The 144,179-nt window shown below is 39.5% G+C and overlaps 1 protein-coding gene, 3 long non-coding RNA genes and 4 gene segments (V, D, J or C); 5 read left to right on the top strand and 3 right to left on the bottom strand.

Moving 5' to 3' along the window:
• Window positions 1–28,884: 28,884 nt before the first annotated feature.
• On the bottom strand, window positions 28,885–34,304 carry LOC140521655 (immunoglobulin kappa constant-like; the record flags this gene model as incomplete). The annotated part of the segment is given in 2 exon segments: window positions 28,885–29,444; window positions 34,214–34,304. Coding segments are annotated over 2 exon segments (414 nt in total), but the record flags the coding sequence as incomplete, so codon positions are not given.
• A 3,333-nt stretch (window positions 34,305–37,637) lies between these two features.
• Window positions 37,638–48,282, top strand: LOC140521656 (uncharacterized). The gene is made up of 4 exons (XR_011973017.1): window positions 37,638–37,810; window positions 39,576–39,636; window positions 41,418–41,556; window positions 47,931–48,282. It is a non-coding gene; the product is annotated as an uncharacterized lncRNA (long non-coding RNA).
• Window positions 48,283–64,189: 15,907 nt separating this feature from the next.
• LOC140521654 (uncharacterized) lies at window positions 64,190–65,618 on the bottom strand. The gene is made up of 2 exons (XR_011973016.1): window positions 64,927–65,618; window positions 64,190–64,600 (listed from the first exon to the last, which is right to left on the bottom strand). It is a non-coding gene; the product is annotated as an uncharacterized lncRNA (long non-coding RNA).
• Window positions 64,594–86,254, top strand: LOC140521642 (KRAB domain-containing protein 4-like). 6 transcript variants are annotated; one of them, XM_072636890.1, is made up of 6 exons: window positions 64,594–64,711; window positions 67,830–68,017; window positions 68,372–68,462; window positions 74,054–74,180; window positions 79,300–79,395; window positions 84,317–86,254. In XM_072636890.1, exons 3-6 carry the CDS (start codon window positions 68,427–68,429, stop codon window positions 84,334–84,336), a joined length of 279 nt encoding a protein of 92 aa, XP_072492991.1. In that variant the 5' UTR covers window positions 64,594–64,711; window positions 67,830–68,017; window positions 68,372–68,426; the 3' UTR covers window positions 84,337–86,254. The 6 variants fall into 4 exon arrangements, with proteins under 6 accessions (XP_072492991.1, XP_072492986.1, XP_072492989.1 ...); XM_072636885.1 differs by having other exon boundaries at window positions 67,834–68,017; window positions 79,300–86,254; XM_072636884.1 differs by having other exon boundaries at window positions 79,300–86,254.
• LOC140521653 (uncharacterized) lies at window positions 74,364–138,664 on the bottom strand. The gene is made up of 3 exons (XR_011973015.1): window positions 137,032–138,664; window positions 105,443–110,341; window positions 74,364–74,887 (listed from the first exon to the last, which is right to left on the bottom strand). It is a non-coding gene; the product is annotated as an uncharacterized lncRNA (long non-coding RNA).
• On the top strand, window positions 103,953–107,119 carry LOC140521649 (immunoglobulin kappa variable 3-11-like). The segment is given in 2 exon segments: window positions 103,953–104,041; window positions 104,272–107,119. Coding segments are annotated over 2 exon segments (438 nt in total).
• Window positions 119,186–136,698, top strand: LOC140521644 (immunoglobulin kappa variable 3-11-like). The segment is given in 2 exon segments: window positions 119,186–119,259; window positions 135,870–136,698. Coding segments are annotated over 2 exon segments (438 nt in total).
• A 3,761-nt stretch (window positions 138,665–142,425) lies between the features above and the next one.
• On the top strand, window positions 142,426–143,117 carry LOC140520360 (immunoglobulin kappa variable 3-11-like). The segment is given in 2 exon segments: window positions 142,426–142,502; window positions 142,735–143,117. Coding segments are annotated over 2 exon segments (438 nt in total).
• Window positions 143,118–144,179: the final 1,062 nt, after the last annotated feature.

Here is a 144,179-nt window from a genome sequence, read left to right as displayed (position 1 = left end):
CAGAATACTCATAAGCTCCAAGCAACATAAGACAAAAAGTTTTCAAAATCCAGAGACCTAGAAAAGGAGATCAAAAACATGTGAATAGGGTAAGATGTTTCATCCCTATTGTCCTTTCATCTCCTAGAATTGTGCTGAGTATGTTTTTGGTGAGCCTAGGGAGGATGAGCTTACATTGAACTACAAAAATGGCTTTATTTTGTCCACCTGTCCTTTTAGTTTGCAGAACATCAAATATAAAAGAATAACAGCTGAATAGAGAATTGTCCCAGGACTGTTTGTATATGAACCTCATTGGAAAAAAAAATGAGAATGAAATCATGATTGTTTTCTTTGATTACAGTGCTCTGGCCAGGTCCCATCTAGCACTGTGGGCAGTTCTGGGGGCCACGTTTTAGAAAGGGCATAGATAAGCTCATCCAGAGGAAAATCCTGAGGGATGAAGAATTGCTTAGAACCCATGTCAGACAAGGGTCTGTCTGCAGAAGGAAATTGGGACCTTTAAACTGGAGAAGAGGAAGATGTAGGGAGATGGGTTAGTTCTCTGAAGGTATTTAAGGGTATTCATATGGAAGAGGAATTAGGTGTGTTCTTTCTGGCCCTAGAAGACAGACATAGGAGAAATGTTCTCAGGAAGAACTTGAAAACAGCTCTACAGAAGGGCAACAGGCTGCCCTGGGAACGGAGTGTGATTCCCCCTTTTGGGAGGTACTCAAGCAAAGAGTGCATGATCATTTGTTGGAGATAATCGCTAACATTTATAGAGCATATTGAAATTTTCAAAGTGTTTTACAATTATAATTTCCTTTGATTCTTATAATAACCCTGGGAGGTAAGTGCTATTATTACATCCATTTTACAGATGAGGACCTGAGGCAAATAGAGGTTGAGTGACTTGCCCAAGGTCACATAGAGTCTATCCACTGGGCCACTCACTGTGTTACTTAGCTGCCCCAGGACTGATTCCTACCATGGATCTTCAAGTGCCCAGGGTGCTTCCTTTCTGTACTGAGGCAGAGCAGAACCATTCTCAAATTTTCATCTTACTCTGCTTTCCCTGATGCCCTCAGAGCATTGGTTTGGTTTGTCCCTCCTCAAGCTTCCTGGGGTACTTATTTTTGTAGCTCTTTTATCTCTCCCCCCTAGAATGGAAGCCTCTTCAAGGTAGGGATGGATTTATGGCTAGCACACTGCCTTTTCACGTTAAGCCCTCAATAAGTTGCCTTGAGTCCTGTTTAATGTCTACCTACATCTTTCAGCAGATCTTTCAAGGGAAGTCTTTTTTTGGTCTCCCCCATCCTTGAGCCTCTCAGGGGGTCTGTCTGTTTCCTCTCTCCTTAAGATTTACAATGAAGCACTTTCTATATCCATCATGTCATTTAATCTTCAGGATAACCATGAAGGGAATGTAGTGTAAGAGATTGTAAAGTTTAGAAGGCTTTAAGGTTTTCATTACAGGTCCATTAATATAATTACTCAGCAAGCATTTATTAAGGTCTCACTGGGTGCTAGGGGTTGCAGCTTGACATTAGGATTATAAAAATAACTCAGTTCATGGGATAGGGCTGTCTCTAAACTTGAGGGGGTGTCTTACTGAGGTTCAAAGTGTTTAAGTGATTTCCTCAGACCCCTGGTTGATACTAACCTGGGTCTAAAGCTGGCTTCCATAGAGGGAAGAGGAGGAGGGTTGCTCATTTTTATTTTCTTTCATTGTCAGTCTCTCCTCACCTGTCACCAGGGAAGGAAGTAGCTACCTCCAGTGGGGGGTGGGATGGTGCTAGAGGCTGCTCTGTGCTAGCTGTGGACATTAGGCCTCTTGTTCCCAGGTCCAATCCTTCTGTTTTCTCCTTAACTGGCTTTGGACTTGACTGTGGTCTCAAGTTAGCACCTAAGGGAAGACGTTTCCAGGATTACAGTACGATCCTAGAAATTCTTTTGATTTTTGATTTATTCTGAGTTTAAACACTACCACCAATACTACTACTCTGAGGGTGTGGGGGAAGAGTATTTTCATACAAAAGAACACAAAAAGATTATACATGAAGCCATGAACCTCCATTTCATATTATGTCACTTTTATAAGCAGAAGTATAACTAGGAATTTTTGTGACTGGGGTAAGCACCATGAGACATACCGAGGAGAAAGACCAGAGGTAGGAGGCCATTGCTGCTGGGAAGGAGAGAGGGAAGGCAGAGTAGAGAAGAAGCCTCATTTTGGTTACCAGGCACCTTGTAAACTCCATTGATTCTATGCTGTGAAGCCTCTTTAAATTTGGTGCCCTGAGATACAGCTCCAGTTGTCTTACTCTAGTTACATGTGTGGCTGTAAGTCCACCGACTCATGTAGAGGAGGAAGTCCACCATCCCTATGTTAATGAGTCCTTCCTAGCCCCTTTTACCTTTTTCCCAGTGGACAGACTATTTCATCTTCTTGACTTCAGGGAGAAAAGTACCTATGGAGAGAGTAAAGCATTTCTGCTCTCTGGGATGGGTCTTTCTTATATAACTATTGTTATATAGCTATTTTACTCCAGTCAAGATGGCTTCATGGAGGAGGACCAGGATGGGAACTGGAAGCAGATGACCTGAGGACAAATCTTGGTTCTCTTACCATCTGCCTGGGAGACCCTGGCTAAGTCACTCCTCCAAGCATTCCGAGCCATACCTTTCCTCTCTGTAAAAGGAGGCAGCTGAATTAGATTAGGGGTGGGGAACCTGAATCCATTTTGGATTCAGTCAAAGGGCTGCACTTGAGGACCTAGAGGGACACATGTGGCCTTGAGGTCATCCCCGGACTAAATGATCATTAAGATCTCTTCTATCACTAAAACCTAAAACTGCAGAGCTTCACATGTTTTCATCTAGACATTCTCATAGGACAAAGGCATAGGCAGTATCCATATAGAGTAAATCAGGTAAAGATGCTCCCATTTTACACAATAGAAAACTGAGCTCCAGAGAGAAGAGGGTCGTCAGGGGTTATACGTCTTGGGAAATGTCAGATGTAGGATGTGAATTCGATTCTTTCAGTCTCCTAGTCCAACTCTCTACTCTACCATGCTTTCTCTTGTGAGAGCCCAGAAAACCTGCCAGTCACCATTGGGGTGACCTTAGACAAGTTGGGGACTCAATTTCCTGATTTGAAAAAGAAGAATGGTAATACTCTGCCTGGTTGTTTTGAAAATCAGTTGAGATCATGACAGAGTAAGGTGGGGAAGTACTTTATAAAATGATATTTGAATGTAAGAGAATGTTATTCAGACCAATTTAATGTGAACACACTTTAGTTAGAGAGGATGTTTCCAAGGACCATAGATTGAGAACTGAAAGGGAGTTTAGAGATTATTAAATCATTTTACAGATTAGATAGTTGGGGCCCAAAGAGGTTGTGATTTTTGCCGGAGGTCACACAGCTCATAAGTGTCTGAGATAGTATTCAAACCCAGACTCGAGGTCCAGCAACTTTACCTCTACAACCTTGCCTAGGTGTAAGGCAGATCCATTGTTTGTGAATGTGTGTGTGTTGGCAGAGGTATGAAATAATCAAAAAGTACAGTTTAGAAAACTAGCCCCAGGCTTACGTCAAAGGCTGCCAAGTCAGCATAGCCCGAGGCCCCATCAAAGGGCCATGAGCCCCCTGCCCCCTCCCCAAGGTCAGTAGAGGGAGCTCCAAACGAATAGAACTGGAGTCCCCTCTGCTGGGGGTTTCTGCCTGGCTGACCTCCCCTGCAGCTTGGATTTCTAGCATGTAACCACTGAGCTTGGGACCCTCAGGGACACACCACCCCATCATCTGGTTTGGCCGACATCCTCCAGTGGGCCTCTTCTCCTCAGCTGTCTCCCCAGCCCCCTCATCTTTTGGACATCATAGAAAATTAACTGTTTTGGAGTGGGAAAACCCGAGCCTGAATCCCAGCTCTGTAACCTGTATGATCCAGGACCAGTCACTTTGTTCTGTCAGTGGAAGGGCTTGGACTAAAGGCTGGAAGCCCCTTCTAGTTCTCAGTCTCGGGTCTCATGATCCCTTTGGCTTAGGACCCAAGAGCCAGCAGCTCCTCACTTCAGCCACATGCCCAGGGGAAGCAGCATTTCCAGCAGAATATAGTTTAACCTCAAGGGATCTTTCCCCAGAACCTTTTGAATGCTGGAAGAATTTAAACAACCCACCCAAATCACACACCTTGTAATCAGCAGAACCAGAATCAGAACAAACGTGCTTTGACTCTCAACCCCACTGAGACTCCCCTATGTCCAGGTTGGATAGCAATAGGCTAGGATGGGGACAGAGCGATGTAGTGTGGGGAGGATGTATGGATTTGGTGTAGGATATAGGATGGTGTAGGTGGAGGATGATGGATTTGGATTTAGTGGAGCTGAGTTCCTATACTGGCTCCACCATTCCCGTGTGATGGTGAGTCTCCTGACCTCTTTGGGCCTGTTTCTTTATCCACAAAATGATGGGGTTTGATTAGATGAGCTAAGGCCTCTTCCAGCTGTTTGTGACCCTATTATATTATGGGTGATCAACTGCCCTTGGGAACAGATCTTTTACAGAACTGAAGCTGAAATTCTTTATCCTACATCTCTGTAGCAAAGAGATCTCTGGGATCCCTTCCAGGTGGAATTTTCCATCTCTACCTGCATCGGCCCTTTGTGGTGGACAGAAATCATCCCAGGGATAAGGGAGGAGATGGGTCACTCAACACACAGTCTACTAAGTCCTGGAGTGAGAGGGTCTCTCAGAGACCTGTGGCTCCATCAAGGTGCTGCTTGCTGGGCTTATGTTTCTTCCCCACTGTGGTTGATGTCAGTCTGGTGCCTGGGCAGAAACCTTGGGGGTAAGAGTGGCTTCTGCAGCTGGGCTGCATCCTCAATGGCTGATTAGGGGGTGGCCTTTGTGGAACATGGGAGGAGGGAGGATGACGGCAGAGGAGTTGGGAAGAAGGGTTTCATAAGAGACTTTGGTTTCCTTAGTCCTTGAAAAACTGGAGTGAGAACCGCAGGACAGCAGAGGCTACAGTGATAAGATGTACAAGCTCTTGTAGAAGTTAACATCTGTGATTGGGGCGAAGGGGAGGGGGGCAGTTCCAGCAATGAATTCCCAGCTCTTTGTGTGGAGGGGGTGCTGGGTGGGATGGGGGGAGGACAGCAATTGGCTACAATAGGGATAATTTCATAAAAATAAGTGATACTTAGTTTATTTACTATTATTTTAAAATCAACAGTCTGTGCAGTACTTTGACTTCAGAGTATCATAGGTTCTGATATTCGAAAGCATTGGTTAAAGCAATTTTATGGAGTTTAAGAAGAATGACTTAGGGTGGGCTCTGCGTAGCTCCTTTCTCCTGAGGGTGAAATTCTTGGGCTTTGTTCTCTGGCTTTTAGGGTACACAAAATAGATTCTGTATCACATTGCAAGTAGATCCCTTTGGCCATCTAGTGATACACACACACACACACACACGCACACGCACACACACATATATATGAACTCCTCAGGACAATGAATTTAATATTAACAATATTAAATCAATAATAATATTAATAATAAACAGTAATTTAAACAATTAAAGGAAATACTAAATTCCAGTTAGTGGTTAGTGAAAATAGAGATCATTTTTTTTCCCCTAACCAGCTTCTCAATTTCTGAAATCCATCCACAGATCTCTTGGGGGTTTGTGGACCCCAGGTTAAGAACCCCTGACCGAATAGCTATATATGTGTGCTCATTTGAGCATTTTAAACTTATCCACCTCTTTTTTAAAAAAGGATTTGAACAGAAAATTGTAATCTTTTTTCAATGTGATCCTTTCCTAAGAAAAGTATTTTTAAAAAATCATTTAGTTGTTAACCAAAAACAATATCACAAGTTAATGAGACATTGCATCACAATTAGAAAATAAATACATGATTTGTTCAACTCTGTGTGTTTTTCTGGTTACCAAGCTAACAATGCTTGCTGACTTTGATGGAATATCGTCCTTGTGGAGAATGAATCAGTTTATTTGTCCAGATTCATGGAGGAAGGGAAGGTTTTTGTTGTTTTTTGAGTTACCTTTTTCTGAGAAGTTCCTCTTATCCTGGGTTAAAGGAAACATCTGTCCACTAAGATGTGGAAGGATCAGCGTTGCCTTTACTGCAGGAGAGATGAAGTGCAAGGGGATTCTGAAGTATTAAAGAAGCCAGGGAAACCTATGCTAATTTTCTGAATGAGCCAATTACATATAGGAATACTTTCTCTTCGACTCCTGGATGGCCCCAAATCCTTTAAGGGTATGGGGAGTACACTCCCCGAGTACACTCATGTTCTGGCTCAGCCAAGGTCCTAGATGTTTTCTTAGGATCTTTTGAAATGAGGACCTTTGAGTGAATTATTTCAGTGGGACATTTTCATTAAGACAATGGATTTGAAATAAACTTTTCTAGCAACATTGGGCTGTTTGGTGACATTATTAATATGAAAGGGGTTATTACCACCAATTAAGGGGAATCCATTCTCTAGGTAAAAGAATAGGATTAAAAATTGGGAGGACTATGTTTTAAGTCTGGCCTTGATTGCTTGCTGGGTGTGTGGTTTTGAGTAAATTATTTAACTTCTCTGAATTTCAGTTTTTCTCATTTGAAAAGGGAGGAAATAATATTTGTTCCATGTATTTCACTGGGTGGTGATGAGGATCAAAGGGGTAGGCAGGATATGCTAAATTTGTGTTAAATAAAAGGGATATGTGTGGGTAAAGTAGTTCTGAAGTGTTAGATAAATGGGAGTGCTTGGTATTTAGTAAGTCAGCCCCTGAAGTCTGGTACAGTTACATTCCCTAGGACCTTAGACTGCCTCTGACTCACAGTATAAATGAAAGCTGAATAATACATGTGCGTGTGTGTGTGTGTGTGTGTGTTTTATATATGCCAGTACCTTTTTAGGATCATAGGTTTAGAGTTTGGGAAGGACATCTGAGAGCATTTAGTGTAGCCTTTTCATTTTATAGTTGAAGAAACTGAAGCCTGGAGAGGGAAAAGGACTTACCTAACCTCATGTATAAATCTGATTTTGAACCTCGGACGTCTGAGTTCAAATTCAGCCCCTGAATTTGCTAGCTGTGTGATCCTAGTCAGATCTCTTAACCACCATCTGCCTCAGTTTCCTCATCTGTGAAATGGGGATAATAATTGCACCTACCTTCTGGGGTTGTTGAGGATTAAGTGAGATAATATTTGTAAAGCATTTTGCCAACCTTAAAGGGCTATCTCTTGCTAGGGATTATTCCAAATTCAGTTGTTTTTTCATTTTACCATATTGCCTTCCTAAGGTTCCTTTAAAACCCAGTTAATTTCTTATCTCACATTTGCTACCCAATGAACCAAATTACTTATGTAAATAAAAGTTGGGCTGATTTTTGCTCTAACAAAAAAAAAATCTAACTTTTCTACAATCTTAGATTTTATTTTTAATATTCATTTTATTTTGATTTCCCCAACAAGTACACGTATTCGAATATAGAAACGAGAGCATGTGAAAAACAAGGGACCAACATGAAACAAACAAGGAGAGAATGTAAATGATTTGTACACGTGTCTGTAACTTCTGTTATTGACTTGTCATTAGCCCCACCCCAAAAGATGTATGTAGTGGTTTTTCACTGAATACACACGTCATCCTTGTTTTCCGGATCTTTTGTGACCTTTGCTCCGATGTACAACAAGAATTTGCTACCATCTTTAACACATGGCCCTCACCCCCATGAACAGAATTTTCTTTGGTTCTGCCCTTTCTACTCTTAACTTAATCTTTTGAAAATCAAACATGGTTAAAGTGTGACTAATTCTTAAATATCTTCATCTTTGGCCAGATAGATACAGTTTGAGACTTGGCTCAAGAAATCTCATTCTCTAAGGGGATCTTTTATAACTCCTCATTTTTCCAAACTCAACAGCACTCACTGACTGTGAGTAGACTCTTAACCTTCTCCCAGGCTGGAAAGGAATTTTCAGATCATCTCATTCAAACCTCTCATTTTGCAGATGAGAAAACTCAGGCCCAGAAAGGTGTGGTCATTTGCCCAGAGTCAAATAGATTATAAGCAACAGAGCTGGAATTCCCATCCAGAGCTCATAGGAATCATAAGAAACCTTAGAGAGATTTTAATTCAGCCCCATTGTTTTAGGAAAAAAGAAACCAAGACTATGAGAGGCTAGTTCTTTGAGCTCTTGCAGCTTCTTCCTGGCAGAACAGGGATTCTCACTCCTAGGCCGGGGTTCATTGAATGGAAGGAGATTGACAGGCCTCTGCCTTTCTAATAGACACACCACAATATCCACCTCTTTCAATATTCTAATGTACAACGCAGTATAACCATAGTTATTGACAATACCATCAACTTTTTGGTTTTAGTCCATATTTAAAGTCGTGCTTTCATGAAGAAAAGATTTTCTGATCAATGCACTAAGGAAATTTGCTAAATTCTTAAATTTTTACTTAAAATCTTGAACTATTTTTAATTACCTTAAAAATGGAACCAGCCAAATACAATGTAAGATGACAGAGTAGAGTGTTTTAATTGAGTTCTAAGAGATCAGGAGATCTGAGTCAGGAAGACTCAGGTTTGAATCTTGCCTCTAACATATTCTGACTGTGTGACCTTGAAAAAAGAAATCTCTTCACTTCTCAGTCCTCTAGGCCAGGTCTCTATAACTATGAGTTGCAGAGGAGGTGGTGACCTGCACTGGCAAAAGCAGTTTCCTCACCTGGGAATTCCTTATACTAGTGAAATCAGAGATACAGTCCCTATCCCAAACTGGTAATTTTTCTAAAATCTATAATATTTGTACTACTCAACCCAGAGCAGCCATCACACTTCTTGCTAAACTTGGTCCTTTTTGGCTAGGATTGATTGATTATTGATTGATTCAGAAGGCTTCATGGTGGAGGTGACAATGAACTAAAGACGAACAGGCTTAAATCTTGGGTCTCCTAGGTCCTGCCTCAGGACTAGAATTCCAACTTAGAACTAAATTCATTAGTAAGATTTCCAGCTCTTTATAATTGTCTGTTGACATTCACATTTCATGGCCACAGTTACAAGTCTTATTTCTTGTTTGGTTCTTGCCCTGTGGTTCTATCAGTGTAGGGAAATCCCAGTAGGGAAACTTCCCTAATCAATCCAGATTAGCAGCTTATCTGGAATTTATAGCCTAGATCACTGGCTCATGGATTTCAGATAAAAAGCATCTTGGGGCCATCTCATAGAATATCCTCATTTTCAGTGGAAAAATCAATGGATTTGGAACTCAGAGGACCTACTTTCCAGTTGTTGCTCGACTGCTTACCATCTGCATGACCTTGAACCAACACATCATGTCCTCATCTGTAAAATTAGGAGGATGGATAATCTCTAGAGTCCCTTCCAGCTCAAAATGTATAATAGTCCTACGAAACTCAACTTGTGCTTGGCCACTCAGCTAGAATCCTTCAAACGCTAGACTTGAACCCACATTTTCCTGAACCTGAGGCTAGCTCTCTGTCCTCTGCCCAGTCCTGTTCTTCATGCTTATTTCTCATCTTGGGTCAAAGTTTATAGACTCTCAGGATTACAGATGATGAGCTGGAAGATATCTCCAAGACTGCCTATGAAGGGTCTTGTTTTAAAAAATATTTGAGCAACTGTATTTCCAACTAACTTCTTTTGTAATGTTATGCATTCAAATCATTATTATGAGAAGAAGTACTTAGACTTCACCAGACTGCCAAGGGATCTAGGACATAAAAATGGTTCCAAACCCCTGGTCTGGTCCAACCTTTTCAATTTCTAAATGAAACCAAGAAATAGGGAAATCAAATGACTTCTTCAAGATCGGGAAGGAAATATCTCTGAACCTGAAACCATGATATAACATGTCCATGTTCAATATTAACAATTTATGTTGTTAAATATTAAATGGTAGCCAAGGTAAAATGTTTTTGCAGCTTCTAATTCTTCAGATCAATGACCTCCTCCACTGGTCCAGAAAAGAATGAAAGTTTGAAGTTCTAGACAACATGGCTTACAGCCCAGAGACTGCTGCTAACTTCCTGTGTGTTCTTAAGCATGTAGTAATCCCTCTCTGGACTTCAATTTTGTCCATTTTCACTTCTGTAAAATGATGGATGAAATGACCTCTAAAGTTTTTTTCCATCTCTAAAATTCTACAGGTCTTGAAATATGTTTGATGTGTGTTACATACTTTCTATAAATGTATGTTTTAATTAAGTTGAAACTATTTTTCATTGAGAAAAACCCATAACAATTCATTAAGCGCCATTTTCAAAATCTGTTTTGCTTTGAGTTCACATTTTAGTAGTTAATTTGGTAACATCACTTCTGAAGCGTTAAGTGGAAAATTTTACTTTCTTTTTGTGAATGTACCGTGGCCAGTGTTTACGACCTAGGAAGAAGGATTTCAGGGGACTTGTTGATGGTAAATCTCATTTCTAGATTCAGAAACAAGCCATCCTTCCTGCCATGAGTCAGTCTCAAAAGTAGCATTGTGAGCAGCACCAATGAATTAAGAAAGCATCTTTATTTCTTACTCCATGGCCCCTGAAACAGACTGCTTTTCTTTAAGTTAGTGCTGCCATATTTGGTTATTCAGTTAATAATTATTTATTAAGTATCTACTGTGTGCCAAGAGCTATGCTTAGAGCTGAGGGTACAAAAAATTTTGAGTATGGACTTATAGATAGTCTGAGCTGGAAAAGAGTGTGTGTTCATCCTTCATTGCAGAAGAAGACCAAGCCATCAGAGAAATGATGACATGACTTGCACTTGACTTTGTTTTGAGTGAGGAACGGCTGTGCAGGTCACCAGCCTCACTTCTCCTCCAGAGCCATCTGAATCCAGTGACCAGATATTTATCAGGGTGACTAGAGATGACTCAGGATGAGGCAACTGGGATTAGGTCACACAGCTAGTGAGTGTCAAGTGTCTGAAGTGAGATTTGAGCTCAGGTCCTCCTGACTCCTGCCCTGGTGCTCTATCCACTGCACCACCCAGCTGCCCAGTTGGAAAAGAAAAGGAAGGCAGAAAGCTTTGGAGTCAGAGGACCTGTGTTCAAATTCTGACTGTTATTTACTAATTGACCTTGGGCAAGTCACTTATGACTTTGGGTAAGTCATTCCCATAAACCCCCCATGGAACTTTCCTCTTCTGTAAAATGGCAGAAGTGTTTTAAATATCCCATGAGGCCCCATCCAGCTTGAAATCTGTGATCCTTTGATTCTCTAGAATTTTCCTGGAGATTACCTAGCTTAACACTAATATAACCTCCAGATGAGGGAATTGAGATCCAGAGGCATGGAGTGACTTTTGAGCCCAGGCACACCCTTGTATCCCAAAACTCAGGCAGCGTATTGGAGCTAGAATTTTATCCTCTTTCTAAGGTTACTCAAACAAAAAAACTTGCCACATCACATTAGAGTTTGCTGTCAGTTTCCATATGGGCACAAAATAGAGATTTGCCAACCTGGATAATTTGATCAATGTGGTTTGCCAAAGCAGGTAACTCAGGCTACTTCATGCCCTTTGTTTGTTTATATTAAATAAATGATCTCAATGCTCCCTCCCCCCTCTTCTCTAGGCGCTATTCATACGTGTCCACTCTCTATACATGTGTCCTAGTCGATAAGGCAGAAACCAGCTGAGGCTGGCGTGCCTAATTAGGTACTTAATAAAGGGTGCTTAATGACAGTAATGATAGGGCAATCCACCTTTCTCAGGGATGACATTTTGTTTTGCCTTTGGCTCATCCATCTTTTGAGGTTCCCATCTTAGGGGACCTCAGGAACATTTGGTCTAAGGCTCCCTCATTTTCAAATTGGGGCAAGTGAGGCATGAAGAGAAGTAATTTGCTCATTAGCAGCAGAGCTGGGACTCAAGCCCAAGGTTCTAGTCTTGAGGGCTCTTTCCTGTGCAGCTGAACCATCACACACCTCCATATTCCTACATCACACACAGCCATATTTGATATCACACACCACCATACTCCTATGTCACACATTGTCTCTGTTGACTTGGATTAAAATGGTGCCTGCCTCTCTGTGTGCTTTCTCACTGGTGAGGCTTTTAAAAAGTCTCTTTAAGCGTGATTTGACATATTTAGAGTTCTATTTGTCATGAGAGAGTAGAGCTAGGATTTATTTACACATGTAGGAGAGTAATCAGAAAAAATAGTTCCTTCAGCTGAACTATAGTCTAACCTCTTACCCTCTTACCAGGAAGATATTTGCTTTTCTTCTGGAAGAAAGAATTTGTAGGAAGAGGTTTCTAAGATCCTAGGAACAAGGGCAAAATTCAGAGTGCAGTCTTATTAATCTGGCCTTTTGTCAACCAGATAACCTTCTCTCAGCGTGTGAAATGTATATTTATGATTTATATTCATCCTTCAAGGCTTCACTCAAGTACTGCCACCTTCATGAAACCTCCCCTAACCCTCACTGGAATGAACTGTCCCATTTCAAATCTCTTACACCTTTTTGTTCAGAGTAGAACAAGCATTGGCTCTGAATTCAGAGGTCCTGGGTTCGAATATCACCTTTGAGGCTCTGTTGGTGACTGGCAAAGTCACCTCATCTCCTTATCTATAAAATGAGAGAGCTGGACTTTGAAGTCTCTTCTAGCTCTGGATGATCACCTCTGCTACACTGACTAGATGCTAATTTGTTACTTAGGGAAGGGTAGGGATTGTGTGGTTTTTTCATTTTGGTATCTCCAGTATCTGCTACAATGCTCCTGTTTTTTTTTTGAACCTGCTACAGTAATGAAGCTTCCAAGGAGCTAGGCTAGCCATATGAGCTTTAGTTCCTGTTTCTACCCAGATGGCAAAGCCAGGCCATTACTGCCTTTCTCTGTTGGGCTCAGAAGTCATTTGGTATAATTGGCATGTGAATAAGAGTGCACATACTCAAGTAATCAACCCACCTTTGGGTAGTAGTCTACATTTTCACTACAGTAATAATACCCCAGAGCTGAGAAAGATCTGAGAGGCCCTCTGGTTCAACCTACTTCCCAGTGAAGGAGAACGGACTAGACCAGTGGTACCAAACATGAATAGAGGCCACTAAACTGTACACAAAAGATCCCAGCAGGCCCCATATTGACTTGGTAAACCACAAATTAACTTTATCTATGTTATCAATCTATGTATCAATTGGTATGTTATCAATATCAATTCCATTTTAATTTGACTCAGGCAGCACTGGGGAGTGTTGTGGGCCCCATGTTTGACATGTCTGGAGTAGACAACCTCTGAAGGTCCTCCTAACTCCAGATGGATGATCCCATTTGGTATAACAAAGCTAAAAGATAAGAGGTCTCAAGAAGAGATCCAGATAATGCTCAAGGAGAACTGAGGGAGTGAGGGAGATCATTCTCAATTGTGGAAATTAGAATGCTGATTCTTTCATATAGTCCTATAACAAGCTCCCCATTTTGCAGATGGGAAAACTGAGCAAAAGGTAGCACAAGAAGGACTTATCAAAGGTCCAAGCCTGAATAAGAAACTGAGGTACAAGTAAACTTTCAATGGATGCCCTCTGGTCTTTTGGATCAATCAGTCAACCAACAAGCATTTATTAATTGCCTCTCTGTTTCAGGCATTGTGTTAGGTGTTGGGGATACAAAGGCAAAGGTAAAACTATCCTGCCCTCAAGGAGTTTATGCTCTATCAGAGAAATGCTGAGCTGTGTGACATTTCATTTCAAAGGGCCATTCAGGCTAGCCCCCTGTTTCCAGACAGGGTGGTATACAAGTGAGTTTGGACAGCTGGGAAATATCTGAATTTTATTCAGTTCTGCTGTGCTCTCTGGCAGGAAACATGTTCCAAAAGTTCTTTCTAAGGAATGAGATTCCATTAGTTTCTTTAGCCATTTCTTCCAGGAGAATAGTCTTCTAACAGTTCTCATTTTCAAGATATTCTGAAAAAGGACCTTGTGTATCATTTCTCTACCTTTAAGACACAGGATTCCTATTCCTTATCCTTACTCCCATCCAAAAAAACTGATCAGAGCCTAGTGGGAGGGAAGGACTACCAACTCCAGTGACATGGGGACTAAACTACAATCCATGGGAAGCTTCTTTAGGGTGGAAAAGGTTCTAGTAATGAAATAATTGAACTAATAAGTCTTTGAATTTGTCCTCTATTCTTAAAAAAAGAGATCTCCCCCTTTTTTTCCAATAGAGCAATTTATGAGCAGGCCCCTTGTTCCAACTCTTAGCAAGAAAATGCTTTCTCATTTCTCTTTTCCACAGGCCCATCTGGAACAGGTGGCAGGGCCTGGTTCTTAAAATAGAAAACTTTGTTCCATCAGATGTTGCACTGTGGAAATCCCCTACATCACGATTCAGGTTTGATGCAAAGATGAAATCAGTCCTTCATGATGGCATGTCCATATTCAAGGACTTGCCATCTTTTGGTCAGTTCAACTGTCCTCATCAATCCTACACGGACAGATCCTGGAGTAAAAATTTACTTTGGCTTTCAAAGCAGAATCATAGGGTCCTCTGAATTGGAAGGGACTTCAGGGCCCATGTGGTATAACCAGTATCTGAACAAGAATCCACATATCCAATAAGTGATCAACCATCCTTTGGGTGGTAATCTACACTTCCACTGCAGTAATAGAACCCTAGCATTGGGAAGGACCTGAGAGATCTTCTGATCTGACTTGCTGCTCAATGAATCAATGGACCTCTCAGGCACCTAGTCCTCTACCAGGCTGGTGAACCCCTCTGGATATCCAACCCCTGAAAGTGAAAATTCCACTTTTTCATGAAGCCTTTCCCATTCTCCCCAGACCAAGTCTTTTGTGGATAGGATGAGGATGAGTTGACTTTGCTGATCAGTGGCATTCACCTGGTGGCCAGACCAGACCTGAGCACAAAGCTGGACAATTATATTCACTACTTACTTATCTAGCACCTGATACGTGCCCAACAGCCTTAGACCTGTGGGAGATAGAAAATAAGCATAAGACATGATCCTTGCTCTCAGGGAACTTCCAGTCTTTGAAGAAAGACAACACTTAGACATGAAATAGAGAAACATTAGGCAGTGCAACAATGAGATAGGCAAGTTCCAAAGAATAATCATTGTAAGTAAAACTCATCCATATAGAGCAGAAGAGACAAATCCAATAATCCCTCTGCCTTGTTCTGTATATTCAACCTGTTACCGAATCTTGCCATTTCTGACTTCATATATATCACGTACATCTCTCATATGTATTCCCTTTTCCCCTCTCACAGAGGCATCACTGGCCCGCATCACCTAGACTCCAATGGAGGTGCACCAGATGATCTCTGAGGCTTCCTTCTGGCTCTAAATTTGTGACCCTGTGAAATCAGAGGACCTGGGTTCAAATCCCAATTTTGCCTTTTGTTACCTGTTTCAAGTCATTTCCCTTTTCTGTGCCTCAGTTTCTTCCTCTGTAGAATGAAACCATTGCACTGGATAGCACTGAGGTCCCTTCTGGTGCCAAGGTGATTTCCCAGGAGTCTTTTAATTCCTCCTTGCTTTGGGACCTTGTTTCCTCATCAGTCAGGTGTGCCTGCCTATGGAATAGTGAGTCATCAGTGAGCAAGTGAACACCAGGAAGGTGTGTCTCAGGTTTGAGAAAACCTGGTATAAAGACATTTGGCTGACCCTGATGACACTGGGGAGGAGGATAGTCCAATTTATGAAATGTTTCAGCTCAATACAAGGAAAATTTCCTGATTGGTGTTAACCAAGAATGGAATGAGTTTTCTAAGAGAACAGTGAGTTTCTCATCATTAGAGGTCTTCTAGTGGAAGTGGGTTAACCCCTTATAGAAAGGACTCTTTTTCAGACATGGATCACCTGGATGACTGCTAATGTCCCTTCCCACTCTGAAATGCCATGATTCTGTGACCCTTCACTTAACCTAAGATTACACCTTAGTATCTGCTTAAACAGAAGGTGCCCTTCAGATGGACAAAGATTTAATTTGTACTCAACTTTCCAGGTTCAAGTTTATTGTGTAAAGTGAAATGCCTCATATAGAACAAGTTCTGGCCCTTCCCAGAACAGTTAGTTTAGCCCAGGACCCTCATTCACCCTCATCCCTACACTCTGAAGTTTGCCCATTAGAATGTAAACTCCTTGAAGTCAAGGACTGTCTTTGCTTTTGTATTTATATCCTCAGAGGTTAGCACAGAGATTGGCACAGTGTTTAATAAATGCTTTTTCATTCATTCATCTGTCTATCTGTCCTTCTATCCATCCATCTATCTGTCTGTCCGTCTGTCCATCTGTCCATCCACCCATCCATCCATCTATCCATCCATTCATTCAATTCTAAAATTCTAAGGTAATCTGAGAACATTTTGTTTGAGGATTTGTGATAATTCTTGGTCATAATCATACAATGTTGACTCAGTGACAGTCAACATCAGTTAGAGATTGTGTAATCCAACCACTGCATTTCACAGACTAGAAAACTAAGTCCCAGGCAGGTGTAATACCTTTTCCAGGGTTACCTGGCAAATAAAAGTTAGAAACAAGTGGCATAAATGAGGACTTGTGTCCTTTTGACATATCACCTGAATATACATAATGTAGACCTATTGTGCATTGTATTTTTGCAAATGAAATTGTGTAATTTTATGTACTAATATTATGTACAATGTTTTGTATATGTCATTCAGAATATGCCTAGTGCTGAGAATGACATCTTAAAATATATTAGGCTTTTCTCTACTTCAGGTATCATTTTCACTCTTTTTTTCCCCAAAAATGAATAAAGTTTAATTATATTGTTTTTTGAATGGTTAAGCTGAGAAGTAGACAAGACTAGTGGAATTTCCTGGGCTGACGTCACCATACACATAGTGACAGCATCATGCTGAGGACTTTGGGCATTGGCGGAGGGCAGAAGAGGTTCTTTCTTTGCCCTATAGGAATTTACCTTGAGAAGGGGAATATTGTTTGGGAAGAGTTCTGAGCACCACATTTTAGCAAGGATGTTGACAAGCTGGAGATTGTCTAGAGAAGGGCAGAGCCAGGATAGGAAAGGGCCTCAAGATCTTTTCATATAAGGATCACTTGAAGGGACTGGGGATGTTTAGTCTAGAGAAAGGACATAGGTGGGACATGATGCTGCCTTCAAGTATTTGGAAGGATCAGATTTGTTCTGTTTGGCCCTGGAGGGCAGAACCAGGAGCAGTGGGGGAAAGCGGCCAAGAGATCAACTGAGGACTGATATCAGAAAAAGCATCTGGATAATTAGAGTTAACTAAAGATAGGGTGGGGAGTTCTCCCTCTCCTGAGGTCTTCCAGCACAGTATATCATAGAGGGAAGGGTTGGACCAGTCAGCTCCTGAGATTCCAGGAAGGCAAACTAGCCTCAATTCCCATTTTGAAACCTTTCTCTTTTGCTTTTCTCTTTGGTGTCTTTCTCTTCCTTCTTCATCCTCCTCTCTTCCTGTGTGTGGTGTGTAAACACTTCTCTCTTTTCTGCATTTCTTCCTTCCTCCTCTCTTCCATGCTTTCCCCCCATTCTCCTTCCCCAGCCCTTTTCTATTTCTCCTTATCCCCCTACCTTCATGGGTCACACCACAGAACCGAAGAGGATTTTTAAAATCACTGAACCCAGTTTTACAATCCCTGTTCTTAATTTAAAGTCAAGTCAACTGAATGTTTTCCATTTTCCTGCCTGAGAAAAAAAGAAAATGCCCCCAGTGAAGCTGCTTTTTGTAGAGGGGTGAGTGGACTTTATTAAGAAGAAGGGATCCCTCCCAAAGTACTCAAGCAGATGGTGCTCACCAGAAGAAAACATGCAATGTTTATATACTGACAGCGAATTTCAGGAGGCATAGGTAGAATTTCCTAAACTGATGCCTTCTTGTAATTTGTGGATTGACTGACTGTCAGAAGTCACTGAAGAATCTTGAAAGAGTATTTGTTGCATGATGCAGTAAACTCTATCAGAGATTCGCACAGTCACAAACTTTAGTCAGATAGGATCCACGTAGCTATCTAGCCCAAGTCACAGGATCCAGGACTCTGATGAATGCTAATCCTAACCCTTCCTATCAATGCTCACACAATCCGAGGCTGAGAGGTGATTTGATGGACCCCTTTGGTGCCTCCTAGAGAAGGTCCTTGTTTTCTCAGCCTGGGTTGGCCCATTCTGCTCAGGAAAGCACAGTGAGGAGTGGGAGGTCAATAGACATGGTTGGTGAAGAGAGTATACATATACTCATGTCATTATCCAGTGCCAAGCTTAGCTCCTGGCATCCATTAGAGGCTTTATAAAGACTGGGTTGAATTGAATTAAATGGTGGAGAGATTGAACCAGTGTGGGCACACAGATGGCTGACTTCACCTCCCCCCACCTGGGTAGCTAAAAGGAGCCAGCATAGTCTTGTGGACTATGGAGTTGGTGCTAGATAGCCTAAGCTCAAATCTCAGCTCTGACTTTGGTCAGTGAACTTCATCTCTAAGTCTTAGTTTCCTCATCTGTAAAATGGGGGCACTAGTGTTTGTACTCTTTACCTCATTAGAGGTCTCACAAGGGTCAAATTCAGGTGATATTTATGAGGCTTAAAGTGTTATAGATATGTTAGTTATCATTACTATCATTATGGATCGGGTGGGCAGGGAATGGCTCCATGGGCAGTGTCCTCCAAGTGCCTGTTGTCTTCTCTGTAAGCTCTTGGAGGGAAGGAACATCCCAGGAGCATAGAACCAGATCATAGACTAAAGCTTGGGAGACACTGACTGAGTCTGTCACCCTGTCTCCAAGAAAGATCCTCAAGCCAGCCCCAAATGAATATATGAGCCCGAGGAGGCTCTTTGGATTTTCTTTTCCTGCTCTGCCCAGACCAGTTGGTTTTCCTTTATGTTTAACCTACATGGTTCTTGTTACAGCTAAAAATGGCCTGGGCCTGAGCTTGTAGGATCATAGGGTCTTGGACCCTAAAAGAATCTTAGAGGCCATCTCCCTCACCCCCCTGATTTCACACACGACAAAGCCATGACCCAGAGCAGTTCCATGAATTGTCCCAGGTCACCCAGGTAGTAGGTAGAAGAGCTGTGATCTGAATCCAGGTTTTCTTACTACAATTCCCCTGCTCTTTCCATTCTATCACATGAAATGACACAAGGCTGAATTAGTTCTTATTAATTCAGAGAGGAAAAAGTGTCAAAGAATATTAACAGTATTGATGCTGCCACAGGAAGCCTGCAGGCTGGGGTCCAGGTGCTGGGAGTACTCCCAGGTGCAAGGACCAAGCCCAGTCCCAGATCTCTGGTCAGAAACAGGAGCTTCCAAGAGGCTGTAGAGGTTGCAACGTGGCCTCCAGGAGCTGCGTGGCAGAGAAACCTGCAGGTGGGCGGCATTTTCAGTTCCTCAAAGTGTGGTCTCATTGACCGAAACAGTGTGACCGTTACTGTGGAAACCTCTATCTTAGTCCTGGGGTTCTCCCTCACGAGGTGGAGTTGCTTTTTTTAATCCCTTTGGGCCAGGCACCATGAAACTTGACAACAGCTGGCTTAACAGAGTTAGAAACATGGAGCTAAGAGACACTGAAGCCAGGGCTAGGTCAGTGAGTTCTTTTTCTATACCAAGTAGACCCTTCTCACATAGGCTTGGCTAGCCCCTACGTAATTAGACCCTCCATTTCTGCAATGGCTCTTGAATTTCTTTTTCAGGATACTTTATATTAATTAATATAAGCCCATTATAATATAATTCATTATTACCTACATTCAAGGGTATTATGAGCAACAAGGTCACAGATCAGATCTGAGCTAGTACTGACTCTATTGGTACGCCACTGTGTGAATTTAGACTTGACAATTTACCTCTTCTGGTCTACAGTTTCCCCATCTGTAAAATGAAAGGGTTAGATTAGTTGATCTTAAAAGACCCTTCTAGTTCTAATAGCCCATGATTATAGTCATCTACAAAGGTTCCCAACTTTTTTTGGTTCTTGTACTTTTATCTTTCAGGAAAGCTGTACTTTATCAAATATATTTTATTCAATATGAAAATATGTAAGTTCTAGCACTTACCATGCATATGCACATAAGAAATGAAATAAGGAGATTAATTCATTGATTCCCATCCCCCTTTGACAAGCTTCGCACACACTGTTGGGATGCACACTTCTCTGGTTGTAAATAACTTATTGGGAACCATATGAAATAGGTCAAGGGCCATTTTCTTTTTGTTCTTTGGGTATATGGAGAAGTGGAGGCATCTATTCTGTTGCATTCAAATGGCATTTATCAATGACCTACCCTATACAGAGTGCTGAGGGAGATACAAAGTTCAGATAAGACAGTTTTCCTGTCCTCATTCTACCAAGGGGATAAGGCCCAAACACAAACAAAAGTGATATATTCTATTACCTGCTAAGTGCATTAGAGGGATACAGAACCAAGTGTTATGGGAAGTCCAAGGGGAAAAGCTGTTACAGTTTAAGGGGCTCAGGGAAGGCTTTAAGGACTTTGAAAGATAGACAGGAATCCAACAAGTTAAGAGAGAAAGAGAGGACATTCCAAAAACTGGAAGAGTAAGAGAAAAGGTATATGTGGGAATGAGAATAGGGTATGTGGGAGACAGAAACATGAGCTGAAGACTTTCTAATCTAACACCCTCATTTTCAGATATGGATACTGAGGATCAGAGAGATCTAGTCCTTTGCTCAAGGACAAAGGGATAGTAGCAAGAGCTGGAATTTACCTCCAGCTTCTCTGTCTCCAAATTCAGTGCACTTTCTCTAACATGGAGTGGACACATATGGCAACGTAGCTCCCCCCACACAGCAGGACATGGAAGGCTTGGCAATTACAGATCATGCCTAGCAATGGAATCTGAACTTTAGTCAAGGGTCAATAAAGAACAAGGGAAGATTTTTGAATGGAGGAATAATCTGTTGTGGTGGTGGTGGTGGTGGTGGTTTTCCTTCATTTTTGAAGAGGACAATGACATTACCCTGTGTGACTTGGATTGAAGTGAGGCAGAGTGGCACAAAGTCATTAGTGTCACTCTCTTTTCAAGACTCATCAAAGTCCAGTGGCAGTACAAAAGTCAGGACCAACTAATGCCGGACACCGTACACAAGAATAAAGTCCAAATGGATACATGATCTAGGTATAAAGATTGATACTATAAACAAATTAGGGGAGCAAGGAATAGTGTATTTGTCAGATTTATGAAGAGTGGAGAAATTTTCGACCAAATGAGACAGAGAACATTATGAAATGTAAAATGGATAATTTTGATTACATTAAATTGAAAAGTTTTTGCACAAACAAACCCAATGCAACCAAGATTAGGAGGGAAGCAGAAAATTGGGAAAGAATTTTTGCAACTAGTGTCTGTGATGAAGTCCTCATTTCTAAAATATATAGAGAACTGAGACAAATGTACAAGAATACAAGTCATTCCCCAATTGATAAATGATTAAAGTCTATGAACAGGCCATTTTCAGAGGAAGAAATTAAAGCTATCTATAGTCATATGAAAAACTGCTCTAAATCACTATTAATTAGAGAGATGCAAATCAAAACAACTCTGAGGTACCACATCACACCTATCACATTGGCTAACATGACAAAATAGGAAAATGATAAATGTTGGAGAAGATGTGGGAGAGTTGGAACACTAATTCATTGTTAGTGGAGCTGTGAGTTGATCCAACCATTCTGCAGAGCAATTTGGAACTATGCCCAAAGGGCTACAAAAATGTGCATACCCTTTATCCAGCAATATAGCTTCTGGGACTATCCCAAAGAGATCATAGAAATGGGAAAGGGTCTCATATGTACAAAAATATTTATAGCAGCTCTCTTTGTGGTGGTCAAAAACTGGAAATCAAGAGGATGCCCATCAATTGGGGAATGACTAAGTTGTAGTACATGAATGTAATGGAATACGATTGTACTATAAGAAATGATGAACAGGAAGACTTCAGAGAAGCCTGGAAAGACTTATATGAACTGATGCTGAAAGGAGCAGAATCAAGAGAACTTTGTACACAGAAACAACCACAGTGTGTGAGGAATTTTTCTAGTAGACTTGGTCCTTCATAGCAAAGCAAGGACCTAAAAAATTCCTAATGGACTTTTGATATTAAAACACCTTCCACATCCAGAGAAAGAACTATGGAAATGGATTCAGAATGAAGCAGACTATTTACTTTTGTATTATATTTTGTTTTGTTTTATGGTTTCTCCCATTCATTTTAATTCTTCTATTCAACATGACTAAGGTGAAAATGTATTTAATAGGAACATATGTGTGGAACCTATATAAGATGGCATACCATCTCGGGGAGGGAGCGGGGAGGAAGGGGGATGGAGGGAGAGGGAGAGGAAAAAATCTAAGATATATGGAAGTGATTGTAGAACACTGAAAACAAATGAAATAATTTTTTAAAAAGTCAGGACTGCTGGTGATGGCCTCGGATGCAGTGGGTGCCCTTGGTGTCTTCAATGTCTGACAAAACTCTAAAAGCTCTATATAGAATCTGATTCCACCACTTTCATGACCATTGGAACAAATTATTCCCATCCCACCCATTGCACCAGGGGAAGTTTTTACATGCTTAGGGTAGACACCCTACTAACTTATTGACAGTTTTGAGACTTGCTGGTTACCATCAACTGAGATGGTTTTATCGAGGCATGGCCACTGAGCATGCTACAACTATAGCTTCTTGGAGACATAGGTAAGAGCTGAGTGCTAGGTAGACACCAAAGTTGGATGAGGAGACCTAAAAAGGGCTTGGCAAGCCCTCAAACAAGAGGTACCAGTCCTTCATGAACATCCCATTGGGACAGCTAGATGGTGTAGGAGTTGGAGCACCAGCCCTAGATTCAGGAAGACTCATCTTCTTGAGTTCAAATCTGACCTCATACACTTACTAGCTGTGTGATCCTGGGCAAGTCATTTAACCTTGTTTGCCTCAGTTTCCTCATCTGTAAAATGAGCTGGAGACGGAAATGGCAAACCACTCCAGTATCTTTTCCAAGAAAACCTCAAACAGGGTCACAAAGAGTTGGACATGACTGAATACCAACAAAGTCAGGAAATACCCTGACAAGTTGTGTGAATGTAGAAAATTATTCTGGCATTGGTAAGTACTGGGGGCTGCAGGCAGAGGAGAGTAGGAAGAAGACCAGTTGGGAAGCTGCTGAAAAAGTCTAGACAAGTGTCGATGAAGACTTGTATTAGGGTGCTGGTGGTAGTGGGAATGGGGGTAGAGAGCAAATATGACTTCACAGACAAAGTCTATGAACACATCCGTGAAGTACACTTTTAATTTTGGGGGAATAGGAGTGGATGGCAGTAGATAAGTGATCAAAGGATAGAAAATTTTTTTTCTCAAAAGACACCAGCAACCATTAGAAAGAATGTTCCAAATCACTAATAAAAAGAAAAATACAAATCAAAACAACTCCTGAGGAGTCCTCTCACACCTTACATATTGGCAAAAATGACAAGAGATGGGAATGGTCAATGTCAGGGGGTTTGGGGAAGACACTCACACTAGTGCATTGTTGGTGGAGCTATGAATTGGTCCAGCTGTTCTTAAAAACAAAATCAAAACCAGAAATTAGGGTAAGAGTGAAGAAAATAAATTCTAGGGTTTGCCACATATATAGACATAAGAAATGAAAAAAATATTAACCAATTAATTTTCATATACTCTTGATAAATTTCTCATACCCCCTAATATCCCAGGATACATCCCCTTTGACTCAGAGATTTCATTGCTAGGCATATACCCCAAAAGAGTTAATGACCAAAAGAAGAGGTCCATGTTCCTCAACATTCTTATCGCAGCACATTTTGTGGTAGCAAAGAATTGGAAACAAAATAAAATATTAAAGACTAGACGATCTCAAAGATCCCTTTCATCTTTGGCCCCATGATCCCACCCGTGTATGACTAGTATTGCCATCTAGATGGAAGACGCTTTTGGTCAGGTAGAAGGGAAAGATGATTGGACCTGGAATCAGGAGAGGCATAGTTCCAAATCCTGGCTTTGATCCCCATATGACTTTGTGACTATGTGACTTTGACCAAGACACTTAACCTCTAAACCTCAGTCTCCTCATCTATTAAATGGGGATAATAATGGCACATATCACCTATCTCAAGACATTGCTGTGAAGAAAGTGATTTTTAAAACTTATCAAAACATTAGCTATCCTCGGAATGTATGCTATTTATTGGCAGTGGCTTTCTCTTAAGATTCTCTGGATTGTCTATGTCTAAGCCTGGTGCATAGTAGATACACAAATTTCAATACTGATGAATATTTAATCATTCTTCTCCCCCATTTATATAGGATCCTAGACTTCAATCTAAAAGGGACCTGTACTACTCTGCTGAGGGAGGGAAATTACATCTTTTTCCCCCCACTGATCTTTAGTTTTCTTTGTAATCTCATGTATTTTACTTCATGCATTTAAAAACATAATTCTGAGAAGGGGTCCCTAGGTTTCACCAGACGACTAAAGGGTCCCAGGACACAAAAAAGGTTAAGAGTCCCTGGTCTGTTCCAACCCTCTCATTGTAGAGGTGAGAAAAATGGGACCCAGAATGTGAAGTGAATTGCCCATGGTCACCTGGGTAGTTAGTGGCAGTACCAAGATTTGAACCCATGTCTTTGGATTCTAGATTCAGAGCTCTTTCCATGGCATTACACTTCCAAGCACATATTGTATATTGACTCATGTAAAGGTAGGTGTTTGTATATGGAAAGGTATTGTATCCCCAGTCATTCAGGAATACCAAGCACATAGTAGGTGTTTAAAAAAGGTAGTTAGGTGGTAAAGTGGACAGAGTCAGGAAAATATGAGTTCACATCTATCTGAGACTCCCACTAACTCAGTGAACCTTTGTTTGCCTCAGTTTCCTCAACTGTAAAATAGAGATAATAACAGAACCTGTCTCCCAGGATTGTTATGAGGATCAAAGGAGATAGTAATTGTAAAATGCTTAGCACAGTACCTGGCACATAGTAGGTGTTATATAAATGTTTATTTTCTTTCCTTCCTTCCTCCTAATGAATGTTTATTGAATGATTGTGTAGACATAATGAAATGAGACAGTGTATGTAAAGCCCACTGCAGACCTTGAGGTGCTAGAGAAGTGCTGCCTATCATTAATATTATTATACTATCAATATTTTCTATTATCATCACATTATAAATACCTAGATACAAACACATACCATATGCTCGTATATGCAAACATATTTTATATATGTGCATCTTCAGGAAATTGCAAAGAGCTCACGCTGCTAGTGCATTCATGCATACACGTGCGCTCACTTACATTTTAAAAGGTACTGAAAACATTTATTCATCTACAGTTAAAGTTGTTGTTTGTTCAGTTGTTTTCAGTCATGTCTGTCTCTTTGTGACCTCGTTTGGAGTTTTCTTGGCAATGATACTAGAGTGGCTTGTCATTTCCTTCTCCAGCTCATTTTACAAATGAGGAAATTGAGGCAAATAAGGTTAAAAGACTTGCTCAGGGTCATACAGCTAGTAAGTGTCTGAAACTGGATTTGAACTCAGAAAGAGTCTGATTCCAAGCCCAGGGCTCTGTCCATTCACCATGTGGTAGACTCTGGACAGGCAAGCACAAAGAATGACCATCTATATCATTCTCCTCATTTAATCTCTATGTGAGCAAGGATTGCTTCATTCTTTGTACTTGTCTATCCAGAAATTAAGTGGCTTAGGGCCACACAGTCAGGATTTCTCAGAGGCAGGACCCAACCTTAGGTCTTTCTCAGTCTCTCTGCAACTGGCTCTCTCTCCATTATATCACATAGCCTCTTCTGGGATACAGCCTTCATTGGGTCGAGCAGAGTATTTGGTTCTAGCTGTATGAACTTGTTAACAGTGTACAGAAGCTTTGGGTTCTGCCCCATTCTCTTCCATGTCCTTCACAATGATGCCAGTAGTGGTATGCCAAAGGCAGACAAAAACCACTGAGTAATTCCACAAAGTAGAGAGTAAAGAAGGGAGGGAGGTAGAGTAGGTATCCCAGAAAGGAATATGAAAAAAGAATTTACTTTGGAGTCAGGAATCTGGGTTCAAATCCTGCTCCTGAAGTACCTGTGTGACTTTGGGCAAGTCCGTTTCTTCATCTGTAAAATGAAGGGGCTAGACTAGACCATGTCTAGGGTCCCTTTCAGTTCTAATGTTATGATCCTATGATGGAAATCACAATTAACTTGATGTAACTTGAGCTTTGTATCCCTAAACTCACATTAAGTAGTTTTGTTAGTGTGACCAAAAACTTTCATTAAAACAATGAACTCTGGGAAATTGCCTCTTGGTGGAAAAGAAGTTGAAAAGTGAACACTCTCTCTGACCTGCTTCTCCCTCTGGGATAATTGTTTCTGAACATCTCAAAAGTCTTTACATCTGGCACTTCATGGGACCTGCTCCTTAATGATGTGAAGAACATGATCCTTATCCCATCATGGGAGCTCGCCCAGTCATGGAACTACAGGTTTAGCATTTCACACTGAGCCTGGAATTCTTGAGTCCAGGCATTTCCTTTTGTCTGCCATCTTTAGAAATATTTCGTCCCTTAGCATCCCTTAACCCAGTAACATACCCCATCCAAGTGGACCTGATCTGTGGGAGAGAAAGAGCACTGAATTTACAGTCAAAGGAAAAAAAGATTTTTCCCTTCCTGAAAGAGAGGGGATGGCCAAGATGAAGCATACAAGTTGTCAGACAAGGCCAGTGTGGTAATTGACTTTGCTTGATTAGGCATATTGTTACAAGGGTTCTTCCCCCCCACCTCCCTCTCCCTCCCCCCCTTTCTCTCTCCCTCTCTCCCTCTCCCTCCCTCCCTTCCTCCCTTCCTTCCTCTCTCTCTCTCTCTCTCTCTCTCTCTCTCTCTCCATGTGGCCTTCAAGGTCCTCGGCTGAAGCCTTTTGACTGAGTCCAAGTTTTACAGAACAAATTCTTTGATTAAAGGGATTTATACTGTGAAGTGTGGATTCAAAGGGTCAGACTTGAGGACCTAGGGGAACCTCAAGGCCACAGGTTCCCCACTCCTGTGCTAAACCTAGGTATCATCCTTGACTCCCCACTCTGTTATCCCCCATAACCAATCTGTTGTCAAATCCTGTCCATTTTACTTTTGTAGCCTCTCTTGTATTTGCCTTGTTCCCTCATTGGACAGTGCCATCACTATGGTACCCATCCTCACCACCTCACTTTGAACTATGGCAATAACTTGCTGATTGGTCTCCCTGCCTCAAGTCTCTGCCCACCCCAGTCCATCTTCCACTCGAGTATCAAATTAATCTTCCTAACGAACATGATCACAGATCTCTTACTATTCAATTAACTCCAGCAGTTCCCTCTCACCTCCCGGATCAAATCCAGAATCCTCTGTTTGTCATTGAAAGCCCTTTGCAACTGAGACCCCCTCTTACTTTTCCTTTCTTCTTATCCCTTACCCTGAGTACTCTTTGTTGGCTTTGGTGACGCCAATCTCTTGGCTGGTCCTTAAAGAAGACCCTCTATCACCAGATTCTAGATGTTCTTCCTGGTTGTCCCCTATACCTGGAATACTCTCCCTCCTCATCTCTGCCTCCTGGCTTCCTGACCTTCCTTCAGATTACAACTACAATGGCATCTTCTGTGAGAAGTCTTTTCTGGTCCCCCTTAATTCTGGCACCTTCCTTCGCTTGATTCTTTCCTATTTATACCATACATAACTTGTTTGTACATGGCTGTTTTCATGTTGTCTCCCCCGCCTTGGACTGTAAGCTCCTAGGGGGCAGGGATCGTTTTTGACCCTTCTTTGTAACCCCAATGATATAGTGCTTGGCATATAGTGCTTAATTAATGCTTATTGACTGACTGAAACTAAAAGTGGTTGGAAAAACAAACATGAGGAATTTACAAAATTAGGTTTCAAAAGCATTTCCCTAATAGCTCTCTTTATTCTTCATTACAACTTAAGGAGTTTAATAACATTTTCCTTAGCTCTTCACTTGTGCTAACCTGGGTCAGACCCCCAGTTTTCTTTTTGTTTCTGGTGGAGGAGTTGCTAAAACTCTCCTTCCCTCCAGTCAGGGAGCCCTGTCAACATCTCTATTAGATACAGGCACTTTTGGAGTTGGACAATGGGTGCCATTGTTAGAGCTTCAAGTGAAATTATATCTCTAGGCTGCACACAACAATCTCATGGCTCTAGAGCTGAAGGGACCTTAGAGATCACCTGGTCCAACACCCTCATTTTACAGATATGGAAACTGAGGATCAGAGAGTTTAAGTGACTTGCCTCAGATCATGCATCTTATGTTGGACCTGAACCCAGGTCTTGTGGGCTCCAAGTCAAAGTCCTATCCATTATACTATACTACCTCTAAGTATGGCTCTGGTTTCCATTGGAAGGCCCTTCCCTTACATTTGATTCTTTAGAACTGAGGTTTCAGGAATTCCCTTTGAACATGTATAGTATCCCCAGATCCTCCCACACCCTTGCTACTCTTATGACTGGAAGGCTCATCGTCTCTACGGAGAGCTTTTGACCAGCTCCTGGAAAAATTATTGCCTGGACAATTAGACAAAGGAAAAGGCAGTGATGGCTAAGGGCAGCTAATTTCTTCTGAAACCATCCAGGCCACAATGGCCACTCATGAGGTTCATGGAGGTTAGAGCCCACTCTAAACTACAACCAAGTGTCTGGTAGTATATTTTAATAAGTGCTGGTGGGTTCTAGTGTGTGTGTGTGTTGGGTAAGGTGGGGGGAGGTCTTTATGTTGTAAGGGAAATGAAGAAACCTGAAAAAAATATTTAAAATCTAAACTGAGGGGAGAAAGAAGTAGAATACCCAGGGACCATTTCATTGACTTTATTTTTTTTTTTCCTTTCAAATATAGACACAATTAAAGCAGGCAAAGATGAAGACAAAGAATGGATAAGGCCATGGGTGGGTGGATCTCTGAACAGGAGAATGACCTTTTATCACTTGGCTGAGAAAGGGACATTGAAACATGAGAGCAAGAAGAGAGGCTGGGGAGTGGGGATGGGAGGGTAGGGGAGGTTCCCTTCTGGGGGCTTCTGCTGCCCCCCTCAACACTGACCCCTCTGGAAGGACGTCACTAGGGCAGAGGACAGGCTTTCATGAGTGACCTCACAGCTGTACTTGTCATGAGCTTGATAGTCACTTGCGGTGAGAACCAGGGTGCTACTCAGGCTGTATGTATTATCCTTGCTGCTCTGATCTGTCAAGCTGTTGAGGACCCCTGAGCTTTTGACCACATCATCGACCTTCCACCGGACTGTGGCTGTTTTGGGGTAGAAGTCGTTGACGAGACATACCACTGAGGCTGAGCCTGTTTTTAATTGTTCCTCAGATGGTTTGAAGATGAAGGCAGATGGTTTAGCCACACTCCCTGCAGAGGAGAAAGAAAAAAAACACCAAAAGATTAGGTTTAATAATAGGAAAATGGACTTGCCTGTTATAAATAACATAAGAGTTACTTAAAGGACATCAGACTACATTTAAAAGAAGTTATCAAGTTATTCCATAAAGCTGTCAGGACTTGGCCAGCTAATTATGGCCATGATGCTGACGTCACTGAGGTTTCTCATGATGCATATGTTTCTGATGGCTAGAGCATGCTCACTCTAAGCTCCTCTGCCCCTACACACACACACACACACACACACACACACACACACACACACACACACACTTTTTGTTATTCTAGACTACTTTGGATCTGTTTAGCAAAGACATCTTCACACATGCTAATACACGTTCTCCCAGTGATATCTTCTCTCCCTTCTTTTCCTTTCTTGCAGCAGCAAACCCTGGTTTCCTGTGAAACAAGCAGAGACAGCTGCTCTTCAGGCACTCAGCAGGCAAGACAGGAAGGATGGCTAGTGGCTCCTTCAAGGGAATATGGCCCAGGGGTATCGGACTCAAAGTCCTTGTTCCTCGCCATTCTTTGTTTTCTTCCAAGACTGAATCAGAGACCATAGATTTAGAGTGGAAAGGTACCTCAAAGATCACTTAGCTCCTCCATGCTCTCATTTTACAGATGGGGAAACTAAGGAGAAACATACTTGCCTAAGGTCAGAAGTAGTAAGTGGCAGAGACAGGATTTGAACCCAGATCCCCTGACATCAGACACCCTACTTCCTTAATGTGACATTTGGATGGACTCCAATTCTTGAGCCAAGGTGTCACATTCCCTCCTCCTCCCCATCATGTCCTTAGTTGGGGATGATCAGTACCACCTGTATAGACCTTTTTGAAGTCTCTTTTCTAAACTCAGAAACCCATCTTCTGTCTTGGACCCCACCATAAGAGTTTCATGAAGTGAAGTCTTGAATTTGCTGCCCCACAATCAGGAGGGAATTTTCAGCCATACTCCCCACAAGGCTGTGACTTGGTACCAACGGTTATCAGGCCACCTGTCCTAATAGAAACTAGCCCAAGCAGGTCTGACTCTCAGCAGCTGTCAGATGGTGGCATGGAACTCCCCTCCCCTGCCCAGGTTAATTCAAGCTGCTGACTGAGAAGCCCACAGGCCAACAGGCAGCTTCTCCTATGCCAAGTCCCTCAGGCCTTAGATTTGGGGTTTTTTTCTTATTAAAAATGATTCATAAAGAAGCAATCAGGAGAAGGTCAGAAAACAAACACCAACTGTCTGTTTCTGGGAAAGTCCAAGACAGAAGTTTTCAGGGTTTCACAAGCTTGAGCAACCTGTGTTCAGACTAAGAAACAGTTTGAATTATTTTTTTCTCTATACACTTTTCAATGTGTTGACTGTTCAATATTATTGTCCTTTTCAGCCTTTGGTACTCAGATAGTTAGAGAATCATCAATCTAGACATAAGCCATTGCAATAGCCAGAAATCAGTAAGACAATTCTACTCGACTTGAAACTATAGGATGTGGGACTGAAAGGGACCTCAGGGACTGGAATCCATCCCCATGGGGAAACTGAGGCACAAGGCAGTTGCCCAAGACACACAGAGTCACAGTTTGAATACAATTTGACTTCAGTCTTTCCACCATCAGTATTTTCCCCACTACCTTGTGGATTTTCAGCTACAAGTAAAGCTAAATTCACAGAGAAGAAAATAACTTATGTTTAAAGTAACCTCAAACTGCTTTTCATTAAAAAAAATTATATATGGTTGTTTTCTACTTTATCAAATAGAGTTTGAAGCAGTATGTCCTTGATCAGACTCAGAAACAAGAGAGAATAGTGGAGAAGAATGGAAGTCTGTAGGTCAGAGTTTTAGACCTGACTGTGTCACTGTGTAGCCTCAAGCAAACCACTGGACCCCTGTAAAATGAGGACGAATGTGGGTTTGTACTAGCTGATCTAAGTTCTTTTCCAGTTCTAATCCTGTATAATCTTTTAATGATCCTCTAGATTTCATACTTTTTTAAGATCAAATTCCTGAAATGATTTGGAGGCATAAATTTCTTATTTGTTATCAAACAGGTTAGATACATTTGATATGGGGTAAACATCCTCAAAACATTTTCTCAGCTTTTAAATGAATTTTTAAAAAGATGTTTAAAAACCCAAGATTTCTGGGAGAAATAAAAAAGACTAGCACTCATTATAAGCTAGAACAATGAAACGCTTCTAGAAAATCATCTTTTTAAATTTGTCAGTGAAAAATCATCAATATATTCTAGACACTCCAGAGAAATATGTAGAGATCTCTCCAGATGAAAAACTATACATTATATTTCCTGATATTAGAATTAGAAATATTTGAATTTAACTATCATATTTTTTATTTTTTATGTATAGAAGGTTTCTATAACTGAAAACTCATTAGTGCTATTTCACTAAACTTGATTCCACTTTTCTAAATTCTATCACATTCACGAATTTTTTTAGTGGAGGAAGAACTATGAAATGCAAAATTATTTATTTTCATGATCAAAAGAAAAAAATAATTTTGTGGAAGTTATATGAATTTAGTAAAAATTAGTCAAACAGCCAAATTTCATGAGTTCTTATATGGATGTCACTCAAAGAGTGTGGCACCTTATTTCACCAGCTCTTTTACTAAATTTTATAATTTTTTGATTATTTCTATTAAGAGAGAAGATATCTTTGAACTATTCTATCTCCTTCATTTCATTTATTTTTGCAGTTTCCAGGAAGAGAAGATTTAATATTGAACAAGGTTATCCATAAATTTTAAAATAATTCCCTTTTCTGCAAATTTTATAAAACTTTATAAAAATTTTCCATTTTTCCTCTCTAAGTAGCACATATCAGAAACAGATTGTTCTGCGGTTCTTATTAGCGAGCACCAGTCACTATGTGAAGGCAATACAGCTGCACCATATCGGCGGTGCAGATCGGCCAACTCAGACCGCTTAGACTCTCAATTGTGACGCAGTTAAGTGCTTATATTTCTGACTACGAACTACCAGGTTAAAAAATTGAGATCATAATATTTTTAAAAACTTCTCCTTTTATAAAAGTCTATACATATTTTAAAACAAATCTTAATAATTTCTCTTTCCTTCTTTTAAAAATTTCTTAAATATTAGCTTTCTCTGGGGCAAATCTTCCCAACCTGGGAATTTTTCAAGTTTAGTCTAAAGTTTAGTCTAATAGTCTAATTAAAAGGAAAAAAAAATACCAGTTGATCTCCCAATATCTATTTTTAAAATAAATTTCTTACTTTATGATAACCCAACTCTGATATTATCTAACAGTTTATTAGTAATAATTTGACTACAAACTCCACATTTAGGTGAATACATTTTTCTAGCTCCATACTTACAGTTACTGTACAGTATAGAGCTTTTGCAACTAACCTGCAAATTAGCACTCAGTGGAAGAAAGCAAAGACACAAAGAGAAAAACACATTTTTCATATCACAATGAAAAAAGTCAATGATCATATTTAATTTGATTAAAAAATGCACTTACATTTTTCCTCCAGTTTGGTCCCTTTGCTGAAAGTAACCAATCATAATTGTCTGCAACTCTCCTCTTTTAGAAAATTTTTTTTCATTGAAGAGTTTGACTGGACTCCACTGGTTAATTTCAAGATAATCTAGCCCTTTTAACCCTTAACCCTTGAAATCTACCTTTTGAGGTGGAGATGAGCTGGCTTTTTGTGACTGATAAATTTATATCTCTTGGCGCTCATCAGAACAAATCATAAGCATACATCTCCAAAACATGCATAAAGATTATTTAGACACAAAATCTCAGAAAAAGGTTGAGAAAAATTCACTTACGTTTGATCTCCAGCCTGGTCCCTCCACCGAACGTTACTCACAGTGTTGACTTGATAACTTCCCCCCTAACAAAAACCTCCTTCTAACACTAATTCTCTCTGGGCTAGCTAATTCTAAGAAAACTCTATCATCTATAGGTCAGCCTAGTGCCCAGATCTTGGCAATTCTTTGTGGTGGGGAGACAGTTCAGTCACTCATTGGAAGGTAGAGGTGACAATTCTTTTCGGAAAAGAGATACATAATCTCATGCCTTAAGGACCAAACCCAGGGATTAGAAGGCAAGCAACAAAGATGATTTTCTTCCCTCAATTGACCCCTTCAACAAAGAAAATTTTAGTTGGGTGTAGTGGGAGAGCACCCAAACCAGAATCCCGTGTTTAGTGTCAAAATGTATAGAAATACAGTTGATCTCTCTGGGGCTGGCTAACTTAAAAAGAGATAAGACATTTCTCTCCCTATTTATTTTTCTTTGAGGCAAGTAGATGGCGTGCCTCTTACTGATTTTACTGAGCAATTCTGTTCCACCTCAAACAACAGAAACACATGAAGATGGCAAAAAGAGCATAAAGTTTTTGTGAAGAATTAGGGAAGAAAAAAGGCACTTACGTTTGATCTCCAACTTGGTCCCGCTGCCGAAAGTTAATCACAGTGTTTCTCCTTTCATGTGCCCCTCTAAAAAACCTTCCCTAAGAGTGGCAGGGAGACCTTGACTCCCATTTATTGACCAAATTCAGTTTAGACGGAGATATCTAACAATTGGCTACCAACTAACCTCTACCTGTTGTCCTCTATGCCACTGGGTCTAGGAATAATTTTTGTTGTCTATCCTGACACCCAAACCCACAAACAGACAAAAAACAAGAAAAAATGCATCAACTGGAAAGCAAAACAAAACAATTATAAAAGCAGTGGAAAAAAGGCACTTACGTTTGATCTCCACCTTGGTCCCACCGCCGAAAGTGTATGCACAGTGGTTTCTCTCAGTGTCCTGCCTGTACCAAAACCCAGCTTCCCTTTCTCACCCTACCTTCTCCATTGCACCCGAGTGCATTTCTGAAACCCCTTCCCAACACATTCCTTTTATTTTGTGACCCTGGCTCTGAATTATAGACAAGCTATCCATTGATTGATTGACTGATTTTCCCATCCCTTCCATGATGGGATGACATCGAATAGTAAAGCTCAAAACTTTAGACTGAGAAGACTTTGTAGCTCTCACACAGAATCACAAGAACAGGCATCCAAAGAAAGAAAACAGGGATTTAACTCACGTTTAATTTCCAGCTTGGTCCCTTGGCCGAACGTCCATCACAGTGATAGATCTGTATCGTCTGTCTGTACAAAAACCCTCCCGGCAGAAGGGGAACAGAGCCCAAAGCCATCTGCTGAGACTTGCAGCCTTTTTCAAACAGGTGTGAGTCCCCTCAGCCTTCACCCTCTTAGGCAAATGTATGAATGTCTTCTTTTTAAAGAAGGCCTAAAATGCCAAAGGCCTGAGATATCCCAGGAATATTATTTCCCTCCCATCCTCTTCAGCAAATTTCCATGTTTTCCTTGTCACTGCTTTATCCTAGCCATTTTCCTTAAATCGACAGATAATCTTTTTTTGAACAGTATACTGTATTCTGTGCAACTGTATAATGTTTACCCATGAATAAGATCACTTAAAACCAGTAAAACTACAGAAGATATTCCCATTTGAAAGCATTTATTATATCATTTAAAATTATTCCTTTTTTCAATTTGAATTTAGTAACCATGAAAAAAGCAAACCTTCAAATTCATAGACAAAATACTTAAGGATGAGCACACATAAAAATATAAATGCCATTACTTATAGCTCACTAAAAATGTGGCTATTAACCTTAATAACAAAAATGTCCCCTTCCTCCAAAGTCTCCTCATGAGTTTCTTCCTTCTGTGTATTTTTTATTTTGTAGCTATTATCATCATGATCATCTCTTTTATTACATAGTTGTAGTCAGTGTGTATACATTTTTTTTCTGATCCTGTTTCCTTCCCTCTGCATTATTTCTCATATGACTTACCATATTTCTTTGAATTTTTCATTTGTATAATTTCCTATGGTACTACAGTATGCAATGGCATTCCTTTACCAAATTTACTCTGCCGGCTCCCACTCATCAGATGTATAGGCTGTTTATAACTTTTTGCTATTATGGTTAGTGGTTTTTGGACTTTTTTCTTTTATTAGGTAGTTCACTTCTCCCCTTCCTCCCTTAGCCCCAGGAGTGTGGTATCCCAGGAATATCTTCCCCCTTCCAGTTTCTTCAGCAAATTTCTATCCCTTCCTTATTATCTCTTTTTCCCACTCATTTTCCCAAAATCAATAAAAATTGTTTTCGTGAGTAGGTGACCTCATTCAGAGTAGCTTTTTAAGCACTACCCATGTACCAGACTTCACTGAAATCTAATAAAAATAAAAAAGGTTTGGTAGCTCCTAGGCCATACTGCTTTCAAAGAAGACACCTATTTCCAGTTCCACCAACAGTGTGATAATGTTCCCAATCTCTTGCATTCCCTTAATTGTTAGAAAGTTTGAACAATTATGCAGAATGTTTTTCAAGATGGCAGACTGAACTATTACTTTGTCTTAAGGTGTCTGTCTGGTAAGCTTTTAGCAGGTAACAAATTTCATTAAAATCAGACAAATTCTTTGAAGCACAAAGGCCAACAAACGTGACCTACTGTGGTTTCAAAAAGGTTTTTTACATGCATCACTTCATCTGAGTCATGAGCCACCCCTAGCAGCTAGAGAGTGTACATATTATTCAGTCATTTTTACAGATGAATGAATTGAAACTGAGAGGCCGAAAGACTTGCCCAAAGTCACAACACTGGATAGTGATGAAGGCTTTCCAGATCAGGAGAATCTTCACTAGCCAGGTTGCCCCTTATGAACCGAGCCATCTCTAGGGTGGTTATCATGACTCAAGATGGATTGTTGACTTGATGGTTCCCCTGTATCACTGGAATTGACCTCTCTTAGTAGAAGCATGCCAACTGGCACATGAGACTTCTTCAAAGAGTTATTGTGTTAGTGCCTGATAGCAAAAAGCGCAAACGTCCATCTCTGTTTGGCATTCAAAGCCCTTCTTAACCAAGGAAAGACGAGTCCATTTGGTCATATCAAAAAAGCATATATGATGTCCTTGCTTTGTTTACCCAAGTAGTCACATACTGTCTTTAGATCCCAGAGAGAGCTGCTTTTTCCCATACACGTCCTTGAACAATGCCCTTCTCATAGGAAATGACAACATAGCCTCCCAGCCCATCCCCTAAAGCAGAGGAAAGAAGATGGGTTGATTTACAGATAATATGACTGCCAAGTGGCCAAGGAGTCCCTCTTTAAATGGAAAATTACCAGAAAATGGCTACTTTTTTTTGGTGGCTCTTCATGCTCACGGAATTCACTTATCCATGCATGTGAGAGTATGACATGAATAGTCATTGACATTTATGTCATGTTTTACGTGCTCTTCATGCGCTGTATCCTTGGGGCCTCCAAATGGCCCTGGGAGGCAGATACTACAAGTATTTATTATCCCATTTTACATCCTATTTTTGGAAACAAGCTCAGAGAATCTGTGATATGCTCAGGGTTACTCAGAAAGTAGGTGTCAAAGGCAAGATTTGAACCCAGATCTTCCCCAAAGCTTCTCTAGCCTATATTAAGCTCTTATAAAGAAACTTCTCAATGTTACAGTTCCATGTAACATGCTGCTCTGTAGTAATTCTCCTGCATAGCAGCATGGAACCAAAGTTTGGCTTTCCAAAATTCAAGATGAAATATATTGCTTCACATAGTTTGTAACACCACTCTGAACTATTTTAAATATTTTTACTTTAGGCTGATAAATGAGATACAGAAGGAAAACAAAGGGGAAGTATAGTTGGAAAGGTTGGAAATCACCATTATGAAGTCATGCCAGACAGAACTTGACCTCCTTACCTTTCCAGACTGGGTTCATTGCCTCTGGGGAATGTGGGTCTTTCATCTTCCATCCTGATAGATGGGAAGTGCCCCATTTTTTCATCATGGGGTCTATTCTTTTTCCTTGGGCCCATCCTTCTCTAGGTGTCCAACCACCCTGCCCAGCTGCTTCATTTTTATCAACCAAATTCTTGAATCTCAGTCCAATCTTAGTCCAATTCTTGAATCTCAGTAAGTAGCCCAAAGTTCCCCTAGTGCAGAGGAGACACTGATAAGAAGTGAAATCTGGTGCTAGAAGTCAGTTGCAACTCCCCTGGAGCTGAACCTTTAGAATAAGAGGTCTTCAGAGAATTCTTAATGGGAGAGGATTTAAAGAAAGATCTGGGGTAACTTTTTCATCCATGTCACTTCTCAGATGCTTCTGTCTCTTTTCTCTCTCTAGTTTTGATGGTCCACTTCAGTGGCTGGAAAACTACTGCCTCATGGAAAGGCATTTGGGGTGAGCATCCCATACCTCAGATTCTCTTTCATCCCTCCTGGAGAAATACAACCTTGCATCTTATTTGTAGGTAGGTAAAATATTTCCAAATACAATGCCTAAGCAGTTGGAGTCTGACCCCATTCATTCCACTTTCTGCATGAGGCAGGAGAACACTGGGTCCAACATCCTGAGGAAACCAAATGGGTATTCACCCATGCAGCTTCTTACCTCAGCAGGGGGTCACATAAATTTACATGCTCCACATCCCAGCTTTCAGTTCATTTTGCACAAGGCCAGATGTTAGCATACAATGCTCTATTCTGTGTGACTTTATCACTTGGGCATTCATCCCCATCCAGAACATCTGCAAGTAATATCATTTCCTTAGTTATTCTTCTAGACAGAAAATAAATTGATTTGGTTCAATTCAATCAATATTCATTAAGTGACTACTTTGTAAAAGGCACATGCCTACATAATACAAAAACATATAGCCCTTGCCCACAAGAAGCTAACAACAAAATAAAAGGACATAAGAAAAAATATAAATATGATGCAAGAAAGGAGTGATACAAGAATGCTTTGGGAAAATTTTGAAAGGGAGAGATTGTTCTCGTTGAAGGATTCAGGGAGAGCTTTATGGAGGAGGTGACACCTCAGCTGAACTTTGAAGGAATAATGATATCTCAGGATTGGTAGGGACCCCAGAAGCCAACAGTCCAACCCACACTTGAACAAGAATCCCTTCCCCTAATAGAGCCAACAAGTCACCATCTAGCCTTCTCTTGAATACGTCTTGTCAGGTGGAACTCACTACCTCCCACAGGAGCTTTTGGATGATGTTCATTTTCAGTCATGTCCAACTCTTTCGTGACATTATTTGGGGTTTTCTTGGCAAAGATACTGGAGTGGTTGGTTTGCCATTCTCCGCTCATTTTATAGATGAGGAAATGGAAGCAAATAAGGTTAAGTGACTCACCCAGGGTCACACAGCTAGTAAGTATCTGAGTCCAGATTTGAACTCAGGAAGATGAATCTTCCTGACTCCAGACCTGGCACTCTATTCACTACACCACCTAGGTTGTCCTGACATCTAGTGAAATTTTGCTTCCCTGGACCATTCATCCTTTGCTCTGAGAGAAATGGTTATTTCTGCCTTATATTAATAAACAATTATTATATTAGGGTTAAGGGTTTTCCTCTTCCTATTTCCTCGTGTAGAAATAGAAATTCAGACAGCCTTAGAAGTATAAGGCTGATAGTGAGATGAAATCTTGGGTGAAACATACTCAACCAGGAATATAGATCTGATCCAAAGGTAAAGAAATTCAGTGTAGGTGAACTAGTGGATTCTGGCCCATTGTGTTTTAATCAGGTCTAGGTGGAAGAGGATTCTTCCTTTTGTCTAGATTACCCTAGACAGGGTGGTATGCGTATAGATAAGTCTCTTTGTCCAAGACTGAGTGATCAGAATCATGTCCCCCAGACCCTCATTATAATATTCATTCTCTCATTACTTGTTATCTAATCAAAATTGATTTCTACCTCCAGGAATACTTACTCTTTCAAGGGCATATAAGAATTGAGTGGGTTCCATGAGGGGTCTTTGGTTAATGAGAGATAGCCCAATGTCTGTCCTTTTATTAATTTTCTGTTAGCAATAATTAATAAAATGATTAATTACCCAGAAACTATGCCTCTCAAACTTTTAATATGTCAGAACTCCCAGGTCTGCCCTCTGGGGCTAGAGAAGAATTTCAATAGGTGGAGCCTCTGTTGGGTTTCCAGGCAAAGTAGGTCTGAAAGTCTGTCATAAATAAGGTGATTAAGCCTCTGTTTCTGTCATTCTGCAGCACTTGAAGGAAGCAACTTCCTCTCTCTGAGCCTTAATTTCATCACCTGCAAAATGAGAGGGTTAGTATGGTCTCGTTGGACATTATCCTTCTGTCCCTACAACTTTTCTCTTATCTGACCCTTTCTCTGTGCTCATATTACTATCCTCTTAATTCAAGTTCTTATTACCCATTTGCCTACATGGTTGCAACAACTTCCTAATTTCTCACTTCTATGGTCCATCTTATGTACTGCTGCTAAAGAATGGTCTTTATGTGTAGATCAGGTCATGTGATTCCAGTACTCAAGCCAGGGAATCCATATGGCCTCTAAGATAAATAAACTACTCTTCTGTGAGATGTGAGAATGGAGGTCAGAAGAAAGGTTAATGCTGAACAAATAAACCTAAGACTCAGATGCAAAGAGATGGTAGTTGAATCTATGGGAGCTGCTGAGATCACCAAGTGATCACAGTATGTATATGTGTGTGTGTGGAGAGAGGTGGGGGGGGGGGGGGGCGGAGAGAGAGGGAGAGGGAGAGGGAGAATGGAGAATGGAGAAGAGGACCCATGATAGAGCCTTGGGGGATGCCCATGATTAGGTGATACCATCTAGAGGAAGCTCTCATAAAAGAGACAATGAGGGAGTGCTCAGACAGATAGAAGGAGAATCAGCAGATAGCAGCGTCATGATAACCTAAAGAAAAGAGAGTATCCAGGAGGAGAAAGTGATCCACAGTATCAAAGGCTGCAGAGAGGTCAAGGAGGATGACAAAGGAGAAAAGGCCATTGGATTTGGTGATGAAGAGATCATTGGGAATTCTGAAAACAACAGTTTCAGTTGAATGATGAGGTCAGAAGCCAGACTGTAGAAATTTAGAAGGGAGTGAGAGGAAAGGAAGGGGAAACATTAGTTGTGGATGACCTTTTCAAGAAGTTTAGCCAGGAAATGGAAAAGAGGTATTGAATGGTAGCTAATAGGAATGACTGGATCAAATGAGAATTTTCCCATTCTGAAGACTTTCAGGGTCATGAAGATGATCTTGGCTTCTATTGGGCTATGTTGACAGAAGAAATGCTTTTAGAAGAGCCCAACATTGGAATATCTCAAGTACAAATCTGGTGGTACAACCAAACTCTAGCCTAGCTAAGTTCAGTAAGGGTTAGGACTAGGTGGTAGTACTTTTGGGCACTGAAACTGACTGTACTTTAACTAAGCTACAGAAGCATTTTGGCGATGGAGGAAATGTCTTTATGGATGGAGTCAGGGATTTAAGAATTAAGTTATAACTGTTTTAAGATCAATTCAACAAGTATCAATAGGACTTTTGGTACCAAGATGGTGGAGTGAGGAAGGAACCCTCTGAAGCCTCCCAAATTCCCCTCTGAACAACTAGAAAATCACCTCAGAATTGATCTAGGAGCAGGGAAGTAGCTTCTCAGTCTGGCAGGAAAGGGCTGTCTCACTGGAGTGGGGGGAGGTGAGGTCCAAGAGCAGGAGTAGTAGCCAGCCTCACAGCAAGGGGCCTGCAGCAAGGTTCCAAGCCTGGGGCAACTCACCAGTGAGGTCCCCTCCTGAAAACCAGCAGCCCCCTAGGAAAGTGAGCAGTCTGTGCAGTGGAACAAGGCCCCACCCCAGCAAACCCACCCCCAGCATAAGCCACCAGCCAGGCCTTGATCACATTGCTGACCAGTAGTGAAGTCCTGCCCTGGCATGGGCCAACAGGGAGACCCCATCCCTGGGGCTTACCAGCAGAGACTCTGTTTCCATAGGAACTCAGCAGCAGGGCCCCAACTGTGGGGCAGATCAGCCACAAAATCCTTCCTCCAGGATTAGTCATCAGAAAGACTCTGTTTTCATAGGAACCCAGCAGCAAGACTCTACACCGAGGGGAGACCAACAGGAAGTCCCCCTCAACCCAACCCCAGTACAAACCAGAATGGAATCCTACCCTCCAGAGGAAGCAAACAGCTAAGCCCTGAAGCTCCATGAAAGCCAGTGGTAATATCCAAAGCCCCATCACATAAAGCTTAGAACAATGCAGAACCAGCACCCAATTCTCACATAAAAGTACCAAGTCACAAAACAAGGTAGAAAAATTGAGCAAAACTCTGTCCTTCCCCCAAAACAAACAAACAAAAAGAGCTATGGTAATAGGAAGGATCAAGGCATAAATTTAGAAGAGGACAATAGTGTCAAAATGGCTACACATGAAGCTTCAAAGAAAAATGTAATTTGGTCTCAGGCCCCAAAAGAATTCCTGGAAGAGCTTAAAAAGGATTTTAAAAAGCAAATTAATGAAGTAGAAGAAAAATTGGGAAAAGAAATGAGAGTAACACAAAAGAATCATGAAAAAAGAGTCAATAGCATGGTTAAAGATGTACAAAAATTTACCGAGAAAAGTAACTCCTTAACTAAAAAATAGTAACTAAATAGTAACGAAAAAATAGAATTGGCCAAATGGAAAAGGAAGTACAAAACCTCACTGAAGAAAAGAATTTCTTAAAATTTAGAATTGGACAAGTGGAAACTAAAGGCTCTATGGGGTATCAAGATATGATAAAACAAAATTCAAAAAGTAAAAAAAATAGAAGAAAATGTGAATTTTCTCATTGGAAAAATAACTGACCTAGAAAATAGATCCAGGAGAGATAATATAATAATTATTGAGACTACATGAAAGCCATGATGAAAAAAAAGCCTGTACAACATCTTTCAAGAAATTATCAAAGAAAACTGCCCTGATATATTAGAACCAGAAGACAAATTGAAAGAAACCACCCATCCCTGACTGAAAGAGATCCCAAAATGAAAACTCCCAGGAACATCATAGCCAAATCCCAGAGCTCACAGATCAAGCAAAAAGTATTGCAAGCAGCCAAAAAGAAAAATTTAAATATTATAGAGCTGCAGTCAGGATTACACAGGATTTGGCAACTTCCACATTAAAAAACCATAGGGCTTGGAATATGATATACTGGAAGGCAAAGGAGTTAGGATTACAACCAAGAATGGCCTACCCAGCAATGCTGAATATAATCTTTCAGGGCGGTAGAATGAACATATAACAAAATCAGGGACTTTAAAGCATTTTTAGTTAAAAGACCAGAGCTGAATAAAAAATCTTACCATGAAATACAAAACTCAAGGGAAACATAAAAAGGTAAAAAAGAAACAAGAAAGAGAAAACATAAGAAATTCAGTAAGGTTAAACAGTTTATATTTCTATATGGCAAGATAACAAGGTAAAGTTAAAGAGCTGGAGCAGAATCTGTTATGCTTTAATTGAAGCAAAAAAGCTGGGGTAACAATCATGATCTCAGACAAAGCAAAAGCAAAAACAGATAAAGAGATGAAGATAATTAAAAGAAATAAATTATTAATTAACAGAGATAAAGAAGGAGATTGCATCTTGCTGAAAGATATCATAGACAATGAAATCATATCAGTACTAAACATATATGCACCAAGTGGTTTAGCTTCTAAATTTTTGAAGAAGTTGAATGAATTACAGGAAGAAATAAATAATGAAACTGTACTTAATGGGGGACCTCAACTTTACCCTCTCAGAACTAGATAAATCTAATGAAAAAATAAATAAGAAAGGAATTGATAAAATTCTGGAAAAGTTAGAGATCTCTGGAGAAAACTGAATGGGAATAGAAAGGAATATATGACACCTACAGAAAAACTGATCACATATTAGGACATTAAAAACCTTACAACCAAATGCAGAACAGCAGAAATAGTAAACACATCCTTGTCAGATCATAATGCAATGAAAATTACATTCAGTAAAGGACAATGGAGGTTAAAAATTAATTGGAAATTAAAAAATCTAATCCTAAAAAAAGTGGGTCAAAGAATAACTCATAGAAACAATTAATAATTTCATGACATAATTTCATGAAAATGACAACAATTAGGTAACATAACAAAATTTATGGGATGCAACCAAAGCAGTATGTAGGGGAAAATTTGTATCTTTAATTGCTTACATTGATAAAATAGGGACAAAGCAGATCAATGAATTGGACATGCAACTAAAAAGAACTAGACAAAGAACAAATAAAAAATTCCCTATTGAATACCAAATTTTGCATCCTGAAATCAAAAGAGATTAAAAAATTGAAAGAAAGAACACCATTGGACTAGTAAATAAGACTAGAAGCTGATTTTATTTAGAAAACCAATAAAATAGATAAACCATTGATTAATTTTATTTTAGAAAGGAAAGAAGAAAACCAAATTGTTAGTATCAAAAATGAATTCACCACCAATGGAGAGGAAATTAAGACAATTTTTAGGAGCTATTTTGTCCAGTTATATGCCAATAAATGTGACAATCTAAATGAAAGGGATGAATATTTTACAAAAATATAGATTATCTAGATTAACAGAAGAAGAAATAAGATACTTAAATAACCCAGTCTTAGAAAAAGAAATTGAACAAGTCATCAATGAACTTCTCAGAAAAAAATCCTGAAGGACCATATGAATTCACAAGTAAATTCTACCAAACATTTAAAGAACAATTAACCCTAAAACTATACAAACTGTTCGGAAAAATAGGGGAAGAAGTTGTCCTACAAAATTCCTTTTATGATACAAATATAGTGCCAATACCAAAACCAGGAAGAGCCAAAACAGAGAAAGAAAATAATAGACAATTTCCCTAATGAATATTGATGCAAAAATTTTAAATGAAATACTGGCAAAGAGATTACAGCAATATAGCACAAGGATCATACACTATAAACAGATGGAATTTATACCAGGAATGCAGGGTTGGTCCAATTTTAGGAAAACTTTCAGCATAATTGGCCATGTCAATAACAAAATCAACAGAAATAATATGATTATCTCAACAGATGCAGAAAAAAATAAAATATAGCACCTATTCCTATTAAAAACACTAGAAAGCATAGGAATAAATGGAGCTTAACTTAAAATGATGAATAATATTAATTTAAAACCATCAGCAAGCATTATTTGTAATGGGGATAAGCTAAAAACCTTCCCAATACAATTGAATGAACCAAGGAAGCCCATTATCACCTCTATTATTTAATATTGTACTAGAAATGTTAGCTATAATAATAAGAGAAGTAAAAAACAAATTAGAATTAGAATAGGCAATGGGAAAACAGAGCTATCACTCTTTGTAGATGATATGATAGTATGCTTAGAAAATCCTATGGAGTCACTTGAAACCTACTTGAAATTATTAATAACTTTAGCAAAGTTGCAGTATACAAAATAAATGCATATAAATCATCAGCATTTCTATATATTACCGACAGAGTCCAGCAAGAAGAGATAGAAAGAGAAGTTCCATTTAAAATAACCATAGACAATATGAAATACTTGGGACCCTACTTGCCAAGATAAACTTAGGAACTACATGAATACAACTATAAAATACTTTTTACATAAAATCAGACCTAAACAATTAGAAAAATATTAATTGCTTATGGGTAGGCCAAACCAATATAATGAAAATGACAATTCTACCTCAATTAATCTATTCAGTGCTATAGATGTAGACTAATGTCTCACACCATATACTAAGGTAAAGTCAAAATGTGTTACATGATTTACATATCAAGGGTGATACCATAAGCAAATTAAGAGAGCATAGATAGTTTATCTGTCAGATTAATGGGTAAGGAAAGAATTTAAGACCAAAGAATATTTAGAGAACATAATAAAATGTATAATAGATAATTCCAAGTACATGAAATTTAAAAGTTTTTGCACAAATACAATCCATGCAACCAAAATTTTAAGAAAAGCAGAAAACTGGGGGGAAAATGTTGCAACAAGTATCTCTGATAAAGACCTCATTTATCAAATACATAAAGAACTGAGTAAAATTTATAAAAAATACAAGTTGTTTTCCAGTTGATAAATGGTCAAAGGATATGAAAAGGCAGTTATCTGACAATGAAATCAAAACTATTTATAATCATATAAAAGTGCTCTAAATCACTATTGATCAGAGAAATGGGAATTAAAACAACTCAGGTCCCACCTCACACCTATCAGAGTGGCTAATAGGACAAAAAAGAAAAATGTTGGATGTTGGAGGGAATGTGGGAAAACTAGGACACTAATGCAATCAACTGATTGTAAACTGATTCAACCATTCTGGAGAGCAATTTGGAACTATGCCCAAAGGGTTATAAAATTTTGCATACTCTTTGATCCAGCAATACCACTGCTAGGCCTATATCCAGAAGACATTCAGAAAAGGGGGAAAGGACCTATTTCTACACAAATATTTATAGTAACTCTTTTTGTGGTGGCTAAGAATTGGAAATCAAAAGGATGCCCAAAACAAGTAGTGGTGTATGATTGTAATAGAATATTATTGTGCCATAAGAAATGACAAGCAGGATGATTTAAAAATAAACCCTGGAAAGACTTACATGAAGTGATGCTGAGTGAAGTGAACAGAACCAGGAGGACACTGTACATAATAACAGCAACTTTTACAATGATTTACTTTGATAAACTTAGCTCTTCTCACGAATAAAATGATCTAAGACAATCCCAAAAAACTAATGATGATGCATAATATCCACTTCCAGACAAAGTCGGTTATTGACTGAATACAGACTGAAGCATGCTATTTTTCAATTTTTTCTTTCATTTTTGTCTTTTATTTGCATGTTCCTATACAAAATTACTAATACGGAAATGTTTTACATAGTTGCATATGTATAATGTATCTGATTGCTTACTGTCTCAGTATGGGGGAAGGGGAGGGAGGGAGGGATAGAATTTGGAGCTCAAAATTTCAAATAATATATTTTTAAAAACAAGTATTTATAGAATATAATAACGACTACTTTTTTTTTTTTACTACTTCTCCTCCTCTTCCTTCTATCATTTATATGGGCAGCTAGGTGGTACAGTGAATTGAGCCATGGGCCCAGAATCAGGAGGTGAAGTCTGGCCTCAGACACATAGTAGCTGTGTGAACCTGGGCAAGTCACTTCACCTTGTTTGCCTCAGTTCTCTCATCTACAAAAAGAGCTGGAGAAGGCAATGGCAAAACCAGTATCTTTACCAAGAAAACCCCAAATGGAGTCAAGGACTCAACTGAATTAACTAAGCAAGAAGAAGAAGACTTTGAAGATGCTCATATTTGTAGGTAGCAGGGAAGCAGTCAGTAGCATGGAGAGATTGAAGATTAATGAGAATGAGGAGGATAGAGGGGACAATCTGCTGGTATCACATGTGTATGTGGAGCTGATGACTTTGGCAAAAAGAAGAGTTACCTCTTCATGTGATAGAGATAAAGGAAAAGATGGTGGCAGAAGGCATCTGAGTGATAGGAGATAAGAAGGAGGGGAGAAGGGAAGCTCTCTGTAAATGGCCTCAAGTTATTTAGTGAAATATAAAGTAAGATTCTCAGTTGAGAGGGTGGATCCAGGGCAGGAAAGTCATGGTAGGTATGAGAAGGGATGGAAAAGTCTGGAAAAACCACTAAGCAAGTGGGATAGTGTAATGGCAATGATACTAGGATATTTTGCTGTTTCTGTATTACTAAAAGTGCCTCAGATTGAATAGTGTGATTGGGGAGGATCTTCCCCACCCTTTGAAGAGCTTGCTCTTGAGGGAAGCTTGATTAGGGCAGTTGTTTTTTAGGAGGGTCCCAAGTACCTTTTGTTTTTTTCTATTGAGGCACTGGATCAGAGTTATGCCCTCTGGCTCTAAAAAGTGTATAAATACTCTGAGGGTGAGGTTTTACTTTGAGGCTTACTGATTTGGAAGTGTTTTCTTGACCGAGACTCTGAGAAGCCGTTAAGGAGCTTCCCCTCCCCTCCCCAAAATCCCCCAGAAGTTGATGCTTCCTTCTCTGGTAACTGTACATATGTAATGGTCAGACATGTGTACATATGTAATGGTTGGGCAGTTTGGAAGCACTGTCTGTTGATTTATTTTTGATTTTTCTGAAATTTTTATTTTAATTTTCTCTGATACCAGTGCTTGATTACAGTGATTATTAACCCCTTGAAAGTTGCTTTCCTTTTATGAATGCAGATCTAAGAACCTGTTGTAGTGGGTTCCCCTGTGTATGTTGGGGTGCTTATTGTTACAGATAGTGAATAAATTTTATTCAGTTCAGTAGTTTTCTGCTTTGTCTGACTCTTCATGATCCCACTGGAGGTTTTTCTTGGCAAGAATGTTGTTGCCATTTCTGATGGGGTACAAGCCCAAGCTGAGACCTTTGTCCCTTAGACCAGGAGGGTTTTGGTCCCATTTGTTTGATGAGCTCAGAAGGCCTGGCCTTGGGGGGCTCCTTGGATCCCCCTTACTTGATTTATCATTCTTTTGATATCCCTACCTTTAATCCTATTACTTAGCATTCTCTCGAGGTCCAAGTCACTCCAGCCAGGATTGTGGATTGTCTGGACTACAGACCACTCCCATCAGGATCCTCCCTGGGTTTGATCTACATTCCAGGCTGACCTCCCCTATCAAGACCATCCCTGGGATCCGAGACTGCTTGGTGACACCTGGATTCTTCCTCAGTCCTTTTCTGTATTTACATTCCATCTCACCTCCATGAAGGCACTCAGATTCAATCCAGCTCTGACTCTGTCTAGCTGAGATTCTATCTGTCCCGCTTATTAATACAAGCATTACAAAAGCTTAGGCTCCTTAAGAACCCAGTATGGCAAATCTTTAATAAACTTTGTTTTTCTTTGGCTTTAAGAAGGCTTGTGTTAAATTCATTTGAGCAGGACCTGGCATGTCGGTATTTTGGGGTCCTCAGAACCCTGAACCTCAACATTTCTTTCCCCAGCTCATTTTACAGATGAAGAAGTTGAGGCAAACAGGAGTAAAATGATTTACCCAGGGTCACACAACCAGTGTCTGAGGCCAGATTTGAACTCAGGAAGAGTCTCCCTGACTCCTGGCCCAGCACTCTATGCCCTATGGCACCACCTAGCTGCTCAGTGAGTCAATCAGGGATGTGTAAAGGGATTGCCTTTGAGATTATGCAGAATAAATTTGTAGTGAAGCAAGGTTTCTTTATTTTCTTCATCTTTTTTCAGCAGCATGTGAGTAGGAGTGAAGGCAGTGATGGTGGGAGTAATCTAGTGCTGAGGGTTGGCAAGGCCAGGTTGGCAATAAGACAAAGGGACAAGGGACTCAAGAGAAGAAACCAATAGGGAGTTGAACTGGTTCACCAAGAGGTCACAACATGTATGGGAGGAGAGTGTAGCTAGTGCAAGGGTGATGGACTAGGAAAGAACTGGGGGGTTGAGGGACTGGAGTATATGGTAGGGAGGAAGAACAAGTCTTGGAATTGTAAGGAAGAGAAAGAATTGGAATGTCAGATGATTGTGAAGTGGTGCATTTGTGAGTGATGGCAAAATTGGTTGTTGGTTTGTTGTCCTTCATTCTCAAAGAAGCCCCAAATGACATCACTATGTTGGGGTCAAGGTATAGTGTATTCAGCAGTGTGATCAGACCAATGTGAGGTCAGGAGGCATGAATAATCCATATGAGCATTTGGAGTGGAGATGTTTCTAAATTTGCGCATGTCTCATTTCTTTTGAGCTACTACAATTCTCCTTTCCTCACAGAGTCCAGCATTTCTTTGATATGGCATGCCATGCTGGGTGGTCCCATGCCACAATCTCCCATTTCTCACAATCGATTCCAAAGTTCTTCATGATGAAGGGTATGACGAGTCTGTGTATAACTGTGATGGAGTAAGGGAGTAGGTCATGATAAATGAATAAACTGAGGAACCTGGAGATTAGGATATTTGCGGGAATATCAATCTATTGAGGTATGAGGGTGGGAGTTGGAGAAGAGAGAAACGTTATGAGCCAAGTGTTAAACTCTTTGAGTAAGGAAAGAGTGTCTTTGAAGCTGTTAGGCAACAACCACTAGATGATTGATTGGGTAAGAAATATTGATTGAAAGGAAATGATGTTATTGAGTAATAGTAATAGAGGGAGAGTCTGGAAATAGCAATGGGGAACAAGGAGGACTCTATCTCCTCTCAGACCAGCGAGTTAGAGAATTAGTGAAAATCCAACCAGTTCCAGAAGGTGAGGCCAGGGAGTGTATGTATCATCAGGAGGGAACCAAGCCTCAGTGAGAGCCAAAGGAACAAGAAGGGAAAAGATTTCAGAAGAGGCAGGCATTCCAGAGAGCATAGTAAAAGGTGTAGGTAGCTTTAGAGGAAGTGTTGGGGCTTACTGTATACATTTCTTCCTCAAAGACCAAGCCTTAAACCCAATTCACCCTGGAGCTCATAGACTGGACAACAAGTCCCCACTCACCTAACACAGAGTGGATTTAAATACTAAATAGTAATTGTTTCTTTTATTTATTTATTTTTTTTCAGAGTCAAACAGGGGTTGAGCTTTATTTCAGGGTCCGGGTTACAAATGCAGGAGAGTCTTCCTTAGGAGGAAGAGGGGGAGATTTCCTAAGGAGGCTAAGCTTAAGGGATTGGAAGTAGAAGTACAAGCGGGGAGAGAGGGGGAGGGGAGAGAGGAAAGAAAAGAAGCGGAGCCCTACTTTTCTCTTTGGCTCCACACGTGCTAAGAGGTAATTGTTTCTTTTACCTAGGAACCCTGAGGGTCTTCTCCTCCCAGTTTGATTTTTTTTTTTTTAATTAAAGGGACCATCCCTTGAGTAACTACTTAAAGAAGTCTACTCTTTGAATGGATGTATCTCACTCAAAGTGAGAATGTGATAAGACCTTAGACTGAAAGGGCCAGGGTCTCTCATTGCATCCTGGGCCATCTCCAATCATTCTGATGAATATCAGACCACTGGACCCAGATGGCTCAGGAGAAGAAAGTGAGGTTGGTGACTCTTGCACAGCCCTCCCTCAATCAAATCAAAGTCAACTGCAAGTCATGTCATCATCTTGATGTTATGGTCCTTTTTGAGAAGGAAGGACAAACACAACCTGGTGGGTCGGGTTAGGGAGATGGGAATAAAGGAGCAGTTAGGGGAAGAACAAGAATGAGATCTGGGAATCACTGGGATAGGGAAGGAATGGCTGAGTGGGAATATGTTATTCATCAAGGAACAAATTCAGGTAGGTTAGCATTGACATAGAGGTTCAGTCTGGGGGTGGACATCAGATGGCAAGTACAATGGAGGTGGGGATAGAAGAAGTAAACAGGAGGGGGCAAACAAGTGCAATAGAGTTTAGATGTTTCTTGAGAGTGCCCAGAGCCTGATGGAATAACCTGGGAGGACAGAGAGCTCTTCATATCAGGTGCAGGAGGTCTGACTGCTCTGGAGATGGGCAGTCAGTCCCTTCCAGTTCTAAATCTATGATATGAAAAATAATTGAAAATTATTTTTGCCTGAAGAAGCTATCAACAGCACCCTCTCACTCAGTGAAAGTTCTCTGATATCTCATTTGGGATAGTTATACCTCCCCCTCTGGTGGCCAAAGGAAGATGAACAGAGGAGAGTGTTTGAAACTTGGAACTCTCTGGACATCTGCTGGTATTTTGTTCAAAATACAGTGACTGATAAATTCCTTAACCCTCTTGCTGGGAATTTCGTCTCTCTCAGAAGGTAAAGGAAGCAATGAAGGGAAGTACAGTTCTGGCATATTATTTTTTAACTTTCACCACCATATTTTAAGAGAAACAATAGAAAGCTAAGGGCTTTTCCAATGAAGGTTGCCATGATGGCAAGGGTTATGGCAACAGTGGATGAATACTGGCTCCAGACTCACAGAACCTGGTTACAAATGACATCTTTGTGAACCTTTGGCAATAACCTGACCTTCCTTGGCTTCTGTTACCTGATCTCTGTCAGGTAAGTTACATGTGATATTAGTAGATATGATCAATAGAGAGGATCTGATCCCAGGGCCACTTCTTTGGAGAGGTCGGTGTTTTCACTGGTCATTCCTGGCTTCCCTGGTTTCTGTCAAGTCTCATCCTTGCCTTCTACAAGAAGCCTTTCTAGGCCCTACTTACATATTAATGCCTTTCCTCTGAGATTATCTCCAATTTATCCCATGAGTGTCTTATTTGTACATATTTGCCTGCATGTTATCACCCTTATTATACTGTGAGCGCTGGGAATTTCATTTTTATTTATTTATAATTTTATTTTTTGCACGGCCAGCATTTAACACAATGGCTAACACATAGTAATCACTTAATGAATACTTCTTGATTTGAGAGGAAAGCCAAAGGTAGTGCCTTCACTACTAGTACTCTAGCTGGGGGCTAGTGACAGGCAAGCCTTCCAGGAGTTCTGATAAGGACTGGGCTCTGCCTACTTTTGGAGGGAAGATCTGGGTTATTCTGTTGCTGCTTTCATCAGAGACACTCAGGTTGGGAACCTGGAAGTTTTCAATTCTGCCAGAATGGTCTGATTCAGGGCAAAGTCTGATCACATCCCCCACTGGTCTGAGTTCTACAAATTCCTGAACTGGGTTTGGATCTGAGTAGCAGCTAAGTACTAGTGGATTCAGCCACTATCAGTCAGGGGGGAGCTTTGTTGTTCCAGTGTGACAGAATGGGAGGGTTTCCTTTGTCTGGGATTTTTGCCTTCGTTATTCTTCTGAAGGATTCAGGCTGGGCTAGAAGCTAGAACTAAGACCCTGCTCTGCTCCTGAGATCTGAGCTACACTGCTGCTACTTCTAAACTTGCTCCTCTCTTACTACACTGCCTGCAGCCTCCAACCACTCCTTACTAAAGAACATTGTCCCTGGGTGCAGGTACCTTCCTTTGACCTCTATGGAGCTGGGACCCAATACTGGATGGTGAGCAAGACAGCTGCCAATTTGTGCTTGTTCCCCTCAAGGTTCCCCAGTATGCATGTGGGACCCTGTCTTGCCCTGGTGCATAGCCTCTCTCCTTGGGTAGCAGTGCTCCTAGTAGTATACTCCTGGCCAGACCCCTTGCCCAATATCCACAGACTTCTCTGCCTATCTCCCTGTGCCAACCTGGACTGGACAAATGTCTCACTGAGAGTTTTTCTTGGATTTCTTCATTAAGATTTGGTCTGGTGTGTTTTTTAATCTGTTTTAAGGAGGTTTTTTTGGGGGGTGGGGGGTTAGTTGAGATGGGAGGCAGGGAGCTTGTTGTACTTCTACTATTCTACCATCTTGATTCCATCCTTGGAAAATTTCCTAGTAAATGGACATGCCCAATAACCAACAAGCTGAGTCATGAAGTTTTACATTCCCACATAACTGGAAGAGGACAAACTGAAGCTAAAGACCAGCAACATGGTGAAAGATCCCGGGAAGGAACAGGTCTTAGTGCAAGTCTAGGCTCTGCCACTTACCAGTTGTTTTTCTTGGTTTTTGAAAGACTAGTCAACTAATCTACTAGGAGTTTACTGTTGAATAAGTTGAAGAAACGGTAGACTATAATCAAGGAGATTTGGTAGGGTTGGATTTTAGTAATCTAGATATGAGAGAGAAAGGAACTTGAATCCTGGTCATGGGAATGGGAAAGGAAAGGTATAGATGGGTGTTTAAGGTAAAAATGACAAGGCTTAATGATTGGTCAGATGTGGCGGAAGAAGATAACCAGTGCAGAAGTTTCAGTATTAGAAGCATGGAAGAAAGATATCATGACCAGAAATAAGAGTGTTGAGTAAAAGAGCTATTTGGTGGACAGGATAATCAGTGGTGGTTGGAACAACTAGGTGGTACATTGGATAGAGCACTGGCCCTGGAGTCAGGAGGACCTGAGTTGAAACCTGGCCTCAGACACTAAATAGTTATGTGACCTTGGGCAAGTCACCTAACCCTGTTTGCTTCAGTTCCTTTTCTGTAAAATAAGGTGGAGAAGGAAATGGCAAACCACTCCAGTATCTTTGCCAAGAAACCCCCAAATGGGGACATGGAGTCTGAAAAGACTCACCAATATGATCAGTAGTATTTTGGAAATGTAGAGTTTGAGCTGAAGGGGAAAACTGAATGGAACTGTTCAGGCAACATCTAGATCCCAGGACTAGAGATTTTCTCCAATCTATATTCTCAAAAACTTCTGCCAAATAGAAATTATGCACCAGAGGAAAAGCAACCGCACCTTCTCCACTGGTGAAGACATTAAGAAGCCAAATGGAACAACAGCCTTATTAAAAGCAAGGAATGCTTATCTTCCAACTTTTCCTTTCAGAACCTCTTCTACCAGCCAGGTGGTGCAGTGGGTAGAGCACCAGTGCAGGAGTCAGGAGGACTTGAGCTCAAATCTCACCTCAGACACTTGACACTCACTAGCTGTGTGACCCTGGGCAAGTCACTTAACCCCAATTGCCTCATCCTGGGTCATCTCCAGTCATCCTGATGAATATTTGGTCACTGGATTCAGATGGCTCTGGAGGAGAGGTGAGGCTGGTGACCTTCCCTCACTCAAAACAAAGTCAAGTGGAAGTCATGTCATAATTTCTCTAATGGCATGGTCTTCTTCAGTCACAGACAATGAACAGACACTTGAATACTCTGTCATTATGCACAATCCAACTCAGCTGCTTGTTTGGTGTGATCTACCCAGGAATTTCCCTACTATTGCTCTGGTCTCTTCTAGTAAACCCTGACCTTACCTTTATCCCACCATTCTATCACAAGCAGCAGACTTTAACTCTGCTTACCAACTTGCAGAGGAAGGGTGGTATGGGGATGGGGGAGGGAGGGAAACATGTGCTTTACCTGGGGTGGCAACAATCAGCCAAAGAACAAAAGAACATACGAACTAGGGTAGGGTGCTAGTATGCATGTGTGTGGGGCTACACCAGACCTTAAGGAAATGGGATTAGTCTTGTCCTCCAGAAGCCTCTTGGGGCAGGGACTGAAACTTTTGCAAAAGGAATCCTCAGTACTGAAGTTCAACCCATTTTGAGGTCCAGGCTCTGGGGATTTAACATCAAAAGAGAAAGGAATTAGAAAATGAGCAATAGGAGAATGTAAGGGGGGAAAGTCTAAAACTACTGAAGACTGAAGGAATCAAAAAGCTTATCTAGAAATCTAAAGTAAGATAAATAATAGGAAAGGTAATAAAACGTAAGGGAAGATATCTGCCACATCACCTGACTGGAAACCTCTCTAAATAAATATTTCAAGATAAAAAGAACTTAACCAACCACTGATAAAACAGAGACTCTTGTGGATTGCCAAGAAAGCATGGAAAAATAGCAGTATGTTCCTGAATAGTTCGAGAGAAATCAGAATCTTAAAAAGAACTAAAAAAGGAAAAAATGGCAGAATTCATAAGTCCACAGCTGAAATAATTAGCAGAACTGAAAAACATAAATTCACAGTGTTAAGTCCCACCAAAGAAGCAAAAGAGGATGCAAAAAAAGAGAAGCAAAGGACAATCTGAAAGAAAAGTAAAAACAATAATGTTTAAAAATACATGATCTTTATGAAAATAAAATATATTTATCTTAAGGACAAAATGTGTAAGACAATTTAAGAATCAAAGGCCTCCAAGAAGATACAACAAGCCAAAAAACCTTAAAACGATGCAAGAAAAAAAATACAAGAAAACTATCCAGAGCTTCTGAACACAGAAAACAATGCATCAGTCAAAAGAATCCACAGATGACCTCCTGAAGAAAAAAAATCTAGACACATATTGGTTTGACTCATCAATTCTAATATCAACAAATTCTGCATGCAACCAGGAGAAAGACCTTTGAATATAAAGAAGAGTACATTCAAATTAAGAATACCCTGTACTCACCCAGAAGCAACAGAATTGAATGTAATAACATATTATGAAAAGGCATGGAATTCATAATATAGTACAATACAAAATGAAATATCCTGGAAATGTACAAGTAACTTTTTGAAATAGTAGTTAGGACAAAAGACATAGTGTTGGAAATGAAGAGTCCAGTGAACTTTATTTTTAAGCAAATGATTTCTCTTTCCTGTCATCAGTTTACTTCTTTGGCATTGATAGTAATAATATCTTCCACACTATTCAGATCATGGTAATTGTTATATATTGGTCTCCAAGAATCTCTCTCTCCTTTGTCAAGGAGTTCAGCACCTGGATCATCATCTTCCTCTCCTCCCCAACTGTTACCTTTATTCTAAGGACTTGCACATCCATGTGGATGCTCCCTCAAACTCCCTACAGTCCTAATTCCTCAATATCCACAAATCTCATGTTCTGCTCCTTCACTCTACCTCAAACACACCCAGGGATAGTCATACACTAGATCTCATAATTGTTCCACTCTCATGAAAAAAACATTATCATTGCTTTATCTGACAATAACTTCCCATCATTCCATCTCTCTTTATGCTCCACATTTACATCTATTCTATTGCTCATTGAGATCTCCAGTCCCTCCATCCGTTAGTACCCCTCAAAACATTATTCCAGCTCTGACTTCACTTTTCTTCCTTCCCAGTCTTGACCCTATCTATCCTTAACCAATTCAACATCACAAGGTCCTCTATTTTTGAACTTCTCACCACCTTGTCCTATCACAGTTCCTTCTTAACAAACTTCAGTCTTAGATTACTCCTTACCATCTGGTCCTTGACTCCTACTGATAGGAAAATTCTCAAAAGATTCATTGATAGGTACTTGCTGTCAATCATATTTATTAACACAAGAGTGAAAAAAAACCTGGTTTATATGCTCAGAGCACAGACTCATTGTATACAAAAACAAGAAGTCAAGAGCAGCAGTTTCAGTAACCCTGCATAGGTTTAAATTACCCAGGCAGGATGGTCACAATGGAATTTTACAGAAGGCAGAAAGGAAAAGTAATGATTGTGTTATGAGAATTTTAAATTTCCTTTTATTATGTGAACTAGGAGTCATTCCTTTCACAAATTTTAGTTAACTAAAAATCTGTCTTAATATTAACCTCACCTGACTGACATCTGTCCCATGAAATATAAAAAAATTTACTTAAGAGTCTTAAATATTCTTTAGATAAGAGGCGAAAGGAAGAATCTCAAATGTACCTGACTTCTAGATGACATGTAAATTCTCCTCCTTGCTCTATTTATGAATCCTCTAAATGTAGCTTAACCTGTAACCTGACTTAGTTTACCCATGGAGTTGGTTTGATGAAGTTAGTTTCCTTAGGGAGTGTATGAGATTGTAACCCTGTTTAATTACATTTGTTCAACTTTTATGACGTTAAAGAAGCAGGGGATTATAGATTTTGTTTGTCTTTCATTTTTACAGCCTAAGAGGAAGGTACAAGATTGCAATCTGTAAATGAGTTATTTCTCTGTCACTCTGATGTAATTTTGCCTCTTAGAAGCCTTATCAGAATCTCCACACTTATTCAGGTTTTCTCTGAGACCTGAACCGATGCTTGAACATAATAAGAAAACCTAGATATTAACCTCCATAATTTCCATGTTGTTATGGTAAATATATATTTGACAGCAGATACTCACCACATGAACTCAGAGAAGGGATATTTCTCCCATAACAACTTGTATGTCAAAGAATAGATAGAAAAGGAAGATCTACATGAAGTTAAAACAGGATACCAGTCAGCAAACACCAAGATATAACTGGAATTTGCAAATTAACCATTCACAGCAGAGGTAGAGCTAGTCACACGACCTGCTCAGCATAAATAAATGGTGGTAAAAAAAAAAAATGTTAAGCCAAACATTCTCTTACCATACTACTCACATGATAATGAACAGAGCTGGTGACAGTCCCGCAACCACAATAACTTGGTACATTGACTTCTTTCCTCTCATTCTCTTCTTAACTCTCTGCAGTCTGGTTTCCAACCTCATAATTAAATCAAAATTGCTCCCTCCAAAGTTCCAAATGATTTCTTAATCACCAAATCTAATGGTCTTTTCTCAATCCTCATGCTTCTTCACCACTCTCTTGTCTTTGACCTTACTGATGCCCATCTTCTCCTGGATCCTGTCTTTTCTCTAGGTTTTCATGGCATTGCTCTCTCCTGGTTCTCCTGCCTTAAAACTCAGCTTCCTCTTCTGGATCTTCATCTGGGTCATGCCTGCTAACTCTAACTGTCCTTCAGGGCTCTCTCTGGGCTCATCTTCTCCTCTCCCTCTATACTATTTCACTAGATGATTTCATCAGTTCCCATGGATTCAATTGTCTTTATGCTAATGATTCCTCTATCTATTCATCCAGCCCTTATCTCTCTGCTGACTTCCAGTCTCTCAACAACTACCTTTCAGACATCTTGAACTAGATATCCTAGAGACATTTGAAATTCACCGTGTCCAAAACCAAACTCATTAACTTTCTCTCCTAAGCCCACCTTCCTTATTATTGTAAAGGGCATCATCCTTCTTCCAGTCCCCCAGGTTGGTGACCTAGTTGTCATCCTAAACTCTTCTCTATTTCCTGTCCCATATCCAATCAGTTGTCAAGAGTTGTCTATTTTACTTTTGCAACATCTTTCAAATATCCTTCTTCTCTTCTGATTCTGCCTCCATCCAGGTACAGGCTGTCATCTCCTTGTATCTGAAATATTGCAATAGCCTGTTTAGAGATCTATCCGCCCAAAGGCTTGCCATTCCAGTCATCCTTCATTCCGCTGCCAAAGTGATTTTCCTAAAGTACATATCCAACCATGTCACCCTTCTACTCAACGAACTCCAGTGGCCCCCTGTCACCTCCATCCTGTTTGGCATTCAAAGCCTTCCCTTTACCTTGCCAGTTTTCTCGTACCTTCTACCCCTTCACATTCTCTTTGTTGCAGTGACTCTGGCTTTCTGGCTGCTCCATGAGTTAAATACATGCTTTATGGACTGCAAGTAATAAAATTTTAATCAATGGAGAGTATTTGATGAAAGGATTCTATATCAAATGGAGATTAATTTAATCCAAAGAACTGGGTCAAAGAGTGAATTATCAAAACAATAAAAGAAAATGATGAGATATCAAAACTTTTGGCATGTAGCCAAAGCACTGCTTTTTCCCTATGGAAAAATTTATAAACATTTTCATCAAAAGAAAAGCAATAGAACAGATCATTTAATTGGTTGTATGCATTTTTAAAAACTAGAAAAGAAAATTTAAACAGCATAAGTAGGCAACATATTGCTTATTTGCAAAAGTGGAAATTTTGAAAAAAAATCAGAAGAATGAAAAAGAAACAAAAAATTTCCAATGAATTGATAATAGTACCTATGTTTTTAAACAGCTACTAAAATAAAGCATTTGCTATCCTTGTAAAATAGATATAAAAGCCCAGTTGCCTAATTAAAAATTAAGAAGAAATCACACAAATGGAAAATAAAAGAAATTATTAGAAACCCCTTTGTCCTATTATATGTCAGCAAAATGAACAAATTGCATGAAATAGAGAAATATAAATATAAATTTTAAATATCTTAATGTCTGAAAAAGCAACTGAACTCATAATAAATTATCTTCCAAAGAAAATATTCCAGGTTGAGATGGATTTATAAATGAATTTTATTAAACAGTAAAAGAATAACTAAATCTAATATTATATGTGTATGTGAGTATATATATATATATATATATATAATATTAGATTTAGTTATTCTTTTAATGTTGCTTATAATACTAGGGAAAGAAGTGATCCTACCAAATTTCTATGAATGAATGAATGAAGAATTTATTAGGCACATATTATATCCAAAGTATTGTGCTTTAGAAGTTTTAAAAATAGAAGGGGGAGATAGTCCTTGGTCTCAAAGAACTCACATTCTAATGGCGAAGACAGTACATATGGAAGGTTTTATCTACATGTGGAAAGGCCCCATGATTCTTAGGATATAGCAGCAAGGCAGATTGTAATGTCTCTTTTTTCAAATGTCATTTTCACTGATAAAATCTGTTTCTAATGCTGAACTATTTGATGGTTTAGAATCCTAGGCTGTCTCCCCTGGCTCCGAGGAGATATGGTTGTCAGGAGGTGATGGTAGTGGTTTGACTTGCCTGGCACACAGTGCTTTTATCTGTCCCTCAAAGTGCCCTGTTACCTCAGTTAGACTTGTCTTTCTGTCCTGTGAGTGGCAGTTGATTGGTTATTGGTGGAGAAGACTAGCCCTTTTCTCTCCCGGTGTTGCTTCCCTAGATGATAAGTTCTGAGAGCTGGGCTGGAAGCAGGACTTGGGGTCTGTGGAGGGGGAGCTGCCACTCCCAGGGCTCCTCGGCTCATCTTCATCTTGTGAGCAACTGGTCAGCAATTGTTTCTCACTACAGGGGTTCCCTTCTCTACAATGATTTCTCCTTCCAATGATGGCCATGGGGCTCAGATGGAAACATTTCTGGTTGTTTGCAGGATATCCCCAAAGCTTTTCGGCTAAAGCTGTCTAGCCCTGTGTTGTCTCCATCAGGGTCCCAGGGGACATGGTAGTCAATGTGAGTTTACCTACTTGGCACATGCTGCCTCCCATCCATCCTTCAACATGCCCTGCTGTTTCAATGAGATCTGCTTATTGCCTTGGTAGTGGCAGTTGGTTGGCAGTTGTTGGGATGGCTGGGCTCTTCTCCACAAGAGATGATGGTTGTGCAGGTTGTGCTTAAAACAGGACCAGCAGGCCTGTTGAGCACTGCTACTACCAGTATTCTGGTGTAAGATAACAAGTGGTTGATGCCAATTAATAAGGAAGGTATGCTCCTTCTCCACAATTGTTTCTCTTAATGACTGATGCCCTAAAACAGGGAGAATCAAAGCACAGAAACAAATATAGACCAGTATTTCTACGAATACTGATGCCAACATATTGAATAAAGTATTAACAAAGACATAATTTTAAGATTATAAACTATTACTAAGTTGGGTGTATGCCAGGAATGTAGGTTTGGTTCAGTATATGGAAAACTTTAAACATAATAAACCATGTTAATTAAAAAAGCAATAAAAATAACATCATTATATTGATAGATGTAGAAAAAACTTGAGAAAATACACACTTTTTTACGTTAAAGACACTAGAAGACATAGGAATAAGTGGGTCATTTCTTAGTTTGGAATAGTAATGACAACAACATATTTGTTCAAAATCGAGTCAGCATTACATGTAATGGGAAACACTAAACATTTCCAATAAGATCAGGGGTAAACCAAAGGTAGTCATTGTCAAATACTATTGTTAATAATATAATAACATATTATTATTGATAATGTTTAATATAAAATTTTGGAATAACCTCTTTGTTCTCTCTGAAGCAAACTCAGAGAATGCCTCTCCTATGTCAACAAAGCCAGCCAAGGCTGACTTAACATTCCTTAAGAGACCTTTAACCTAAGACGCTATCTTGAATAATGGGACATTTTCCATATCTTAATATTTGTAGACATATACTATGTTATGGCATGTTAATGGTAAAGAAAACACAGACATCTTAGGTCGTAATTTCTATTGAACTTGTTTACCCTTTCCTATGTCAGTTATCTGTTTAGGGCAGGAAGCCTGCCACTCACTAGTGGTGGGATTTCCTTCTTTATCACCGAGACATGTGTTTGCCCAGCTGGAATCCCAAGGCCTGACCAACATTACTTTGTTAATTGTCTTGTCTTACTAAATTTATGATTTGTTCAACTAGGAGAGTTCCTTTCTCACAGCAAAATGTATATAAGCCAGAAGATTTCTGCACTGGGTAGCCAGAACATTTCTGGCTCCATAATGCATTATGTTACCGTTGTCTTTAATAGGGAATTGATTAATTAATTAATTAAATCATAAAATATATGCATTAGCCTGTTGCCTCTTTTCTTAACAAGTTTTCGGGTCAACATTATATATAAATAAGTATATATAATGTATATTATAGTTGTAGAAATGCTAGTTATTTTTGTTGTTCAGTCATTTTAATTGTGCCCAAGTCTTCCCGATCCCATTTAGGTTTTCTTGGCAAAGATATTGGAAATGGTTTGCCATTTCCTTCTCCAGGTCATTTTACAATGAGGAAACAGAGACAAATAGGGTTCACTGACTTGCCAGGGGTCACACAAGTAATAAAAATTTAAACTCTGGTCTTCCAACTCCAGGCCCTGTGCTCCATCCACAGTGCCACTCAGTGCTAGTCACCATAATAAGAAAAATAAATTGAGGGAATAGCATAGGCAAAGAGGAAACAAAAGGATTGCTTTTACAGAGGATATGATAGTTTATACACATTCAGTTAAAAAACTAAGTGAAACAATTAACAACTTTAGCAAAGTAGCAAGGTATAAAACCAACCCACCCTAATCATGTAGGGAACTGATGGAAATAAGTGAAAACATGAGCAATTCTGGGGCAGCTAGGCAGAACAGTGGGGAGAGCACCAGGCTTGGAGTCAGGAGGACCTGAGTTCAAATATGAGAGTTCACATCTGGCCTCTGACACTTCCCAGCTGTGTGACTCTGGGCATGTTACCTAACCCCACTGCCTCCCCTCCCCCCCCAAACGAGCAATTTTCCAGTAAATAAATGGCCAAAGGATATGAATAGTCAATACTCAGGGGAAGAAATCCAAACTATCAACATCTCTATGAGGAAATTCCCTTAATCACTCATAATAGAAATGTAAATTAAAACAATTGAGATTCCATTGCATGACAGCAGATTGAGAAAAAAGAAAGAAAAAGGAAAATACTTGTTGGAGAGATTCTGGGAGGCCAAACACAACCAGTAGTAGAGTTGCAAATTGTTTTATCCATCCTGATCCATCCTGGAAAATAATTTGGAATGATATCCCCCCAAAGTTACTAAAATGTGCCATTATACTCCCAAGGAAATAAAAAAAAAGAGGTGAAGGACCATATTTATTTTTAAAAAAAGTTTTATTGTAGTACTTTTTGCCCTAGAAAAAACTAAGGGAAAAAAGTAGATGCCTATCTACTATTGAAGAATAATAGGTGAACAGAGGATATTTGAATGTGATGGAAAATTATTCTGTTTTAAGAGATGATGAAAGAGATAGATTCAGGAGAGCCCTGGGGACTTTCATGAAGTGGTGCAGAGTAAATGGGGCAGAAAGAACCAGGAGATTGCCACCCCTTGGCAGAGAGGTGATAGTCTAGAAGAGAAGGTATACGTTTTATGCATGACATATGACCATGGTCAATATGTGGGTTTGTTTTCCTAGACTCTATACTTTGTTACAAGGTAAGTGTGTTTAAATTGTATCCCTTAACCCTAACCACCTGTTCCCCTCCCAGTTAACAGAGTAAGTTTATAAGTAGCCGGTATAAAGTACAAGAGCAGAAAGTATGATTGCAAAGGGGAAAGCAGAAGTCTCGTACAGACGGTCCCAAAGATAAAGAGAGCAAAACAGTTACTTGCAAGCTTTCTCATAAATTCACTAAAAACCACATCCTGAGACTATGTGCTAAATCAGAGGAAGCCATCTAAGGTGGCTGTTAGGACCTCTTGGTCCTATGATACACAGGTGGCTGTTAGGACCTCTTGGTCCTATGATACACAGGTGGCTGTTAGGACCTCTTGGTCCTATGATACACAGGTGGCTGTTAGGACCTCTTGGTCCTATGATACACAGGTGGCTGTTAGGACCTCTTGGTCCTATGATACACAGGTGGCTGTTAGGACCTCTTGGTCCTATGATACACAGGTGGCTGTTAGGACCTCTTGGTCCTATGATACACAGGTGGCTGTTTGTTAGGGTCCTATGATACACAGGTGGCTGTTTGTTAGGACCTCTTGGTCCTATGATACACAGGTGGCTGTTAGGACCTCTTGGTCCTATGATACACAGGTGGCTGTTAGGACCTCTTGGTCCTATGATACACAGGTGGCTGTTAGGACCTCTTGGTCCTACGATACACAAATTTCTGATAAGCTCCAGACATCCGTGGTCAGACCAGCGGATTATGGTCTCGATAACTTTGAGATGAGGTGGATACTAAACTTGAACGTTATGCTGACAACTTTGAGGGGATGTGGATATGGTAAGGAGCTAAGCCCAAGGGAGGATGGTTAAGTTAGGCTTTCGACTACCAAGATCCTATAAAAAGAAATCAAACGAGACCCCAAAGTCCTGCCACACCGCGGGCACTCATCTGCCCCTTAGGGTCTGTGTAGCCTGAGGACTTCCAAGTCTGATCTGAGGTTTAGGTAAGCCACTCTCGTTTTCTTCCCTTCTTCCACCACCCTATCCTTGTCCCCATCGGTCTGCCTCTGTCTGGCTCACCCGAGAGCCCCTCTGCCATATGTTTCTATACTTTCTATATATTGATAGCCTCTGCCAACTTTCTGTGCCTTGTTAAAGTCTGACTGAAGCATTGCAGCCACGGTGATCTTTCCCTGTGAATATCCAAAGAACTAGGGTGTGCTTGCCCCCAACTCGACTCAGGGGCACCCCCTTTGTGGTCCCATCCCTGTATTCAATAAATCAACTAGCATTTCAGTAAGCATTTTTTTTTGGGGGGGTTGGGTATGAGGAAATTTATGGGGGAAATGATAGTGATAAAAAATAGGAAAAAAGAAAGGAGTGGCAATGAAATCTTTAAAAATATACAGAAAAAAATACAGACAGGTAGTGTTAGAAAGATCTTGCTAAATTTGACATTTTTAAAGCTTTACTTATGAAGTCATACAAATCTGTATATACTTTGCATATTGAAATGCTCTATTGATGTTTGTCAACTTCATGTTTTTTTAAAAGAAAATTTGAGAATTTTGAGACAGATGCAGGAAATAAGGCCAGATGAGAAAACATAAAAATAGTAGCCTTTATTATAGCACACTTACTACGTGTCAGGCACAATTATTATCTCGTTTGATCCTCAGGACATCCCTGGGAGGTAAGAGCTGTGATGATCCTCACTTTACAGAGGAGGAAACTGAGGCAGGCAGCGGTTTGGCCCAGTCACATAGCTAGTTAAGGGTCTGAGGCTGGATTTGAAGTCCAGTCTTGCACCACTCCAAATGGGCAGCTGGTACGGGACACAGAGATCCTGACCAGCTTCGCCATCCAACCCATCAAGGACCTGGCGGGGGTGCTGGTGTACGGTGGAAACTCGGGTGTCAGGGAGGGAGGCCCTCCGCGAACATAGCTTCTGCACATGCGTAAACCTTGGAACTACGATTCCCAGAAGGCTTTGTTCACCACAGTCACCATTTTCACACCTGCGTTGGAGGGGAAAGAAAGTCATTTCCGCTTCCGCCTCGCCGCCTCTAATTCCTGGTAGACAGAGTTTCGTCTGAGGTCGTGCCCTGATCCCTGCATCCTAAGCCGGGGTGAGTAGGGGCCGGAGACAGGGCCTAACAGGCGGTGAAGTAGGCGGCGTATCGAGGAGTAGTGGCACCGCCCTGAGGAGGAATTGCGCGTGCTCAAGCTGCCTCTCCGCCCTCCCCGAAGCAACGCCCCCTCCGGGGGCGGGCCAGGACTGTGAACCAATCAGCAGCGCCGCTACTCCCTGCCCCGCCCCCTCCCCTTGTGTGCTGCTGCCCACCTCCGCCTTTTTTCTCTTCTCCCTGCGTTTTCTTCCTAAAGTTCTGCCTGGCATTGCTGAGGATCCGCTGCGCGCGGGGCGTTCTGTACAAAAACGCGAAACCGCCCCTGCCCCGAAAGCGCTCCCGTTCTCCTAGGAGTCCCTACGCGTTCGTGCGTCGTGTCCCCCTTTGTCAGACTGTGAACCCCACAGACCCGTCTCCGAAAGGTGTTTCATTGCCCACGTTCCTGAAGGAAGGAAAAGCTGAGGTTAACTGAGAGACTGTTGTTTAAAAAAAAGATGCTCTTTAACCGACATCCAAGTTTGGGGACCTCCCCCCAATAGTCACCCCTTGGGGATCCCTTGTTAGCAACAGCTGTTCTAGGAGTTACACAGAGAAATAAATAATACAAAATAGAAACCAAAAAAATGGAAGTCATGTCAGGGCCGGGACCAAGCGGGGATCAGAAAAGACGGGATCCACCGTTCAGGTTCGACAGCTGGAGCAGACCACGGTAAACGTGCCTGCAGAGCGGGGCGCCTTAGCCTGTGCAGAGCGGGGCGCCTTAGCCTGCAGAGCGGGGCTCCCTACCCTGCAGAGCGGGGCGCCTGAGCCTGCAGAGCGGGGCGCCTTAGCCCGCAGAGCGGGGCGCGTGAGCCTGTGCAAAGCGGGGCGCCTTAGCCTGTGCAGAGCGGGGCGCCTTAGCCTGTGCAAAGCGGGGCGCCTTAGCCCGCAGAGCGGGGCGCGTGAGCCTGTGCAAAGCGGGGCGCCTTAGCCTGTGCAGAGCGGGGCGCCTTAGCCCGCAGAGCGGGGCGCGTGAGCCTGTGCAAAGCGGGGCGCCTTAGCCTGTGCAGAGCGGGGCGCCTTAGCCTGCAGAGCAGGGCGCCTGAGCCCGCAGAGCGGGGCGCCTTAGCCTGTGCAGAGCGGGGCGCCTTAGCCTGCAGAGCGGGGCGCCTGAGCCCGCAGAGCGGGGCGCGTGAGCCTGTGCAAAGCGGGGCGCCTTAGCCTGTGCAGAGCGGGGCGCCTTAGCCTGCAGAGCGGGGCGCCTGAGCCCGCAGAGCGGGGCGCGTGAGCCTGTGCAAAGCGGGGCGCCTTAGCCTGTGCAGAGCGGGGCGCCTTAGCCTGCAGAGCGGGGCGCCTTAGCCTGTGCAAAGCGGGGCGCCTGAGCCTTCAAAGCGGGGCGCCTTAGCCTGTGCAGAGCGGGGCGCCTTAGCCTGCAGAGCGGGGCGCCTGAGCCCGCAGAGCGGGGCGCGTGAGCCTGTGCAAAGCGGGGCGCCTTAGCCTGTGCAGAGCGGGGCGCCTTAGCCTGCAGAGCGGGGCGCCTGAGCCTGCAGAGCGGCGCGCCTTAGCCAACAGAGCGGGGAGCCTTAGCCTGCAGAGCGGGGCGCGTGAGCCTGTGCAAAGTGGGGTGCTTTAGCCTGCAAAGTGGGGCTCTTTAGCCTGCAAAGTGGGGTGCTTTTAGCCTGCAAAGTGGGGCACTTTTAGCCTGCAGAGTGGGGCTTTTTATCCTGTGCAAAGCTTGGTGGCAATAGATGGGATGCGTTATAGGGGAAAGTGGGCAAGGTTGTACCATCATATTGTGCTTAAGGTGAGGGATGTGAAGTCAGTCTAGAAAAATGGGTTGGAGCGAAAAGTCCTTAACTAAACTGCATCCCCTCTGACTCCAATGATGCCCCTACCCAGCCTATGGCTCAAAGAGGTCACAGAAAGAAGAAAAGGTTCTCTGTCTCCCAGGCTTGTGAGGATAATAGGAGATAATATCTGTAAAGCACTTTGCAAACAAAGCTCTAAATAAATGTTGGCTGTTATAATGGTATGTAATCGGTATATTTTATATGCATATTTCAGCTCTTTTTTGTAGTGACAAAGAATGAGATACAATGATATATCAACAAACGATGATATATAATAAATATGATGGAATACTGTTGTGCCATAAATATAAAAAGGGATGGTTTTAGAGAAAACAGAATTTGTATAAATTGATGCATAGTGAAGTGAGCAGAGGCAAAAGAGCAATATGTACAATAACATTATAAAGAAAAACAACTTTGATAGGCTTAAGAAGTCCAACCAGTGCAGTTATCAGAGACCCAGTGATGAACTACACTATCCAAGTCTTGACAGGAGGGTACTAAACTCCAGATGCAGAAGGAGACATGTTTTTGGATTTGTCTAAAATAAGAATTTATTTTGTGCGAATTGCTTGCAAGTGTTTTGATTTTCTTTCCTTTTTTTTTTTCCATTGGGGAGGGGAGGAAGGAAGGAGAAAAAGATGATTTTGTGTATTAAAAAAACAAATTAAGAAATAGGTTGAAGATAGTGTGTGAAGAGCTTTAAATTCCAAACAGAAGCATTTGTATTTTATCTTAGAGAAAATATGGAGCTACCAAAGAATACAGGAGTGATGGTGAAGTCTTGTAGTGTTTGTCATACGAGGATCATTTGAAGGAATCAAGGATTTTTAGTCTGGAGAATAGAAAGCTCCTTGGAAATGTCATAACTGTTCTCAGATGTTTGAAGGGCCCTCATTTGGAAAAGGGATTAGGCTCGTTTTTGCATCACTCCAAAGAATAAATACAAGGGTAATGGGTGGAACTTGACAAGATGTACATTTATGCTTGAAAGAAGGCCACAGTTCCAAAGAGAGGTTTCCCAGAGTGGAATGGTCTACCTTGAGAGGTAGTGAGCTCCCTCTTTGGATCTCTTCAGGTAATGGCTGTTAGGATCACCTCCTGGGTATGCTGCAGAATTCTCGAGTTAGGTATGGGATGGACTAGATGGTTTCCGAGGGCTCTCTGAGAGCATAAAATTTTGTGAATAAGTGAAAATACAAACTTAAAACCCTTCATTATTTGTTTCAGCCCACTTTTATTTCACCATTTTTTTAATTGCTTGATTAACCCTTTCATTTCTCTTCCAGCCAGATTGGACTCCCAGATGTTTCTGGAACTGGACATTCATTTCCCACCTGTCAGCTACCATAGATACCATCCATAGTGCCTAGAGGACACTCCTGGCTTGTCTAGCCTTTGCGTCTTAGAATCCTTATCTTCCTTCAGAACTTACTTTGGGTACCACCGTCCCCAGGAAGCTTTCCTGTTCCCCCAGGTAACTGTAATAGTGCTCTTTCTCTCCCCAAATGGCCATTTATTTCCCTGTGCTTTTGCTGTATCTCCTCAGGATAAAGTCAGTTCCTTGAGGGAAAGGACTGCTTCCTTTTTGGTCCTTTCTCCTTCCTAACATCTGGCAAAATACTTTTCCTAAAGTAGGTATCTAATGAATAGATGTTGATTTGACTTGTATCCTGGGAACAGCCCAGGAGCTTCCCCTAATAGCCACCTCATGGGGGAAGTTACATGGGAAGGTGGGAGGGCCTTTATATGACACCTACTGAATGCTGGGACTTCTTGCCTGTGTTTATGATGTGGTCAGTGTTAACTTATAATTCCATTTTCTCCCCAGCTCTGCCTCTTGTGGCCTTTGGCCTTCCCCAGTAGGTGAGAACACTGAAGAAGGCATGGCCTCTGTACTCCTGACAGCCAGGGCCAGCATGGTGAGTCTAGTCTGCTGCTTCAGTCCAAAGTGTGTGGATAGATTTCTTTCCCATATCCTACAACCCTGGAATTTGTGGCCATCCTAGAAACTAGACTTAGAGCAAGAAGGAACCTTAGAAATCGTCTGGTTGCACCTTTCTACCCCCTGCAGTATTCTTGCATTTATTTTTTTAGATGTGTTGTGTTTCGTTGTATGTTTGTGTATTGTTTCTCCCACTGTAAACTGGAACTCTGGTGTGTAGCATTGTGCTTGACACCTAGAAAAAGCTTCATGAATGCTTGATGGCTTATAGGAGAGCAAACCAAACCCCTACCAGTGGAAGGGACTTTCCAGAGGCCTCTCATGTCACGAGTAACAGAACCAAGGTTGGAACCCAGGTCCTTTGACTCCAAACCCAGTGCCCTTCCAGTGCCACACTACAGCTTTCTAGAGGGATGCTGCCTGGGGCTGCCCAGTGACCTCTCTTCTCTGATTAACTTTGCCTCATTGGTTTTTCAGCCCATCTCAGACTGATGTGGTTAGTCCTAGCTTCTGTTGGGAGGGATGTAAAGAAGGCATGTGAATGGCCCGACATTTATATGTCCTGCTTTTATGTGCAGTGAGCATAGTCTTTCTTAAAGATGAGCAGCTGGTAATGGTACCATTTTACCACCGAGGGGACAGAGGCACAGGCTGAGGAAGTGACATTCTGAGGATTATATGAAGTCATTGTGGGAGACAGAATTCCAGCAAAGTGACCCAAGGACCTTCCTCTGTCCCTGTTTCTCCCCCTTCTGTCCCTCCTTGTCCAGTTTTCACAACTAACCCTCCCTTAGTAGCAGACTGCTTGTATTAGACGGGTCATTGACTGGCTGTGAGGATGGGACAAGGAAGGTCTGTGAGTCCCCAGCCAAGTCTGCAGAGGCAGGAAGGTTTCCGAGGAGGAAGGCTGGAGCCCGTGGCTGAGACCTCACTTCATTTTCCTTCTTGGGCTTGTTTCCAGGTTAACCTGTGAGGAAGAAACAAGCTTCGCTGCCTAGCAGAGGACCTCTCAATGTCAGAGGAGGTGCCCGCTGCCTGTCACAGGGTCTCCTCTGGTAGTTACTTAGGGTTTGATTACAAGAAATCATGCCTAGTGTTTATAGCATAAAGTGAAGAAATGAAATTAAGAGCAATTAGACTATGCAAGCTATTACCAAATGTGGGCAGGAGGGGGCAGTGTTGTCTAATGCTCGGAAGCTACAAGACCCAAGATTGAAGCTCCTCTCTAATGAATGCACTGGATCATCTCGGGCCAGTCACTCCACTCCTCTGTGCTCTGAGCAGCTCTTAAATGTTAGAAGTGCGGAGAAAGTGCCAACCTGCATCGGTGCAGGGAATTTGCTCACATGTGAGTTCCCTGTACCTAGGGATAGTCCAGTCACTCTCCTATCCGTCTAAATACAAGCAAGTGTCTGCTCTCCAGTAGGAGAGGCAGAGTGGGTGGATGTGCCGCTGTAACCTCTTCATTCTGAGGAGAAGTGGAGCACTGCTGATGGTGCTGGGCGATGTCTGGATCCACAGGGGCCTAGAACACAGTTCTTCACATTATATCATCATGGAGGGAAACTTTAGCCTCTATTTTATTTGGAAGTCTCCTTCATCTTTCAGCCTTTACACTTCCCGCTTCATTGTGCTTTCTAGCATAATCAATGTTCTTTACTTGGAGGATGTCAGCCTTATTTGTAGTCATTATTCTGCCCAGGGAGAGCCTTGTATTTTCCGTAATGCTATTTTTAGATAAGAGTTCATTTTACTTTTAAATGGGCAGTCCCAACTAACCTCTGTACTTTTGCCTTCCTTTACCCCTTTTGTGTGCAAGGATACTAAAAGACAAAGTTTACCCTGAATTGGTTTACATCGCCCCTGAGATTCTTTTTAGCACTCAAGTCCTTAGATTCTCCTTCATTTGCTCTTGATTACAAATAAACAGATTAGAAAGTCTCTTTCTCTTTTGACTTCCTGAGGCCTCACACCCAATTTTTCCACCCTTATCCCACACATACACTGCATCCAAACAACAAACTGACCACACAGCCAGTGATTAAACAGCTTCAAACCCAACATGATCAAGTGATTTTGGTGCACTAAAAGTACCAGTGGGAAATAGCTCATAGTCAGGGATCCATTGGCATCACAGAGACATACTTATCTATGTGCCAAATGATGCATGCATGTCCCTGTCCAGATATTTAGCAGTATGTGAAATAAAGCCTTTTATTGACTATTCTAAATTATAATAAAGTAGGCCTTCCATGAGCAGTTATCATGTCGAATGCAAAACCTATGCTTGCTAAAAAGACTATTTCATGGAAAACTCCCATGGGGCAGGCGATCAGAAGAGGTGATTCAAGGACACTCTCAAGGTCTCTCTTAAGAACTTTGGAATTGATTGTGTGACAAAGGAGATATTGGCACAAGACCGCTTAGCATGGTGTGCCCACATCAGAGAAGCTCTATGAGCAAAACAGAATTGAAACAGAAAGGAAACATAGGATGCACAAATTTAGAGTATCCACCCCAAATATTCACATGGACTATCTGTGCCCAATCTGTGGTAGAGCATTCCAAACTCATATTGTTCTGATCAGCCACAGTCGGACACATTGAAACTTAACTCTATTATAGTGATGTCATTTTGGTCCTCTTTGAGAACAAAGCACAACAAACAGCGAATCATGTTAGCGGGGTTTTCATAAATGTGGATAGTTGTAATACAGTGCAGAATGGAGAAGACAATAGTTCCTCCAGCAACAGCCTTATACCTTATGTTCTGGCTGAGATGAACCATTCAAGGGATTATCTTCAGTTCCCTGGTCGTTGGTGGTGGTACAGAGAGAAGCTACTTGGGAAATAATCCCTGCTATTGTTCTAGATCATACCTCCTGTGTGACACATGAATCTCCATTTCTCACTCTTTGATATGCTGAGCAGAATATAGGAGATTATAAAGATTAAGAACTTGGCCTGACATTAATTCTATTGGTCCAATTAACTGGTTTTTGGCAGAATAACAATCTGTTGTGCCTTTGCAGTAGACTGTGATTTCCTGGGTGTGTGGCAAGTATAAAATGGATATTCTTGGCTTTCTTAGTGACAACCGCAGTGCAGCTATTATTGGCCTATAACTCTTGGCTAGCAAGAGAATTCCCACATTCTTGATCAATTCAGCTAATCGTATCTGTTCTGGAATCAGATCTGTGACTACTGTACAGACTGCCATTGCATCGGATACAGAGGATAGAAAACCCACTGATCACTGAGCCTATGACAAGTATTTATTTCAGTGGTACTTAATATATGATTTGAATAGGTTCTTTTGGAGGTTTGATTTCCTGTATGTCAGTGTACTGAAACATGCATCCTTCCCAGGGTCCGTGTAGGGCCTTCTACGTTTATGCCCAGTTTCTATTAAAAGCGCCATAGCGAATGAATATGCTCCCACCCTAAAACCTATCAAGCCTGTCTCCCAGACCTTAAGTTGGTAGGGATTCCTGGTTTGTTATGGAAACTAACAGGTCAGTGTTAATGAGTGAGGTTATCATGTGTGGACACAGCTGGTTCATTCCAGAAACCTGAACCTCAGAACAAACTCTTGTCTCATCTGAGTGTTTTAACCTGTTTGTCAATGCCACTGTTAGGGATGAATAAAGGGGTCTCATCTTGTTGTCTCATACAGAGATAATGCAAAACTCTCCCAAAACTACCTTATGAATGTTGTCCTCCCTGGTGCTGGAAAGGGTGGCCAAGGAGGCTGTTCCATTAAGAGGTGGGGGGAGTTCTCATAGAGAACCAGAAGATGGAAGAAGTGGGAAGGGAAAAGATTTCAAATGAAAACAAGTGTTATTTACAGAGCAGGCATTCCAAAGAGATTTATGATTGGCCTTTGGGAGTACTAGGGTGAAGGGAATGGGAATCGGGGATTGGGTAATGGGGATGGAAAATGGGGTTTGTATAATGATAGCTAGGGGAACAGAATCACTAGGTTGAGTTGGGTATGACCAGGTGGGAGTTTGTTAATCATTTCTGAATGAGTTCAGAAGGGTTATTCACATTTATAGGGATTCAGCCTCAGGAGAGTGTCCTCTTAAGATGTTAGGCAGCTCAGGAGAGAGATGGGACCACTGGGCAGAGCTAAAGGAATGACATTCCAGTCTTTTCCCTTTAATGCCAGACCAGAAGACAGGTAGGTGGAGGAAGCAGGAAAAAATAATGTGTCTCTGTCCTCTGTAGGTAGGAAGGGCATTTTGTCAGTGGGAAAAAATTTTGTCAGGACAGGAGGAGACCAGCACAAGATAAGTAGGGTGAGGCTGAGCACAGGGAAGGGCCCCATATGGATGAGGGTCCCTCTCCGATCTCTGTGGGGCAGGAAGGGAGGATGCAGCCCAGGCTGAAGCTGCTTGGCCAGTCACACCCAAAAGATTATTGCTTCTGGGCAATAGTGGCCCCCAAGTAGTGGTTTAAACCCTGAGTTACTCTAATTTCTCTAAAAGCTGCCCTTTGGGAAATTGAAATATCTGGAAATCATACAGAAAGCCCTCCAGGGATAGGTGAATTTTATAGTTCCTTGGGTTCTACTACCACTTTACATCCTGCCCCTCGTTGTTCTATGTCCTGTGATGGTAAATGCCCTCCCAGGATGTGACCCATGGTGTGTGGGTGCCTGCTTGGTTAGTTCCTGAGTTTCCGGGAAAACCTTCTTCCCTGGTTAGACACTGGATGGACAGACCTACCTCAGGCAAGTCACAGGGGCCAGGACTTTTTGCAGTTTTGCTTCAGGACTAATGTCTGGCAGCATGTTACTTTGGAAAAATTGTTGAATTTAGAGTCAAAGACAGTGAGCTCCCATCCTAGCTCTGGTGTTTGTTCTCAGTGTAACCTTAGGGAAATAACTTTTCAGGGCCTCGTTTTCCTCATCTTTAAAATCAGAGGATTGCATTCTATGACCTTGAAGATCCTTTCCAATTCTAAATGAGTGATCCTGTGAAACAAGGATTCTCTGAGTTCCCTTCCAGTTCTAACTCACTACAATGTAGCCTCCTGACCAAGGGATGTGATAGCTTTCCCCTTTTCTGCCCTGGTCTTGATGCTACATCTGGAATCTGGAATGTTGTGCTTACTTCTGAGCACCTCATTTTAAGAAGAACAATAATTAGTTGGAGAATGAACAGAGGAGGCCAATTTGGGTGGTAAGTAGATCATACTACTTGGTTGATGCTTGTAAGAGAAGACCTAGAGGGACATGGGAGTTGTCTTCAGCTGTGTGAAGATCTGTCAAGTAGAAGGAGTCAAGTTAATTATGCTTGACCCCAGATGATAGAACTAGGAAGCATGGATGGAAGTTATAAAAGGAAAACTGTCTATTAATGTTTTCCTGAAGTAGAATGCCCTATATCCGGAGCAGTGTGTTTCCTCAGTGATTATTGTTACAGGTACTTAGATATGTGCTTTGGAAGACCTTAAAATCTAAGCACTGTTAGAATCACCCTCAAAATTTCTTTCAGGTTCACTTCTCTCAGGTCAAGATAAGGGATGATTCCTGGGTAAGCACAAATGTTTTTTGTTTTTCAGGAATCTATGACATTCAAAGATGTGGCTGTGGAATTCACCCAGGAGGAGTGGGTATACTTAGGTCCTTCTCAGAAAGAGTTGTACAGGGATATGATGCTGGAGAACTGTAAGAACTTGGTCTGCCTGGGTAAGGACAGCTGTGCCCTTTTGAATTACAACTTCCCCATTGGGATGTCTGCTTCCTCCCTTAACAAATACTGTGGGCTGTTTCAAGATTTTTAAATTTCAATTTTAAAAAAATTAACCATCCTTTTTTCCCTCCTGTCCCTACCCTCTCTCCCCTAACATTGTAAAAACAGAACAAAACAAAACCCTTATAACAAACATACATTGCCAAGCAAAACAAATTCCCTTAATGGCCATATCCAAAAATTTGCCTTATTCTCTACGTTTAGATTATCGCCTCTCTGTCAGGATTTTTTTTACTGTTCTTTTGGAATAATGGTTGACCATCGCATTAATCCTTGATCTTAAATCTTTCAAAATTGCTCCTATTTGCAGTGTTGTAGTTAACGTATAAATGGTTCTGATTCTCTTTACTTCACTCAGCGTAAGTTGATGCAAATCTTCCCAGGCTTCTGTGAAATGATTCTCTTCCTGTACAGCACGATAACATTCTGCTTTATTTAGATACCATCATTTGTTTAGTGATTTCCACGTTGATGGGTAATCCCTTGGTTAGAACAACTAAATGGCCTAGTAGATAGAGCACCAGTCCTGGAGTCAAGAAGACTGATCATCCTGAGTTCAAATACAGCTTCGGACATTTTGCTGTATCACCCTGGGCAAGTAACTTCACTCTCTTTGCTTCAGTTTCCTCTTCTGTAAAATGCCCTGGAGAAGGAAATGGCAAATCACTGTAGTATCTTTGCCAAGAAAACCCCACATGCGGTCATGAGGAGTCAGACATGACTGAACCACAGCAACAACTACTGCTATTACCACCAGCACCACCACCACCAGCACCAGCACCATCACCACCAGCACCACCAGCACCACCACCAGCACCACCACCAGCACCACCACCACAACAACAACCCCTTGGTTTCCAGTTCTTTGCTCTCATGAATAGAGTTGGTAGAAATATTTTTTTAGTGCCTCAAGTTTTTAACAGTTATTGTTTAGCAGAAGCCTGAAATTCTTAGTTCTTTTTTGGTCAAGACTCAGGGTACTTGTTCTATGTGTTCTTAGTAAAAAATTAGCAACTTGATTCTTGGTCCCTGAATAGTTATCTTCCCCATTCTGTTTTGTTTCAGATCCAAGTTTATTCCTGAAAATCTCTGTGTACATAACCAGCATGCCTATTGTCTTTAGCAGGGAATGAGTAAAACAAACTAATTTATTTCTGAGTCCAACTCTGTATCCCATTCCCCATTACTTCTTAGCAAGACACTATAAAACATCCTCAGAAGTCTTATGTGCTCTGGGTCTTTCTAGTATGCCTACTTTTTTCTGCAATGAAAGATTGGATGAAGATTGAATTCTTTTTTTAACGTCTTTTGGGAAGATGGCAGAGAAAAGTCCGGGATTTCACCTGAGCTTTCTCAAAGTGCCCTTCAAACAACATTAATGTTTCAAAACAAATTCTGGAGTGGCAGAACCCACAAAAGGGTGGGATGAAATAATTTTCCAACCCAAGACAACTTAGAAGGTTGGCAAGAAAGGTTTATTGCACCAGGGTGAGAGTGGAGTGCAGAATTCTCCCCAGCAAACCAGCAGCAGGCCTTAAGATCGACTGAAACAGTGGTGACAGTGGCTGCTTTGGTTTCTCTCAGTCCACAGATGGTAAGGGGCTTGGACAGCTGGTCAGAAGGAAATTACAGGGGTCCTTTTGCTGACACTGGGTGCAAGACTCTGTTGCATTACCCATACTTGGATCCAGGTTGTAGTTCTAGGGCAAGGAGGAGCACTAGTACACTGGAACTTGTGGCCACAGCAGAACAGGAGCCCTGATCAAAGTTCCAGGGTAGAAAATAGTGCTTGTTGTTGCCCACAGACCATAGAACAGGCCAGGAAAGGAGTAAACACACCTCTCTTTAGATCATACCACCTTGGAAGCTTGGAGAGCTTACTTTCCCCACCACTCCTTCCCTGAAATAGTTCTGAAAATAGTTGCACAAGAAACCTGAAGCTTGGGACAATGCCCCCTCCACATCAGGAGCAGAGCTTAACTTTAATATAAGTTAAAAGTCAAGAAACAGGCTGGATAAGTGAGCAAACAACAACAAAAATAATGCCTGATCTTAGAAAGTTGCAATAGTGACAATAAAGATCAAAACACAAAGTCAGAGAAGACAACAAAGTTAAAATTGCTATATCCAAAGTCTCAAAGAAAAATGTGAATTGGTCTCAGGCCCAAATAGAATTCTTGGAAGAGCTCAAAAAGAATTTTAAAATCAAATAAGAGGGTTAGAAGAAAAATTTTGAAAGGAAATGACAGTGATACAAGAAAATAACAAAAAAAGAGTCAACAGCCTGGTAAAGGAGGTACAAAAAAATACTGAAGAAAATAACACATTGAAAAATAGAATATGCCAGATGGTAAAAGAGGCACAAAAATCCAGTGAAGAGAAGTATACGTTAAAAAGAAGAACTGGCCAAATAAAACGATGTACAAAAATTCACTGAAGAAAAGAACTCCTTTTGTTCCAAGTAGAACTGGCCATACGAAAAAAGAGGTATAAAAGCTCAGCAAAGAAAATGATTCCTTAAAAAATAAGAATTGGATAAGTGAAAGCTAATGACTCCATGAGATATTAAGAAGCAATATAACAATATCAAAAGAAGAAAAAAAGAAAAAATGTGAAAAACCTCTTTGGAAAAACAACTGACCTGGAAAACAGGTCAAGAAGAGATAATTTAAGAATTATCAGTCTGCCTCAAAGCCCTAATCTAAAAAGTCTTAGGCATCCTCTTTCAAGACATTTTCAAGGAAAACTGCCCTGATATTCAAAAACCAGATGGTAAAATAGAAATCAAAAGAACTTGCAGGAATATTATAGCCAAATCCAAGAGTTCCCAGGTCACGGAGAAAATATTGCAAGCAACCAGAAAGAAACAATTCAGATATCGTGGAGTCACAGGCACGGTAACACAAAATTTAGCAGTTTTTACATTCAAGCATTGGAGGGCTTAGAATATGGTATTCGGGAGGCCAAAGGAGCTAGGGTTACAACCAGGAATCTACATATCCAGCACAACTGAGTATCATCCTTCAGGGGGAAAGTGGAAATTCAGTGAAATAGAGGATTTTCAATCATTCCTGATGAAAATGCCAGAGCTGAAAAGAAAATTTGACTTTCAAATACAAGATTTAAGAGAAACGTAAAAAAGTAAACAGGAAAGAGAAATGATAAGGAATTAGTAAGGCTAAACTCTTTACATTTCCTACATGGAAAGATGATACTTGTAACTCTTAAGAGCTTTTTCTTTATTAGGGCAGTTAGAAGTATATATATATATATATATATATATATATATATAGACAAAAGGCACAGGGGTAAGTTGAATATGATGAGATGATATCTAAAAATTAAAATTAAGGAGTAAAAAAGAGGAATCCGTTGGGAGAAGGGGAGAGGGAGGTAGAATGGGGTAAATTATCTCACAATAAAAGAAGCACCAAAGAGCTTTTTCAGTGGAGAGGAAGATGGGGTAGGTGGGTGGGAGTGTTTGAACCTTACTTTCACCTAAATTGGCTCAGAAAGAAAATAACACACATACTTAGGTATAGAAAAGTGTGTTACATTATAGAAAAGTAGAATGGGAAGGGGATAAGAAAAGGGTAGGGGTCCGATAGAAGGGAGACTGAACTGGGGGAAATGGTAATCAGAAACAAAACACTCTTGAAGATGGACAGGGTGAAAGGAGAGCAAGAGTAGGATAAATGGGAAAATAGGAAGGAGAGAAATACAGTTAGTAATCATAAGTGAGAAAATTTTTATAGCAAGTTTCTCTGATAAAGGCTTCATCTCTCGAATACATGGAGAACTGAGTCAAATTTATAAAAGTAAGGGCCATTCCCCAATTGATAAATAGTCAAAACAGGCAGTTTTTGTCTGAAGTAATCAAAGCTATCTATAGCTATATGAAAAAATGCTCTAAGTCACTATTGATTTGAGCAATGCTAATTAAAACAATTCTGAGGTACCACCATATACCTATTAGATTAGCTAGTATGACTGAAGAGGAAAATGACATATTGGAGGGGATGTGGGAAAATTGAGACACTAATATATTGTCGAAGTTGTGAAGTGATTCAACGATTTTGTAGAGCAATTTGGAACTATACCTAAAGGGCTATAAAACCATGCATACTCTTTGACTCAGCAATACCAACATTAGGTCTATATCACAAAGAGAGAAAACAAAAAGGAAATCACATACACACACACACACACACACACACATATATATATATACACATATATATAGTGGTGGCAAAGAATTGGAAATTGAGTAGAAACCCATCAACTGAGGATGGCTGAACAAGTTGTGGTGTATGATTGTGGTGGAATAGTATTGTGGTATAAGAAATGACGAGCAGGATGCTTTTAGGAAAACCTGTAAAGACTTACATGAATGGATAAAAAGTGAAGTGAGCAGAAGAATATTGTACATAGTGATAGCAATATTGTATGATGATCAACTTTAAATAATTTAGCTATGCTCAGTAATACAATGATCCAAATGACTCATGATTAAAAATACTATCCACTCCCAAAGAAAGAATTGATGGAAGTCTGAATGCAAATTGAATCATAGTTTTTAAAAACTTTCTCTTTTTTTTGTCTTTTTTTTTGTAGCAACATGGCTAATATGGAAATGTGTTTTGCATCACTTCAAATGTATAATCTATATCAAATTGCTTGCTTTCTCAGTGAGAGGGGATGAGAAGAAGGAAGGGAGAGAATTTCAAGCTCAAATTTTTTAAAAAGAGAATATGAAAAATTGTTTTTACATGTAATGGGGGGAAAATAAAATATTAAATAATTCTAAAGTCTTTGGGATATTTTTAAAACTCCACACTCATTTTTATGAAATATTCTCCTATCCTTTTCCATTACACTATTGACCTCTCTCATAACAAATAAAAAGAAACAAAACCAGCTCAAGCTAATATGGTCAATGCTCTTGATAATGTAAGCAATATCCCGTGCCCTTGTTCCTCCTCCTTTCTATCAAGGATATAGAGGACTGAATTATTAGATGACAGTCCTTAGAATTTTTCCATTGTCATTGAATAGGATTTGCAGTTTCCAAACCAGATGTCATCTACCGATTGGAGAGAAGAGAAAAATCTTGGATGCCAAAGGGAGACATCCCAAGAAACAACTGCCTAGGTGAGGATATGAAAGCTGAGCAAATTCTGTTTGTCATTTAGGAGGAAGCCTCTTAGCTACAAAGGGAGACATTCTAAGAAGCAGTTATTCATGTGACAAAATGAAAATGAAACATATGAGTTATTGTAAGCAATAGCTCTGTTGAATGTTTGTAAAACATTGGACAGGGTGTTATGTCCTCGGAACTCCTCAGACCTTTTCTTCTCTGGTTGTACGAGGAGATGTCTATGCTAACATGGAAGAAAGGGAAAGAGGAGCAGATAACACTTAAAGGTAGCTCATCTGGTCAAAGGAGGGAAGAATACATACACACACACACACACATTTCACTCCATCTGGGAAATAGGACAGGGGAGAAGAGAGAAAGTGAATTAGAATAAGACAAAAGAAGGATATTAATCCTAAGTCAACAAACTCTAAGGCTGTTTAAAAATATAGTTCTTTTTGAGGCAACAAAGAATGGGAATCTGAGGGGATGCCCATCAGTTGGGGAATGGTTAAATAAATGATATTATATAAATGTGATTGAACTCTGTTGTGCTATAAGAAATGATGAGGGGTATGATTTCCCAAAAACCTAGAAGAGTTGTATGAACAGAGTGAGTGATCAGGACAAGGGTAAGAATTTATACAGTGACAACAGTATTGTGAAGATGAGCAACTCTGAAAGTCTTAGGAAGTCACCATGATGAACTACAACAATTCCAGAGGACTCATGATGAAACCTGTTGCTCACCTCTTGATAGAGAGCTGAAGGACTCAGAGTGTAGAATGACTTAGACACAATGGACTCTTCTTTTAGATAGGGCCAATGGGGAAATTTTTTGTTGCTTGACTCTACATGTGTGTAGCAGGAGTTTTGTTTTTCTTTCATTCTCAGCTGAAGAGAGGGAAAAGATTAGAGAAGTCAGATTTCTGCTGCTTAAAAAATACAATTTGATTGTTTAAAAATGACTCATGGAGCAAAACTGACTTCTTGGCAGAAACTGATGGACTGGAGCAGCAGTCAGTTGACTGTGTTCCAAATGCCAAATTCAGGTCTCCACTAAGAAATTTTTTGTTCAAAAAATTTTTTGTTAAAAAAAGATTTTTAAATTTAATTTAATAATTTAACTTAAAAATGTAAGATTTAAATTTAATTTAACAATTTAAAAATGTAAAACAATCTTAACTCACAAATTTTTAACTCATAAACTCAAAATTGACAGTAGGCTGGATTTAGCACTTGGTTCCTTGAACTCGAGGTAAAAAATGAAACATATATGCTCAGATGTGACCAATGTGCAGATTTGTTTTGCTTGACTATACTTATTTGTTATACAGGAGGGCTTTAGATTTGGGGAGGGAAGGAGAATTTTGTGAGTAGCAATAGAATTTAAAAAAGAAAAAGAGCTTCAAAGAAACATTTAAAAATATACAGTGGAGAGGACAGTTATAAAGAGATATATACAAGTAACACAGTTTTTTTACTACTAGATTAAATTTAGTATGCTGTAGTGCCAAGGCAATATTCACAGCACTGATGGCAGCTATGAATATGCTGGCATAATTCTGAATCACAAAATATAACAGACTCTCCACATGGAAGACAGAACCAAAACATTTATTCATATACCAGAAAGCTGAATCTCAGTACCAAAAAGCCAAATCCATCATAGCAACAAAGAAATCTATACACAATAGCAATTCAGGGGGCATCACCATCCCCAAGCCTTCCTCCTGCTAGGGCCTTTCCATGAACAGATACTCACAGTTCATTGTCTGCTCCCTCTTTCCCTCAGCTCTATCTACTATGACTAATTTCCTCTCAGCTCCACTCCACCCTTCCTGCTCTGTCCCTTCCTACTCCACCCATTTGACAAGCTCCCCCTGCTATGGCCAGCTCAGTGGAGAGACCCCCGACCCGCAGGACATCTCAATCTCAGGCACTCAGTGATGAGGCAGGAGACAAAGATGTTACCAGCTCCATTTATTATTAGCAAGTACAGGCCTTATATGCTGTGCAGCCGTAAGTTCCATACTTGTGGCAAGCTTGTGCTGTGATTACTTTCACCTATCCTCTTTCATCAACAAATGCAAGTCCCAATGACTGCCTCAGGATGTTTGTGAAATACTAAGAGGTTTACCTAAGACCCGAAAGCCTTGGGGCTATTGTATGAGATCCAGGAGGGCCGAACCAACAACTTTTGCTCCATTTGCACAATAGAGTGGGCTTATCAAGCCATCATGAACTCATGGAACTGTTGTAGTCCTCCATCCCCCCACTACAGTCTCTTGAGACTCAGCTTCCATGTGACTCAAGCCGGTCACATGGGCCTATTAATGGGTGGTAAAGATCTTCCTATTAAGCAAAAATAGTGCATTAACAATACATATACACTTTTAAAACATTCAAACTGTATAGAATGAAAGGTCATATTTCATATACAGAATTTTAAAAATTCTTTGTAAAGTGAATGTTCTTGTTTATTATTTTTAGTTCATAATAAAAAAATAAAATTAAAAATGAAAAAATGAGAGCCACATAGGTATAATAAATGGCAGAGGTAGGATTGAACCCAGGTGCTCTGCCTCTAAATTCATTGCTCTTCCTCTTGTACCAAACTACTTTATATCCCTCCTTATTTTATTCCTTCTTAAGTCTGTTCTGCTGGTGACTCTTTGCATCTCTACTCTCTTCTTTCCCAAATCTATATAGATTCTCTTTATTTTTATCTTTTCAGTTGTCCCCCATCTTGTTTCAATTCAAAATGTGAGCAATATTTGCTAGATATGAAAGCCATATTTTTTGTGAATGTAATTTTTAAAAAAAGCTATTTATTTTTAGTTTTCAATATTCACTTTTATAAGATTTTGAGTTCCAGATTTTTCCTTCTCCTTCCCTTCCACCCTTCCTAAGATGACATGAAATCTGATATAGGCTATACATATTTAGGCATATTAGATATATGCCCATATTAGTCAGGTTGTGAAAGACGAATCAGAAAAAAGGGAAAACCATGAGAAAGAAAAAACAAGCAAAAAAGATAAAAGAGTATTCTTTGATCTGCATTCACAATCTATAGTTCTGTCTGTGGATGTGGATAACATTTTCCAGATCAGTCTTTTAGAATTGCCTTAGATCATTGTACTGCTGAGAAGAGTTAAGTCTATCAAAGTTGGTCATCACTGTTACTGTGTACAATGTTCTCCATGTTCTACTCATGTGAATGTAATATTTACTGAATATTCATATATTGATGATTTGCAGGACAGATCTTTTTCATCCCTCTAATACTCTTCTTTTTATTAGGGCACTTAGAAAAAATTTAGTCCTGAATCTATTGATTTAAGTATATTAACTATACATCATTGGATTTTACATAACATATATACATATATATACATATATATAATGTATATATATAGTTACCTGGATAAACCAAGTTAAATTGGGCCTCTCAAGCAGGGGAACAGAACAGTTATAACATTTGTGAGTAGACAGAGCCTTTGGGAAAGAGAGGAAAAGGGACAGTACTAATCAATCCATTATTCTTCATTTCAGAGAACAAAACTCTTAGTCCACATTGGAGAATTCAAATTGGACAGAAACATAATGGCTATAATAAATGTGATAAGACCTTCCTTTATTGCAAACAACTTGTTCCATATGAAAAACCAGGGCAGAAACCTTATGAATGTAAGGAATGTGGTAAGGCCTACCATTACAGCTCAAGGCTTACTCAACATAACAGAATTCATATAGGAGAGAAACCTTATAAATGTAATGAATGTGGGAAGGCTTTCAGTATTAAAGTGCAAGTGATTTACCATCAAAGAATTCACACTAGAGAGAAGCCTTATGAATGTAATGTATGTGGGAAAGCCTTTGGTAGGAGGGCAGTACTTACTCGGCATCAGAGAATTCATACTGGAGAGAAGCCTTATGAATGTAATGAGTATGGAAAGGCCTTCTATGTAAGGGCAGAACTTAATTAGCATCTAAGGATTCATACTGGAGAGAAACCTTATAAATGTAGTGAATGTGGGAAGGCCTTCCTTGTGAGGGCACAGTTTAAGGTACATCAGAGAATTCACACTGGAGAAAGACCTTATGAATGCAATGAATGTGGAAAGGGTTTCCTTCAGAAGAAATATCTGATTGTACATCAGTGAATTCATGCTGGAGAGAAACTTTATAAATGTAGAGAATGTGGGAAGGCCTTTAGTGTCAAAGCACAGCTTAAGGTGCATCAGAGAATTCATACTGGAGAAAGACCTTATGAATGTAATGAATGTGGGACGGCCTTTATTATGCGGTCAGGGCTTTCTCAATATCAAAGAATTCATACTGGAGAGAAACCTTATAAATGTAATGTATGTGGGAAGGCTTTTATTATGAAGTCAGGACTTTCTCAGCATCAAAGAATTCATACTAGAGAGAAACCTTATGAATATAACGAATGTGGGAGGGCCTTCAGTGTAAAGGAAAGGCTTGTTCAACATCTGAGAATTCATACTGGAGAGAAACTTTATGAATGTAATCAGTGTGGCAAGTCTTTTAGTCATAAGATTTCTCTTACGCAGCATCAGAGATTTCATTCAGGAGGGAAACCTTATGAATGTAGAGAATGTGGGAAGGCCTTCACTCTGAGGAAACAACTTACTGTTCATCAGAAAATTCATGTTGGAGAGAAGCCTTATGAATGTGATAATTTGGGTTTTGCTAATTTACACATTTGGATAATGAGTGTCTGATTTCCCTTTAGCAGAGGACATTTAGCTAGGATGAAAATCTTGCAACAAATTTTTTCATTAACTCCAAAATGTTGGTGTACTTGCCTCATCTACTCTTTGCATAGTCTTGGGAAATAGATCAAAATATTGAAACAGCATAGAACACTTTTACACCTTGGTATATGATGTTTTCAATTTCTTACAGAAATTGAGGTTGTGTTTTAAAGATTTTTCAGAGTCCTGCAGTTTCCAGAGGGCAGAATTCACCAGGCCATGGGGAGCCCTTCCTCCATTTCTTTCCATCACCTACCTTCTCAGATCTCACTGCAGTCAGAGATCAGCCAGTGTGAGCACTTATTCCTCAGTCCATTCTATGCCTAAATTCTACCAGAATCTTTCCTTCCCTCAACCTTTCTACCTATGACCCTTTTGGCTGGATACCAACCTCCTTAATTTTCCTCTGTAGGAGAGGCCTTGGAGTAGCTCCAAGGAGTACTTGAGCTTAATGGATATAAAAGATAGATAGTTTGATGATTATCATATGCTGTGTTACAACTATAAACCAATATTGATGTTAGCAATATAAATAATTGCCCTCTTTAATTTAAAACAGTGTAACTTGTATGAAATAGACTGTCTTATGACTGTAAATTTTGTTTATTTATTGCTTACAGTTTCAGCTTGATTCTGGCAAAAACTGATACATCAATTTATCTTTCAGGGGAAAATATGCACAGCTTCAATGGATGAATGATACCTTCTATCCCTAGCTGTTAGAATTAATTCTAGGTGAACTTAAATTGATGGGAAGTGTGGGGCTCTCCTTTGAATGGGAAGTTTACCATGTATTAGATCATGACTATTACAGTCATTGAACAATATGAAGTTATAAACTGACTTTTCCAAAATTCTTATTGACCTTTACTTGGGATCAAACAGAAATGAGAAAATATTGTTTCAATATACTTGCAAAAGGTGAATCTGTAAACTTTCAGACCCAGCCTAGAAGGAAGTATTATGTTCTTACAACACTGTCTTCCTTTTTTACAGTAAATCCCTTTGATCAATGAATGTAAACCTCAGTGGGAGGAGTGTGGAGATAAAGGGAAAAGGGACCCTTATTTCCCTCCTATTGGTGTGAATAAGATAGAAAACAGTTGTCATTAAATGGAAGGATAGTTAATTCCAAGAACCTTTACCGCATAGAGAGAAGGATCTAAAAATGGGTGAAGTTTTTCTCATCCTTTGAAAAATATCTACAACACAAGCCATTTTGGAGTTACACTTGATATAATTTTCAAACAGAAGACAAAATTCCCAACAGTAAACAAGAGTTTCAGCATTTAGCTAACAGTCTCAGAATAATACTAATTGAAAATTAATGCATGTATTTGAGATTCATTGTTCTGAAGCCATTTAATTCATCTTTATCTACTTCAGTAATTTTATTTTCTGCCTGATCAGCAGTGAACTTAAGAGATCCTTCTCATAACTGAAGTAATCAAAGACTTCTTCCTTTTTTTAGTGTGATCATTACTCTAAGATTAAGGTATGGGGAAAGAGGCTACTGCTCTTATCGACTCAGGTGGTCCCTGTCCAATAATACCCTTATCTCTTCAGCTAGAGTTACCAATTTTCTCAAAGAAAGTTGTTAGGCTTGTGTAAGGGGTAAAGTAGATTTAGTACAGGACATTGTTTTGGGAAATGAAAATTAAAGGAAAACTGGTAAAGTTTTCTTGTCCAGGTGGGATGAAGGACTTTGAACCTAATACTGTCTTAGTGCTATATTGTAATGAAAAGGAAAAGGGTTTTCCTAGTATGCTTCCATACTTAGCAGTCTTGTCCACTTCCTTGTTTTGAGGATTGCTTCCACATTAGCTTGCTTACAAGACTTTTCTTAATATGTTTTCATCATTAGCAGTGTCCTCTTGAACATTGACAGTCAAGGTTGCAAAGATTTCAAAAAAACACTTCTCTGAACTGGGCACTATGTTTCTGTTTCCTCACATGCAAAATTATTACTACCTTGTTGGTAGGATGTAATTAACCACAACTGCTTTTAATGTGGACTTCATTTTATGCTGTGTCTTTATGTTAGAAATTGTTTGGGGGATAGCCCATTTGGTTAATAAAGGATGTAACCAAATTTCTTTGTCCAACTTGTGCTAATTGGTACATTTGGTCTTTGCATTTTCCGCCTCTACAGTGATTGTCAAACTAATTTAAATTCATGTATTGATGTTCAGTGATAAGTTTCTAACAAAGCATTTTCTTTGAAAAGAAAAAGTTTCAGATCATAGATTTTAAACTTGGAACTAAAAGGGACCTTAGAGATCATCTTCTAGTCCAACCCCTTCATTTTACAAATGAACAAGCTGAAACCCGCTGAGGTTTGTAACTTGGTTAACATCCTCCTCCGCCCTCCCACCCCCAGGAGTCAGGCGCTGAGATTAAAAACCAGGTTTTTGGAACCCAAGTCCTGCATGATTTTCCTTGCCACCGCACTGCCTTAAACCTACTGCACTCTGAAGCTGGAATGCCAATGGGCCCCCTGCCTAAGGGCTCTTCTGGACCCTCCTGGCTTTAGAGTGATTATCAATAGTAACTGTTGCTGTTTCCCTCCTAGTTTGATGTCTTTCTTTATCTTGGCCTCATTATACAGGCCATGCCCTGGCTGCTTCTTAAACAGGCCTATTCAATGAATGGGCATTACCTCACCCTAACTGCGTACCTGCAAAGACGTTGGCCTAAAGGGTCCAAGGTCTCCCGGTCCATGCTGGGTCATCTCTAGTCATCCTGATGAATATCTGGTCACTGGATTCAGATAGCTCTGGAGGAGAAGTGAGGGTGGTGATCTTGCACAGCCCTCCTCACTCAAAACAAAGGCAAGTGCAAGTTATGTCATCATTTCTCTGATGGCATGGTCTTCTTTGGCAATGAAGGACAAACACAGTGGACTTATTCTACAGTGGAATTGCTTGGTTGGTTGTTGTCCTTCGTCTTTGAAGAGACCACAATGACATCACCATGATAAAGTGAAATTTCACCGTGTCTAACTGTGGCTGATCAGACCAAGATGAACTCGGAATGCTCTACCACAGGTTGGGCACAGATAGTCCATGTGAATATCTGGGGTGGATATCCCACATTTGTTCATCCTGCGTTTACTTTGTGCTGTCTCAATTCTGCTTTGCCAAAGAGCTCAGCATCCTTTCTGATGTGGGCATGCCATGCTGAGCAGTCCTTGCCAGTGTCTCCCATGTTGCACAGTCAAATCCAAAGTTCTTGAGAGAGACCCTGAGAGTGTCCTTGTATTGTTTCTTCTGGGCAGCATGTGATCTGCCTGCCCCATGTGAGTTCTCCATAAAATAGTCTTTTTTGGCAAGTGTACATTTTGCACTCAAACAACTTGGCCAGCCCATCAGAGTCTCTAAAGCAGAGTTTGAATGCTTGGCAGTTCAGTTTGAGCAAGGACTTCAGTTTCTGGTACCTTATCCTGCCAGGTGATCCTCAGAATCTTCCTAAGATAGTTCAAATGGAAGTGATTCATTTCCTGGCATGGTGCTGATAGACTGTCCATGTTTCACAAGCATATAACAATGAGGTCAGCACAATGGCTCTGTAGACCTTCAGTTTGATAGTCAGTCTAATACCTCTTCTCTCCCAAACTTTTCTTTGGAGCCTCCCAAACATTGAACTAGCTCTGGCAATGCGTGCATCAACCTCATTGTCAATGTATACATCCCTGGAAAGTACACTACCAAGGTAAGTGAAGTTACCCACAGCATTCAAAACTTCTCCATTTGTTGTAACCAGTGGTTCCACATATGGATGGTGTAGTGGTGGCTGATGGAGCACCTGTGTTTTCTTGGTGTTAATTATTAGGCCAAAATTAGCACAGGTAGTAAAGAACTGATCCATACTTTGTTGCATCTCAGCTTCAGAGGTTTCATTGAGTGCACAATCATCTGTAAACAGAAAATCATGCACCAACATGCCCTCTACTTTGGTCTCAACTTCTAACCTTTTCAAATTGAACAACTTGACATCAGTATGGTAGTTGACCTTGATGCTGAGTTCATCTTCATTGAAAGCATTTGTCAACATGGCTGAAAACATCATGCTAAAAATCATGAGAGCAAGCACACAGCTCTGTTTCACTCCATTGGTGACTGGGAAGGCATGAGAGCATTGCCCATTATCCAGAACCCAAGCAAAAATGCCATCACAAAATTGACACACAATATTGATGAACTCTGGGCAACCAAATTTTGACATAATTTTCCATAAGCCCTCATGACTAACAGTGTTAAAGGCCTTGGTCAGATCTACAAATGTTGTGTAAAGACCTCTGTTCTGCTCCTGACATTTCTCCTGGAGTGTCAGGCAGCAAACACCATATCGACTGTTTCGTGGCCCTTTCTGAAGCCACACTGGCTCTCAGGTATATGACCATCTTTCACATGAAGGATCAGTCTATCCAGCAATGACTAAGAGAGAGATCCCCCTGTGTTTGTTGCAGGACAATCTATTCCCTTTACCTTTATAGAGATGGACAATGGAGGCATCCTTGAAATCCTGGGGGATACCCTCCTCTTGCCATATAACCTGGAAAATTTTAGACACCTTTTGTATGAGCAATGGTTCCCCCTACCTTGTAAATCTCAGCTGGAATAGAATTAACACCAGGTGCTTTGCCACATAAAAGGACCGTAATAGCCCTCAAAACCTCTTCTTCAGCTGGAAGTTCAGCTAAGGAGGGATTGACTTCAACCTGAGGTAAATGGTCAGTGGCCTTAGCATTGATTGATGGTGGCCTGTTGAGAACACTATGGAAGTGTTCAGCCCATCTCTCTAGGATCATGTCCTTATCACTAATCAGTGTGGCTCCCTCAGCACTGAGTAGTGTGATGTACTATAGATTTTTGGTCCATAAATAGCTTTCAGGGAATCATAAAAGCACTTTGGATTGTTACTATCAGTATAAAACTGAATTTCATCTGCCTTCTTACTGAGCCAGGAATACTGCATCTCTCTAAGCTTTACTTGTATTTTGCTTTTGATGGAATTAAATGCTGCCTTCTTAGAAGTAGATGAACTATCCTGCTGGTAAATCCTCTGGAGTTCATGTTTTTGATTTAGCAGCTTCTAAATTTCCTCTTCATTTTCATCAAACCAGTCTTGGTGTTTGTGAGTGTTCTGATCCAGATGAGCAAATGCAGTGCTGTACATCAAATCTCTGAAAGCTGCCCATTCCTTTTCTGCTGCACTGTTACAACTGTGTGTTGGCTCAACTTTCCCTCCAAGTTAACATCAAAATGTTCACGCTCAGAGAAGAGCTCTAATTTGTTGACATCAATTCTTCTGGTAGTCATTTTGCCTTGGGGTTGGAACTTTTGATGAATGCGAATATTTATCTCGGAAAGGATAAGTCTATAATCAGTCCAGCACTATGCCCCACACATTGCCTTTGTCACTCATATCTTGTCTGTCTCTTCTCCTTACAATTACATAGTCTATTAGATGCCAGTGTTTGCTGCAAGGGTGCATCCATGAAGTTTTATTGCATTTAGGTAAATGGAAGACAGTGTTGGTGATGAGGTCATGTGATGCACAAGTCTTCAGCAGTAAATGACCATTGCTATTGCTGTTTTCAACTCTATTCCTCCCTAGGACTCCCTGCCAGGTCTGGCAGTCTGAGCCCACTCTAGCATTAAAGTCACCCAGAATTATAAGCTTGTCTTCATTTGGTACATTGACAATAAGAGTCTCTAGGTCTTCATAAAATTTTTCTTTGACTTCATCAGAGTTTGTCATAGTAGGAGCATAGGTACAGATTATGGTGGCATGGCGTTTTCCTGTGATTGGCAATCACATTGCCATAAGCCTGTCATTCACTCTTTTTGGCAGGCATACCACCTTGCTCATTAGAATAGTTCTGATTGCAATACCCATGCCAGCTCCACGGCACTCCCCTTCACTGCATCCAGTCCAGAAAAAGGTGTATCCAGTTCCAACTTCAGTAAGCTGGCCTTCATTTGCCAACCTTGTTTCAGTCGGGGCTGCTATTTGGATGTGATAGTTGCTGAGTTCTCTTGCAACAAGAGAAGTTCTTCCTTCAGGTCTACTGGATTTGGTGTTGTCTATTAGTGTGTGCATGTTCCATGTGCCAGTGATGAGTGGAATCATCTTTGCAGATGTTTTCGTGCATTTTGTACATTTTTTTGTGTTTCGACCACATAGTGGGGTTCCCTGCCTGCCATGGTAAGGGTTGGGTAAGCAGACAGTGCTTAGGGCACCTTTTCTAGCCCTCTTCCTCACACCAGGAGGTGAGCAGTGCAATCCTTAAAAGGCTACTCAGACACCCAGGAGGCTGCCGAGTCCCACTGATGCTTCCAGTGAGAAACGACCCTCTGACCTGGGCCTCTTGTGAGCAGGGTTGTGACTACAGCTCTCAGTGTATCTGCACCTGCTGCTTCATCACTTGCCTGTCCCCACATGACTTTGAGGCATAATAGTGAAATGGTACGGGTGATATCTTTTGATTCATGCCTAAATTGGATTTAAGTGACGCAGAGTTGCACAAAGTCATCAGCCTCACTCTCTGCTCCAAAGTCATCTTAGTCTAGTAGCAGGACAGCTGATGATGGCTCAGGATGCATCGTGGCATCTTTGGTGTCTAACCAAACTCCAAGTGCTCCATATTGCCTGCTTCATCTGCCTTCATGGCTGTTGGAACAAATTGTTCTCATCTGCCCATTCCATCAGAGGAAGTCTTCACATGCTTGGGGTAGACACCCCCCAACTCACCAATCAGTTTCAGAACCCTTGGTTACCCTCAACCTGGTTTGGCCCATCTGCTGAATGGTTTACTGGGATGTGACCACTTACATGCTGCAGCTTCTTGGAGCCACAAGTGAGAGTTAGGTGGAACAGATGGACACCAAACATGAAAAGAGCCCTGGAAAGGACTCGGCAGTCATCACACCAAAGTACTGGTCCTCCCTGAACACACCCTACACCCCACAGTGGAATTACTAATGTCATAAAAGGGAAAAAAATCAGGCCCCCCTCCCTCCTAGTATCTGTAACCTCAGGTCCCTACTTTGAAGCTTTCTTAGCTTCACTCAGTGGTGGTCATCTCTGATGTCTCGGAACATACAAAATCTTTATGTGGAGTCTTTAGACCAGGATTTATGGAGAATGGTTTGATGATGTTGTTACAAGCCTTGGGATGAAAGAACTCTGGTTATAGAGCAGGGAAAACTAAAGGGCAAAGGGTTTAATGATTAGGTTTGGGGGAAGAGAGAGAGACTCAAAGTCTAGGTCAAGGATATGGGAGGCAGAGTCCAGCTTCTTTATTCTGAGCGTGAACATTTTGATGTTAACTTGGAGAGAAAGTTGAGCCAACATACAGTTTGGCAGGTATGCCTGTCAAAAAGAGTGAATGACAGGCTTATGACAGGATATAGATAGAAATTCAGGTGATGTATAGATAGGTTTGGTATACATACCTTGTCCCTTAGTCCTAACAGGGGAGCAGTTGTGCGTTGCATGGGGTAAAGCTATCAATTCTATATGTTTGGGCAGTATGTAGGATGGAGGAGAAGGGTGTGGCTGATATCCTAATGAGAGGTTCCTTTGCAGCATGATATGTGGGTCCATAGCTGGTACTCTGTACATAGACAATAATTTTAGTCAGTAACAATGCCTGAGAGAGGTCCCACAAGCAGGACTGAAAGGCATTTTTCTTGGTGATGGGCCCAATAGGCAGTGCCAGGTAACTGGAGCAGAACTTCTGGTACCTGTTGGAAAATTCACTGGTGTCACTATTTTCAAAGATTCCATTTTCTCTGTTAATTGGAGACCTATTTGGTTTGGGGCACCATGAGTCTTATCTGTGTTTTAGCATATGTTATTCTGTCCACAATGTTCTGAATATACATGAAAACAATAGAGGGGAATATCAGGTCGCTTAAGTCCAGTCTCCATTTAAATCTTCGTTATGTCATTTTAAAGAAATGTGACACTTGTTTCACATTTGTGGGCTTCCTAATCTGACTCCCAGATAGAAGAATTTTAGCATTGCTGTAGGATTTATACAATCACAGGACTTGAAAATTGGAAGGGACCTTGATTGCAGTGTTAGAGACTTGATGCACCAAAGGGTATCACAGAAAATTGATTAAAATGGAGTTCAGAAGAGGAAGGGCCATCTACATTCGTTTCGTTGAAGGAACAACACAGTCAGAATAATGGAAGTTTCTTATAGTGTTCTGAATTTTGGACTCAGCGCCCCACTGTCCCCTGGCCATGTGGCTTCATGTTCTCCTCTCTGATAGGCTTTCCCTCTGTATGATTAAGGAAATTTATGGTTCGGATTCGCACCAACAATAAGACACACTTGAGAAGAAGAAGCTCGATATTTTATTGATTTACAGAAAAGGCAAATGCACAGACAGTTTAGAGCAATAGCAGCAATAATTAATAAATTCTAATACTAACATAATTGTCACAATACTGATATAGATATAAGAGGAAGTAGAAAAACATCACCAATCCAGGGAGGCACCAACTCCTGAAGTTTCTCAGCTGGGGAATCCCAGGACACAGCTTTCAGGGTCTGAATTGGGAGCAAGGGGTCCCAGGCAGAGCATCCTCTCCATGGATGAGATTCCAAAGTTCTCCTTGGAACAGAGACATAATAAACCCTTCCAAACAAAGAAGGTTGACTACCAGCAAAGAGGCTAATTGCCAACTATTCCATACGTTGTCTATTGAGCGGGTAGCCAGACCTCACGATGGACTACATATGTGATGTTTGTCCTTGGAGAACTGGCTAGGTTCTCAAGGCAACAGATGTTTCATGTTTGTGTGGGATTTATCATGTCTTCAAGGTCCGAGTTCACTTGAGGGACACAACAGCCTACGTGCAAAGCCTGCACTGAAATATGGAAGAACTTCTATGTCCATTTACCATTCATTTGACCTTAAGTTCTGACATGTTGATAGTGTAGGCTGTTGAAACTTTAGGAGTCAATTTAGTGTATATATTTTTCATTTGGAAAAACATGTAACAATTATATATACGCAATATAATAAGCACAGTAGTAAAAATTGACATGGGGTGAGCTATTACAGAAAAAGATTTCTGCACAGAAAGGGATCTAAATAAAAAATCATGCCAATGATGACTGGTGTCAGAAGTTACTAAATGAGAGGCCTCTATTAATTTCCCAGCAACTATATGAGTTTGTATTTGATGTTCATTAAGAGCTCTTTGGTTTTTCTCTAATACTTGCTGCAATTCAACAGAAGAACTTAAAAGAGATTAAAGTTTCCAAAGATAAATGCACATAGGGTAGAGCTAATAGTTTGGGTACCCAAGACAGAATAACATCATCCACTGTCAGGGGAAAAGTAGAAATCATCCCCCTGCCAATGGAGAAAACTCACATTTTGTTAGAGACTAGGCAGATAGATCGAACAGAGACTTTGTGTAACATAGAGAAATTGGACACAGGATGTAGAGGAAGATCACATAGATTAGAGGAATGGCTTAATAGACTGGGCTCCAACTGTCGCATGATCATTCCACACACAAGTCCACGATTACAATTTGTGCAGTCAGCTAAAGTATGAGTAACATTATTTAGATCTACATATTGTCCATTAATATGAGGCAAAGCAAAATAAGAGTGTAAGATAAAAGGAATAACATGAAACGTGCACATCACTGTGGCAGACTTGACTTCATAATGAATTAGTGTGCCAATGCATGTGCCGCTATCACATTTGGGATGCAGTACTGTGTTAGACACCCAATGATGTTGAGGTATAAAATCTTTAAACACTACTTCCCATAATTGGGAGTCTTGGAATAATAACAACCTCCAGGCATTTTCTTTTTGTATTATTAAAAAGAGTTTAAGGAAGTAATGTTCAATAATATGGAATTAGTTTCTGGTACATTCCATTGAGAACAATTCAATATGGCTTGCTGTATAACAGCTATCTTAGAAGACGGGTGAGTAAAAGGTATAGGTTTTATACAGCAGGAGACATTTACTAATATTTGTATAGTCAAATTCACAGGAAAATGACTTAAGAGAATAGCAAATATGGGTGCTGGGACTCCCCAGAATGTTGATTCTTTACTTGAAATAGTCCAGTTAGCCACATTACAGTTTTGATTTGCTGGGCAGCTGTAGTGTCCAGGAAAAATTTGCTCTGGGTGTCCAGGAAAAATTTTCTGAGATAGTGTACAGCAATAGCCATATCCCTAAAAAACACTTTATTCATGTAAAAAGACATGTATTACTGGAACAACATTTAAGGCATCATCTCCTGAGTAATAAACCAGCACTGTATTATTTTTTCCTTCAGTTATGATTTCCACGGCCTTAGGCTGGTCTGTAGGTTTATTTTTAACCCACACCTTTGAGCCAATTGTCATATTGGTAGTACCAAATCCTCCCCTCCTAGTATCAGAAGATTCAGGTGTATGAACCTTGACCCATTCAGGATTCAGGCAAGGGATAATAACTAGTTGAGCAACTCTCTCTTTCTGTTGTATGATAGGGTTCAGTATCCAATTTTTGCAAAATTATTTTAATTACTCCAACACAGTCAGAGTCAATTATTCCTCCTAGTACCTGTACTCCTAAAACAGCTAAACTTGATCAGGATAATATCTGCCCATAATGACAGGATTTTGAGGCTAGGGAGAAATGTGATTCCCAAGGAGAAATGTGATTCCATAATTGGGGCCCAAGTACATGCACCCAAGCACCCCATCATTTCCCCCTTAAACAGATGGGACCCAAAAATCTTTTGGGGGTAAGGGACAAAGGTCTCAGATTCTGAAACTGCTTCATGCTGACATTGGAAGTAGAGCTATCCCTGCCTTGAGAGGTCCCATTCAGGGGAATGGTTCTTCAGTCAGTATCAGGAACATGGTCCAGACGGTGATGTGTAATGGTCTCAGACCATATACAGCCAGAATGGTCATCTGCAAGTGGAGGGCACTAAACCTGGGAGAGACAAATCTGGCAAGGAGGTTAAGCAAACAAAGGTAAAAAAAAATGACTAGAAGGGGTTAAATATGGGTTGATGTCCTTTAGGTAGGGCCATCTCAAATCTGATTAGGCTACTAATTATCAAACCAAGTTACATCATTTTTCTGTCTTCTGAAAATACTTCCCCATATTCTCTCAACATACTTAAACCATTTGAGACTGGGACAAAGGTATCCAGAGTAACTATCTGAGGATAGGAGGGGCCTGGATGACCCCCATTTGTCCCAAACCTTGTCTGCCTTCCATATTTTCAATCAAACCTTTATTTATGTTTCAAAATCTCTTGAACCCATTTTTCAGACTGCTTCAATTTCCTTCATATTTCTATGATAGACAAGATAGCCCACAAGTTATTACTCATCACTGGCATAGCTGTATTGCCTTAAACGAAAGAGGTTTCTAACTTGAACCTCACAACTGAGTAGATGTACATCGTTGTTTCACAGGCTTGTTTATCTCTTTCTGATTATTCACTCTGGAAGGGCAACTTTAGAAATTAAGTTGTTGTTGCTTACCTATGATAAGTTCAAACACTAATTTTAACTCTTGCTTAGGCCATGGGATGACTACAAATTCAGATCAAAATAGCAAAATCTTTTCTGCTTTGTAGATCATTACATATTATTAGCAATACATCATCTTGAAAATGAAATTTTAGTAGGCCTTACGAGAGAGTTTAAAAAAAATTCTTCTAAAAGTATTTCCTTTTCTTTTTAAAAAACAGTTTAAATTTTATCCTGATGTTGACAGTCACTAAACTTTTATAATGAAAATTAGTTGAAACCTTTAAAATGATAACTCTCTTTTGATTTTGAAGCAAAAATAAACCTTTTAAAACTAAAATTCATTAAAACTTAGTTGGTATAAAAATGTCCTTAAGTAACATGAATTCCCAAAGTATTACAAACGAAATTCTTAGTTATTGCAGAATTCCTAGATATCACAAAATGTTTTAGTCAAAAAGGTGTTGTAATGGAATTTCACATTGGTAAAAGTAAGAGACTGATTACAGAAAAACACTACTGCTTTTAAGATCTTTTTAAACAGTGGGAACATCTTAAGATGAGTCTTAAGTATTTGCATAATTTTTGCACATGTTCTAATTTTAGATAAAAAAATAATATTTGATTTTCCAGTAAGATTATACAAAAGGGCTCACACATTTACTGACTATGTGCTCTGTTTATAGAAATTTGGTATAGAAGGAAAAAAGCAGGGATATGTGACATACCAAATATGACAGGATAAAACATCTTTGACTCTGTTTGAATTCAGATAAGAGTGAAATTCTCTAATCATTCAGTATCTGTTTCATAGCCAGACTCAGGAATAGTCAGGTGGGAAGCATTCCTTTTTAAAGGAACACAGTGGGGAAACCGAGCCAGGGAGATCCCATCCTAGATTGAGGCTAGAATTGTCTCCTTGGCCTTTCCTTTCCAAATACAAACTTCACCTGTTAACTGTACAGGATCCCATTCCCTCTGAGTAACTTGTGGCATTTCTCTCAGATACTGATTTAATGCAAACAACTATACCCAGATTCAAACTGAAAACAAAAATAGATACGATCCCAAATGCCTTTTACCTTAAATAGCAAATTTCACTAGTCACAGCTTAGAGCCAGATACAGTTACTTTTTCTTCTGGAGTTGCAAAAAGCAATAAAGATCTACACACATATATAAGGGACTCCATTTAACATCTTTTCTTCTGAAATTTAAAACTTGTCCTGATGTAAAAGTCAATTGTTAAAAATCTTTTCTATCTATTACAACTTCTGAGCAAGTCATATTCAATGTTTTGGAACTACATAAGCCAAACAAGTTCCTTTCTTTCTGTACACAGTAATCAATTAACAATTTTAGGCTTAACATTAAAACAGTAACTCCAAATAACTTAGCTAACAATCTTACAACTTTTGTGAATGATAACCAAATTGTTTTAGCTATAACTTCTTTAATAGGCAAAGGTGAGAATATCTGGTTTTCTAAAACATTATAAAACATTATAAGGCAAGGTTAGCAGGACTGATAAAGTAACATAGCTGGTTTTACACAATTCTCCCAACATCTTATAGTTTCAATAAAATTCAGATTAAAAATTGCTTTGTCTAACACCATTTCTGAATTACAGTGGTCACTCAATTTTTACAATCTAAGAGAAATTCAGAAATACAATCTTAGAAATACAGTTTTAACAAAAAAAAATCAAAGAAAGGATGAATAGTCATACAATTGAAAACAGACAATTGTTTGGATTTTCAGACAAAGACAAATGGAATATTCAGACTTGAAACAGACCACTGAGCTTGATTCACTTGCTATCAAAATTTTAGAATTTATTGATGAAGTAATATGGTTTGTGAGCATTTTACATAGGTGCCAATGATCACTAAAAGTTATCATAGATTGAAGAAAAAGTCCTAGCAGACAAACCTAATTACCATTCTTCAACAAGATTATTCAATCTGAGCAACAGGAGAATACTCTCAGTCTTCTAGTGTACCTAGACTTCAGAAAGATATTTGACAAAATCTATGATGAGCATCATGGAAAAGATGAATAGATATGGACTAGATAACAGTACAGATGGATGGATTTGCAACCAGCTGAATCATCAGACACAATGAAAATCACTGTTAATAGGAAGGAAAGATGGTCTCTAGTGTGATGCCTCAGGGATCTTTGTCATTACTCCTATAATAAACAGCATTTTTAAAAATCAGTAGCTTTAAGTCATTGATGGCATGCTTAACAAATTTATAGATGACACAAAACTGGGAGGGAAAGCTAACATCAAAATCATAATATAGAGTTTTATTTAAACTTGAGTTCAAAAAATTCCAGGCAAGATGGAGAAAGAGGGGCAATTCTGAAATCCTACAATTCTATGATTCTAAGTGATATTTAAACTATTTTTATGAGAGTAATGTGAAGGAATATTTCATTATTTTAAAAAAATCTTGGCTTAACTCTTTGTCATATAGCAATTGGAAAGTTTGGTTCTAACATCAACTTATTTCAACACTTGGTTTTAATGGCTTTCATAATTTAGAATATAAACATTCCTCAAAAACATATGAATGGATCCAAATTTAAGCCTGTTGTCAACAATCCACTCCCATTGAATCGCATGGGTATTAATGATTCTGAGAACCTAGGAAGAACCTAAGGGTCAGAGTCCTGAAACAGAAAGTGAAGCACTTGGGGTCTCAGGTGATCTTTTATCACTCTTTCTTGTCAAAGCCATAGTATGTATTCCGAAGAGAAAGGTTAATTTGAGAAAGTAAGTAGTGGTGAAGAAGGTGTCTAAGAATGTTACTTAGATTTCTGGACTATGAGTTGGAGTGAACCAAACCAGAGATGGGAAAAATAAATTTGTGTCTCACATCCAATACCAAGATAAACTCCAAATGAATAGATGACCTAATTAGAGAAGGTCATAGCATAATTAAAGTAGAACTCAACAAAGAAGATACCTGTTGCAGTTAGGGATAGTTGATGACAAAACAAGGAATATCAGTGACTCATTTCACAGCATACCTTACATATCAGGTCTATCCTTCCCTCTCCCAAACCAGAATTTAATTTCAAAAGATTAAGAAAAAAAAGATTATTTCCTCTTCCTTTCACCTCAAGTAAAACACTTTCTCTAATAATAACAATCATTTCAATTATAACAAGCATTTATATAGGGCCTACTATGTGTCACTGTGGTAAGCACTTTTACAAATATCTCATCTGATCCTCAAGACAACCTTGGGGGATAGGTGGTATTATTATCCTAATTTTACAGTTGAGGAAACTGAGATAAGCAGATTAGTGACTTGCCCAGGTTCACACAGCCAGTGTCTGAAGCTGGATTGGAACTTGCCTTCCTGATTCCAGGCCTACATTATATGACTTTTTGCAAACTGGAGCAATGGGATTATTTCCAAACTGATTTCAAATTTATAAAAAGGCTACAAAATAATATAAGGAGGAATCCCTGACCTAATTACTCACCTGGAAATGCAAAAATAACGAATCAGTACTAACAGATTAGATTAACATGTAAACTTTTCATGATCTTGGGAAAATGCAGCAAGCAATGATGTAGGGATTATGTAAAATGTTTTGGGAAAAATGCTGCAAATTAAGACAGTTTTAAAAAATATTATTGGATTTTGATTTAGTTTTATAAAGACAATTAAAACAAAAGGCCAAGTTTGAAGTTGGCAAAAATTCAATCACTGTCGTCATTACTAGAAAGAGAACCCTTAGTGCTCCCAATGACATTTAGATGAGAAACACTTTTCTCTGGGAACTTCTTATTTCCATAGTGTCCTTTGTCAGTCATTGCCAGAAGCTTGTTCTGGGTTTACTGGGTCTCTGGCTCCCATCGTCAGTTCATCAGGCAGTGGGTTCCAGCTTAAAGAGTCAGTTTTTGCAGGTGGCTAAGTGACTGGACCTGGAGTCAGACCTGAGTTCATGTCTGGCCTTGGACACTTACTTGCTGTGTGGCCCTATACATGATGTTTAACCTCTCTGAGGCTCAGTTTCCTCATCTGTAAAATGGAGATTCATAATAACACTTTACTTTCCAGGGTTGTTGTGGGGATCAAATGAAATGAAGTGTAAAGTGCTTCGCAAAATGCCACCTAAAGGCTATTATGGAGCCCTGCTCTGATCTCCCTATAGCTTATTTGTCTTTTAGATCCTGCCAATGGAAATATGTCAGTCAATGGGCATTTATTAAACGTGTCCTATGTGCCAGAAACTGAGGTAAGTGCTGGGGATACAAAGAAAGACAGAACAAAAGGCATTTAAGTAGAGCAATGGCTGGAGGACTGAACTTAGAGGACCCAAGTTTGAAATTTGATTCAGACTTTGGCTATTTGACTCTGGGTAAATCAAGTCCTTTATCAGTCTCAGTTTCCCTCTCTGTAAAGTGGATATGATAGCATTTGCCTTACTGGGTCATTGTGAACATCAGTGACTTAACATATATAAAGCACTTAGGAAACCTCAAAGTGTTATAGCAATGTTAGCTGCTGCTGCTGCTGCTGCTACTACTATTTCTTCTCCACTGCTAGTACAACTACTAAAACAATAGCAACAGCAACCACCACCACCACCACTACTTCTACTACTACTACTATTCCATCTACCGCCATCACCACCACCACAACCACTACTACCACTATTACTACTGCTACTACCACTACTGCCACCATCACCACAATCACAACCACCACCACCACTACTGCTGCTGCTACTACCACTACCACTACTACTCCGTCTACCACCACCACCAGCACTACCGCTACTACTACTACTACTTCTACTACTACCACCACTGCCATCACTATCACCTCCACAACCACCACCACACCATCACCACTACTGCTACTAACATCAATCCCTATTCAGAAGGAGCTTACAGTCAAGTGGAGGATACAACATGCACACCACTATGTATGGACAAGATACATACAGGATAAATGGAAGGTAATCAGCCATTGAAAGGCAGTAGCATGAAGGAAGACTAGGAAAGCCTTCTTGAAGGAAGTGGGATTTTTCTTATGACTACATTTCTATCCTATTTTCAAAAATATTGCTGAATTCTGTCTTGGCAGTGTGTTCTCTCATCGATCTTCCAGACACTGGCTTGTCAACATTCTTTTGGTGCTTCTAGACACCCTTGGATTATTTCATAAAATCTTTCATTGCAATTCTCTCAAGATTTCTCTCTCTTTCTTTGTTTTGACAATTTCTGGCTTCACTCTCTACATCATTTCTTACTCCTTCTCATCAACCTGTCTCCTTTTCTCCACTCTCTCTACCCCCAGTGCTTCTGGGCTTTTCCTCTGGGGCTGAGGAGGGCCAATTAAATGCCTCTTCTGATAACAACACTTCAGGTATCTGATGGCATCTTCAAGGGAGGTAGCAAGGTATATGCTTAATAAACATGCTGAAGTTGGAGTCAAGGTGGGACCCAGGTTGGATTCTGGATTTGGATAATTATTTACTCTCTCTTTTTTCCTCTCTCTGAGTCTGAATTTCAACTAATTTTTAAAAATTTCTTCAAATTAATTTCTTAACTTAATTTCAACTGTAAAATGGTGATAATAATCTCGTGAGTTCCCACACAGGGTTGTTGTGAGGAAAGTGCTTTTTAAACCTTAAGGTACTATAGACATATGACTGATGATTGTATTTCTTATTTCCTCATTCTCCCTTATTGGTGGAGTTCAGATAGGAACAGACCCAAGGGAGTTGTCCTGCTAGTCTTCTTGATTTTTACTGTTTTGTGGACTATTGTTCAGATGGATAAAATAGCTGGTTTTCCTCAATGAAGAAGAGTATTAGGATATAAGTTCATCTTCCAGGGAGGCTCTGAAATCATGACAAGGATGACATATAACTTGTCCTCTTCCTACATGGTTTTAATTTATTTCTCTAGGCCTTCATAATATGAAAGTTTTTTATTGTATAGAGTTTCGAGTTTGTGTGTTGGGTACAGTCACATCTAGTAAATTTTCTTCTTAAATTTTTATTTAAATTTGATGTTATTTAAGTTTTTAATTTTTTGAAAAATTTTATATCAAAAATTTTAATAAAATATTTAATTTTTTTAATTTAATTTTTACTCTTATTAAATATATATTATTAAATTAAATTGTAATTTTAAATTATGTATTAAAATTGTTTATTAAATACATATTTATAATTTAAACATATTATTAAATAAAATTTTAATTCAATAAATAGAAGCTTATTTAAAAATAAATTTTTAAATTTTTATTTAAATTTCAATGTGTAAGGGAAGTATTTGAGGGAGCTTCTCAGGTCTACTGAACTGAAGAACTTCCCATGGTGTCACCATGCAGACTGACTGCTTCATTTTAAAGTTGAGCATGTAGTTATGCCAGTTCTGATGAGTTATGACGTGATCTTTTGCTAAAGTACATGTGAGATCAGATCTAGTCTTTTTTCAGCTGTGTCTGATTCTGTCACCCTATCTGTGGTTTTCTTGTCATTTCCTTTTCCAGCTTATTTTGTCAATGAGGAACCAAGGCATATTGGGTTAAGTGACCTGCCTAGTTTGAAGCTGGGTTTGAATTCAGAAAGATGAGCCTTCCTGTTTCCTATCGCAGTGCTGCATTGTGCCATGTAGCTATTCCATGTGAGACCAGAAGCTCCTGTTTCATCCCTTGTCTCCTGTGTTGGCAGCAAGGTGAGGGCACATGCCAAAAAGGATTGATCACTGAGAAGAAAGATCCTCCCAATCACTTAAGCTTAGAAGGAAAAGTAACTTCTGTTGTTTCTCTCCTTTTGTATTCAAGGTGTGCCTTGACCTGGATTTTTTTGAAGCAAGAAGAGGAGATTTCCACTTCCTCCTCTTTCTGTCTTCCCATACCACAGGTATAAGAGACTAGACAAGTATTCATATCAGCCAGTGATTTTTCTGTACTTGTGATGCAATCTGAGGAAGATGTTGACCTTCCATAAAAGCAAAGCAGTGTTAACATCTCGTTAACAATGAACATGTTATCTGTAATTAGAATTCCATGACTGCATCAATGGAACTGGGGATGGGGAACAGCCTAGGCTTCAATGCTTTCTCCTGGAACTCTGAGATGGCAGAACAATGATCCAGAGACCCTGAGAAGACCTTAACTTAAGATCCCCCCAGAAATGAACTTAATTCATAGGAGTACAAAGCTAGGGCTGCTTATTGGGAAAGGGTGCCTTTGTCCCTGAGTCCTTGCTTATGGATCAAGGCTATGTCTAGGGAACAGTGGGCAAAGTTTTTGTCTGTGACAATGGTCTTGTTTGAGTACAAATTACTCATTGAATCCTCAGGGATATTGTGGCATTTGTATATGTTCTATGGGGACTTCTTGTTGGTTTACAAAGGATAGGGAACTCCAGTCATATAATTCTAGACATCTGATTTTTTGGGGGTGCCTGGTAGATACTAAAATTTTCAAGATGCAGAGGTTATGTTGCATAATTTCCACCCTTTTATTTCACAACCTGCATTGATGCAGAATTCAAAGGCCTTTTCAATTTCCTTATTATCTTTGAATTCTCTATGATATTTTCCATTCCTGCCAATCAACCAGTGAGCCCTTATCCCCTAGATCAGGGGTGGGGAACCTGCAGCCTCAAGGTAACATGTGACCTCTAGGTGCTCAAGGGTGACCCTTTGATTGAATCCCAACTTCAGAGACCAAATCCCCTTAATGAAAATATTTGTTCTGTAAAACCTGGGCTCAGTCAAAAGGCTTCACCCAAACACCTAGAAAGTCATATGTGGCCTTGAGGCTGCAGGTTCCCACATCTCTGTTCTAGATATTCTCTCCTCCCTTAATTGAAGATAATGGTGATTTGATTCAGAGCCAGATAGCATCCCTAGAACATGACTGTGAAACAATGGGCATTTGGGCAGGTTCATTTCCACTTTGGGGATGCCTTCATTCCTTTTTATCTGTTGCATCATTTTCCACTAAAGAGTAACTTAATCTTGTTCAAATTGATCATCACAATGAAGATTTTTCAACCATGTTGAAATATCTTCACTATGACCAGTAAAAGGATAACACAAAGAAATTCCATGGGTGCCAATTTCATAAATCAGTATCATAATACTGATGATAATTACCAGACCATCCTCCTTTCCCCTATAAAAGACCAGGCTGCTTTGCATACTCTCCCCTATCTCCACCCCCAACCTATTCCTATTGCACAGAACCTTTATCAGAGTGTGTTGTTATTCACTTGTCCAGGGATCATCACTGGACAGAGCACAAAATGGAGATGATGTCCCCAGCTCAGTTCTTCTGCCTCCTTCTGCTCGTGATTCCAAGTGAGGATGGATAGACATGAGTGTGCCATGGAGTTATTCACATATTTCTTATTCACATGATTCTCTCTTTAGATCATTCAGAACCTGTTTCTGGGGTTTTAAAATATTCTCTTTTTTGTGTATAATATGCCTCACCCAGTAAAACTGTTCTAGCTGGTTCTATTCAAAAGTCTTGTGGTGAAAAATCTAGTGAACAGTTGGTGACATTTGTGTTTTCTCTTTCATTATAGATGCCAGTGGACAGAATGTGATGACCCAATCTCCAACTTCCCTGTCTGTGACTCCAGGAGACACAGTCACCATCTCCTGTAAGGCTAGTCAGGACATTAGCAAGTATTTAGAATGGTACCAGCAAAAATCTGGTCAGTCTCCAAAGTTACTCATCTATTACACATCCACCCTGCACTCTGGGATCCCATCCCGGTTCAGGGGCAGCGGGTCTGGAACAGATTACACTCTCACCATCAGCCCTGTGGAGGCTGATGATGCTGGAGTTTATTACTGTACACAGCAAAGCAAATGGCCTCCCACAGTGCTCCAGCCCTGTACAAAAACTCCCCAGGCAGTTCAGCTGTCTCTGCCCAGGGGAGCAGTTACTTCCTTTAGTCTCTAGGTCTAAGCAGCTTCCCCTCTCTGGTAAAGGCTAGTCTCACTTCTTCTTCCCACAAAGCCTATCCTTGTCTTGGCATTTACATCTTGCATAAACATTAGCAAAGCTAAGCAAAGGGTCCACATCATGATCTAGGTCATTTGGAAAAAAACATAAACAAACTAAGCAACAACCCCAGATGACACTCTAGTGGCTAACCTTATTGCCCTTAGGGTAAAACAGAAAGAAGCCTTTTTGGGTTTAAGAACCCTTCCCTACTGGGGTGTAGCCTCCACTTCCTGTCCCATTGAACATTACTTCCCTGTTTTTCCAGGAGAGGGTTATACTAGTATTTTATTTCCACTTGTGTTTATCTGGGCCATTTTGTAAATATTTTTTCATTTCATGTAGATTGTTAATTTTACCTGCATATAATTGAGCAACATTACTCCCAATAATTGCTTTAGTTTCATTTTCAGTGGTGGCACATTGCCCTTTTCATTTTTGATACTGGTAATTTGGTTTTCTTCTGTCTTTTTTCTTAATCAAATTACTCAGTGGTTTACCTATTTTTACTGGTTTCTTCATGAAACCAATTCCTATTTCTATGAGTACGGTATTTTTTTACTTTCAATTTTGTTAATTTCTCATATGATTTTCAAAATTTCCATTTTGTTGTTTAATTAGGGATTTTAAATTTCTTCCTTTTCTATTTTTTTAGTTCCATACCCAGTTCATTGCTGTTAGAAGTGAGGCCATTTAGCAAGCCCCCAACAGTAAGAAACATGTTCACCTTAAAGAAAGAATAATACCTGTTGTGAAGTCAGGAAGGCCTTTATTAATCTTTCTGTCCATTTCCCCTGAATGGATGGGTAGCCTCCCCTAGTAAGGTTGCAGGAAGATTACAGGAAGACTACAACACATGGAGGAAGATGGGGCTTCTTATACTGTTTTCTGAACTTTGGATCTCCTGTGACACCATCCCCTGACCATGTGACTCCATGTTTTCCTCTCTGATAAGCCCTTCCTCACACACCTCCTTGGACCTGTGCCTTATTCTCTTATCTCTAACCTGTCCATGCTAGGTCACAACCCCTATCACCTAGGAATGTGGACAGCAGAACTTTACTTCCCACAATTGATCTGCTCTTTCTCCCTTTCACTGATATAGGTTGTTAGAGAATTAAAGTTTCCCCTATGTATTGCTTTACCTGCATGTCACAAATTTTGGAATTTTGTCTTGTTGTTGTCATGCTCCTTAATGACATTATCAGTTGTTTCTATGAATTGTTCTTTTACCTACTCATTGTTATTGAATAGATTAGTTTCCAATTAAGTTTTAATTTATTCTTTATTAAATGTCACATTAACTGCCTTATGGTCTGAAAAGAGCATCATTAATATTTCTGCTTCTCTGAATTTCTTTGTGCCATTTTCCTGCCCTTACACATGGTCAGTTTTTGTATAGACGCTAATATACAGCTGAGATAATGGTATGCACATTTCTCCTCCCAGCTTTTCCCAGAAGTCCATCATGTCTAACTTTAAACATTTCCATTCAGGGTCAGGTAGGTAGCGAAGACAATAGAGAGGCAGCCCTGGAGTGAGGAGGACCTGAGTTCCAATATGCTCCCAGGCATATGACACTTCCTAGCTGTGTAACCTTGGTCAAGTCACTTAACGCTAATTGCTTCACCTCCCCCTTCCTCTCAAAAATTCCATTCATCTATAAATTTTCTCTCATTTATTTTATAATTTTTGTAGTTGTGAAAGGGGAAAGTGGAGGACATTCACTAGTATATTTTTACCATCTATTTCTTCTTGCAGTTCACCTAACTGTCAAGAATTTGAATGCTAGGCCATTTGGTTCATGTATGATAGATATTGATATTATTTCATTGTCTGTTTTTTTCTTTTAGGTAAGATGCCATTTCCCTGCTTATCTCTTTTAATTACACTTATTTTTGCTTTGGCTTTCTTTCAGCTTGTAATGGCTTCAATTGCCTTTAAAAAAGACCAAAAAACTTTAGCTGAAGCCTAATAGATTCTATTCTAGCCCCTTATTTTAACTCTGTGTGTATCTTTCTGTTTCAAGTGTGTCTCCTGTAAACAACATATTATTGGATTCTGTTTTCTAGTCAATCGGCTATCCATGTATGTCTGTGCCTGGGAAAAGGTTTGTTGATGACTTTGATATTGCCTAAGGATGGGGCCTCAAGACTCTATTTCCCCACTGTGCTATTTTTTTTCTGAAAAAGAAAATTCCCACCTGGTTAATCCTGAGCCTTCCTTTTAACCCCTGTGACTACATGATTGGTTGTCAGATGTGACTCATGCCTGGAATGAAACAGAGCTAAGGGGGTTACCCTTCCATTATTATATATGTCATTGTTATAATTATGTCCTTCTTTTACCTTTTGTAGCAAATGTCTTTAATCAAGAAGTTTTGTAAGTACAATACTAAATTTTTTAAATAAAAATTGATACTGGAACATCTCTGTGTTATTATAATAGAATGAAAGTATGAACATCTTACAATTTTAAGCTGTATATGTGGTCAAATGATGATATAGAGATGATATCCTCTTAAGGGGTAAATGATTTTACAATGTAATAAGACATAGATGTAAGACAAAAGTTATCTAATTAAATGAAATAGCAAAATTTGAGAAGGCAACAGGTTTAGAGTCTTTTCTCGAAGAACTATGTACATATGTATGTGACTGGCTCCCCAGTTCATATGTCTTGGAAATTCTGGCTTTGAGTATGTTGTAGTAATTATTTCTCACAATCAGATCAAGGATTTTACACATATATTATGTTGATAATGGTAAAGAAAGTTAATTTTTTTTTATCTCAAAACTATGTGTCTGATAATTTTAAAAGACAGAAGAGCTCATGTTATGGTTGGACCCTCATAAGTTTTTAAAGATTCTTTAGTTATATACAGGATTTAGATAAGGATAGAACAGCAAACTGTATGTAAACAGAAATTTTCTGATTTTAAGGTTTAAGAACCAACTTGAAGTGATTGTACTAAAGTGTAATAAATGAGACATATCTAGGAAACTTTTGAGTTGGCACCAGAGCCCTTTTTAGAACTCTCCTAAGAATAAAGCCTGTTTTTCAAGAAAAGATATCTAGGGACCAGATAACATGAAATATCTGGGACTTGAACTGTGCTGATAAAATGGACGCTGAGAGCAGTTCACTAAGATAGAAAGTGGTTTGATGTCAGTCTATATTTATGTCCTAACTGTTGTGCTCCTTTGATCTTTTGTTTCAAGATATTTAGGTTTTCTTGGTTATTTGGTTACTCTCTTCTCAAAAGTAGTCCACTGTGCACCTTCTCCTTCTTTCTCTCCCTCTTCCTCTCTCTATATGCAGGTGAATTTTGATAGTTAACCTGGGGTATACTGGCTACCTTCCTTCCTTCCTTCCTTCCTTCCTTCCTTCCTTCCTTCCTTCCTTCCTTCCTTCCTTCCTTCCTTCCTTCCTTTTCCTTCCTTCCTTCCTGTCTTTCTCTCTTTCTCTTTCTCTCTTTCTTTCTCTCTTCCTTCCTTCCATCCTTCCATCCTTCCTTCCTTCCTTTCTTTTTTCTTTCTTTCTTTTTTCTTTCTTTCTTTCTTTCTTTCTTTCTTTCTTTCTTTCTTTCTTTCTTTCTTTCTTTCTTTCTTCCTTCCTTCCTTCCTTCCTTCCTTCCTTCCTTCCTTCCTTCCTTCCTTCCTTCCTTCCTTCCTTTCTCTCTCTCTCTCTCTCTTTCTTTCTTTCTTCCTTCTTTTCTTTTCTCAAAGACCCAACGTTGAACCCATTTCACTCTAAAGCTCATAGACTGGACAACAAGAGATCCCTGCCCAAGCACCTCTGAATGGCTATTTTTGGGCCCTCCCAACTCAGAGTGAATGTAAATAGTAATTGTTTGTCTTTTGGCCAGTACTCCTGAGAATTTTCCCCTCCCAGTTTAATTTGTTTTATTTAAAGGTTCCATCTCTTGACTCACTTCCTAAGGAGTCCTGTTCACTGAATTGGCATTACCTGTCTCCAAGTGAGAATCTGAAAAAGTCTTAGCCTAAAAGGATCAGGGTCTCCCAATGCATCCTGGGCCATTTTCGGTCATTCTGATGAATCTGGCCACTGGATCCAGATGGCTCTGGAGGAGAAGTGAGGCTGGTGACCTTGCAAAGCCTTCCCTCACCCAAAACAAAGTCAAGTACAAGTCATGTCTTCATCTCCATGATGTCATGATACTCTTCCAGAATGAAGGACAAGAACAACAACAGCAAGAACAACAACCACTACCCTCTCTCATTTTATGGGTGAATTCATGCCATTCACATTCACAGTTTTGCTTACTAATAGGGCATTTCTCCTCATGTGATTTTGTTCTGTTTAACCTTCTCTCTGTCTTTTTATCCTCTTCCTACTCTAAAGTTTGCTTTTACCTCTGTCCATTGCCTTCCTTAATCCACCCTCCTTTTTATCTCCTTTTCATTCATCCCCTTCCCTTCCTACTTTCCTGTTGAGTAAGATTGTTTTCCACACCTAACTGAGTGTCTATATAAATACATTTTCCACTCTTTGAACAATTTAGGTGAGAGTGAGGTTCAAATGTTGCTCACCCCCACCTACCATTTTCCTTCCACTATGAAAGCTCTTTGTTTACATGCCTCTGTTATGTGAGATAATTTTCACAATTATAGCTCTCCCTTTCCCTTTCTACCAGTGCATCCATCTTCCTTGTCCATTCATTTTTTAGATCACCCTAAATATAATCAACTCATTCCCATGCCCTCTGTCTATATAGAGTGTTTTTAGTTGCTTAATAATGATAATGTTCTTAGGAGTTATGTGTATCATATTCCCATGTAGAAATATAGAGAATTTAACTTTATTGAGCACCTTATGATTTCTCTCTCATGTTCTCCTCTTTATGCTTATTTTGAGTCTTACATTGGAAAAAAGATTTTCTGTTCACCTCTGGTCTTCTCATCAGGAATGTTTGAAAGTCTTCTATTTCATTAAATTTCCCTTTCCCCTCTTGAAGGATTATAATCAGTTTTGCTTGGTAGGTTATTCTTGGTTGTACTTCTAGTTCTTTTGTCTTCCTGAATATCATATTCCAAGCACTCAGCTCCTTTAACGTTATTGTTATTTAGTCATTTTTCAGTAGTGTCCAATTCTTCATGATCTTATTTGGGTTTTTCTTGGCAAAGATACTAGAAGAGTTTGCTCTTTCCTTCTCCAGGTTATTTCACAGGTGAGCCTACTGAGACCAACAATGTTAAGTGACTTGCCCAGGGTCACACATCTAGTAGGTATTAGAAGACAGATTTGAACTCATGGAGATGAATCCTGGCTCTAGGCCCTATACTTTATCTATTCAGCTTTTACAAAGACATATTTACTTGACCGAGACAGAAGAATAAAATTACAACTATTACCACCCTCAATATTTGGAGACATATTGTTCCCAAAATCACTTTGGTTCTTGGAGACACAATTTCTAGAGAACACTGATGCCATCTAATTCATATGCAAATATATCATTGTAGTTACATAAGTCTTCCTGTCAGCGAATGCTGGTATGAGTACTGTAGGTGATGAATTCTGAGCTATCTGCAAAAATCTGTTGTGGGTCAAGGTCCAGACTCTGAGAGACTTGCTCTGCAGACATTTGAAGCTTACAATATGTGAACTTGTAATCCATGCACCTAAAACAAAGCAAGAAATACTAAGGCAAAGACCAAAGACTATTTTCCCAGGGTTTACCTGTTAGCTCATGAAGAAGAGACTGAAGGTGTAAATTTAGGTGTATGTGTGTGTGTGTGAATGCTCAAACACTTATGTAAGTGTGTTTGTAATTATTATGTGGGTGTATATATGCATATATATTTGTATATATTTATGTGTGTATGTGTGTGTGTATGTTCATGTATATGCCCATAAATAGCAGTACTTAATCTGAAAGTTATCTGAATATTAACAATTTGAGAAAACTAAGGTTAATGAGTTCAAAAGACAAAATTATTTTGGCAGTTAGTGTGTGGAGCGTTTAGAAGACTGGGTCCAGAACCAGGAAAATCTGAGTTCAAACCCAGCCTCAAACACTTATGAGCTGTGGGACCTTGGGCAAGGCACTTAACCTCTATTTTCCTCAGGTTCCTCAACTGTAAAATGAGCATCATAATAATATTAACTCCAAGGGTTTTTGTGAGAATTAAATGAGATTGTATTTGTAACATGCTAAGGCATAGTGCCTGGCTTATGATAAGTGCTATATAGGGGATAGCTATTCCCATTATTATTAAAACAAAGTGAAAAGACTGAGGAAATTGGAAGAAACCAAAATGTATATCTAATCAAGAACCACTAACCTGGGGGAAAAAAGACGAATGACAGATGACTTTAGAATCATTGTAAACCTGAAATCTATGACCAAAAGAATAACCTGGGTATCCTTTTGTCCAAGAAATCATTAAAAAACGTTGCTGCACAAAAATCAACCAGAAAGAAGGAAGTCAAGTATGGAGGAGCCACAGTCAGGGCTGCCCAAAATTTACCAGCCATCACTTTCAAGGAACCTAGACATCCCAAAAGCAAGAGATTAAGATCTATAATCATAAATTACCTAGCAACAAATACTGAATATAATCCTATCAGGAAAAAATAAGCATTTTTGACATTGATGATTTTCAAATATTTGTGATAAGAAAACTGAAAGGAAGAGACATCTGAAATAAATAAATAGACATAAAACAAAAAGGTAAACCCAAGTTAACAATCAGAAGGGATTTTTTATGAAAGAAATATTTATATTCTAACAGTCAGGGTGATAAAAGGGTGGTTTAAGAATCCCAATGTCAGAAGGGGTCATAGAGGTTGTCCAATGAGATAGAAGCATTATGTTTTTATGTTCTGTTGGTGCTGAAAGAAGACAGAAAATGGAAGAGCAAGGAAACATTAGCAATAAATGGGGACAGAGGCACAGGGTCTCCCTTTGTTGGGGTGTACAAGTAGAAGTATAAAGAAAAATGGAAAGAAGAAGGTGATCAGACATCACTTACGATTCACTATTATCTCACATTCTTTCCTTGAGAGTCCCAATCTTGTTATGCATCAGAGAATACATACAGGTTAGAAATCTTTGAATATGTGGATATTAGGAAACTTTCAATTTGAGGACATGAATTTGGAATGTGGGAGATGCCTGAAGGCTTAACTCAAGAGCCTACAATTTATTCTATGAAAGAATTGTTGTAGGGACCCTTAGACTGTGCCCGCAGTGATTTGTTTCATGATGGTTTTTAGGCTTGTGGTTTTTATGTCCTTCTTGTGATATACATGAGGATATTTTTACGTAAAATTTCCTGACTTCAAGGACCATTTCTGGGGAATACAAATGAATCGATGCTGCTTGCTAGGAAGCATATATACAACCAAATAATTAAGGGCTTTCTCTCATTTTTAGGATCTTTGTATATTGAAGGTTTATCCCTTGTTCCCTGACAGAATCAAAGTGAGCATTCATCCCTTGAAATGCAGGGGGAATAGTTATATGCACCCTTGATCCTCACTGGAAAGAACAACTCAACAGCATCTTGCTGGCATTGGCCGGGGAATTGGGAGGGAGAATTCCCTCACAAGACTCAAGTTCATATGTATTAACTGGCTATGTCATATATGCCTGTGAGGCTTTATTTCCTTTTTGCTTTCTTTTGCTTTTCCTCTACCCATGGATCTCCAGTTATAAATTCCTAGATGTGTCCATGTGAGTTCTAAAGGCCCCATAGCAATTAAAATTATAAATAAGATCAATTATATTCCTCTTGTTAGTTAACTTGGAGGAAACTGAGAAACATTAAAATTCCATATTTTCATTTCTTATAAGAATGAGCAATTACTGTGCTGAAACTTCGACCTAAGAGTTTGTGTAACAAATAACACCTCAATCTCCATCAATTTCTATCCTATAACCCCAGGAAAGTTGTGAGCATCACTAGCACATTGGAAACCTGGGACTTCTTTTTTACAAACATGGAAAGTTGGGAAGCCATAGCACATCCCCAATCTGAATACAAATTTGGAGAAGCTCAGTATTTTTCCATGCCCTCTTCCAGGTGGTTGTAAATAATGTCCTCTAGTAGATATATTTTGCATTTGAACCCAGGTCTTCCTGAATTTAGGCCTGGTTCTCTAACCTAGCTGCCTGTATTTGTTATCTGGAGATGTGTGTAATAGACATGCACACACATAACCAAATACACAACCACACACACACACACACACACACACAGACTGCTATCATTTGGTGCCTTGAACTTTGGTCAAATAATTTAGCAGAACAACATTGGAAGGAGTTGGGAAGTTTTTTGGTAATAAAAGTTACAGTAATTTGGAAAGAATACAAAGAAAGGATAAAAAAGTAAACTTCTAAATAGACCAAAGTTCAAAAAAATTTGAAATACACGTGCCACTTGTTACCAGTAGGTGTCACTGTGACAAAAACCCGACTGGACACTTGTTCTTTTTACTCCCATAGAATTTGTTTTATGAAATTTTTTTATTTTATTTTTTCATTTTCCAGGCATTCACTTTTTTCTACCTCTACCTTTCCCCATCCATTGAAAAAGATATTGAAAAAAATATGAAATTCCCCCCATATCACATAAGCGCAGTCAACCTAAACATTCCCAGAGCAATCACATCCAAAAATTAATTTCTTATTCCGTGCATTCGTCTTTTATGGCTCCTTCATTAAATGATCAGGACTTTATCAGCTCCTTGGAGTCATGGTCAATCATGCAGTTGGTCAGAATTAGAAACTATTTTTTAGAATATTGACATTATAACATATATAGCATACTTAGCCCATAGGAAGAGGCTCCCCATCAGAGTTTAAATGGAAGTTATGAGGAATTATTAACTCTAAGTTGTCTGGGATCATGGACTTTGAATTGGGATCAAACGCAACAAGCAGAAGCCAGCCAGAGTGCCCCCAAGTAAAGACTGTCTTTTTTTTAAATTGCTTGTGCCTGGTACCGATTTGAAGTATATGTTCCTAAAAAACTTAGGGTTAAAATGTTTCTAGTACCTAATGAAAATAGATTGAAGGCCATTTTTCCAGAATCCTGAAGAAACTTCCAGGAATGGCTACTAATCTAGTTTTAGTGATCTATAAATAATCAAAGAAAGGATGAATATTCATACTATTGAAAATGGACAAATGTTTGGATTTTCAGAGAAAGAGAAATAGAATATTCAGACTTGAAACAGACTTGATTCACTTGCTATCAAAATTCTAGAATTTATGGAAGCAGTAATTTGCTTTGTGAGCATTTTAAATAGGTGCCAATGATCACTTGAAGTTATCACAGATTGAAGAAAAAGTCCTAGCAGACAAACCTAATTACCTTTCTTCAGCAAGATTATTAACCCTGAGCAACAGGAGAATCCTCTTGGTCTTCCAGTGTACCTAGATTTCAGAGATATTTGACAAAATCTATGATGAGAATCCTATGGAAAAGATGAAGAGATATGGGCTGGATAACAGCACAGGTGGATGGATTTGCAAACACCTGAATCATCAGACACCATGAAAATCACTGTTGATAGGAAGGAAAGATGGTCTCTAGTGTGATGCCTCAGGGATCTTTGTCCTATAATAAACAGCATTTTTTAAAAAAATCAATGGCTTGACGTCATGGATGGCATGCTTACCAAATTTATAAATGACAGAAAACTGGGAGGAACAGACAACTAACACCAAAATTCATAGTATAGAATTTTATTTAAATTTGAATTCAAAAAGTTCCATGGAAGATGGAAAAAGAGTGGAAATTCTGAAATCCTAAGTGGTATTTTAAATTATTTTTGGGAGATTAATGTGAAGGAATATTTCATTATTTTTTAAAGATCCTGGCTTTAACTCTTTGTCATAGAGCAATTGGAAAGTTTGGTTCTAACATCAAGTTATTTCAGCACTTGGTTTTAATGGCTTTCATAAATTCAGACATAAACATTCCTCAGAAGCATTTGGATGGACCCAAATTTAAGATGTAGACCTTAGCCTGTTATCAAGAATCCACTCCCATTGAATCTCATGGTTAGTAATGATTCTGAGAACCTAGGAAGTATGGCTAAGGATCAGAGTCTTGAAACAGAAAGTGAAGCACTTGGGGCCTCAGGTGATCTTTTATCACTCTTTCTCATGAAAACCATAGTATTTATTCCAAAGAGAAAGGCTAATTTGAGAAAGTAAGTAGTGGTGAAGAAGGTGTCTAAGAATGTTATTTAGATTTCTGGACTATGAGTTGGAGTGAACCAAACCAGAGATGGGAAAAATAAATTTGTGTCTCACATCCAATACCAAGATAAACTCCAAATAAACAGATGACCTAATTAGAGAAGGTCATATCATAATTAAAGTAGAACTCATCAAAGAAGATACCTTTTGCAGTTAGGGATAGTTGATGACAAAACAAGGAATATGAATGACTCATTTCACAGCATACCTTACATATCAGGTCTATCCTTCCTTCTCCCAAACCAGAATTTAATTTCAAAAGATTAAGAAAAAAAGATCATTTCCTCTTCCTTTCACCTCAAATACAGCACTTTCTCGAATAACACCTATTTCATTTATAACAAGCATTTATATAGTGCCTACTATGTGTCACTGTGGTAAGCACTTTTACAAATATCTCATCTGATCCTCAAGACAACCTTGGGGGATAGATTCTATTCTTATCCTAATTTTACAGTTGAGGAAACTGAGATAAGCAGATAAGTGCCTTGCCCAGGTTCCCACAGCCAGTGTCTGAAGCTGGGTTTGAATGTGTCTTCTTGATCCCAGGCCTACGTTATGTGACTTTTTGCAAACTGGAGCAATGGGATTACTATTTCCAAACTGATTTCAAATTTGTAACAAGCCTATGGAATAATATAAGGAGGAATCCCTGACCTAATTACTCACCTGGTAACACAAAAATAATAGATCAGGACTAACAGATTAGACTAACATGGAAACTTTTCATGATATTGGGACAATGCAGCAAGCAATGATGTAGGGATTATGTAAAATGTTTTGGGGAAAATGCTGCAAATGAAGACAGTTTTAAAAAATGTTATTGGATTTTTATTTAGTTTTAGAAAGACAAGTAAAACAAAAGGACAAGTTTGAAGTTGGCAAAAATTAAATCACTGTCGTCATTACAAAGAGAACCCTTAGTGCTCCCAATGACAAAACTCATTTAGATGAGAAACACTTTTCTCTGGGAAATTCTTATTTCCATAGACTGTCCTTTGTCAGTCATTGCCAGAGGCTTGTTCTGGGTTTACTGGGTCTCTTGCTCCCATTGTCAGTTCATCAGGCAGTGGGTTCCAGCTGAAACAGTCAGTTTATGCAGGTGGCTAAGTGACTGGACCTGAAATCAGAAAGACCTGAGTTCATATCTGGCCTTGGACACTTACTAACTGTGTGGTCCTGTACACGATGTTTAACCTCTCTTTGGCTAAGTTTCCTCATCTGTAAAATGGAGATTCATAATAACACTTTACTTTCCAGGGTTGTTGTGGGGATCAAATGAAATTAGATGTAAAATTCTTTGCAAAATGCCTCATAAAGTGTATTATGGAGCCCTGCTCTGATTTCCCTACAGCTTATTTGTCTTTTAGATCCTGCCAATGGAAATATGGCAGTCAACATTTATTAAACGTGTCCTATGTGCCAGAAACTGAGGTAAGTGCTGGGGATACAAAGAAAGGCAGAACAAAAGGCATTTAAGTAGAGTAATGGCTGGAGGACTGAACTTAGAGGACCTGAGTTTGAAGTTTGCTTCAGATATTGGCTATTTTATTCTGGGTAAATCATGTCCTTTATCAACCCCAGTTTCCCTCTCTGTAAAGTGGATATAGTAGCACTTGCCTCACCGGGTCATTGTGAGCATCATTGAGTTAACATATATAAAGCACGTAGGAAACCTCAAAGTGTTATAGCAATGTTAGCTGCTGCTGCTGCTGCTACTACTATTTCTTCTCCACTGCTACTACAACTACTAAAACAATAGCAACAACAACCACCACCACCACTATCTCTACTACTACTACTACTACTACTACTACTACTACTACTACCACCACCACCATCACCAGCACCGCCACCACCACTGGTAATCCTACTATCACTGCTTCCAGTAGTATGACCAGTATTACCACTTTTACTACTACTACTATTACTCTCACCATTATAACTATAACTATCTGTCTATCTATCTGTGTAATATGATTTTTCCTCTTCCTCTTCCAATTTTCTATCACTAATACCACCACTACTGCCACTACTACCACCCCTACAGCCATTACAACAATTGTAACTTTCCTTAATCTTCTTCTTCTTCTTCCATCTTCCCTTCCTCTCTCCATCATCACTACTACTACTACTACTACTACTATTACTACAATTACTACTACTACTGCTACTATTACTACTACTACTGCTGTTACTACTGCTGCTACCACCACAACCACTACCACCACCACTACTACTACTATGACTATTATTACTACTAGTACTGCTACTACTACTGCTACTACTACTACCACCACACCCTCACTGCTACGACTACTAACATCAATCCCTGTTCAGAAGGAGCTTCCCATCAAGTGGAGGATACAACATGCACACAACTATGTATGGACAAGATACATACAGGAAAAATGGAAGGTAATCAACCATTGAAAGGCAGTAGCATGAAGGAAGACTAGGAAAGCCTTCTTGAAGGAAGTGGGAATATTCTCATGACTATTTTTCTATCCTGTTTTCAAAAACTTTGCTGAATTCTGTCTTGGTATTATGTTCTCTCATAGACCCTCTAGACACTGGCTTGTCTACATTCTTTTGGTGCTTCTGGACACCACTGGATTATTTCATAATATTCTTCTTTGCAATTCTCTCAAGATTTCTCTCTCTTTCTTTCTTTTGACAATATCTGGCTTCACTCTGTACATTATTTCTTACTCCCTCTTCTCACCAACCTATCTTCTTTTTTCTACTCTCTCTCAATGTGTAAGCAAGGTATTTGAGGGAGCTTCTCAGGTCTACTGAAGAACTTCTCATGGTGTGACCATGCAGACTGACTGCTTCATGTTAAAGCTGTGGCACTTAACTTTCTGTCTTCCCATACCTCATGTGTAACAGACTAGACAAGTATTCATATCAGCCAGTGATTTTCCTGTACTTCGGATGCACTTTGAGGAAGATGTTCCTTTTATAAAAGGAAACCAGGGTTAACATCTTGTTAACAATGAATGTTATCTGAAATTAGAATTCCAAGACTGGGTCAGTGGAACTGGGTGTGGGGAACAACCTAGGCTTCAATAGCTTTCTCCTGGGACTCTGAGATGCAGACAATGATCCAGAAAACTTGGGAAGACCTTAACTTAAGATTCCCCCCAGAAATGAACTTAGTTCATAGGAATGTAAAGCTAAGGTTACTTATTGGGAAAGAGTGCCTTTGTCCCTGAGTCCTTCCTTATGGATCAAGGCTATGTCTAGGGAACTGTGGGTAAAGTTTTTGTCTGTGACAATGGTCTTGTTTGAGTATAAACTACTCATTGAATCCTCAGGGATATTGTGGCATTTGCATATGTTGTATGGGGAATTCTTGTTGGTTTACAGAGGATAGGGAACTCCAAGCATATAATTCTCGATATCTGATTTTTTGGGGGTGTCTGGTAGATACTAAAATTTTCAAGATTCAGAGATTATATTGCATAATTTCCATCCTTTTATTTCACAAGCTGTATTGATGAAAAATTCAAAGGCCTTTTCAAGTTGCTTATTATCTTTGAATTCTCTATGACATGTTCTATTCCTGACAATCAACCAGTGAGCCCTTATCCCCTAGATCAGGGGTGGAAAACCTGCAGCCTCAAGGTAACAGGTGACCTCTAGGTGCTCAAGTGTGACTCTTTGATTGAATCCAAACTTCACAGACCAGATCCCCTTAATAAAAAATTTGTTCTGTCAAACTTGGACTCAGTGAAAAGGCTGTACCCAAGGACCTAGAAAGTCATAGGTGGCCTTGAAGCTGCAGGTTCCCCTATCCCTGTTCTAGATATTCTTTCCTCACTTAATTGAAGATAAAGGTGATTTGATTCAGAGCCAGATAGCATCCCTAGAACATGACTGTGAAACAATGGGCATTTGGGCAGGTTCATTTCCACTTTGGGGATGTCTTCATTCCTTTTTATCTGTTTCATCATTTTCCACTAAAGAGTAACTTGATCTTGTTCACATTTATCATCACAATGAAGATTTTTCAACCATGTTCAAACATCTTCACTATGAGCCAGTGCAAGAACAACACAAAGAAATTCAATGGGTGCCAGTTTTGTAAATCAGTATCATAATACTGATGATAATTACCAGACCATCCTCGTTTCCCCTATAAAAGACCAGACTGTTTTACATACTCTCCCCTATCTCCACCCCCAAGCTATTCCTATTGCACAGAACCTTTATCAGAGTGTGTTGTTATTCACTTGCCTAAGGATCATCACTGGACAGAGCACAATATGGAGATGATGTCCCCAGCTCAGTTCTTCTGCCTCCTCCTGCTCATACTTCCAGGTGAGGATGGATACACATGATGTGCCATGGAATTATTCACATGGTTCATCTTTTAGATCATTCAGAACCTGTTTCTGGGGTTTTAAAATATTTTCTTTTTTTAGTGTATAATATGCCTCTCCCAGTAAAAGTGATCTAGCTGGTTCTATTCAAAAGTCTTTTGGTGAAAAATCTAGTGAAGAGTTGGTGACATTTGTGTTTTCTTTTTCATTATAGATGTCAATGGACAGATTGTGATGACCCAATCTCCAACTTCCCTGTCTGTGACTCCAGGAGACACCGTCACCATCTCCTGCAGGGCTAGTCAGGACATTAGCAAGCATTTACTATGGCACCAGCAAAAACCTGGTCAGTCTCCAAAGTCACTCATCTATGGTACATCCAACCTGTACCCTTGGATGCCATCCCGCTTCAGGGGCAGTGGGTCTGGAACAGATTATACTCTCACCATTGGCCCTGTGGAGGCTGATGATGCTGGAGTTTATTACTGTATGCAGTGTTACAGTGGATCTCCCACAGTGCTCTATCCCTGTACAAAAACTCCCCAGGCAGTTCAGCTGTCTCCACCCAGTGGAGCAGTTACTTCCTTTAGTCTCTGAGTTTAAACAGACTTTGCTGTCTGGTAAAGGCTAATCTCACTTCTTCTTCCAACAAAGCCCATTCTATCTTGGTGTTTATATCTTACATAAATATTAGCAAAGCTACGCAAAGGGTCCATATCATAATCTAGGTCACTGAGAAAAAAACAGAAACAAACTAAGCAACAACCCCAGATAACAGCTCTAGTGGCTAACCTTATTGCCCTTAGGGTAAAACAGAGACAACCCTATTTGGGTTTAAGAACCCTTCCCTACTGTGGTGTAACCTCCACTTCTTGTCCCATTGAAAATTACTTCCCTCTTTTTCCAAGACAGGGTTATATAAGTATTTTATTTCCACTTGTGTTAATCTGGGCTATTTTGTAAGTATTTATTCATTTCATGTAGATTGTTAGTTTTACCTGCATGTAATTGAACAAAATTGCTCCCAATAATTGCTTTAATTGCATTTTCGTTGGTGGCACAGTCCCCCTTTTTATTTTTGATCCTGGCAATTTAGTTTCCTACTGTCTTTTTTCTTAATCAAATTACTCAGTGGTTTACCTATTTTTACTGGTTTCTTCATGAAACCAGTTCCTACTTCTATAAGTACAATATTTTTTTATTTTTACTTTTGTTAATTTCTCATCTGATTTTCAAAATTTCCATTTTGGTATTTAATTAGGGATTTTAAATTTGTTCCTTTCCTATGTGTTTAGTTCCATGCCCAGTTCATTGATGTTAGAAGTCAACCCTTTTAACAAGTCCCCAACAGTGAGAAACATGGTCACCTTAAAGAAAAAATAATACCTGTTGTGAAATCAGGAAGGTCTTTATTAATCTTTCTGTCCATTTCCCCTGAATGGATGGGTAGCCTCCCCTAGTAAGGTTGCAGGAACATTAGAGGAAGACTACAACACATGCAGGAAGATGGGGCTTCTTATACTGTTTTCTGAACTTTGGATCTCCTGTGACAACATCCCCTGACCATGTGACTCCATGTTCTCTTCTCTGATAGGCCCTTCCTTACACAGCTCCTGGGGCCTGTGCCTTAGTCTCTGACCTCTAACCTGTCCATGCTAGGTCAGAACCCCTGTCACCTACGAAAGTGGACAACAGAACTTTACTTCCCACAATTGATCTGCTCTTTCTCCCTTTTACTGATACATGTGTTTAGAGATTTAAAATTTCCCCTAAGTATTGCTTTGCCTGCATGTCACAAATTTTGGAATTTTGTCTCGTTGTCATGCTCTTCAATGAAATTATCAGTGGTTTCTATGATTTATTCTTTTACCTACTCTTCCTTATTGAATAGATTAGTTTCCAATTAAGTTTTAATTTATTCTTTATTAAATGTCATATTTATTTCATTAAGGTCTGAAAAGAGCATCACCAATATTTCTGTTTCTCTGAGTTTGTTTGTGACATTTTCCTGCCCTTACACATGGTTAGTTTTTATATAGATGCTAATGTGCAGCTGAGATAGTGGTATGCACAGTTCTCTTCCCTGCTTTTCTCAGAAGTCTATCATGTCTACCTTTAAACACTTCCATTCAGGGGCAGGCAGGTAAGGAAGTGAATAGAGCTGCAGCCCTGCAGTCAGGAGGACTTTAGTTCCAGTATGCTCCCAGGCATGTGACATTGTGTGACCTTGGGTAAGTCACTTAACTCTAATTGCCTCACTTACTCCTTCCCCTCAAAAATTCCATTCATCTAAAACTTTTTTCTCATTTATTTTATAGTTTTTCTAGTTCTGAGAGGGGAAAGTGGAGGACATTCACTAGTATATTTTCATCATCTATTTCTTCTTGCAGTTCATCTGACTTTCAAGAATTTGAGTACTAGGCCATTTGGTTCATGTATGGTAGATACTGATATTATTTCATTGTCTGTTGTTTTCTTTTAAATAAGATGCAATTTTCCTGCTTATCTCTTTTAATTACACTTATTTTTAATTTTGCTTTCTTTGAGCTTAAAATTGATTCAATTGTTTTTAAAAAGGAAAAAACTTTAGCTTAAGTATAATTGCTTCTTTTCCAGCCTTTTATTTTAGCTCTGTGTGTATCTTTCTGTTTCAAGTGTGTCTCTTGTAAACAACATATTATTGGATTCTTGATTCTAGTCTAATCGGCTATCCATGTATGTCTGTGTCTGGGAAAAGTTTTGGTGATGACTTTGATATTGCCTAAGGAAAGGTCCTCATGACTCTGTTTCCCCACTGTGCGATTTCCTTTCTCAAAAGGAAAATTCCCACCTGGTTAATCCTGAGTCTTGTTTTTAACACCCTGTAAGTACATGATTGCCTGTCAGATATGACTCATGCCTGGAATCAACCAGTGTTAAGGGAGTTACACTTCCATTATGATATATGTCATTCTTATAATTATGTCCTTTTTTCTTTTGTAGAAAATTTCTATAGTGTAGGTGTTTTGTAAGTACAATACTAAATTTATTAAATAATAAATTGATGGTGGAACATCTCAGAGTTATTATGATAGGATGAAAGTATGAACATCTTACAATTTTAATCTGTATTTTTGGTGAAATTATAATATAGGAATGATATACTAAGAGGTAAATGATTACACAAGGTAATAAGACATAGATGCAATGCAAAAGATTCTAATTAAATGAAATAGTAAAATTTGAGAAAGCAACAGGTTTAGGCTTTTTTCTCTAATTACTCTGAACATATGTATATGACTGGCTCCCAAATTCATATGTCATGGAAATTCTGGCTTTGAGTATGTTTTAGTAATTATTTCTCAAAATTAAATCAAGGATTTTACACATAAATTGTGTTGATACTGGTAAAAAAAAAAGGGGGGGGAATTTTTTTATCTTAAAACTATCTGTCTGATAATTTTAAAAGCAGAGCTCATTTTATGGTTGGACCCTCCTAAATTTTTAAAGATTCTCATGTTATGTACAGGATTTAGGTAAGAATAGAACAGCAAACTGTATATAACCTGAAAGTCTCTGATTTTAAGATTTAAGAACCAAATTTAAGTGATTATACTAAAGTGTAATAAATGAGAATTATCTAGGAAGCTTTAGAGTTGGCACCAGAACCCTTTTTAGAGCTGTCCTAAGAATAAAGCCTATTGTCCAAGAGAAGATATCTAGGGACCAGACACTTACATGAAACATCTGGGACTCACACTGTGCTGGTAAAATGGACTTTCAGAATGGGTCACTAGGATCCAAAGTGACTTGTAGTCAGTTACTGTTGATGTGATAAGTGTTGTGCTCCTTTGAACTTTTGTTTCACGATATTTAAGTTTTCTTGATTACTTGGTTACTCTCTTCTCAAAACTAGTCCATTGTGCACGTTCTCCTTTTTCCTCTCCCTCTTCTTCTCTCTAAAGGTAGGTGAATTTTGATAGTTAAGCTGGGGTATACTGGCTTCCTTCCTTCCTTCCTTCTTTCCTTCCTTCCTTCCTTCCTTCCTTCCTTCCTTCCTTCCTTCCTTCCTTCCTTCCTTCCTTCCTTCCTTCCTTCCTTCCTTCCTTCCTTCCTTCTTTTTTCCTTCCTCCCTCCCTTTCTTCCTTCCTTCCTTCCTTTATTTCTTCCTTCCTTCCTTCCTCTTCTTTCTTCCTTTCCATTTTTCTTCCTCTTTCTTACTTCCTCTCTTCCTTCCTTCCTTCCATTCATTCATTCATTCATTCATTCATTCATTCATTCATTCATTCATTCATTCTTTCTCTCTTCCTTCCTTCTTTCCTTCCTTTTTGTCTTTGTTTGTTTCTTTCTTTCTTCCTTTCTTTTCTCAAAGACCAAACCTTAAACCCATTTCACTCTGGAGCTCATAGACTGCAAAAAAATAGATCCCTGCCCAAGTACCACTTAATGGCTATTTTGGGGCCCTTCTAGCTCAGAGTGAATGTAAATTGTAGCTGTTTCTCTTTTGGTCAGTACCCCTGAGAATTTTCCACTCCCAGTTTAATTTGTTTTCATTAAAGTTTTCATCTCTTGACTCACTTCCTAGGGAGTCCTGTTCACTGAATGGGCATTACCTGACTCAAAGTGAGAACCCAGAAAAGGTCTTAGCCCAAAAGGACCAGGGTCTCCCAGTGCATCCTGGGCCATTTTCAGTCGTTCTGATGAATCTGGCCACTGGATGCAGATGGTTCTGGACGAGAAATGAGGCTGGTGACCTTGCACAGCCCTCTCTCACTCAAAACAAAGTCAAGTGCAAGTCATGTCTTCATCTCCATAATGTCATGGTCCTCTTCCGGAAAGAAGGATGACAACAATAACAACAGCAAGAACAACAACCACTACCCTTGCTCATTTCATGGGTGAATTGATCCCATTCACATTCACAGTCTTGCTTACTAATAGGGCATTTCTCTCCATGTGAATTTGTTCTGTTTAACCTTCTCTCTGTCTTTTTATCCTCTTTCTCCTCTAAGGTTTGCTTTTACCTCTGTCCATTGCCTCCCTTAATCTACTCTCCTTCTTATCACCCTCTCCCTTTCATTTGTCCCCTTCCCTTCCTACTTTTCTGTTGAGTAAGATTGTTTCCTACACCTAATTGAGTGTCTATAAAAATACATTTTCCATTTTTGAACAATTTAGATGAGAGTGAGGTTCAAGTGTTGTTCACCTCCATCTACCATTTTCCTTCCACTATGAAAGCTCCTTGTTACACACCTCTCTTATGTGAGATAATTTTCCAATTATGTCTCTCCCTTTCCCTTTCAACCAGTGCATCCAACTTCCTTGTCCATCCATTTTCTTAGATCACCCCAAATACAATCAGCTCATTCCCATGCCCTCTGTCTATGTACAGTGTTTTTAATCGCTATTAATAATGATAATGTTCTAAGGAGTTATGTATACTATATTCCCATACAGAAATGTAAACAATTTAACATTTTTGAGCCCCTTATGGTTTCTCTTTCATGTTCTCCTCTTTATGCTTATTTTGAGTCTTACATTGGAAATAAGACTTTCTGTTCATCTCTGATCTTTTCATCAGAAATGTTTGCAAGTCTTCTATTTCATTAAATATCCCTTTCCCCCCTTGAAGGATTATAATCAGTTGTGTTTGGTAGGTTATTCTTGGTTGTAATTCTAGTTCTTTCATCTTCCAGAATATCATCCTCCAAGCACTCAGCTCCTTTAGTGTTATTGTTCTTTAATCATTTTGCAGTAGTGTCTAATTCTTCATGATCTTATTTGGGGTTTTCTTGGCAAAGATATTAGAAGAGTTTGCTCTTTCCTTCTCCAGCTCATTTCACAGGTGAGGCTACTGAGACCAACAATGTTAAGTGACTTGACCAGGGTCACACATCTAGTAGGTATTAGAAGACAGATTTGAACTCATGGAGATGAGTCCTGTCTCCAGGCCCTATACTTTATCTGATCAGCTTTTACAAAGACATATTTACTTGACAGAGACAAAAGAATAAAACTACAAATATTACCACTCCCAGTATTTGGAGATATATTGTCCCCAAAATGACTTTGGTTCCTGGAGACACATTTTCTAGAGAACACTGATGCCATCAAATTCACATGTAAATATAGTATTGTAGTTACATATGTCTTCTTGTCAGCTAATGCTGGTATGGGTACTGTAGATGATGAATTCTGAGCTATCTGCAAAAATCTGTTGTGGGTCAAGATCCAGACCCTCAGAGACTTGCTCTGCAGACATTTCAAGCTCACAATATGCAAAGCTGTAATCCATCCACCTAAAACAAAGCAAGAAATACTAAGGCAAAGACCAAAGACTATTTTCCCAGGGTTTACATGTCAGCCTGTGACGAAGAGACTGAAGGGTGTAAATTTATATGGATGTGTGTGTGTGTGAATGCTCAAACATTTATATAAGTGTGTAGGTAATTATTATGTGGGTATATATATATATGTATAAATATATATGTTCATGTATATGCCCATGTTTAGCAGTGCTTAATCTGAACATTATGTGAATATTAACAATTTGACAAAACTGAAGTTAATGACTTCAAAAGACAAAATTAATTTGGCAGTTAGTTTGTGGAGCATTTAGAAGAATGGGCCCAAAACCAGGAAAATGTGAGTTCAAATCCAGCCTCAGACATTTATCTGCTGCGTGACCTTGGGCAAGGCACTTAACCTCTATTTTTCTCAAGTTCCTCAACTGTGAAATGAGGATCATAATAGTATCATCCTCCAAGGTGTTTTGTGAGAATCAAATGAGAGTATATTTGTAAAGTGCTAAGGCAGAGTGCCTGGCTTATAGTAAATGCAGTATAAGGGATACCTATTCCCATTATTATTAAAGCAAAGCCAAAAGACTGAGGAAGTTGGAAGAAATCAAAATGTATATCTAATCAAGAACCACTAACCTGGGGGAAAAAAGACCAATGACAGATGACTTAAGAATCATTGTAAACCTGAAATCTATGACCAAAAGAATAACCTGGATATATTTTTGTCCAAGAAATCACTGAAAAATATTGCTGCACAAAAAGCAATCAGAAAGAAGGAAGTCAAGCATGGTGGAGCCACAGTCAGGACTGCCCAAAATTTACCAGCCATTACTTTCAAGGAATCTAGACATCCCAAAAGTAAGAGATTAAGGTCTATAATCATAAATTACCTATCAACAAATATTCAATATATCCTATGAGGAAAAAATATGTGCATGTTATGACATCGAAGATTTTCAAATATTTATGATAAGAAAACTGAAAGTAAGAGACATCTGAAATAAATAGACATGAAGAAAAAAGGGAAAACCCAAGTTAACAATCAGAAGGGATTTTCTATCAAAGAAATATTTACATTCTAACAGTTGGGGTGATAAAAGGGGAGTTTAAGAATCCTAATGGCAAAAGAGATCATAGAGGTGCTCCAATGAGATAGAAGAAGTATAGTTTATGTTCTGTTGGTGCTGAAAGAAGATAGAAAATGGAAGGTCAAGGAGACATTAGCATGAAATTGGGGACAGTGGCACAGGTCTCCCTTTGTTGGGGTGTACAAGTAGAAGCATAAACAAAGATGGAAAGAAGAAGGGGAGCAGACACCACTTAAACTTTATTTTTACCTCACATTCTTTCCTTGAGAGTCCCAATCTTGTTATGCATCAGAGAATACATACTGGATATAAATCTATGAATATGTGGATATTAGGAAATCCTCAGTGCAAGGACATGAATTGGGCATGTGGGAGATGCCTGATGGCTTATCTCCAGAACTTATAGGTTATTCTATGACAGAATCGTTGTAGGGACCGTTGAACTGTGCCCTCAGTGACTGGTTTCATGGTAGTTTTTAGGCTTGTGGTTTTTATGCCCTTTCTTGTGACATACTTAACGATATTTGTACTTAAAATTTCATGACTTCAAGGACCATTTCTGGGGAATACAAATGAATCGATGTTGCTTACTAGGAAGCATATATACAACCAAATAATTCTTTCTTTCTTTTTAGGATCTTTGTATGTTGAAGGCTTATCCCTTGTTCCCGTACAGAATCAAAGTGAGCATTCATCTATTGAAATGCAAGGGGAATAGTTACATGCACCTTTGATTCTTACTTGAAAGAACAGGTCAAGACGATCCTGCTGGCATTGGCCAGGCAATTTTGAGGGAAAATTCCCTGGCAAGACTCATGTTCATATGTATTAACTGGCTATGTCATATATGCCTATGAGGCTTTATTTTCTTTTTCTTTCTTTTGCTTTTCCTCTACCCATGGATCTCCAGTTATAAATTCCTAGATGTGCCCATGTGAGTTCTAAAGGCCCCATAGCAATTGAAATCATCAATAAGATCAATTATATTCCTCTTGTTAGTTAAGGTTGAGTAAACTGAGAAACATTAAAATTCCATATTTTTATTTCTCATAAGAATGAGCAAATACTGTGCTCAAACTTAGATCTAAGGGTTTGTGTAACGTATAACACCTCAGTCTCCATCAGTTTCCTTCCTATAACCCCAGGAAAGTTGTGAGCATCACTAGCACATTGGAAAGCTGGGACTTTTTCTTTACAAACATGGAAAGTTGGGAAGCCATAGCACTTCCCCAGTCTGAATACAAGTTTGGAGAAGCTCAGTATTTTTTCATGCCCTCTTCCAGATGGTTGTAAATAATGTCCTCTAGTAGATACATTTTGCATTTGAACCCAGGTCTTCCTGAATCTAGGCCTGGTTTTCTAACCTAGCTGCCTGTATTTGTTATCTGGGGTTGTATGTAATAGACATGCACACACACCCACACCCACACAGACAGCCATACACACACACACACACACACACACACACACACACACACACACACACAGTGCTATCTTTTCCTGCCTTGAACTTTGGTCAAATAATTTAGCAGAATAACATGGGAAGGAGTTGGGAAGGTTTTGGTAATAAAAGTTATAGTAATTTGGAAAGAATACAAAGAAAAAATAAAAAAGTAAACTTCTAAATAGACAAAAGTTCAAAAAAATTTGAAATGCACGTGCCACTTGTTATGAGTATGTGTCACTGTGATAAAAAGCCGACTGGACACTTGTTCTTTTTACTCCCATAGAATTTGTTTTATGAAATTTTTTAATTTTATTTTTTCATTTTCCAGGCATTCACTTTTTTGTCCCTCTACCTTTCCCCATCCATTGAAAAAGAAATTGAAAAAAATATGAAATTCCCCCCATATCACATAAGCACAGTCAACCTAAACATTCCCGTAGGAATCACATCCAAAAATTAATTTCTTATTGTGTGCATTAGGCTTTCATGGCTCTTTCATAAAATGATCAGGCCTTTATCACCTCTCTGGAGTAATGATCAATCATGCAGTTGATCAGAGTTCTTCAGCATTTAGAAATTGTTTTTTAGAATAACGACATTATAACATATATAGCATACTTAGCCCATAGGAAGAGGCTCCCCATTAGAGTTTAAGTGGAAGTTTCGAGGAATTATTAACTCTAAAATTGTCTGGCATCATGGACTTTGAATTGGCATCGAACACAGCAAGCAGAAGGCAGCCAGAGTACCCCCAAGTAAAGACTGTCTTTTTTTAAATTGCTTTTGCCTGGTACTGATTTGAAGTATATGTTCCCAGAAAACTTAGGGTTAAAACTTTTCTAGTACATAATAAAAATAGATGGGAGGCCATTTTTCCAGAATAATGAAGAAACTTGCAGGAATGGCTACTAATCTGCTTTTAGTGATCTATAAAACAATCAAAGAAAGGATGAATATTCATACAATTGAAAATGGACAAATCTTTGTATTTTCAGAGAAAGACAAATAGAATATTCAGGCTTGAAACAGACCACTGAGCTTGATTCACATGGCTATCAAAGTTCTAGAAGTAATTGATGCAGTGGTATGGTTTGTGATCATTTTAAATAGGTGGCAATGATCACTAAAAGTTATGATAGATTGAAGAAAAAGTGCTAGGAGACAAACCTAATTACCTTTCTTCAGCAAGATGATTATTAAATCTGAGGAATAGGAGAATATTCTCGGTATTGTAGTGTACCTAGATTTCAGAAAGGTATTTGACAAAATCTACAATGAGCATCTTCTGGAAAAGATGAAGAGATATGGGCTAGATAACAGTACAAGTCGATGGATTTGCAACCAGTTGAATCATCGGACACAATGAAAATCACTGTTAATAGAATGAAAAGATGGTCTCTAGTGTGATGCCTCAGGGATCTTTGTCATTACTCCTATAATAAACAATATTTTTAAAAAATCAATGGCTTGAAATCATGGGTGACATACTTACGAAATTTTTAAATGACACAAAACTGGCAGGGACAGACAACTAACACCAAAATTCATCATATAGAGTTTTATTTAAACTTGAATTCAAAAAGTTCCATGCAAGATGGAAAAAGAGTGGCAACTCTGAAATCCTACAATTTTATGATTCCAAGTGACATTTAAACTATTTTTATGAGAGTAACATAAAGGAATATTTCATTATTTTTTTTAAATCTTGGCTTAACACTTTGTGATATAGTAATTGGAAAGTTTGGTTCTAACATCAACTTATTTCAACAGTTGGTTTTAATGGCTTTTGTAGTTTAGAATATAAACGTTCCTCAAAAACATATGGATGGATCCAAATTTAAGATGTACACCTTAAGGCTGTTGTCAACAATCCACTCCTATTGAATCTCATGGGTATTAATGATTCTGAGAACCTAGGAAGTATGGCTAAGGGTCAGAGTCCTGAAACAGAAAGTGAAGCACTTGGGGTCTCAGGTGATCTTTTATCACTCTTTCTTGTCAAAGTCCTAGTATTTATTCCAAAGAGAAAGGTTAATTTGAGAAAGTAAGTAGTGGTGAAGAAGGTGTCTAAGAATGTTACTTAGATCTCTGGACTATGAGTTGGAGTGAACCAAACCAGAGAGGGGAAAAATAAATTTGCATCTCACATCCAATAACAAGGTAAACTCCAAATGAAAAGATGACCTAATTAGAGAAGGTCATATCATAATTAAAGTAGAACTAATCAAAGAAGATGCCTTTTGCAGTTAGGGGTAGTTGACGATAAAACAAGGAATATGTGTTACTCATTTCATAGCATACCTTAGATATCAGGTCTATCCTTCCTTCTCCCAAACCAGAATTTAATTTCAAAAGATTAAGAAAAAAAAGATTATTTCCTCTTCCTTTCACCTCAAATACAACACTTTAATAATAACACCTATTTCATTTATAACAAGCATTTATATAGTGCTTACTATGTGTCACTGTGGTAAGGAATTTTACAAATATCTCATTTGATCCTCAAGACAACCTTGGGGGATAGGTGGTATTATTATCCTAATTTTACAGTTGAGGAAACTGAGATAAGCAGATAAGTGACTTGCCCAGGTTCACACAGCCAGTGTATGAAGCTGAGTTTGAACTTGTCTTCCTGATTCCAGGCCTACATTATGTGACTTTTTGGAAACTGGAGCAATGGGATTACTATTTCCAAAATGATTTCAAATTTATAACAAGCCTCTGGAATAATATAAGGAAGAATCCCTGACCCTATTACTCACCTGGTAATGCAAAAATAATGGATCAGGACTAACAGATTAGACTAACATGTAAACTTTTCATGATCTTGGGAAAATGCAGCAAGCAGGGATGTAGGGATTATATAACATGTTTTGGGGAAAATGTTGTGAAATTAAGACAGTTTTCAAAAATATTCTTGGATTTTGATTTAGTTTTATAAAGACAAGTAAAACAAAAGGACAAGTTTGAAGTTGGCAAAAATTAAATCACTGTTGTCATTACTACAAAGAGAACCCTTAGTGCTTCCACATGAAAAAACAGGTTTAGATGAGAAATACTTTTCTCTGGGAAATTTTTATTTCCATAGACTGTCATTTGTCAGTCATTACCAGAGGCTTGTTCTGGGTTTACTGGGTCTCTGGCTCCCATTGTCAGTTCATCAGGCAGTGGGTTCCAGCTGAAACAGTCAGTTTTTGCAGGTGGCTAAGTGACTGGACCTGGAGTCAGAAAGACCTGAGTTCATATCTGGCCTTGGACACTTACTTGCTGTGTGGCCCTGTACGTGATGTTTAACCTCTCTCTGGCTCAGTTTCCTCATCTGTAAAACGGAGATTCATAATAACACTTTACTTTCCAGGGTTGTTGTGGGGATCACATGAAACAAGATACGTAAAGTGCTTTGCAAAATGCTACCTAAAAGCTATTATGGAGCCCTGCTCTGATCTCCCTATAGCTTATTTGTCTTTTAGATCCTGCCAATGGAAATATGGTAGTCAATGGGCATTTATTAAACCTGTACTATGTGCCAGAAATGGAAATAAGTGCTGGGGATACAAAGAAAAGACAGAAAAAAGGCATTTAAGTAGAGTAATGGCTGGAGGACTGAACTTAGAGGACCCGAGTTTGAAATTTAATTCAGGGTTTGACTATTTGACTCTGGGTAAATCATGTCCTTTATGAGCTTCAGTTTCCCTCTTTTTAAAGTGGATAAAATAGCACTTGCCTCACTATATAAAGCACTTAGGAAACCTGAAAGTGTTATAGAAATGTTAGCTGCTGCTGCTGCTACTACTACTACTATTACTTCTCCGCTGCTACTACAACTACTAGAACATTAGCAATAGCAACCACTACCACCACCACCACTACTGCTACTACTACTATTACCACTGCTACTACCACCACTACCGTCACTACCACCACCACCACCACCACCACTACTGCTACTACTACTACTACTACCACTGCTACTACCACCACAACCATCACCACCACCAAAACCATTGCTACTACTACTACTACTACTACTACTCTTACTACTACTACCATCACTACCATCATCACCACTACTACTACTAATATCAATCCCTATTCAGAAGGAGCTTACAGTCAAGTGGAGGATACAACATGCATACCACTATGTATGGACAAGATACATACAGGATAAATGGAAGGTAATCAGCCATTGAAAGGCAGTAGCATGAAGGATGACTAGGAAAGCCTTCTTGAAGGAAGTGGGATTTTTCTTATGACTACATTTCTATCCTGTTTTCAAAAACATTGCTGAATTCTGTCTTGGCAGTATGTTCTCTCATAGATCCTCCAGACACTGGCTTGTCAACATTCTTTTGGTGCTTCTGGATACCCTTGGATTATTTCATAACATCTTTCATTGCAATTCTCTCAAGATTTCTCTCTCTTTCTTTGTTTTGACAATTTCTGGCTTCACTCTGTACATCATTTCTTACTCCTTCTTCTCATCAACCAATCTTCTTTTCTCCACTCTGTCTACCCCCTGTGCTTCTGGGCTTTTCCTCTGGGGCTGAGGAGGGCCAATTGAATGCCTCTTCTGATGACAACACTTCAGGTATCTGATGTCATCTTCAAGGGAGGTAGCAAGGTGTATGGTTAGTAAACATGCTGAAGTTGGAGTCAAGGTGGGACCCAGGTTGGATTCTGGATTTGGATAATTATTTACTCTCTCTTTTTTCCTCTCTCTGAGTCTGAATTTCAACTAATTTTTAAAAATTTCTTCAAATTAGTTTCTTAACTTTATTTCAACTGTAAAATGGTGATAATAATCTCGTGAGTTCCCACACAGGGTTGTTGTGAGGAAAGTGCTTTTTAAACCTTAAGGTACTATAGACATATGACTGATGATTGTATTTCTTATTTCCTCATTCTCTCTTATTGGTAGAGTTCAGATAGGAACAGACCCAAGGGAGTTGCCCTGCTAGTCTTCTTGATTTTTACTGTTTTGTGGACTATTGTACAGATGGATAAAATAGCTGGTTTTCCTCAATGAATAAGAGTATTAGGATATAAGTTCATCTTCCAGGGAGGCTCTGAAATCATGACAAGGATGACATATAACTTGTCCTCTTCCTACATGGTTTTAATTTATTTCTCTAGGCCTTCATAATATGAAAGGTTTTTATTCTACAGAGATTGGAGTTTATGTGTTGGGTACAGTCACATCTAGTAAATTTTTTTCTTAAATTTTTATTTAAATTTATTGTCATTTAAATTTTTAATTTTTTAATAAATTTTATTTCAAATATTTTAATAAAATATTTTAATTTTTAAATTTCATTTTTATCTTTATTAAATACATATTATTGAATTAAATTTTAATTTTAAATTATGTATTTAAATCATTTATTAAATATATGTTTATAAATTAAACATATTATTAAATAAAATTTTAATTTAATAAATAGATGCTTATCTAAATATAAGTTTTTAAATTTTTATTTTAATTTCAATGTGTAAAGGAGGTATTTGAGGGAGCTTCTCACGTGTACTGGACTGAAGAACTTCCCATGGTGTGACCATGCAGACTGACTGCTTCATGTTAAAGCTGAGCATTTAGTTAAGCCAGTTCTGATTACTTATGACATGATCTTTTGCTAAAGCACATGGGAGATCGGATCTAGTCTTTTTTCAGCTATGTCTGATTCTGTGACCCTATCTGTGGTTTTCTTACCATTTCCTTTTCTGTCTTATTTTACCAATGAGGAAACAGGACATATTGGGTTAAGTGACCAGCCTAGTTTGAAGCTAGGTTTGAATTCAGAAAGATGAGTCTCCCTGGTGCCCATCCCAATGCTGTATTGTGCCATGTGGGTATTCCATGTGAGACCAGAAGCTCCTGTTTCATCCCTTGTCTCCTGTGTTGGCAGCAAGGTGAGGGCACATGCCAAAGAGTATCGATCACCAAGAAGGAAGATCCACCCAATCACGTAAGCTTGGAAGGAAAAGTAACCTCTGTTGTTTCTCTTCTTATATATTCAAGGTGTGCCTTGACTTGGATTTTTTTTTGAAGCAAGGAGAGGAGATTTCCAATTCCTCCTCTCTCTTACCTCCTCTCTCTGCCTTCCCATACCGCAGGTGTAAGAGACTAGACAAGTATTCATATCAAGTAGTGATTTTCCTGTACTTCTGATGCAATCTGAGGAAGATGTTGACCATTCATAAAAGCAAAGCAGGGTTAACGTTTTCTTAGCAATGAACATGTTATCTGTAACTAGAATTCCATGACTGCATCAGTGGAACTGGGGATGGGGAACAGCCTAGGCTTCAATAGTTTTCTCCTGGGACTCTCAGATGCAGAACAATGATCCAGAGAGCTTGGGAAGACCTTAACTTAAGATCCCCCCAGAAATGAACTTAGTTCATAGGAGTACAAAGCTAGGGCTGCTTATTGGGAAAGGGTGCCTTTGTCCCTGAGTCCTTGCTGATGGATCAAGGTTTTGTCTAGGGAACTGTGGGCAAAGTTTTTGTCTGTGACAAAGGTCTTGTTTTAGTACAAATTACTCATTGAATCCTCAGGGATATTGTCGCATTTATATATGTTCTAAGGGGACTTCTTGTTGGTTTACAAAGGATAGGGAACTCCAGACATATAAATCTCGATGTCTGATTTTTTGGGGGTACCTGGTAGATACTAACATTTTCAAGATGCAGAGGTTATGTTGCATAATTTCCACCCTTTTATTTCACAACCTGCATTGAAGCAGAATTCAAAGGCCTTTTCAATTTGCTTATTATCTTTCAATTCACTATGATATTTTCCATTCCTGACAATCAACCAGTGAGCCCTTATCCACTAGATCAGGGGTGGGGAACCTGCAGCCTCAAGGTAACATGTGGCCTCTAGATCCTCAAGTGTGACCCTTTGATTGAATCCAAACTTCAGAGACCAAATCCCCTTAATGAAAACATTTGTTCTGTAAAACTTGAACTCAGTCAAAAGGCTCCACCCAAGCACCTAGAAAGTCATATGTGGCCTTGAGGCTGCACGTTCCCACATCTCTGTTCTAGATATTCTCTCATCCTTTAATTGAAGATAATGGTGATTTGATTCAGAGCCAGATAGCATCCCTAGAACATGACTGTGAAACAATGGGCATTTGGGCAGTTTCATTTCCACTATGGGGATGCCTTCATTCCTTTTTATCTGTTTCATCATTTTCCACTAAAGAGTAACTTAATCTTATTCAAATTGATCATCACAATGAAGATTTTTCAACCATGTTGAAATATCTTCACTATGAGCCAGTACAAGGATAACACAAAGAAATTCAATGGGTGCCAATTTCATAAATCAGTTTCATAATAACTGATGATAATTACCAGACTGTCTTCCTTTCCCCTATAAAAGACCAGGCTGCTTTGCATACTCTTCCCTATCTCCATCCCCAACCTATTCCTATTGCACAGTACCTTTATCAGAGTGTGTTGTTATTCACTTGTCCAGGGATCATCACTGGACAGAGCACAATATGGAGATGATATCCCCAGCTCAGTTCTTCTGCCTCCTTCTGCTCGTGATTCCAGGTGAGGATGGATAGACATGAGTGTGCCATGGAATTATTCACATACTTCTTATTCACATGGTTCCCTTTTTGGATCATTCAGAACCTGTTTCTGGGGTTTTAAAATATTCTCTTTTTTTAGTGTATAATATGGTTCTCCCAATAAAATTGGTCTAGCTGGTTCTCTTGAAAAGTCTTTTGGTGAAAGATCTAGTGAACAGTTGGTGACATTTGTGTTTTCTCTTTCTTTATAGATGCCAGTGGACAGATTGTGGTGACCCAGTCTCCAACTTCCCTGTCTGTGACTCCAGGAGACACAGTCACCATCTCCTGTAAGGCTAGTCAGGACATTAGCAAGTATTTAGAATGGTACCAGCAAAAACCTGGTCAGTCTCCAAAGTTACTCATCTATTACACATCCAATCTGCACTCTGGGATCCCATCCCGGTTCAAGGGCAGCGGGTCTGGAACAGATTATACTCTCACCATCAGCCCTGTGGAGGCTGATGATGCTGGAGTTTACTATTGTATGCAGTATATGGGTTGGTCTCCCACAGTGCTCCAGCCCTGTACAAAAACTCCCCAGGCAGTTCAGCTGTCTCTGCCCAGGGGAGCACTTACTTTCTTGAGTCTCTAGGTCTAAACAGCCTCCCCTCTCTGGTAAAGGCTAGTCTCACTTCTTCCCACAAAGCCTATCCTTGTCTTGGCATTTACATCTTACATAAACATTAGCAAAGCTAAGCAAAGGGTCCACATCATGATCTAGGTCATTGGGAAAAGCACAAACTAAGCAACAACCCCAGATGACACTCTAGTGGCTAACCTTATTGCCCTTAGGGTAAAACAGAAAGAAGCCTTTTTGGGTTTAAGAACCCTTCCCTACTGGGGTGCAGCCTCCACTTCCTGTCCCATTGAATGTTGCTTCCCTGTTTTTCCAGGAGAGGGTTATATAAGTATTTCATTTCCACTTGTATTAATCTGGGCCATTTTGTAAACATTTTTTCATTTCATGTAGATTGTTAGTTTTACCTGCATATAATTGAACAACATTACTCCCAATAATTGTTTTAGTTGCATTTTCAGTGGTGGCACATTCCCATTTTCATTTTTGATACTGGTAATTTGGTTTTCTTCTGTCTTTTTTCTTAATCAAATTACTCAGTGGTTTACCTATTTTTACTGGTTTCTTCATGAAACCAATTCCTACTTCTATAAGTACAATATTCTTTTATTTTTACTTTTGTTAATTTCTCATATGATTTTCAAAATTTCCATTTTGTTGTTTAATTAGGGATTTTAAATTTCTTCCTTTTCTATTTTTTTAGTTCCATGCCCAGTTCATTGGTGTTAGAAGTGAGCCCATTTAGCAAGCCCCCAACAGTAAGAAACACGTTCACCTTAAAGAAAGAATAATACCTGTTGTGAAGTCAGGAAGGCCTTTATTAATCTTTCTGTCCATTTCCTCTGGATGGATGGGTAGCCTCCCCCAGTAAGGTTGCAGGAAGATTACAGGAAGGCTACAACCCATGGAGGAAGATGGGGCTTCTTATACTGTTTTCTGAACTTTGGATGTCCTGTGACACCATCCCCTGACCATGTGACTCCGTGTTCTCTCTGAAAGGCCCTTCCTCACACATCTCCTTGGGCCTGTGCCTTAGTCTCTGACCTCTAACCTGTCCATGCTAGGTCACAACCCCTTTCACCTAGCAATGTGGACAACAGAACTTTACTTCCCACGATTGATCTGCTCTTTCTCCCTTTTACTGTTATGTGTGTTTAGAGATTTAAAATTTCCCCTAAGTGTTGCTTTGCCTGCATGTCACAAATTTTGGAATTTTGTCTCATTGTTGTCATGCTCTTCAGTGAAATTATCAGTGGTTTCTATGATTTGTTCTTTTACCTACTCTTCCTTATTGAATAGATTAGTTTCCAATTAATTTTTAATTTATTCTTTATTAAATGTTATATTTATTGAGTTGTAGTCTGAAAAGAGCATCACTAATATTTCTGCTTCTCTGAATTTGTCTATGACATTTTCCTGCCCTTACACATGGTCAGTTTTTGTATAGACGCTAATGTGCAGCTGAGATAATGGTATGCACAGTTCTCCTCCCAGCTTTTCCCAGAAGTCCATCGTGTCTAACTTTAAACACTTCCATTCAGGGGCAGGCAGGTAGCGAAGACAATAGAGAGGCAGCCCTGGAGTGAGGAGGACCTGAGTGCATATCTGGCCTTGGACACTTACTTGCTGTGTGGCCCTGTACACGATGATTAACCTCTCTTTGGCTAAGTTTCCTCATGTGTAAAATGGAGATTCATAATAACACTTTACTTTCCAGGGTTGTTGTGGGGATCAAATGAAATTAGATGTAAAATTCTTTGCAAAATGCCTCATAAAGTGTATTATGGAGCCCTGCTCTGATTTCCCTATAGCCTGTTTGTCTTTTAGATCCTGCCAATGGAAATATGTCAGTAAACAGGCATTTATTAAACCTGTCCTATGTGCCAGAAACTGAGATAAGTGCTGGGGATACAAAGAAAGACAGAACAAAAGGCATTTAAGTAGAGCAATGGCTGGAGGACTGAACTTAGAGGACCCGAGTTTAAAGTTTGCTTTAGATATTGGCTATTTTATTCTGGGTAAATCATGTCCTTTATCAACCTCAGTTTCCCTCTCTGTAAAGTGGATATAGTAGCACTTGCCTCACTGGGTCATTGTGAGCATCATTGAGTTAACATATATAAAGCACTTAGGAAACCTCAAAGTGTTATAGCAATGTTAGCTGCTGCTGCTGCTGCTACTACTATTTCTTCTCCACTGCTACTACAACTACTAAAACAATAGCAACAGCAACCACCACCACCACCACCACTGGTAGTCCTACTATCACTGCTTCCAGTGGTATGACCAGTATTACCACTTTTACTACTACTACTATTACCCTCACCATTATAACTATAACTGTCTGTGTATCTACCTATGTAATCTGATTTTTCCTCTTCCTCTTCCAATTCTTCTATCACTAATACCAGCACTACTGCCACTACTACCTCCCCTATAACTATTACAATCACTGTAACTTTTCTACTTTTTCTTTTCTTCTTCTTATTTCATCTTCCCTCCCTCCCTCCACCGTCACTACTACTACTACTACTATTACTACAATTACTACTACTACTACTATTACTACTACTACCACTGTTACTACTACTGCTACCACCACAACCCCAACGACCACCACTACTACTACTATTACAACTACTGCTACTAGCACTGCTACTACTACCACTACTATCCCCACCACCACCATCACCACCACCACCACCACTACTACTACTACTATTATTACTACTAGTACTGCTACTACTACTGCTACTACCACTACCACCACACCATCACCACTACTACTACTAACATCAATCCCTGTTCAGAAGGAGCTTCCCATCAAGTGAAGGATACAAACATGCACACAACTATGTATGGACAAGATACATACAGGATAAATGGAAGGTAATCAACCACTGAAAGGCAGTAGCATGAAGGAAGACTAGGAAAGCCTTCTTGAAGGAAGTGGGATTTTTCTTATGACTATGTTTCTATCCTGTTTTCAAAAACATTGCTGAATTCTGTCTTGGCAGTGTGTTCTCTCATCGATCCTCCAGACACTGGCTTGTCAACATTCTTTTGGTGCTTCTGGACACCCTTGGATTATTTCATAACATCTTTCATTGCAATTCTCTCAAGATTTCTCTCTCTTTCTTTGTTCTGACAATTTCTGGCTTCACTCTGTACAACATTTCTTAGTCCTTCTCACCAACCAATCTCCTTTTCTCCACTCTCTCTACCCCCAGTGCTTCTGGGCTTTTCCTCTGGGGCTGAGGAGGGCCAATTGAATGCCTCTTCTGATGACAACACTTCAGGTATCTGATGTCATCTTCAAGGGAGGTAGCAAGGTGTATGGCCAGTAAACATGCTGAAGTTGGAGTCAAGGTGGGACCCAGGTTGGATTCTGGATCTGAATAATTATTGACTCACTCTATGTTCCTCTCTCTGAGTCTGAATTTCAACTAATTTTTTAAAATTTCTTCAAATTAATTTCTTAACTTAATTTCAACTGTAAAATGGTGATAATAATCTCGTGAGTTCCCCCACAGGGTTGTTGTGAGGAAAGTGCTTTTTAAACCTTAAGGTACTATAGACATATGAGTGATGATTGTCTTTCTTATTTCCTCATTCTCCCTTATTGGTGGGGGTCAGATAGGAACAGACCCAAGGGAGCTGTCCTGCTACTCTTCTTCATTTTTACTGTTTTGTGGACTCTTTTTCAGATGGATAAAATAGTTGGTTTTCCTCAATGAAGAAGAGTATTAGGATATAAGTTCATCTTTGATGGAACCTCTGAAATCATGACAAGGATGACATATAACTTGTCCTCTTCCTACATGGTTTTGATTTATTTCTCTAGGCCTTCATAATATGAAAGTTTTTTATTCTATAGAGATTGGAGTTTATGTGTTGGGTACAGTCACATCTAGTAAATTTTTTTCTTAAATTTTTACTTAAATTTATTGTCATTTGAATTTTTAATTTTTAATAAAATTTTATTTCAAATATTTTAATAAAATATTTTAGTTTTTAAATTTCATTTTTATCTTTATTAAATACATCTTATTAAATTAAATATTAATTTTAAATTATGTATTTAAATCATTTATTAAATATATATTTATAAATTAAACATTATTAAATAAAATTTTAATTTAATAAATAGATGCTTATCTAAAAATAAGTTTTCAAATTTTTATTTAAATTTCAATGTGTAAGGGAGGTATTTGAGGGAGCTTCTCAGGTCTACTGGACTGAAGAACTTCCCATGGTGTGACCATGCAGACTGAGTGCTTCATGTTAAAGCTGAGCATTTAGTTAAGCCAGTTCTCATTACTTATGATATGATCTTTTGCTAAAGCACATGGGAGATCAGGTCTAGTCTTTTTTCAGCTATGTCTGATTCTGTGACCCTATCTGTGGTTTTCTTACCATTTCCTTTTCCATCTTATTTTACCAATGAGGAAACAAGACATATTGGGTTAAGTGACCTGCCTGGGATCACACTAGGTTTGAAGCTAGGTTTGAATTCAGAAAGATGAGTCTCCCTGGTGTCCATCCCAATGCTGTGTTGTGCTACATGGCTATTCCATGTGAGACCAGAAGCTCCTGTTTCATCCCTTGTCTCCTGTGCTGGCATCAACGTGAGGGCACATGCCAAAGAGGATTGATCACTAAGAAGAAAGATCCACCGAGTCATGTAAGCTTGGAAGGAAAAGTAACTTCTGTTGTTTCTCTTCTTACATATTCAAGGTGTGCCTTGACTTGGATTTTTTTTGAAGCAAGGAGAGGAGATTTCCAATTCCTCCTCTCTCTGCCTTCCCATACTGCATGTGTAAGAGACTAGACACATATTCATATCAACTAGTGATTTTCCTGTACTTGTGATGCAATGTGAGGAAGATGGTGACCTTTCAGAACAGCAAAGCAGTGTTATCATCTTGTTAACAATTAACATGTTATATATAATTAGAATTCCATGACTGCATCAGTGGAACTGGAGATGGGGAACAACCTAGGCTTCAATAGTTTTGTCCTGGGATTCTGAGATGCAGAACAATGATCCAGAGAGCTTGGAAAGACCTTAATTTAAGATCCCACCAGAAATGAACTTAGTTCATAGGAGTGCAGAGCTAAGGCTGCTTATTGGGAAAGGGTGCCTTTGTCCCTGAGTCCTTGCTGATGCATCAAGGCTATGTCTAAGGAACTGTGGGCAAAGTTTTTGCCTGTGACAATGGTCATGTTTTACTACAAATTACTCATTGAATCCTCAGGGATATTGTCACATTTGTATATGTTCTATGAGAACTTCTTGTTGGTTTACAAAGAATAGGGCACTCCAGACATATAATTCTCGATATCTGATTTTTTGGGGGTGCCTGGTAGATACTAACATTTTCAAGATGCAGAGGTTATATTGCATGTTTTCCACCCTTATATTTCACAAGCTGCATTGATGCAGAATTCAAAGGCCTTTTCAATTTCCTTAGTATTTTTGAATTCTCTATGATATTTTCCATTCCTGCCAATCAACCAGTGAGCCCTTATCCCCTAGATCAGGGGTGGGGAACCTGCAGCCTCAAGGTAACATGTGACCTCTAGGTGCTTAAGATTGACCCTTTGATTGAATCCCAACTTCAGAGACCAAATCCCCTTAATGATAATATTTGTTCTGTAAAACTTGAACTCATTCAAAAGGCTCCACCCAAGCACCTAGAAAGTCATATGTGGCCTTGAGGCTGCAGGTTCCCATATCTCTGCTCTAGATATTCTCTCCTCCATTAATTGAAGATAATGGTGATTTGATTCAGAGCCAGACAGCATCCCTAGAACATGACTGTGAAACAATGGGCATTTGGGCAGGTTCATTTCCACTTTGGGGATGCTTACATTCCTTTTTATCTGTTTCATCGTTTTCCGCTAAAGAGCAACTTAATCTTGTTCAAATTGATAATCACAATGAAGATTTCTCAACCATGTTGAAACATCTTCACTATGAGCCAGTGCAAAGACAACACAAAGAAATTCCATGGTTGCCAATTTCATAAATCAGTATCATAATACTGATGATAATTACCAGACCATCCTCCTTTCCCCTATAAAAGACCAGGCTGCTTTGCATACTCTCCCCTATCTCCACCCCCAACCTATTCTGATTGCACAGAACCTTTATCAGAGTGTGTTGTTATTCACTTGTCCAGGGATCAGCACTGGACAAAGCACAATATGGAGATGATGTCCCCAGCTCAGTTCTTCTGCCTCCTTCTGCTTGTGATTCCAGGTGAGGATGGATACACATAAGTGTACCATGGAATTATTCACATACTTCTTATTCATATGATTCTCTTTTTAGATCATTCAGAACCTGTTTCTGGGGTTTTAAGATATTCTCTTTTTTTAGTGTATAATATGACTCTCCCAGTAAAATTGTTCTAGCTGGTTCTATTCAAAAGTCTTTTGGTGAAAAATCTGGTGAACAGTTGGTGACATTTGTGTTTTCTCTTTCATTATAGATGCCAGTGGACAGATTGCGGTGACCCAATCTCCAACTTCCCTGTCTGTGACTCCAGGAGACACAGTCACCATTTCCTGTAAGGCTAGTCAGGACATTAGCAAGTATTTAGAATGGCACCAGCAAAAACCTGGTCAGTCTCCAAAGTTCCTCATCTATTACACATCCAATCTGCACTCTGGGATCCCATCCCGGTTCAGGGGCAGCGGGTCTGGAACAGATTACACTCTCACCATCAGCCCTGTGGAGGCCGATGATGCTGGAGTTTATTACTGTTTGCAGTATAAAAATTGGCTTCCCACAGTGCTCCAGCCCTGCACAAAATCTCCCCAGGCAGTTCAGCTGTTTCTGCCCAGGGGAGCAGTTACTTCCTTTAGTCTCTAGGTCTAAAGAGTCTCCCCTCTCTGGTCAAGACTAATCTAACTTCTTCTTCCTACAAAGCTTATCCTTGTCTCGGCATTTACATCTTACATAGACATTAGCAAAGCTAAGCAAAGGGTCCATGCCATAATCCAGGTCATTCAGAAAAAAGACACTAACAAACTAAGCAACAACTCCAGATGACACTCTAGTGGCTAACCTTATTGCCCTTAGGGTAAAACAGAAAGAAGCCTTTTTGGGTTTAAGAACCCTTCCCTACAGGGGTGTAGCCTCCACTTCCTGTCCCATTGAACATTACTTCCCTCTTTTTCCAGGAGAGGGTTATATAAGTATTTTCTTTCCACTTGTGTTAATCTGGGCCATTTTGTTAATATTTTTTCGTTTCGTGTAGATTGTTACTTTTACCTGCATATAATTGAGCAACATTACTCCCAACAATTGCTTTAGTTGCATTTTCATTGGTGGCACATTTCCCTTTTCATTTTTGATATTGGTAATTTGGATTTCTTCTGTCTTTTTTCTTAATCAAATTACTCAGTGGTTTGCCTATTTTTACTGGTTTCTTCATGAAACCAATCCTTACTTCTATAAGTACAGTATTTTTTTATTTTTACTTTTGTTAATTTCTCATATGATTTTCAAAATTTCCATTTTGTTGTTTAATTAGGGATTTTAAATTTCTTCCTTTTCTATTTTTTTAGTTCCATATCCAGTTCATTGGTGTTAGAAGTGAGCCCATTTAGCAAGCCCCCAACAGTAAGAAACACGTTCACCTTAAAGAAAGAATAATACCTGTTGTGAAGTCAGGAAGGCCTTTATTAATCTTTCTGTCCATTTCCTCTGGATGGATGGGTAGCCTCCCCCAGTAAGGTTGCAGGAAGATTACAGGAAGACTACAACACATGGAGGAAGATGGGGCTTCTTATACTGTTTTCTGAACTTTGGATCTCCTGTGACACCATCCCCTGACCATGTGACTCCATGTTTTCCTCTCTGATAAGCCCTTCCTCACACACCTCCTTGGACCTGTGCCTTATTCTCTTATCTCTAACCTGTCCATGCTAG

Source organism: Notamacropus eugenii, chromosome 1 (genome assembly GCF_028372415.1).
Source record: "Notamacropus eugenii isolate mMacEug1 chromosome 1, mMacEug1.pri_v2, whole genome shotgun sequence".
NCBI lineage: Eukaryota > Metazoa > Chordata > Mammalia > Diprotodontia > Macropodidae > Notamacropus > Notamacropus eugenii.
This window is presented reverse-complemented; position numbering and strand designations above follow the sequence as displayed.

What these genes read in the sequence shown, in the direction of transcription:
- LOC140521642 (XM_072636885.1), top strand. Translation starts at nt 83,689, where the DNA reads ATGCGGTCAGGGCTTTCTCAATATCAAAGAATTCATACTGGAGAGAAA.